At 47.3% G+C, this 110,041-nt stretch overlaps 4 protein-coding genes across 8 annotated transcripts; 1 reads left to right on the plus strand and 3 right to left on the minus strand.

Annotated features, from left to right (window-relative positions):
- Positions 1 to 40,930: 40,930 nt before the first annotated feature.
- On the minus strand, positions 40,931 to 66,614 carry LOC310683940 (F-box only protein 2-like). Its single transcript, XM_083454429.1, has 7 exons — positions 65,763 to 66,614; positions 60,514 to 60,821; positions 55,972 to 56,225; positions 53,869 to 53,995; positions 45,277 to 45,372; positions 43,616 to 43,751; positions 40,931 to 41,621 (listed from the first exon to the last, which is right to left on the minus strand). The coding sequence occupies exons 3-7, from the start codon at positions 56,222 to 56,224 to the stop codon at positions 41,487 to 41,489; spliced, it is 747 nt and encodes a 248-aa protein (XP_083310555.1). The 5' UTR covers position 56,225; positions 60,514 to 60,821; positions 65,763 to 66,614; the 3' UTR covers positions 40,931 to 41,486.
- A 3,423-nt stretch (positions 66,615 to 70,037) lies between these two features.
- LOC310683873 (F-box only protein 44-like) lies at positions 70,038 to 79,418 on the minus strand. 3 transcript variants are annotated; one of them, XM_083454321.1, is made up of 6 exons: positions 79,315 to 79,418; positions 77,389 to 77,650; positions 75,121 to 75,238; positions 73,716 to 73,811; positions 71,311 to 71,449; positions 70,038 to 70,383 (listed from the first exon to the last, which is right to left on the minus strand). In XM_083454321.1, the coding sequence occupies exons 2-6, from the start codon at positions 77,648 to 77,650 to the stop codon at positions 70,267 to 70,269; spliced, it is 732 nt and encodes a 243-aa protein (XP_083310447.1). In that variant the 5' UTR covers positions 79,315 to 79,418; the 3' UTR covers positions 70,038 to 70,266. The 3 variants fall into 3 exon arrangements, with proteins under 3 accessions (XP_083310447.1, XP_083310446.1, XP_083310448.1); XM_083454320.1 differs by having other exon boundaries at positions 77,389 to 77,653; positions 79,315 to 79,414; XM_083454322.1 differs by having other exon boundaries at positions 70,331 to 70,447; positions 77,389 to 77,653; positions 79,315 to 79,414.
- A 3,282-nt stretch (positions 79,419 to 82,700) lies between these two features.
- Positions 82,701 to 89,315, minus strand: LOC310683841 (F-box only protein 44-like). 3 transcript variants are annotated; one of them, XM_083454273.1, is made up of 6 exons: positions 89,177 to 89,315; positions 86,093 to 86,368; positions 85,441 to 85,558; positions 84,320 to 84,415; positions 83,193 to 83,328; positions 82,701 to 83,053 (listed from the first exon to the last, which is right to left on the minus strand). In XM_083454273.1, exons 1-6 carry the CDS (start codon positions 89,304 to 89,306, stop codon positions 82,928 to 82,930), a joined length of 882 nt encoding a protein of 293 aa, XP_083310399.1. In that variant the 5' UTR covers positions 89,307 to 89,315; the 3' UTR covers positions 82,701 to 82,927. The 3 variants fall into 3 exon arrangements, with proteins under 3 accessions (XP_083310399.1, XP_083310398.1, XP_083310400.1); XM_083454272.1 differs by having other exon boundaries at positions 89,159 to 89,315; XM_083454274.1 differs by having other exon boundaries at positions 86,093 to 86,469; positions 89,177 to 89,289.
- A 1,722-nt stretch (positions 89,316 to 91,037) lies between these two features.
- Positions 91,038 to 96,036, plus strand: LOC310683515 (F-box only protein 6-like). Its single transcript, XM_083453448.1, has 2 exons — positions 91,038 to 91,680; positions 95,549 to 96,036. Exons 1-2 carry the CDS (start codon positions 91,399 to 91,401, stop codon positions 95,870 to 95,872), a joined length of 606 nt encoding a protein of 201 aa, XP_083309574.1. The 5' UTR covers positions 91,038 to 91,398; the 3' UTR covers positions 95,873 to 96,036.
- Positions 96,037 to 110,041: the final 14,005 nt, after the last annotated feature.

Consider the following 110,041-nt stretch of genomic DNA (forward strand, 5'->3'; position numbering starts at 1 on the left):
ATTTGTGCTTGTTGTTGTTGTTTAGTCGTTTAGTTGTGTCTGACTCTTCGTGACACCATGGACCAGAGCACGCCAGACACTCATGTCTTCCATTGCCTCCTGCAGTTTGGTCAAACTCATGCTGGTAGCTTCGAGAACACTGTCCAACCATCTCATCCTCTGTCATCCCCTTCTCCTTGTGCCCTCCATCTTTCCCAACATCAGGGTCTTTTCCAGGGAGGTGGCCAAAGTATTGGAGTCTCAGCTTCAGGATCTGTCCTTCCAGTGAGCACTCAGGGCTGATTTCCTTCAGAATGGAGAGGTTTGATCTTCTTGCAGTCCATGGGACTCTCAAGAGTCTCCTCCAGCACCATAATTCAAAAGCATCAATTCTTCGGCGATCAGCCTTCTTTATGGTCCAGCTCTCACTTCCATACATCACTACTGATTTGTGCTGAGTGACAATAATCCAACAGAAAGCCAACATGGACAGGGTATGGTGCAAAACTAATTGCATGGGACACAAAGACTCCTGAAGGTTCAAGACAGGCTGTGAAAAGTTTCTGGCTGTTTGGTTTTTTTTTAAGTGAAGAAGAAGGGAGGATCCATGAAAGTATCTTAAGGTTTTGATCCTTGAGAGAGTGGCATATGAAAGGGATCCTGCTCCATATTCAGGAGCTGTGTCTGAACGGGGTACAAAGGGAAAGGACGCTGGGTGTCCTTTTGAGAAGACAGTCCCTATGAAAGGGAAAAGGATGTCAAAGAAAGGGAGAGAGAAAGGAAGTTGGAAGATTTAAGAATTCTAAAAATAAAGGAAAAGGATGAGGGATAACAAGCAGCAAGAGAGATTTGGGGCTGAATGTATGGCTTTGCATTCAATCTGATTCCAACCAGCCCATTGACTGCGGTGTGGCTATCAATTCTAGACAGATCCATCCAAACTTGTTATGTGGCTAAATCTGCTCAAGCTTCTTTTGTGGCTAAATCCACTGTCATCAATTCAAGGAAGGTCCAGCCAAGCTTGGGCTCGGCTAGGGAAACAGGCAGACCAAGGAACTGAAGCATCTTATCCATGTTTACTTGGCATCATGAGTTGCCCTTGAAGGAATTGGTCTCCGCCCCAGGGGGGAAAAATCCACTCCAAGCTAAGCATGCCCATATCTTCCCATCGTTCCTTGCAGGACTTGTTGTCCAGAACTCTCAACCATAAGAACATACAAAGAGCCTGCTGGATTAGGCCAATGAACCATCTATTCCAGTTTCCTGATCTCATTGTAACCAGATAGATGTCTGTGAGAAGTCTGCAAGCAGGACCTGAGCACAGAAGCCCTCTGCCCGTCTGCATTCCCAGCAACAGGTATTCAAAGGCATACTTACTCCTGGCAATTGAGGTAGAACAACCTGGGTACCACCCTCTGATCATACTCTAAGTCAGAATTAGCCAATCTGGTGCCCTCCTGATGTTGCTGGAACAAGTTACTACTACCCTAATTTGCAAAATGTCCTTCTTAAAATGCAGTGCCTAGAAGTGGGCTCAATACTCCAGATGTAGCCTGGCTAATTTTCACATTTTGACAGTGCTCTCAGAAGATTTCTGTTCTTGGAGAACTGTGACCAAAATGCAGATTTTTCTTGCTTTCTTAAATTCCCCTATGATCCACAGGCTTGAGTGAATACTTAAGGGGAAAAGGGAACAAATTTGAAAAGGGCTCTGTTTTATATAGATGTGAAAGCCCACTTTCGTGGAGAAAAACTTCAATTCTAGCACCACACACTTTTGAGATCCTTCGCTGGTTTTGCATCATCGACTCGCTTTGAATTAATTCAGCCCTTCCTGAGCTGCTGCCCTCCAACTGGGACTACAATTCCCAGTCAGCATGGATGGTTTGGATCACCAGTCCCACCAGTACAGCCCCGCTCCCATTAGCCCCAGCATCAAACAGCCATGGGATAATATGTCAACATCTGGAACTGATTGTTTCAAAGGATCAATAAGAAGCTGTCATCTGTCAGGAAGGGGATGCAACAGTGGGGGACCAAAGGGAGACTGGCACCATAGTTAAGCAGAGGCAGGAATTGGGGTCACTGTGCTCCTGTGTGTCAGGGACTGGATTGAGGGGGACGAGACTGAGGAGGAATGGTGGAGACCGTCCCCCCAGCCTCCTGAACTTCCCAGAGAACAGGAAGGGAGTGTTGGATTACAGCAGTGGTTTAAGGAAGTTCACAGCACAGAGACGGGTGAACAAAAGAGTTGGGAGGTGTTAGGAGAAGAGGAGACAGATGGTTCATTTTACCATATGTGGTGGGAATGTAAAAGAGTGAAAGGTTTCTGGGAAATGATATATAATGAGTTGAAAAAGATTTTAAAGTATACTTTTACAAAGAAACCAGAAGCCTTTCTGCTAGGTATTATAGGAAAAGAGATTAAGAGAAAGGACAGTAAGTTTTTCCAATATGCAGTGACGGCTGCAAGGGTGTTATTGGCACAAAAATGGAAACAACAAGAAATACCGACAATAGAAGACTGGAGATCAAAGTTGTTAGACTATGCTGAATTGGATAAGATGACGGGAAAGATTAGATACCTAAGAGACCAAAAGTTTACAGAAAAGTGGGGAAAATTTGTCGACTATCTGGAAAGCATAAGTGAAGGTCAAATAACGCTAGAAGGTTTTAAAAGAGCACTGTGAAAACGCGAGAGATATTGTTAAAAGGAAATGGAGGGGGGAAAGACTTAAATAATGACAATATAAAGAAAAGGAAATGCGTAAATCAATAATGACTATGAAAGATTTACGGAAAAGCTGAAGGAAGTCCAAAAAAGAAAGACTTTGAAAAATTCGAATGTGAAAATAATGTATGTTTTGTTTTGTTTTGTTGTAAATTAATAAAAATTATTTATAAAAAAAAGAGAAGAGGAGACAGAGACAGAGCAGCCAGCTGACACATTATCACTGGAGAGCATTTCTGAGACCCCCTTCTCCCAGAACTCAGCATGCATTGAAAGTGGAAGAGCGAAGGACTCAGAGACAATTAGCCCCTGGCGGCCACCGTAAGGGGAACTGCTGTTGCTAGGAAGGGGGGAGGGGAGCTCAGTTGGAGCAGCTCCATTTTTCAGAAGGCTGTATTCCTTCATCGTTCTCTGTGAATTATTGAATAAATTGCTTGGTAAGAACTCTTATCATTTCTCTTATTCTGGGCTGCCCCATGGGAGGGAGCTGAGTCCCTGAAGGCTGACATTGCACTTCATTGGTCCCTCTCATACCTCCAGGACCCAGTTATGGGACACAACTATTTGGTGCCATGAGAGGTGTCCTGCAGGGTTCCATCTTGTCCCCCATGCTAGTTAATGTCTATTTAATTGTTATCAGGAGACTTGGAATGAAGTATCGTCAATATGTAAGTGACACCACCACCCTCTATTTCTCTGTTCCATCTAAATCTGGAGATTTGGTTGAGGTGTTCAGCGAGTGCTTGGAGGTGGTGATAGGCTGGATGTGGACCGATAAACTGAAGTTGAATCCTGAAAGGAAGGAGGTGCTATGTGTCCTGAGTTTTCACATCCTGCCGGTGGGGTGTCACAGGCATCCTTACCCCAGGTGTAAGAGTTGCAAGGAAATAGGTGCTGGTATAAGTATTCAGCACCCAGGACAGCTTCTGGTACATCTCTAGAGTCACAAATGTCCCCCACCCCTGATGAAAGAGATCCAGTGTGGTGGAGTGGATAAAGTGTCAAACTAGGACCTGGGAAACCAGGGTTGAAATCCCTATTCAGTCATAAAGTTCACTAGGTGACCTTGGGTTTGGGCCAGTCACTGCCTCTCAGCCTAACCTACCTCACAGTTTTGTTCTGGGGATTGAATGAAGAGAGGAAGAACCATGTGTGTGATCTTGAGCAGCTTGGATGAAAAGGTGGGATATAAATGAATGAAATAGGAAGGAAGGAAGGAAGGGTTGGAAGGAAGAAGGTGCCAGTATAAGTGTTCAGCACCTTGGACAGCAGCACGAGTCATCGCATTGGCCACACTGGAGGTTGGTAAAGGCAGGTAAAAGACCCCTGGACGGTTAAGTCCAATCAAATGGGTTACGGCGCTCATTTTGCTTGCAGGCCGGGGGAGCTGGTGTTTGTCCACAGACACCCTCCAAACTCCCTATTTTCCAGTCCCAGAATTACAGAAGCCATCCTGGTTTCTGATTTTATCCTGGAATATCCCGCTTTTCCTTAGGATGTCCTGGTCGCCAGCTGTGGCCCATCAACCCTCTTTACCTGGCCACACCCCCTTTCCCCCAGGCCCTGCCCCTCACTGGTCCTGCTTCTCACCCACCATGAGTGCTTTTGTCAGGCTGGATTGTGCCTTTACACTCCAACTATGACCCTTGCTTGCCTGGATGAAGGATACAGAGATCATGTGAGAATGTGTGTAGAAACTAGCAGTAAAAGGTAAGGTAAAGGTAAAGGACCCCTGGATGGTTAAGTCCAGTCAAAGGTGACTATGGGGTTGCAGCACTCATCACGCTTTCAGGCTGAGGGAACCGGCATTTGTCCACAGACAGCTTTCCGGGTCATGTGGCCAGCAGGACTAAAACACTTCTGGTGCAACAGGACACCGTGACGGAAACCAGAGTGCACAGAAATGCTGTTTACCTTTCCTCCATAGTGGTACCTATTCATCTACTTGCACTGGTTTGCTTTCAAACTGCTAGGTTGGCAAGAGCTGGGACAGAGCAACGGGAGCTGTTGCAGGGATTCAAAGTGCCAACCTTCTGATCGGTAAGCCCAAGAGGCTCAGTGGTTTGGACCACAGCGCCACCCACATCCCTAAGTAAGTGTTGCAAGAAAGAAGGTGCCAGTATAAGTATTCAGAACCTTGGGCAGCTCCAAGAGTCATCACATTGGCCACACTGGAGGCTGGAGTTGATGGTGGGTGGGTGGGAGGCCTTCCCTAGCCCTGCCTTAGAGCTTTTCCAAAGATGCTTACCTCCTGCTGCAAAGTTCACAACTCCTCTTCTCATTCTTAGCAACTGCAGCAACTTTTCTTCAGGGGATTTAATGTCCGTATAAATCAGACGTGGCCTTGCATTGCAAGCAGGCGATGGCCTGACCCCGAAGCGACCCGAAGAGGAGACCTCTCAAAGCGCAGCCTTTCTCCTACCATTATAAAACACATCTCAGCTGCGAGTCGAGTTAAAAGACTGCAGCCTTGCGTTCCTTCTCCGCCCCTCTCCCCATCCCCCTACCTCATTTCTCCCACTCTCTTCCTACCACTAGAAATGGGTGGTCATAAAAACATGGCAGGTTCATTAACTAGAAAATACATTTCGTACAGTACAAATGAAATTCAACTGACTGGCAAAATAACAGCACTCTTTTATTTTATTTTTTTATTACTTTGCACTTCATGGGTGAAAGAAAGGAGACTTGGGCTGCTGGAAAATGAGGATCAGGATAACTCATTGCAGAAGGGAGGTGTGGGCTTGTCCCCCTCCCCATGCCTACCTTTCTGTGCCAAAATTTCCTGTTCCTGGAACTCGGTTGCTGGGGAGGCTTAGTTATCTATACATTGGTGCTGTCCAGGCTGGACTACTACAATGCAGTCCACCTAGGGCTGCCCGGTTCTGAGTGCTGAATGCAGTTGCCCAAGTATCTGTGTGCATTGCTGGTTTTCTATTAACTTAGTTCAGGTTTCAATTCTAAATGTAGGAATGGGCAAATTTGTCAGCTTCATGTTTCTTTCTCATTTTCAGTCCTAAGTTCAATTCACCCTATTCTGCCACAGTGTGTCATTTATGTATTAAGAAAAGGGTCCTTATGAAAACTGACTGGCATTTGACTGCTCACTTCTCCGAATGTCCTTGTTTTTGGAAGCTGTTTTGCATTTAAATGTTTCTGCTGATATTGAACTGTATGGGGGCCGGAGAGTAGCATCATAAAATTCAGAGAACTGCAAATTTTAAAAGATGGCTGCATTTTGCTTTGTGTATCGCTTCAGGAAGTGCAAATTAGGTAGAGCTGACCCTACCTTTAGGCAACAGCAAACCAAATTCCTTCCCTATCCCTATGTTAAGTTTGTTCATTTTGACCTATAACCCTCCTTGGGTGAGGTTTATTTTCTCTTAAACTAGACCTTACAATCAATCAATCAATCAATCAATACATTTCATGTATTTCCAAGAAGGAAAGAATTTTCTTTTTTGTAAAAAAAAAAATCTCTTTTTTTTTCTTATTGCTAGCCAACCATTTCCACATAAAACCATTCTGTTTTCACCCCATGCCATCCACACAACTTTCTGTGGCTCAGCCTCCTTTCCCTGAAACTCCTGCTCATCCATATTCACCCCACTGTCTCCCCTGCCAGCCTGATGTAAATAGCTCCTCCATTTATATTAGCACTCCTGATTGCCCCGGGAAGTCACCAGAGCTGCTTTTGAAAGATGAGCTTGCAATTTAAGAACTCCCAAAATGAATCAATCTGATCTGCTAGAGTGAGATGTCACGGGAATTGCATACTGGAGTTTCAAAAAGGATTCTGGAAAGGGTGGAGGAGGTTGAGGATGCAGGCATTATATGAGAGACAGATCGCCCGAGCTAAGATTGAGACAGATGTTAGCATGCTACAGATTTTGCTGGACCACAACTGCCAACACTCCCAATCACTGGCTATGCTGGAAGGGGCTGATGAGGGTTGGAAGCCCAAGAACATCAGGAGGGCCACAAGCTCTCCATCTTTGGTGTAAGAGTCACAAGTTTAGCCAGGGTTCAAATCCCCACATCGTCCATGAAGCTCGCTGGGTGAACTTGGGCCAGCCAGTGCCTCTCAGCCTATCCTACCTCACAGGGTTGTTGTGGTAATTAAATGAGGAGAGAGAGAATCATATATGCCACCTTGAGCTCCTAGCAGAAAAAGGTGGGGTGTGCAAGCAAGCAAGCAGGTGCTGTGTCCAGTACAAGTATTCAGCACCCTGGACAGTTCCAAGAACCCCTTGAGAACCACAGTGGGCTCCAACCTTTAATCCACAGAAGAGGAACCTGTGGGCCTCTACCTGGTGCTTGTTGATGGCCTCTCATCACTATCATTAACTATGTGGGGGGCACAGGTCCCCGTACCTGAGATAGTCAGCAAGGTGATAGCACAATCTACAGTTGTGGTCCTTTACAAAGATCAAGCCTGACCAGTCACTGGCCCTCCTTACAAACTACAAGTTGACCCAAGGGATTAATTTTTAAAACGGAAGCCAAAGGAAAATACTGAGTTGTGGACTTACAGAATTGTAGAGTACTACAGCAGAGAAACATAATGAGAAAGGAGTTTTCAGCTACCCCGCTCTTTGCCCTTGGAAGCCTTTTAAGAAGTTGCTGCAGGAAAGAGATACTGAGCCCCATCGTGGGAGGGGTGTTTCTAGCTCTAAGGTGAAACTGTGAAGCTCTCTTCTTAGTTTTCCTATCAAATGCTGTATGTTGTTTAAGGTATATTTATAGTATTGAAATGTGGGTTTTTGTGTGTTATTATATTTTTGTTAGGGACGCGGGTGGTACTGTGGGTTAAACCACAGAGCCTAGGACCTGCCTATTGGAAGGTTGGCGGTTCAAATCCCCGCGATTTGTGCAGGTAGATAAATAGGTACCGCTCTGGCGGGAAGGTAAATGACGTTTCCGTGTGCTGCTCTGGTTCACCAGAAGCAGCTTAGTCATGCTGGCCACATGACCCGGAAGCTGTACGCCGGCTCCCTCAGCCAATAAAGCGAGATGAGCTCTGCAACCCCAGAGTTGGCCACAACTGGACCTAACGGTCAGGGGTCCCTTTACCGTTAACTTTATATTTTTGTTGTGCAATGTTATTAAGAAACTGCTTTTGTAATGTTTGTTTGAAATGCATCCCTGTTTCTTTGATGTAAAAGGTAAAGGACCCCGAGATGGTTAAGTCCAGTCAAAGGCGACTATGGGGTGCAGCGCTCATCTCACTTTCAGGCTGAGGATGCCGGCGTTTGTCCACGGACAGCTTTCCGGGTCATGTGGCCAGCAGGACTAAACTGTTTCTGGTGCAATGGAACACCATGAGGAAAACCAGAGCACACAGAAATGCCGTTTACCTTCCCGCCACAGCAGTACGTATTTATCTACTTGCACTGGCATGCTTTTGAACTGCTAGGTCGGCAGGAGCTGGGACAGACAATGGGAGCTCACCCCATTGCGGGGATTTGAACTGCCAACTTTCTGATTGGCAAGCCCAAGAGGCTCAGTGGTTTAGACCACAGTGCCACCCGCTTCTTTATTGTAAGCCACTTTGAGCATGATTTTGTGTGTGAAAAAGAGGCATGAATGAACAAATGAATGAATGAGTTGGAAGGTACCCCAAGGAAGAGAAGAAGAAGAAGAAGAAGAAGAAGAAGAAGAAGAAGAAGAAGAAGAAGAAGAAGAAGAGTAGGAGGAGGAGTTTGGATTTGATAGCCCGCTTTATCACTACCCTAAGGAGTCTCAAAGTGGCTAACAATCTCCTTTCCCTTCCTCCCCCACAACAAACACTTAGTGAGGTGAGTGGAGCTGAGAGACTTCAGAGAAGTGTGACTAGCCTAAAGTCACCCAGCAGCTGCATGTGGAGGAGCAGAGACGCGAACCCGGTTCACCAGATTACGAGTCCACCGCTCTTAACCACTACACCACACTGGTCATCTTATCCAACCGACTGCAGCATGGAAATCATGGCTAAATTGTTTGTTACTATCAAATCTCTCTTCCTTGCCCCTCCAGCATTCTGCTCCCTGGTTTCCCACCCACCCCCTTGCTACCCCATCTGTTTTGCTTTGGATTGCCAGCTTATCCTGCCTTGCTCATGCGCTCACCGTCTTGACCCACAGAAATCAGCAAACTGAATATTATTTCTGTAGTGTGGATTGGAGCTGAGCCTCCTCTCCCAATAACCCCTGCAACTTAATCCTGTGCCATAAAAAGGCACAGGAGCAGAATACAATATATATTAAAAAGGTGGCAACCCTAGGCTTTCTTCAACTCACCCCAGACCTCCAGCCTGGACAGCAAAGGGTTGAAACCAAACTGAAGGATAATGTGAAAAGAAATGGCTTGTCATTCTGAGGCGGGGTGGAAAAAAAGTTCTTTCTCAGCAGCCTGTAATACGCAGATTGCTCCAGGGCCCCCGGGAAGGGCAGTGGTATTAACTCTGCCTTCCTTTTATGCAGTTAATTGACTGACCCACATCCAGCATTGACGCACCAGCTACACAATCCCAGCCTAATGAATTACACTTGTGTCACGGATAGAAGCAGCTGCCTCCTGTAAAGAGCGCATGCCAAGCACACACACACAGAGAGAGAGACCATTTATACAGTTTATGAATTGCAATGCCCTCACTGATGTAGTGGGAGAGAGGTCATATACAATGGGCTTTTTTAAAAGGGTGCAGGATTTTGCAACTTAGCACACACACATACCGCAAAAAGCCCTGTTACCCAAACCTTATTCCACCATCCCTCCTTCTAGGTCACAATGTGAGCCAGGCCTTACAGACTCTCTGCTTTGTTGCCAAACAGGACCACACATCCTCACATGGCATGCCTGAAGTTCAAGTACATAAGAAGAGACTGCTGGATCGGGCCAATGGCCCATCTAGTCCAGCAACCTGCTCAAGAAGCAGACTTGCTGAATTGGCCTCCCGGAAACAGAGATGCTTGACTGGATAGCTTGGTTGGTTAGAGCATGGTGCTGATATCGCTAAGGTTGCAGGTTCAATCCCCTTATGGGACAACTACATATTCTTGCATTGCAGGGCATTGGACTAGATAATCTGAAAGTCACCTTCCAACTCTACAATTCTATGACTTCCTAGAGAGGATTATTTCTTTATTCCATCAAGAAGATTGGCTGAGTTGGCCTCCAAGAGCAGGGCCGGACCATGCATGAGGCAAGGTGAGGTAACTGCCTCAGGTAGTATAATTCATTATGTAGATATTCACTCACCCCTCCTTCCCAGGTGGGGAGGGTGTATGTGGACAGACCTCGGTCCAATATACCTAAAGGAGCGTCTCCACCCCCATTGTTCAGCCTGGACACTGAGGTCCAGCACCGAGGGCCTTCTGGCGGTTCCCTCGCTGCAAGAAGCCAAGTTACAGGGAACCAGGCAGAGGGCCTTCTCGGTAGTGGCGCCCGCCCTGTGGAACGCCCTCCCACCAGATGTCAAAGAGAAAAACAACTACCAGATTTTAGAAGACACCTGAAGGCAGCCCTGTTTAGGGAAGCTTTAAATGTATAATAGATTATTGTATTTTAATATTCTGTTGGAAGCCACCCAGAGTGGCTGGGGAAACCCAACCAGATGGGCGGGGTATAAATATTATTATTATTATTATTATTATTATTATTATTATTATTATTATTAGTTCACCTCAGGTGCCAACATGTCTTGGGCCGTCCCATACAGGAGATTGAGAATATGCTTGACTTTCTAGCGAGAGCTATTTTGTGACCCCATCAAGGAGTCTGGCCAAGTTGGCTTCCAGGACATAGAGAACATGTTCAACTTGCTAGATAGGACTATGTTGTTATTCTGTCAAGTTTCTCCATTGAGTTATGGGCTGTGAAACAGCCAACAATTCCTCTCCCCACCCACCACCATAAAAACCTGCTACCTCCGTAGCCAAGGTGGCAATTCCTCCATACAACTTAATCCCGTCAGCCTCAAGCTGGAAGAGGAGTGAAGGGGAGAAACCATACAAGTGAGGCTGGCAGTGACATAGAGTGGGTTGCCAGGCCAGGGGCCACGTGGAGTAGGGGTGGGAAGGAGGGACATGTTTGGAGTACACATGAGAATTCAACTGCCTAATGGTGTCTGTGTGTGCTGGTCCCGATGGTCAACCGTGTGGCGAGGTCTGAGTCCAGTCCGAGGTCGAGGGTCCGGTATGGAGGCTGTCCGTCAAAGGTGAAGCGGGGTCCAAGGCAGGGAGAAGGATGAGGTCAGGAACTCTGGCAGAAGCGCAGGACAGGGTGCTGGCAGGAACAGGCTACCAACAATGTTGCTCCTGCAACCTGAGACTGGGGCTGGCTGGCTTTTATCTGCCCCAAGACATAGGGCGGCCCCGGTCCACAGGTGACTCGCCTCTCCTGGCCTGGAGGCGAGCACTCCTCCTGCAGGAACTTAGTTCCCTCCACCTCTCTGCCCCAAGCCTCTGCAGCTCAGGAGAGGCTGGAGGATTACCAGACCCAGAGGCAACCTCAGCCTCCCCTGACAGGGCTGAGAGTAGAGCACCTGCAGGCAATGGGTCCTCCATCACCTCAGGGGCCAGAGCAGACTCAGCTGGTGCCTGCACCTGAGGATCAAGCACAGGTGAGGACCCTTCAGGCTCAGGCCCCAGCCCCGGCTCAGCTGGTTCTGGAGGCGGGGACTCCTGTGCAGGCTGGGATTCCTCAGGTTCAGCTTCTGAGTCCAAATCCCAGGCCATCACACTGTGTCACCCAGGAGACCACAGCCACAGATATAAGAAAAGAAGAGTCCTTCAGTTGTCCGGAGAGCTCACTTCCTGGTTTGCATGGAGAAGCCGTTTTTGATGGAGACCAGCTATGGAAGCGTGCAGCTGTTTTGAGGCAGCTGATTAATTAAGGGGACTAATTGGCTGGGTCTCTGGTTTGGGGAAGAAGTTATTTTGGTGGAAATAATACCTTAGTGAAAGCTGACAGGCCTCTTCTATGAGCATCCGAGTCTGGTAGCAGCTAAACTTCTTTCCTTGTCCTCATTAGCTTACTGTTCACTTTGTGATACTTCAAAAAAATTTTTTTGAAAAAAACACGCAACCTAGATTAATTCCACCCTTCCCTCCACAGCTCCTGTTCCTTATTTCCCAGCAACCCAAAAGAAGTTGATGGTTTGGGTGTAATTATCTCATCATCCCAGCGATTCATTCATGCACCCCTCCTTCTTCTTTTTCTTTGGGGCAATTAAGGAACAGCTCATTAAATTCATCATTATGGAGCTTTTCAAAACTGTTTTCTCCCCCACTATTAGAGGAGATGCATATTTATAACACATTCAGGGTTGCTGGGTTTGTTTTATATTTTTAGTTATGCCTAAAAGAAGAAGAAAAAAAGCTATATACCAAATGAAGCATAATGAATCCATCAATTTATACATGTTTAGATACAAGCAGAGAGAGAGCTTGATGACAGTTCTTTAGCTTGTTAGAAGCAAGGCAGAGAAGGCACGAGGAAAGGTTAATAAAATTATGAATACTGCGGAGAGAACGGCTGCAGATTTTTCTCCTTCTCGCTTATCATGAGAATCTGGCAGCTTTCTGATTGAACTGGTATGAATGTAAGAAAGGTTCTGCTGGATAATTATTATTATAATATTTATTTATTTGTTTATTTATTTATTTATTTATTTATTTATTTATACCCCGCCCATCTGACTGGGTCTCCCCAGCCACTCTGGGGGGCTTCCAACCAAATATCAGAAACAATACAGCATCAGACATTAAAAACTTCCCTAAATAGGGCCGCCTTCAGGTGTCTTTTAAAAGTAACATAGTTGTTTATTGCCTTGATATCTGCTGGGATAGTGTTCCACAGGGCAGGTGCCACTACCGAGAAGGCCCTCTGCCTGGTTCCTTGTAACCTCACTTCTCGCAGCAAGGGAACCGCCAGAAGGCCATCGGTGCTGGATCTCAGTGTCCGAGCTGGATGATGGGGGTGGAGACGCTCCTTCAGGTATACAGGACTGAGGTCGTTTAGGGCTTTAAAGGTCAGCACCAACACTTTGAATTGTGCTCGGAAACGTACTGGGAGCCAATGAAGATCTTTCAGGACCGGTGTCATGTGGTCCCGGCGGCCGCTCCCAGTGACCAGTCTAGCTGCCGCATTCTGGATTAATTGCAGTTTCTGGGTCATCTTCAAAGGTAGCCCCACGTAGAGTGCATTGCAGTAGTCCAATAGCCCATCTAGTCCATCATTCTCATCTCACAGTGGCCAATCAGATGCCTCAATGGGAAGCTCACAAGCAGGACCAGAGCACAAGAGCCTTCTCCCCACCTGAGGTTTCCAACAATGGGTATTCAGAAGGACTACTGCTTCCAGCCACAGAATCAGCCATCAGTAGCTTGATTCTCCTCCATGAATTTGCCCAGTCCCTTCAAAGCCATCCAAGTTGGTGGCCATCACCATGTCCTGTGGGAGGGAGTTCCAGTTTAACTCTGTACATCGTGAAGAAGGACTTTCTTTCATCTGCCCTGAATCATCGAACAAAACAGTCACCTTCATTGGGTGTCCTGGAGTTAGAAGAGAGGGACAAAAGGACCATGTCCACCACCTTATGTGGTGGGAGTGCAAGAAAGTAAAAAGTTATTGGGAAATGATATATAATGAATTGAAAAAAAATGTTCAAATATACCTTTGTTAAGAAACCAGAAGCACTCTTACTTGGGATTGTAGGGAATGAGATAAACAAGAAAGATAGGAAATTATTCTTATATGCAGTGACAGCAGCGAGAATCCTGATAGCTCAGAAATGGAAGCAAGAAGAGTTACCTACACTGGAAGAATGGAGAATGAAGATGATGGACTTTGCAGAACTTAACAGACTGACAGGAAGAATTCGAAATCGACGAGACCAGAGATTTATTGAAGAATGGGAAAAGTTTTCAGAATATATGCATAATCTAAGTGAATAACAAATAACGCTTGTAACCATTAATGAAGCTTTGTAAAAAAGAAAGGTTAGAATTTGAGTGAAACAAGAATTAATTTATAAATATTAGGTGAGATCTTAGAAATGTGTAAGAAAAGTAAGCAGGGAAGGAGTACCAGCCAAGTTGAGGGAAGTAAAAAAAAGAGAACGGATGTAAAAAATTATACGAATTGTATTAATTTGTTTTAATTGTAAATGGAATAAAAATTATATTTATTTTTTTTAAAAAAGGATCATGTCCACCTTAACATAACCTCCAACATTTCTCTGATGAAAATAGGGACATCTTATTCCATATCAGAATGGTTTAATAATTTATACTCCATCCATCTGACTGGGTGGCCCCCCAGACACTCTGGGTGGCTTCCAATGTACAGTGGTACCTTGGGTTACATACGCTTCAAGTTACAGATGCTTCAGGTTACAGACTCCTCTAACCCAGAAATAGTACCTCGGGTTAAGAACTTTGCTTCAGGATGAGAACAGAAATTGTGCTCTGGCAGCACAGTGGCAGCGGGAGGCCCCATTAGCTAAAGTGGTGCTTCAGGTTAAGAACAGGTTCAGATTAAGAACAGACCTCCAGAACGAATTAAGTACTTAACCCGAGGTACCACTATATAAAGGTAAAGGGGCCCCTGACCATTAGGTCCAATCGTGACTGACTCTGGGGTTGTGGCGCTCATCTCGCTGTATTGGCTGAGGGAGCCGGTGCACAGCTTCAGAGTCATGTGGCCAGCATGAGTAAGCCGCTTCTGGCGAACCAGAGCAGCGCACGGAAATGCTGTTTACCTTCACGTCGGAGCGGTACCTATTTATCTACTTGTACTTTGATGTGCTTTCGAACTGCTAGGTTGGCAGGAGCAGGGACCGAGCAACGGGAGCTCACCCCGTCGTGGGGATTCGAACCACCAACCTTCTGATTGGCAAGTCCTAGGCTCAGTGGTTTAACCCACAGCGCCACCCACGTCCCTTTTACCACTGTACATAAGAACCTAATAAAACATTTACAAAAACCTTACAGGGCTGCCCGTAACATGCATTCTAAAGGTTGTATAGTTACTTATCTCCTGGCTCGGGGGTTGCATAACCCCGTACCATCCAACATCTCTCTGATGCAAATAGGGACATCCTAAAGAAAAGTGGGACATTCTAGGATCAATCTGAAACCAGGACAGCTTCTGTAAATCTGGAAAATAGGGACACTTGGAAAGTCTGCATTAATGGTGAAGATGATGTCTTGATTGCTGATGGGAGCTGAGGTCCAAAAGAACCTGGAGGCTCAGAGCTTCCACATGTTGTTGTTGTTTAATCATTTAGTCGTATCCGACTCTTCGTGACCCCATGGACCAGAGCACGCCAGGCACTCCTGTCTTCCACTGCCTCCTGCAGTTTGGTCAAACTCATGCTGGTAGCTTCAAGAACACGGTCCAACCATCTCATCCTCTGTCGTCCCCTTCTCCTTGTGCCCTCCATCTTTCCCAACATCAGGGTCTTTTCCAGGGAGTCTTCTCTTCTCATGAGGTGGCCAAAGTACTGGAGCCTCAGCTTCAGGATCTGTCCTTCCAGTGAGCACTCAGGGCTGATTTCCTTAAAAATGGATAGGCTTGATCTTCTTGCGGTCCATGGGACTCTCAAGAGACTCCTCCAGCAGCATAATTCAAAAGCATCAATTCTTCGGCGATCAGCCTTCTTTATGGTCCAGCTCTCATTTTTATACTGGGAAAACCATAGCTTTAACTATACGGACCTTTGTTGGCAAGGTGATGTCTCTGAGGCACTGAAGGAAAGGAGGTGTTTGGGGCTACATATGGGGGGCGGGAGGTGAAGTGGCTGCCGGCTCACCCAGCCTGCAGCTTCCTCCCCTTGACTCTGCCCTCCCACCCTACAATTTAGCTCTGAAACAATGGCATGCGTTGATGCCACTAGACAGAACTTTAGTTTAACCTAGCAGGGCGCTCATGTTCTCATGCAAAATGAACAGCACCGCTTCCAGGAGCTGTGGCAGGAACGAGGTGCTTGTGGGCATGATTAGAAGAGGGTTCCGTTCAACTTATCACTGGTTTTAATTACAGTCTTTCCTTTTCCCCTTTCCTTCCTCCCCCAACACGAGCCGGCTTCTAGTCCTATAATTCAATTTGGTCCTTTTTCTTTTACATTAATGTAAACCGCGGTAGTTTACAATCTAATTACAGTGAACTTTAATGGAGCTAGCTGAGGGATGGGATTAATTGCCCCGGGGCCCTTTCTTTCTTCTCTCCAGATGCATTTGCTAATTTTCTAATTATTTCCCTTTTTATCTCCTTACATTATGGATTTTAAGGGGGATAAAATTGAAATCAGCCAAGAAGGTCGGCTGACTTGTGCCTTTCCTAACCACAACCAAAGCAGAATGTTGATCTCTTTCTCTCTCTTACACGGTACAGCTTCCCACCCCCTTAAAATAAATAAATAGAGACGTTGTTCACAGATGGGATTAGGCTGGTCTGCTCTGCTTATTTATTTGTTCCCTGCCTGAAAGCCTGGAGAGCCACTGTCAGTCAGTGTCAGCAATACTGAGCTAGATGAGTCAGTGGCCTGACTCAGCAGAAGGCAGCCTTCTGTGTTTCTGTGTCTTAAGGGGAAGAGCCATAACTCAGTGGCATTGCACACAGAAGGAGCCTAGACCCTCGGAACCCCTTCCTAACTTATGATTCTAAGGCCAGTGCTCAGCATCTCCAGGTAGGCTGGGAAAACTGAAACCCCAGAGAGCTGCTGCCAGTCAGTGTGGGCGATACTGAAGTAGAGGGACCAAAAGTCGCCAAGCCCTGTGTCGCTACACTGCAAGTAGCATCGTGTCAGGCAGAGGATCCGTGTCAGATAAGGAGACGCTGACAGCCTGAATCGCTGGCAAGCAGAAACCGGTGCTGTTTTCACCTAATTGCGCCTAAGCTATGCAAATTGATCAGAATGTCAATAACACTGTTGCCTCTAATGAGCCAAGCGCTTTATGTCTGGGATGACCTCCTCAAAACGATGCCGATCTAATTACAGCCAATATTTCCCCATCTCCCACTCTCTCACACACACACTGTTCTCAGCTCAGCGGACGTGATGTTCTCGGCAGCTGGTGTCGGCAGAGTGGAAAGGAGCCTGGGCGTAAATCGAGGCTGTGAGCAAGGGCTGCCACTTATTTTGCAGCAGCGACAATGATGTCATCTAACGGGGAGCTGCTGTTTGCCGACCCTGTGCACGCCAACGAAGTTTGCTTTTCCCTCCCACCACCTTCTCAGGGAGAAACCTGCCAAATCAGCTCAGCAGAGGAAGAGCTGGTTTAGCAGCTGTGGCTTACAGCAGTGGCTTGTCGACCATGGAGACTGGTAGGGCAAAAGGCAAGGAGGTCAACAGTAGGTGGCGCCAGAACCAAAGACAGACTGCATTCAGTCTGTGAGCCTGGGGTTTACAACCCCTGCTTTATAGGGTTTCCAAGTCCAACCCCAGACATTGAGATTTCGGGGGCCAAACCTCAGGCCTAGGGGTGGCCGCTAGTGATATCACAGGGGGTGGATCCTGGAGATGGAGGTAAATTGGGAGAGGAGCATAGATAATTATTAGTTAAAGATATTTAAAGGTAATATGAAATTAAGAAATGCATAATAAGTGATAGGTACGGAAAATCATCAGAGGTGTTGACGGAAGTCCAAAAAATATTGTATAAGATGAGAAGTTCTGTTGTATGAATGTTAATTAATATGTTTAAAATTAATAAAAATGGATATAAAAAGGGGGAGAGGAGCATAGACAGATCCATTCTATCATTTGCAATCAGCTTCTGCTGGGCTGAAGCTTGCAAGCTGCATTCTCTGCTAGCTTAATATTTTTATTATTATTAATGGCACTCTAGGTAGGTAACATAGGAGCCAACTCCTAGGGGCCAAGGCATCTTCAGCCGCCACAATAAAATATTTGAGGTCCCCCCCCAAAAAAATATTAATGGGAATTACTATACAAATGGGGTGTGTGCACTGCGTCATATGTTCGATTCTGCGGGGCAGGACTTACCTGGGCCTCTCCAATATTTTATTTGGATTGACACCCCTGGAAGGTAGCCGAGGACAGACTGAGCTGCGTATCAACTTTCTAAACACCTGGATAAAGGTAAAGGTACCCCTGACCATTAGGTCCAGTTGCGGACGACTCCGGGGTTGCGGCGCTCATCTCGCTCTATAGGCCAAGAGAGCTGGTGTTTGTCCACAGACAGCTTCCGGGTCATGTGGCCAGCATGACTAAGCTGCTTCTGGTGATCGGCAAGCCCTAGGCTCAGTGGTTTAGACCGCAGCACCACCCACGTGGATAGACTAGTCTAAATAAGAATGTTTGTAGCAGGCACCAAAAAGAGTACAGTCGGGTTACAGCCGCTTCAGGTTGCCTTTTTTTGGGTTACAGACCGGCAAAACCTGGAAGTACCAGAACGGGTTTCTTCCAGGTTTCGGTGGTCGTGCATTTGCAGAAGTACTAAATAACGCTTTGCACATGCACAGAAGCATCGAATCGCAACCCACGCATGCGCAGACATGGGTTGAGAATGCTGCGGGTTGGGAACATGCATCCCGCACGGATCAATTTCACAACCCGAGGGCCCACTATACAGAGAAGGGGCATGCCTGATATCAATAGGCAGGGAGTTCCGAAGTGTAGGTGGAGTTGCTTTTGGGGGGTAAGGCGATCTCATAGGCCAGCTGTTAAGGGCTTTATGATCTGAGAGTAAGACCTTGAACTTGACCCGGTACCAAATTGGCAAGCAGTGCAGTTCTCTAAGCACAAACATCGTATGCTGATAAGGCCCCGCTCCTGTCAGAGATGGTGCTGCAGCACTCTGCACGAACAGCAGCTTCTGGAGCAAGTACGAGGGGAGCCATGCATAGAGCGCATTGCAGCCATCTAGTCTTGAAGTAAGCAATGCATGAACTGCCGTGGCTTCTCTGGTTCAGGAATGGCCATAGCTGTCAAGCCAACTGCTGTTGGTCCAGGGCATTTCAGACCCTCCAAGTGTCCCTATTTTCCAGGGACGGTCCCAGATTTACAGAAGCTGTCCCAGTTTCTGGTCCAGTCTCAGAATGAGTCCCCTGTCCAGACATTTGCTTACACTCGGGAGCCCCCCGCTCCCTCCTTTGAGAAGGCACCTGTTCTGTCGTCGTTGCTCATCTGTGAGCTCACTCTACCCCCCCTCCCTGCATTATTATTTTTTACATGAATTTCGAGACCTAGAGCAGAACTGATAGCTAAATTAAACCTGCCGAGAGTGCCCGTTTAATTGAAAATGCCATCTGTAATTTAAATGTCAGAGCCGGGGATGGTTATTAAAAGCCCCTTCTTGATTGCCTCGCCTCATTTCACAGTTTCAAAACAGACAAGAGAACGCTTGAAATGGAGCATGTAGCGCTCTGCTCTCTGGCAATTAATAATTCCCACTGACTGCCTTTTGCTTGCTCACTCTCTCCCTTGCTCTTGCCATACCCTGGCTCCCTGGGCCCTGATCCTGGGGCTTCACACAACACAATAGTTAAACTGTGGAACTCGCTTCCACAAGAGGCAGCGATAGTCACCGACTCAGATGGCTTTAAAAGAGGATCTGACATCCTTCTTCACTCATAGCCGAGTAAGATTGTCTTCCATAAACACAGTTTTAATAATAAGTCCATAAGTGACTGTGGAGGCCCATTCTGGATCCACACATCTTTCCACAGTGGGGATGTAGGTTTCCGGGCGGGAGTTGATCATGGTGAGGGTTTGCCAAATGTGCCTTCCTTTTAACATGTTTCTCCCTTGCGTCCTGAGTTCGAGTGTCTTCAAAGACCAATACACCTTTGGGAAAGGCTGTTCTCCAATTGGAGCGCTCGCAAGCAAGTGTTTCCCAATTGTTGGTGCTTATGCTACATTTTTTAAAATGTGCTCATAAGCAAAGCTGATCTCAAATAGCCCAGACATCAGATAAGGAATGTAAGGAATACTGGCAGGTGAGGAAGTTCTGCCCCATCAGGAGAGGTGTGTGATAAGGAAATGAGGGCATTTGCACACTCTTCTGTCTGTCTCTGGGATAGCCCAGTCAGAAAAGCATGAGACTCTTAATCTTGGAGTTGTGGGTTCGAGTCCAACACTTGCATTGCAGGGGTTGGACTCGATGACACTCACAGTCCCTTCCAACTCTATGACTCTGCTCTCAACAGCTGCCGTGAGCATCCATGTACATCCATCCAGCCGTCCCGAGCTTCAGTTTGCATCCATGCCTGGCTGTCCCAGCGCACTATCTTTCCAGAAAGAAAGAAAGAAAGAAAGAAAGAAAGAAAGAAAGAAAGAAAGAAAGAGGCAAAACAACAAGCTCAGAACCAGATAATTTTGTGGTGGCTAATAACTTTCCCCCGCTACGTAAGCTAAGATAACAATAAAGGTAATTGAATCTCATGCTTCAGGGATAAACTAGCTCGCCTGGTGGCACAGGGGGGCCAGTAACAGCACTCGATGCCTCCCTCCTCCTCCAACGTCCTCCTTTCTCATTCAGCAACTCGGCTCCGGCGCCCACGCATGTAACAGGCAGGTGTGGGCGTCGTCGTCTCACATGCAGCTCTGGAGAGATTGCTGTCATCTCCTGCTGTCATTCCTGGACTGCGAAGCAATCGCTGGAGCTGCTTCTCATTCCGTGTCTGTACCAGGTAAGAAAGCTCAGCACAGCGAATTCTTATGAAACACAATTAGGGCAGGCATGTGTGTCACCTCCACCGGTGGCGACCCACCACTTGGGGTATCTGATGACATGGAGGAGGGCCATTCCTTTGACTGCTGTGCGTGCATGCCACTCTCAGAATATGCCATTGGCTGCAACGGTGTCATGAATGAGCCAGCTCCCAAGGAAGAAGTGCTGCCAAATGAAGAAAGCAGCCAGGAACAGAGAGGGTTAAGTGCCCTTCAGGATGAGCATCAGCTAGTGCCAACTCCCCCACCCCTTGTGTGCTGGTCCCATGGGTTACCTGAGAGGCGAGGACCAAGTCCGGACCGTGGTCAAAGGTGCAACATTGAGGCAGTCTGTAGTAGCTGAAGCTGGGTGCAGGTCAGGGAGTCAGGTGAAGTCAGGAACAGACGTGCAAGCAGGGAGCCAGGGCAGGTCTGGAGCTCAGGCAGGAAAGCAGGACAGGGTTCAGGCAGGAACTAGCAACCAACAATGTTGCTCCTGCAACTTGGGACTGGCTGGCTTTTATCTGCCCTGAGGCATAGGGCGGCCCCGATCCTCTGGTGACTCACCTCTCCTGGCCTGGATGTGAGCACTCCTCCTGCGGGAACTTAGTTCCCTCCACCTCTCTACCCTGAGCCTCTGCAGCCCAGGAGAGGTTGGAGGGTTACTGGACCCAGAGGCAACCTCAGCTTCCTCTGACGGGGCTGAGAGTGGAGCACCTGCAGGCAATGGGTCCTCCATCACCTCAGGAGCCAGAGCAGACTCAGCTGGTGTCTGCACCTGAGGATCCAGCACAGGTGAGGACCCTTCAGGCTCATGCCCCAGCCCTGGCTCAGCTGGTTCTGGAGGCGGGGACTCCTGTGCAGGCTGGGATTCCTCAGGTTCGGCCTCCGAGTCCGAATCCCAGGCCATCACACCTTGGAATGCGGGCTGATCAGGGAATGGCTGAGAGCAAGCTAGAATGCAGGCAAAGCTTGCCGGAAGCACAAACAGACATGAAAGAGTTAAGAGACAGCCTCTCAGAGCATGGTGAAGAGGGGGGAGCTGACCTCTCTGAGGTCTCCACGAATGGGAGGGCTGCAAGACAGGAAGCAAAACAAAAGACGTATGAAGCGAAAGCTCAGTTGCTTCTGGTCAGGAAGCAGTCTTCAGAAGGGTCATCTTGATTGATGGTGGTGGAGGTTGCGTTAAAGCCATCCGGAGCTATCTGTTTGTTTTGACAATAAAGCATCCTTTTTAATTAACTACACTCACTGAGTTATCAAGCCGGGAACTGGACTCCTGACAAAGCGTTTCTGTTCTAACCAGTATAGTTTATTGTGCTGCTGTGCATGCATGCACAGGTGCTCAGTTGATGCCTCGGACCCAGGTATCATATTTCTACACAAACCCTCACATGCACCCTCGTGCTTGGAATGCTCTGACCCTAGCAATTACATCTTCTTATGATACTGCACATGTGCACATAGAAGCTCTGCGGTTGCCCCAGACTTCCTGGCCACGTTTCCATATGCATGTGTGCTCAGAATACTGCATTGGCCACCCCAAATGTAGCAGCAACGCCGTCCGACAGCACTGTGCATGAATGCTGGTGACCTGGCCTCAGCTGCAGTATTTCAACACGTTGTTGCGCATAGACACACAGCATGCTTCTCGCTGCTTCCGGGACTCGAGGCAGCATTTGTAGACTCACATGTAGCTCAGAGTATATGGCTCCTGGGAGCATTAGAAGACCTCTGCTGGATCAGGCCAAAGACCCATCTAGCCCATCATCCTGTGGCCACAGCAGGATCTGAGCACAAGAGCTCTCTCCCTGGCCTGGGGTTTCCAGAAATTGTTGTGGGATATCTAAAGTAAAGCAATCAAACCCAACTACTTCTGATTGCTAGGAAAGCACACAGCGAGAGAAAGTTGGATCTCACAGGATCTACAGGAAATCCTTTCTGTGAGAGCTACTCCCCCTGTGTCCAGCCTCCTGCTAGAGCTCTTCTCTAGGGCCATGTTTTCGCATTTTCCCACCTTTCAAAGGCGGAATTGACATCCAGGGAGAATTTCTGAAAGGTGGCACTTTGCCCTGGATCTTAGAGAAGTCAATTGAAAAATCACAATTTTTTGGCATTTTTAGAAGAAGAAGAAGAAGAAGAAGAAGAAGAAGAAGAAGAAGAAGAAGAAGAAAAGAAAGAAAGAAAGAAAGAAAGAAAGAAAGAAAGAAAGAAAGAAAGAAAGAAAGAGTTCAACAACTTTGGGCTTTGTCTTTAAAAAGCTCCACCAATGACTACGGACATAGGACATATGCTAAGTCTGAGTCACAGCTCAGATTCCCATTCTAAAATATAATATATGTCTGCAACTACAATATAAGTCTGCCTCTAGACTGCTGGTGTGAAATAGAGAGTAAATCTATCTTATAAGAAGATCATTTTGCGTGCTTATTGTTTTAAAGGAGAGAAGAGGGGGAAATAACAGGAAATCCAGTCTCCATCCTGGATTACTTAAATTAAAAGGCTAAAGCTATCTTCTTTCTTCTTTGCTGACAAAAGGATGTACTCTGCTGAACTCACAAACCTGAGGAAGGAAGGATAACATTTAAGAAACATATCCTCTCTTAGTTTCCATACAGATTCCTATAATTGGTATGACCATTGTGCCTAATAACCAACGAACCCCTTGTCCTCCGTGGATTTGCCGAATCCTCTTTTAAACCCACCTAGTTCAAGTTGGTGGCTGTCCCTGCCTCCTGTGGCAGTGAGTTCCGTAGTTTAACAATGCATTGCGCAAAGAAGGACTTCATTTTCTCTTTCCTGAATCTTCCTACACTCATTCATTGGATCTAGATTCAGGTAGGTAGCTGTGTTGGTCTGATACAGTCGAAATAATTTTAAAAATCTAAAAAAAATAATTTATTTTTTTTTAATTTTAACTTTTTTAAAATTATTCATTCATTGGATGTCCATGAGCTACTAGTGTTTTGAGAGGTGGGGCGGGGGGGGGGACTTTTCTTCCTCCGCTTTCTCTGTGCCATGGATAAAGTTACAGACTTCTTTCAGAAGGTCGGCTTGTGGGCGATTGGGGTTTTGGAACCTCTTTGTTTTTTAGATTCGAACTGATTGCAGACCGGGTTCACACACACACACACACACACACACACACACACACACACAGACCTTCGTTTCCTGCCAAGCAATTCACTTGTTATCCAATTCCCTGTTATCCAAAGCTCCCTTCCGTGGCCTGAGTAAGCTTTTAAGCCCCAATCTCCATAATTAAACAGGTAGAACACAATCGATTGCTCTAAGCATCATTAGTGGCGGGCGCCCCCCTTAACCCTTCCTTCCAAAGCGCAGGCAGGAACCGGAGACACGGTGGCACTTGATCCCAGTGCCAAGGGAGGGAGGTTAAGAGGGAATCGATGTCTGAGGCAGGCGCCAGAAAGCGGATGCGCTCTGGAGGAGCCTTCTGGCAGACCCCTGCCATTTAATGCTGATTTTCTTTTTCAGCGCAGGAGGGGAGGGCACATGCACTAGGTTTGGGGGGGGGGGAGTTTATTTGACTGCAGAGCATGAATTTAAGAGAAAGGGGGACTCAAGACGGTGACGAGGCTGCTCCTATAATCTTCCAGGGCTGGGATGTGGACAGGATCCTGGGAACAGATTCTCCCTCTTCAGGTGTAGCAGGAAACCCCCCCCCCCCCATCATTCAGTTTGTACAAACTTCACACACACTCACACTCACACACTACATACGCTACACTTCTGTTATAAATTGATAGCAAATCAACCATACATCAGATTTGCACTGTTCCACTTTTATTTTACTCCATGAAGGAAAGACTACAAAATGGGGAAGGTTTGATACAGGGCGCCATAATCCCTTCACCATACCAGCACATCCACAGGAGCCCTGCCCAGTTGCTATGCCAACCCTGATGATCCCAGACAGAAGACAATCAAGATCACAAAGAACTTGCATATGGGAGTGGATTCAGCACAGACTGGAACAAAGGACAATGACCAGATCTTCCCTCAGGGGGCAGGAAACTGCGACTACCTTTTGTCTTCAGAAAATGACTCATGGGGGGGGGGGTAGAAGGGAACCAGCCAGGTGACAGGACACTCAGGTTACCACCATAACTCCTCCCTCAACCCCTCCTTTCTGTAATGTATGCATGATGTTTCTGGGGGTGGGCTTGACCTAGAGGATGGGAATTTCAAAAGTTTTTATAAGGTCTTGCACACCATTTTCTGTGTCTTTCCTCTCTCCTGCAAGTGAGGGGAACACCCTGTTGCAACAGTTCAATTAAGGCCAAGCCTCCAGGCTGCTGATTTGCTCCAATTTACTCTGGTTGGTGTCTTTACTTTTTGTCCAAGGGAGCCCTCGGATTTTTCTGGTAACAAGGAGTGAGATCCCTGGTTCCATCCCTGACATTGCCAGAGGCAGAAAGGGGATTGCAAGCAGGGCAGAGCCCAGAGGCAATTCACAGTGTTATAAGAATTTCAAGGTGTCAAATATAGAATAAATATTCATAAATGCGCACATATCTAAATATATGAACCATGTGTCTGAAATAGTAAGGGAGAGCAAACCTGGAGCCATTTTGACTGACCCAATGACCTCAAATATTCCTCTGCAGTAAGGGAGGCAAATGGGGAAAGACTTCCCATTGCCTTTTTGCTTGCAAATCCTGTCTTAAGGGCGCATTTGTATGAATAGGGCGAGCCTGTGCCCTTGGTTCAGGAACTAAAGTATTAACCATCACAAAAGAATGGGCAGGCTGCCCAGGTAATGCAATCAGTGACCACTATCAGGTATCCTGGCAGACAGGATTTCTGCTGTAGACCGCCTCCTGCTGTAGACAGAATCATAGAAACGTAGAGTTGGAAGGGGGCCCCAAGGGTCATCTAATCCAACCCCCTGCAATGCCCGAATCGCAGCTAAAGAATCCCTGGCCAGTGCCGGATTTACGTAGAAGCTAAACAAGCTATAGCTTAGGGCCCCACTCTCTTGCGGTAGGGGTGAAAAAACTAAAGGAAAAGAGACTGGATGTACATTTCCAAAATATAAGATAAAAAAACAAATAAAGTAAAACCTTCATACAGCAACAGTGTTTTGTGTTGTGTGGGCTCCTATGATGTAAGTAATGGGCCCCGCCTGCTAGCCTGCTCCCTAAAATATCACTGGTTTGCTCATTTCTATATACAGGGTACCTACATTCTGCATGGACTGGTTGCATGGCAACATGCAACATGCAGCATGCAGCTGCAGTGCAGCACAGTTGAATGTACAGCAACAGTGTTTCGTGTTGTGTAGGCTCCTATTTGTTATGTGCAAATGGCTTCAGATACCTATTAGGTCCATCAATTACCATATAGCATATATTCGACACACAAAAACAACAACCATTTGTTGTTGGCAAACGACAGCTGGACATATAAAGGGCCCCATTAGCTTCAGTAGCTTAGGGCCTCACCAAACCTAAATCCGGTCCTGTCCCTGGCAGATGGTCATCCAATCTCTGCTTAAAACCCATCAATGGAGGAGAGCCCTCCGCCACCCACAAGACCAGCCTGTGGAGCCTGCGTGTCTCTGACATGATGGCTGTTAGAATTCCTGCTCAATGATTGCAGTCATGGGATTGTTTTCTTTCACATAGAATCATAGAATCATAGAGTTGGAAGAGACGACAAGGGCCATCGAGTCCAACCCCCTGCCAAGCAGGAAACACCATCAGAGCACTCCTGACATATGGTTGTCAAGCCTCTGCTTAAAGACCTCCAAAGAAGGAGACTCCACCACACTCCTGGGCAGCAAATTCCACTGTCGAACAGCTCTAACTGTCAGGAGGTTCTTCCTAATGTTTAGGTGGAATGATGGTATATGATTTGACTCCACAGAGTGGGAAGTGACGTAGACAGGATGTTTGTGTTACTGTGTTCTGTGAAGTAGGACTATTGTCCTTCGTTCTTTTTCTCTTTGCTGTCTGATGCTAGAGAGAGAGGGAGCCATGTAGCCGTGCTCCGTGTGTGTTTATATGTAAATAAAGTAGATTAGCCAAAATGCTGAGTTGCTGAGGTCTGTCACACGCATGCTGTGCAAACTCTGCAGATCCCTAAGTGTGCCGGTGTCGGTTGGCATCAGTCACTGTGATGTTCGAGCTGAAGAAAGCTTATGAAGCTCCCGAACGATCGACCGGGAGGGAGAGAACATGCCAGTCGAGCATGTGTCTCTGCCAGGGTCCTACTCAAGTGTAGGCTGAACTCCTGACAATTGCATCCCATTCCTCTCAGGGGACTTTGTCACAGAAGCCCCAATGAGACCAGAATCTCCCCTGTTCCCCTACTGAAACAGGGATTTCATTTTCATTTTAGGGGACAGGCCAAAGCATCAACAGTACAGCGCTGTAACATGATCCCATTTTCATTCCTCCTAGCATCTCCAGACAGGACTGGAACCCCAAAGGCAGCCTAGAAGGAAGCTTTATATTTTTATGGCCCAGACAGGGCAGAAGTTCATGGGATATTGCTTTGCTCAGAGCAAGGTGGGTGAATGAGGCTCATCGCAAACACCTTTGTAATAATAAAATTTAAGGTCTTATATATATAATAGGTAAAGGTACCCCTGCCCGTACGGGCCGGTCGTGTCCGACTCTAGGGTTGTGCGCCCATCTCACTTAAGAGTCCAGGGGCCAGCGCTGTCCGGAGACACTTCCGGGTCATGTGGCCAGCGTGATGAAGCTGCTCTGGTGAGCCAGCACCAGCGCAGCACACGGAAACGCCATTTACCTTCCCGCTAGAAAGCGGTACCTATTTATCTACTTGCACTTAAGGGTGCTTTCGAACTGCTAGGTGGGCAGGAGCTGGGACCAAAAGACGGGAGCTCACCCTGCCGCGGGGATTCGAACCGCCGACCATGCGATCGGCAAGCCCTAGGCGCTGAGGTTTTACCCACAGCGCCACCCGCGTCCCGAGATATATATAATAATTGTTCGTAAATGTACCAACCAAGCACATACATACATCAGCACAGGAATACCATCCTGAAACCATTTTGACTCCCAATCTGACCAAATGTTTCTCTGCAAGGAGGGAGGAGGTGAAAAAAACCTTCCTTGTTACAGGAATTTAGTAATCACCATTTCAAAGGAATGGCCAGACTACCAGGAAAGGCAATCAGATAAGGCATTATCAGTCAGGAATGGCAGTCAGGAAAAACAACAACATTCAAATTTCTGTTGTAGACCGCCTTTTCTGCGATGTAGTTTTGATGCCTGTGGGGGGTGGTCTTGGTTTACTCCCCTTCTGTGATGTATGTATGATGTATGGAGGGGTGGTCTTGAGCTCCAGGAAAGGCAATTTAAAATGTCTATATAAGGGCAGGGACACCTTGGTTCTGGGTCCTCCTCCGTCCTCCTTTGTGTGAAGGGAGCACCCTGTTGCAACAGCTTTAATAAAGATCCGTCTTAGTAGCTGCTTTGTTTCTCAATATTCTCTGGTTGGCATCTGTTATTTTCTCCTACTAATAGGGAACCCACGTAAGGACTCAATACTGGCTCTTGGATACCCCATAAGGGAAAAAGAGCAGATTTTGTTTACAACACCTTCTCAACCTGTGTGTGAGAAACAACCAGTCCTTGCAAACGCAGCGACTTCAGCTTCAAAAGGAAACTGGCCTTGCTAGGTGGCAAATCACCCTGCTGCTCAGAAAGAGTTGGAGTTGGGGCAGGGGAGACCATGAAAAAGAACTGGGGGGGGGCGGGGGCTGCAACCTTCCTTATTCTGTGCCTTGTTGCCCTCTGATCCAAGCAGCAGGCGTTAAATGCTGTGAATCTTTCTGGCAAAGGCACACATTTAAGCATCTTTGAGCAAATCTCTGCAAAAAGAAAAGTCAGAACAGGTGCTCAAAGGACGGGGGGGGGGGCATCGTCGACATTCTCCGGACATGTATGGGTCAGCTGCCTTTAGCCACCAGCTGTCCGCTCCCCCCCCCCCGCCCGCCTGACTTCATTCCCTTGCAGAAGGTTTATGATTCGTTGGTTTTTTGATGGGGGCCCGAGTCAGGCCCTTGCCCTCCCCAACACATGCCAGAAAAGGATGAGGTCTGTGCATTGATGATTGGCGAAATTCTGAGGCCTGCTGTGCCATCTGGTTCTACGGGCTGCCTTGGGAGTTTTCCAGAAGGTCATTCCTTCTACTGGAAAGTTGGAGGGGCAGAGAGAGAGATGGTCTCCTTGCAACTGAGCAGCTTGGAAAGCTGTTTTATTCCAGCAAATGGGGGCAGGATATGGGCAGAGGACAGGGGGAGGAATGGCAGCCATGCGATTTGTTTTGTTTCGTTGCAATGGGCAGAATATAATCATCTTCATCAATATCAATATCAAGCATGTACAGTGGTACCTCAGGTTAAGTACTTAATTCGTTCCGGAGGTCCGTTCTTAACCTGAAACTGTTCTTAAACTGAAGCACCACTTTAGCTAATGGGGCCTCCTGCTGCTGCCACACCGCCGGAGCACAATTTCTGTTCTCATCCTGAAGCAAAGTTCTTAACCCGAGGTACTATTTCTGGGTTAGCGGAGTCTGTAACCTGAAGCGTCTGTAACCTGAAGCGTATGTAACCCGAGGTACCACTGTATCTATATCAAGTAGATCAAGAAATATCTAAAATAATTAAATCTAAATAATCTAAAATTAAATCACCTGCTCAGGCTTCCTCACAACTGTCCTTTACTGAACCCCAATCAGCATGCTTAAAGCTAACTTTCCATATTTCATACCGAGGAGTATTTTACCAGTGTTCTCCTTGCTGCTGCATGAAATAATGCATGAATCAGACCTTTGGATTTTGTAAGTAAACCTTACTTTTAAACTTACTTAAGAGTGTGGTCTGTTCATTGCCAGAGGGGTAGAGAGCGGCAAGCAATGTAGGTGGATTAAGCGGGTAAGGTAAAAAAAGGTAAACGACCCCTGGACGGCTAAGTCCAGTCAAAGGTGACTATGGGGTTGCAGCGCTCATCTCGCTTTCAGGCCGCAGGAGCCGGTGTTTGTCCACAGACATCTTTCCGGGTCATGTGGCCAGCAGGACTAAACCGCTTCTGGTGCAGCAGGACACCGTGACGGAAACCAGAGTGCACGGAAACACCTTTTACCTTCCCACTACAGTGGTACCTATTTATCTATGTGCACTGGTGTGCTTTCGAACTGCTAGGCTGGCAGGAGCTGGGACAGAGCAACGGGAGCTCACCCTGTCACAGGGATTCAAACCTCTGACATTCTGATCAGCAAGCCGAAGAGGCTCAGTGGTTTAGACAACAGCGCCACACATGTGAACAGGGGTCCAAGAACCAATATTCCCATGCTATACTACTGCTTAACTCTGTGACTACTTTAAACTTTGCTGTTTGTGGGTGTGTGCGTCTGTGCAGATTTGTGGTTCACCTCAGGAGCTGAAATGTATTGGGCTAGCCCTGACCATGGGATTGAACCTGGGACCTTCTGCATGCAAAGCAGGAGCTCTACCACTGAGCTACAGCCCTTCCCTTAAGATACAGGGACAAGGATGCTATCTTATACAGAGTCAATTGGTCCATCTATCTCAGTAGTGTCCACAATGACAGGCAGCGGCTCTCAAGGGTTTCAGGCAGGGGACATTCCCAGCCTTTTGCATGCAAAGCAGGTGTCCTTCCACTGAACTACAAACCTTCCCTAATGGGGGAAGGGTGCAAAAATCAAGGAAGGGTGCATTTGGGGTCAGGTCTAGTCTAAGTCCCTGCTTCCTCAAAACCCAGGTGAGCAATCCTCACTCGCAAATCCCCAGTGAGTTCTCCTAGCCACTCGTTCGGGAATTGCTGGTTCAGGTCAACTCTTAAAAGTTTGCCCAAACAAAAATCTTGCTCAGAGCCCAAACTTGGTTCAGTCAAATCCGCAGTGCAGAAGTGGGAGGGAGAAAGAGCTGGGGGGTGGCATGAAATGGCGTGTGTGTTTTCCGCCCTGTGTTTTATATATTTATATATATTTTCATCTTGTACGAGGAATAATTCATTTTTCCAGTGTTGCAAAGGCTCATAATTGATCTCGGAGCCTGCAGCCTCGCCTCTTGGAATGGTTTTTATCCGTAATGTAAGAATAAAACTCTGTTAGGTCAACCACACAGCAATAAATACCAGATGCACATTAACTGTAATATATTGGATTATTCCACTCGCTGGTGACGGGGGAAAACAAGATTTAATTCCCTTGGCGAGGCAGGCACAGAAAATCACTTTTCCGTGGCTGCTCCCCCAACCCCCTTCCCTCTTTCTTCTTTTAAGTCATTTCCGTCTCTTGCTGGTGGGGTTGCGAAATGGAGATCGGTGTCCTTTGTTGACAAATACATACAGTATATAATTCTTCTTCTTCTAAATGTTGCACCAATGAGAAAGGTACAGAGCAGAGCACAGAGGCTAAATTGTCCTCGTCTTCCCGAAATGTCATCAATTTCTGAGGGTTACGGATACCTGGTCTCAAGAGGTTGGCTCACCACCCCACCCATAAAATTGAGAGATGGAGGGTGGAGAGCAAATGTTCTAGTCATTGAACAGAATAGCTCAGTTGGTTAGAGCATGGCGCTGATAACACCAAGGTTGCAGGTTCTGTCCCTTACAGGGATCGTGGATCAAAACCATAAGGGGAGGGAAAACATAAGGGTCAGACTGAGTCCAAACCAAAGGCCAGGTGGAACAGCTCTGTCTTTCAGGCCCTGCAGAAAGATGTCAAGTCCCGTAGAGCCCTAGTCTCTTGTGACAGAGCGTTCCACCAAGTCGGGGCCAGTACTGAAAAGGCCCTGGCCCTAGTTGAGACCAGTCTAACCACCACAAGCCAATTGGGATGGCTTCCGAATCAGTGAGTCGTCCGCAGTTTCCCCACAAGATTCTCCAAGCCAGTTTCTCTTCTCCCTTCCTGCAACGTCTGTCAATCTTCCCAAGTTATCATTCAAACTGTGCTGGGACCATTCCCCAGCCGTCACCCTTATCTGATCCCATTTTCTGTCTAAGGTGAGACATGCATCCCCTAATCCACTCCAGGCAATTAATTGGCTTTTGTTGAGCAAGAGCAAACAAGATCTCATCTTAATCTTCATTATTTCTTTTTGTAGCACAGAGTCAACACAAGATTAGGTTTAATTTAGGGGGGAAAACGAAAGGGCGGAAGCTGGGGGGGTGTCTCCAAATCTCTTGGCATTATTCTGAATCAGATTTTTATTCTCTCTTTTTTAAAAAAACACCCCTCACTATGTGATGTTCACTTTCTCAACATTTCATTGAACAGAACCACCTTTTCACCCAGCGAAGGGGAGACACAGTGTCTGTAATTTCTGGGGAGAGAGTGTCTAGAAACAGCACTGTCTGATCTCCAGCCCTTCATCTGCGAATCCCGGCTGCGCCAGGGTAGAGACGATGGAACCCTCTGTAGTTCTGCCGGAAAAGAAATGAACTCTGCACTTGCTCAGGGGCATGTCTTTCCTCTTTCCTTAACTTTGCATCGCCTGGGATTGAGACCTCACACAAACCGAGGCCTGGGGCGGTTAATTTCTTTTAGTTTAATTTTTTTTTACTGTGTGCAGTACCTGCTAGGCACCATTGCCAAACATCCATCTTTGTACGGTGGTAGATTTGAGGCACTCCTCTTGGGATGGTGGGGGGGGGGGGAGAAGCCAGGATGGATCGTCCTCTGCATGATTCTATAGCAAAGCTTTGGGCGGAACGAAAATTCAAGGAACTATGATCCATTTTTCCTGTGGAATAACCTTGCAAAAGAGATCGGGGGTGTGTGTCAGTGCTTGGGCATAGTGCCTGCTGTTATTTATTGCTGTGATAACCCACTGTTGTAAACAAAAATTGCCCTTTTCCCTTATGGGGTACCCAAGAGCCCATATAGAGTCCTTACATAGGTTCCCTATTGGTAGGAGAAGATAACAGGGCCAACCAGAGAATATTGAGAAGCAAAGCAGCTAGTAAGCCTGATCTTTATTGAACTGTTGCAACAGGGTGCTCCTCTCACCCACAGGAGAGGAAGAGGAACCCAGAAAAATGGTGCGCAAGGCCTTACATGGACTTTTGAAATTGCCACCCTGTAGATCAAGACTGCCCCAAGAAACATCATACATACATCACAGAAGGGGTGTCACCTAAGACCACCCCTCAGATACATCATACCTACATCACAAAAAAGTTCCGGTCTGCGAATGCTTTTTGGAAGCTGAATGTCTGTTTCGTATGTCATCGTTGTTTCTGTGACCAAACAGCCAATCGGAAGCCGTGCCTTCATTTGGGAACGTTTTGGAAGTCGAACGGCCTTCCAGAACAGATTGAGTTCGAGAACCAAGGTACCACTGAATGAGCTTTTCTGAGCAAAGTTGTTGAGCTGCAAAACTGCAAAAAAAAGCCATTTTTGAGCTATTTCGAGCTTTTTTTTTTTTTTTAGAAGAATCAGCAAAAACGACACTGCCGACATGGCTTGCCATACATCTGCCCGGACAATTTGCCAATTCCGCCAGGACACTGCTTCCGACTACAATGTTCTGTATGTGTCCGGAAAATTCTAGATGCATGACAACCGTAGGTTGGGGAACACAGGGCACCACTATAAATGATTTGATGAGTATCAGAAACGAGATGAAAGCTGGGGTGGGTTCTCGCGATGCCACAGCGCCACCTACTGGCCTCGCTCTTGTAAATGCAGGCATAGAAAACCCTTGCTCATTTCAGGATAGATGCAGTTGTGCAATGAATGGCGGGACGGGGAGGGTCCCAAGAAATTAATAAATGGTGGGATTTTGATTAATGGGGATATGAATGCAAAATACAAGCTGCCAAGGAATTCATGGGTTAGGCTATGCAAAACGACCTAGCCAAACCAGAGCCATTAGGAAGCAATACAGAGCCATTGATGGCTATTGGCAATTCAAGAGAACTGTCCTAACCCCTTGCTCTAATGTGTGAACAGAGACCAAGAGATTTTGAAGGTTGTCAAGTCAACTGGGTGTGATGTCACAGGAAGAGTACGGGCCTTTGCAGTGCTTTTTTCGGGGGGGGGCACAGGGATATGCATACCCCTAAACGTTTTGTGAATCTTTGTAGTTATGGGCATTTACTTAATTATTTTTCCCTATTCAAACTATAAAATGGTGATTTTCTTGAGGCCAAATGAGAGTACCCCTAAACATTTTTTAAGAAAGAAAAAAAAGCACTGGGCCTTTGGCACAATAGCTGGTCATGTCATTCTGAAGGTTCTTGAAAAAGATTAATTACAAATTTATATATACTTCTGCATAACCTACAGATTTAGAGAAACTGCTATCTTATTTAAGTAAGGTAAAGGATCCCTGGATGGTTAAATCCAGTCAAAGGCGACTATGAGGTTGCGGCGCTCATGTCGCTTTCTAAGGGAGATGGCATTTGTCCACAGACAGCTTTCCGGGTCATGTGGCCAGTGTGACTAAACCACTTCTGGTGCAACGGAACACCATGACGGAAACCAGAGTGCATGAAAATGCCATTTACCTTCCCGCTGCAACAGTACCTATTTATCTACTTGCACTGGTGTGCTTTCAAATTGCTAGGTTGGCAGGAACTGGGACAGAGCAATGGGAGCTCACCCCGTTGTGGGGATTCGAACCGCCAACCTTCTGTTCTTATTTAAGTGGGTAGGTACAATGGTACCTCGGGTTAAGAACTTAATTCGTTCTGGAGAGCCGTTCTTAACCTGAAACTGTTCTTAACCTGAGGTACCACTTTAGCTAATAGGGCCTCCCGCTGCCACCACACAATTTTTGTTCTCATCCTGAAGCAAAGTTCTTAACTTGAGGTACTATTTCTGGGTTAGCGGAGTCTATAACCTGAAGCATCTGTAACCTGAAGCGTCTGTAACCCGAGGTACCACTGTATATTGAAGTGTATGGCATAGGAGCAGCTAGTCAACATTGTGCCACACTTGTTGCAAACACAGGCTATATTTGGGATTGTGGCCCCATTTGGCTTCCAAAATGATTGGCACTCACACACCTGAATTTGCTTTTAAAGGGAGGGTAAAAGGTAAAGGGACCCCTGACCGTTAAGTCCAGACACGGACAACTTTGTGGTTGCGGCGCTCATCTCACTTTACTGACCGAGGGAGCCAGCATACAGCTTCTGGGTCATGTGGCCAGCATGACTAAGCCGCTTCTGGCAAACCAGAGCAGCGCATGGAAACACGGTACTAATTTATCTACTTGCACTGGGTGCTTTTGAACTGCTAGGTTGGCAGGAGCAGGGACTGAGCATACATATATAAACATCCATGCCAGGAACACTCACTCTGTGCTCAGAGGCTCTAATTTTGCTCTCATATCTAATGGCTGATGACCAGCCTATTGAATGGGAGCGTTTCTTACAGCCATCTAAACTGAGTCATCACTGTTTGGCAATGAATTCCATAAATTATATGCATCGCATTATTTCCTTTTATCAAGACCAAAAAAACCTCCACTAACTCTGGTACAGGTCTCTAGAGTTTGAATGCAACCAGCATCATTTTAATTTCCAGAACTGGGTTGTTGTTTTCAACCAGTGGATCAAGCATGACACCTGGTGGCTGTGACTGGGATTAGCAAGCCCAACTTGGGATGTGTATTCTGTCCATGGGGCTTACTTCAAAGTGAAGGGAGCTGTTGGCGCTGTGGTCTAAAACCATTGGGCCACTTGGGCTTGCTGAGGAGAAGGTCGGCAGTTCAAATCCCTGCAATGAAGTGAGCTTTTGTTGCTCATCTCCCTTCCGTTCTGAGTTTGAGTGTCTTCAAAGCCCATGACACCTTTGGTAAAGGATGTTCTATAATTGGAGCGCTCGCAGGCAAGTGTTTCCCAATTGTTGGTGTTTATACTACATTTTTTTAGATTTGCCTTGAGATAGTATCTAAACCGTTTTTGTTGACAACCAGCATTACGCTTTCCATTTTTAAGTTCGGTAGCAGCACCCTGGCCACCTGTGATTCCCAAGAACTGTTATTCTGGAGCCTGATGCCTCTGACAGTGGAGGTAGAATCATTGTGGGTAGTAGCCATTGAATGTGTAAACTCCAGATATACAGTAGTGCAACCACAATGTCCCTCACGTCCCCTCCATTGATCAGAGTCAATGGTTGCTAACAGCCTGGAATACTTTAAATTCAGAGGCTCCTCTGTATAAGACTGAATCAGATAATGCTTGAGATGCAGTGAGACTGAGGGATAAAAGGGTAAAAGAGTATTGGGAACTAATTTATAATAACTGGGGAAAAAAGGTTTAAAAGTACATTTCGGGGGGGGGGGGGAATCAGATTCCTTTTTGTTGGGGATAATTCAGCTGAAAATTCCCAGGTGTCAAAAAAGCTTATTTATGTATGCCACTACGGCAGCCCGTGTTTTGTTAGCCCAAAAATGGAAAACAAGCAAGGTCCCAACTAAAGAAGAATGGCAACTTAAGCTGATGGAATATGCACAGCTTGTGGACTTAACATAGAGAATAAGAGAACAAGTAGAACATACCGTATTTTTTGCTCTATAAGACTCTCTTTTCCCCTCCTAAAAAGTAAGGGGAAATGTGTGTGCGGCTTATGGAGCAAATGCAGGCTGCACAGCTATCCCAGAAGCCAGAACATCAAGAGGGATTGCTGCTTTCACTGTGCAGTGATCCCGCTTGCTGTTCTGGCTTCTGAGATTCAGAATATTTTTTTTTCTTGTTTTCCTCCTCCAAAAACTAGGTGCGTCTTATGGTCTGGTGCGTCTTATAGAGCGAAAAATACAGTACATTTAAAGAAGATTGGGGAAAGTTTATTGAATATATTGGAGGAAATTGTACCTATCTATCTACTTGCACTGGTATGCTTTCAAACTGCTATGTTGGCAGGAGCTGGGACAGAGAAATGGGAGCTCACCCCATCCTGGGGATTTGAACTGCTGACCTTCCGATTGATCGGCAAGCCGAAGAGGCTCAGTGGTTTAGACCACAGCACCACCTGTGTACCTGGGTAGGCCTGTCTAAACAAAGATGCTTTTCACAGGTGCTGAAAAGAGAACAGCAAAGGCTCCTGCCTGGTATCAATAGGCAGGAAGTTCCAAAGTGTTGATGCTGCCACACAAGAAGATAAAGTCCTTACAAATGTGAAACAGGCATTATGGTGGCACTCAAAACAGTCGAGTGGGCAATCCTGTAGGTAAATGAGTTCATTGAAAGTGGACCGTTGATTTTGCCTAATCTCATTCGTTCAAGGTTGTGGGGTATATTTTTGTTGTTGAAGCGTTCAAACTGCTGAGGCCATTGCTCAAAACAGAACAGAACAGAATAGATCAGAACAGAACATGGAATAGCCTTGAGTGCACAGAGAGGCTCATCACACAGTTGACAAGTTCAAATATTTGCTGGAAATGAAAAGAAAAAGAAGGCACCTTTTACCATATGTGGTGGAAGTGTAAGGTTGTAAAAGAATTCTGGGAAATGATATATAATGAACTGGGAAAAAATGTTTAAAGTAACTTTTTTAAAAAACAAAAACCAGAAGCTTTTTTATTACAGTCATACCTCTGGTTACAGACGCCTCAGGCTGCGCGTTTTCGGGTTACGGGCACGCTGAAACCCAGAAGTACCAGGATGGGTTACTTCCAGGTTTCGGCGCTTTCAAATGCACAGAAACACTAAATCACATTTTGCCCATGCGCAGAAGCGCCAAATCACAACCTGCGCGTGTGCAGATGCGACACTGCGGGTTGTGAATGCTGCGGGTTGCAAACGTGCCTCCTGCACAGATCATGTTCACAACCCGAGCGTCCGCTGTATGGTGGTACCTCTGGATGTGAACGGGATCCATATCGGAGCCCCACTCGCATCCTGAAGCGAACATAAGACGCGTCTGCGTGTGTCGCGTTTCGCCGCTTCCACGCATGCGCATGACATCATTTTGAGCGTCTGCGCAAGCAACAAAACCCGGAAGTAACGCACTCCATTATTTCCGGGTTGCCGCAGAGAGCAACCTGAAAATATTTAAGCTGAAGCGTATTCATCCCGAGGTATGACCGTATTATAAAATCAAATAAAAATTATTATAAAAAAGAGAAACTCAACACATGGAGACGCTGTTGCTTTCAATTCAACGTTTATTGATATACACAATTTTGTGATGAGCCCCGGGGAGCCAAAACCTAAGGCAGGAGAAAAACCTCTGGAGCGGGGTGGCCCCATCATACCAGCTGAGGAATATAAAACACAGTGCCTATTTATTTATTTTTGCCAACCTTCAGCAGGGCGGCTGCAGGGCAGGGCAAGTGCTTAGAAGCTCACACATACCCTTTCAGGCATGTTTCCGGAAGCAGAAGCAAGGCGCTTTGTTAACAGGAAGAGAAGGCAACTCGTGAGACTCTGAACTTTGGCATCACAAGGCATGGAAAGAGGGAAGGCAAACCCAGGGCTCTCCTAGTTCCGCAGGACTACAATTCCCATCGCCACCAAACCAAACTGGCCTCGATTGCTGGGGGAGATGAGAGCGGGGAGTCCAGCAACATTCAAAGTGTCAGATTTCCCCCCATCCTGTACTGGCAGGATAAAATATCACTCTTCTTCTGAGGCTTGGGGGTGGCGCGAAAAACAGGCTACTGACCGGGATAGAGGGACTTTTGCAGCTATTGTTAAAGTTGAAAAAACAAACAGCTGAGTGAGGGAGAAACTTTTGGAACAGCATTGGGATATCAGCTTCGCTCAAGGCATGACGGTTTGCAGCAAAAGCAGGGAGAGGATTGACAGATAAGAGTAGGAAGAAACATCATGGACAGAATAAATGTCACACACAGGAAAAACAATGGCACAGAAAGAGATCGTCACTTGCAGTCTTATCTGTCAACACAAGTAGAAGTTATAAATATTGCAGCTGTAAGGAATTACTATTATGACAGGAACGTGACTGAAATCAATAAGATTTTGGAATGCAGAAACAAAGTAAATTATCAAACCATCAATTCTAGCATGCAGGGGGCACCTAAATTATATAATTTGGTATTTGAATGATTTGTAATAGGAATCGTATTATAATCTGGCATTGTTATAATGAGGCTATTATTGGATTGTTGTAATTAAAAACTAATAAAATTTATTATCAGATTCCACCTCACCCCCCCAATCCTTGCATTGAAACATGGAGGAGACGCTGCAGGCCAGCTAGAACCCAGCAATAATTTTAAATGATGGGAAGCAGGGTTCGCTTCATCAGCTCAGCTGTGATAGGCCAGCCCTGCCCATATTCCTTTCCCTCAACGGCCACCTGGAAGCAACCAGTCCATCAGGCTGCCTTGGTGGGAGAGATGGAAAGTGGAGCCCACTCTATCAGCTTTGCTAAAGGACCAGCTCCATCTGTGCCAGCTGGTCCTTATAAGTACAACCGTTTAAGAACTGGTGTCTCGGCTTGATTTTTCTTCCCCTCTTCCCTCCCTGTCCCTTTTTCCTTTCATGTCGTTTCTCTCATATCGTAAGCCCGCAGGTAGGATCTGGTCCTGCTCTAGTTGATTGTATGCAAACCACCTCTGGGAGCCAGTTTGGCTGAAGAGCTGGATAAAGGTAAAGGTAAAGGGACCCCTGACCATTAGGTCCAGTCGTGGCCGACTCTGGGGTTGCGGCGCTCATCTCGCTTTATTGGCCGAGGGAGCCAGCGTACAGCTTCCGGGTCATGTGGCCAGCATAACTAAGCTGCTTCTGGCGAACCAGAGCAGCGCACGGAAACGCCATTTACCTTCCCACCGGAGTGGTACCTATTTATCTACTTGCACTTTGACGTGCTTTCGAACTGCTAGGTTGGCAGGAGCAGGGACCGAGCAACGGGAGCTCACCCCATCACGGGGATTCGAACTGCTAGCCTTCTGATCAGCAAGTCCTAGGCTCTGTGGTTTAACCCACAGCGCCACCCGCGTCCCTTTGAAGAGCTGGATACAAACATACAAACACTCTAAATTTGGGGGCAATTTGGTTTTTAAGGGGGGCAATTCAAGAATGAGTTATTAACAGTTAATGGCCTTTTAGGCTTCCTCCATGTGAATAGGAGTTCACTTTTTGAATAATAAGAATTATATGTCACCAGGGGAGCGGGTCAGGATTTTAAAGATGCTTAAGTGGGGCATGGCCGGAAAAAGGTTGGGGGGAAGAAGAAGAAGAAGAAGAAGAAGAAGAAGAAGAAGAAGAAGAGGAGGAGGAGGAGGAGGAGTCTGGATTTGATATCCCGCTTTATCACTATCCGAAGGAGTCTCAAAGCGGCTAACATTCTCCTTTCCCTTCCTCCCCCACAACAAACACTCTGTGAGGTGAGTGGGGCTGAGAGACTTCAGAGAAGTGTGACTGGCCCAAGGTCACCCAGCAGCTGCATGTGGAGGAGCGGGGAATCGAACCCAGTTCACCAGATTACGAGTCTACCGCTCTTAACCACTACACCACGCTGGCTCTCAGTGGGAACCACTGCTCATAACATAACATAACATAAAACATAACATAACATAACATAACATAACAACATAACATAACATAGTGATTTTCAGCAGAATCACATTTGTTCAGGTCCTGCTAGCCAGGGATGATGGGAGTTGTAGTCCAAAAACAGTCGGAAATCCTGAACTAGACCACCACTTGCCTTTACTACCCACAGATCCCTCCATCACAGCTCTGCCTTCTTTTAATAAAGGCACTGGGAAACCTGCAGCTCTCCAGCTGTTGAAATACTCCACCTCCTATCATCCCTGAACCTCGGTGGTTCTAGCTGGTGGGAGCTGCAGTGCAAAAACATCCAGAGAGCCTCATGTTAGCTACCCTGAAGGTATCTAGCCCAGCATCTTGTCCTCACCATGGGCAACCATGAGCCCACAAAAAGGACCTGAGCAGAAGAGAAACTGTCACACTGCTTCTGACAGCAGCCACTAATAGCCTTGTCCTCAAATAAAGGCAAGTTTATAAGGCTGGGGTTTTGTTTTTTAATGCTTTCTCCTTTTAAAAAATCTGCCTGGAAATATGACAGGCGGACCCGATCCTATCTCTTTTGAGAATGGACCAGACTTCAATGGCTTCATCCATCCCTAATACCGTCTGTATAAGGCAGATCTGTTCCTAACTCTCAGTATTATTATTTTTTTGTATTATTTTTTTAATTAAAGATTGCCTTGTTTTACAGAAGCATGTGTAATGTCTCTCGCATTTTTTCCGTGTAACATTTTTACAAATCAGTTTCATTTGTTGAGACATGGGGGGGGAGAGATGGGGGGGTTGGGTGGCGATGTTTATATTTTGCTTAATGCATGTAGGTGCTCATGCAGATTCTCTGCTGTTCATTTGTGTTCCTTTGGTGGTGAGAGAGGTTGGGGTTGGCCTAGGGTGTGGTTGTTTGCTTGTGATTGGCTGTGGTGATCTTTGTCTTCGTGTGTGAGTGGGGTGGGTGGGTGTTTTGGACCAGGTTAGCCATATTGATTTGTATGCTGTTGGTGGATTATTGTCATTGTCCTGTTGGGATGTGTATGTGATAAAGGGGAGCCATATCGGGGTAAAGGCGTCTTCTTCTGTTTGTCCCCGTGTCAGTTTCAGTTTATTGGTTAATTTTTCTAGTAGGGCTGTTTCCCATACTATTTGGTACCATTGGTCCATGCTTACTCCTGACAGGTCTCTCCAGTGTCTGGCTATGGTGCTTCTGGCTGCTGAAAGTAGGTGGGTTATGAGTGCTTTGTGATGTAAATGGGCATTGTTGTCTTGGAATATGTTTAGTAGGGCCAGTTCTGGGGTGATGTCTAATTAAATCTCAGTATTTTAAAACGTTTTACATCCTCGGTGAAGTGGTTACTGCTATCGTATATTTTTTTAACACACAAGCCAGCATCATATTATTCTACATTGCTGGAAGACCCAGGGAAACACTTTTTAGGTAAGAAAGCACTCTATTTTCTCTCTCGCTTAGGGAAATTCCAGAGAAATAGATCTCAGGAAGTGCAAAAGTCCTGTTGGGCACTTAGCGCCAGGTTTCACCCAGACCTGAGGACAACCATGCAAAGTTCACTCTGGCCTCACTGAGGGATGGCATGATGAGCAGGCTCCTAAGCGGCTCCAGGGCTCTCCGATTCCGCCACTACGGCTCCACAGTCACGCTGCTGTGAGTCACCCGTGCTCCGTACCAGCCCTTCCAGTAGACGGTGTCCTGACCGCCGTGTTCAAAGCGAACGAAGCAGACCCCGGGACCATAGTCGGCAAAGGTGTGGGTGATCTTGGGTGCAGGAGGAAGAGAAAAGGGCAAGAGGGTTAGAGGGAAATATTTGACCCCCCCTCCCCAAAAAGTGAAGCGTAGAATTGGAAGGCACCTGCTGCCGAAAGAAAACGGACATTATTTATGTATGCTGCAACAGCAGCAAGAATTCTAATAGCACAAAATTGGAAGACTGGAGAAGTACCATCTAAAGAACAATGGCCTGAAAAACTGATGAGCTATGCAGAGTTAGCAAACTTAGCGGACAAACTGCAAGAAAAGGGCCGCAGGGGCTTGGGGAAAGAATGGGAGCCTTTTACAACATATTTGCAGAAACACCCCCCAAAAATGGACTCGTTGGCAGGATTTAAATAAACATTTACCAATTTTTTTTACATTAAACAAGGAATATAACACTGTGATAATATAGTATTGTATATAAACAGCAGAACGTATCATTTGATGTAATAAACCAGAAATGGAAGCTGAGGGAAGTCAACGGGGGTGGGGGTGAAAAATTAATGTTTAGTATTTATATTGGATATTTGTTTTGAAAATGGAAAATCAATAAAATGTTTTTTTAAAAAAAAGAATTGGAAGGCACCTAAGAGGACATCTGGCCCACGCAGGTGTGGAGAACCTTTGGGTCTCCGAAATGTTGCTGGACTACAACTCCCATCATGCCTGGCCATTGGCCACGTTTGCAGGGGGTGATGGGAGTTGGAGTCCCGCTACATGTGGAGGGCCCAAAGTTCCTCACTCCCGAACTACATCAGGGTTTCCCAAACTTAGATCTCCAGCTAGTTTGGGACTACAATTCCCATCATCCCTGACCACTAGCTAGGGATGATGGGAGTGTAGTCCAAAAAGAGCTAGAAACCCATGTTTGGGAAGCCCCGATCCAACCAACTGAAGCAGCTAAAAATCCATTCAGCAATATTGGCTAACAGTGGAAGCCTAGAATCAGAGTATTTGGGGATGGGGTACCAAGGAGGTTGCATGATTTGCCTCCCTGCTCAAGGCAGGACCTGCATCAGGTGTGGGGAAGCTTTGGGCCTCCGGATGTTGCCGGACTACAACTCCCATCAATCTTGGCCACTGACCACACTTGCTGAGGCTGATGGGAGATGTCGTTCAAGGAAGCAAGAGGCGTCATCACAGCCAGGCAAAAGCACTCCAGGTGTGCTCCAGGTGAGAGATGCGGCTTGGAGAGGGGTCATGCCCTATCCTGGTGGCCTGGCAGAGATGCCTGAAGGGCCACTTTCAGGCTCCAGGCCTGAGATTTACAGCATAGCTGTCAACTTAGATTTGAAAATAAGGGACCAGCAGCCAAAATAAGGGATTTTAGTCGACCAGCAGCCAAACGAAGCCTCAAGCGGTGGTTCCCACGGCACAGCAACCCGGCAAAGGGGGTGCAGCAAGGAAATCCACCGGCACCTCTCCGCTGGGAAGCGCTGAGCAAAGGTGAATCCCCAGGCAACGCAGCCAATTTGATCGGCACAAGGCATACAAGCTCCACCCCCCAGTCGTTCTTAGACTCCTTATTGGGTGAGCAATGCAGCCAAGCAACACAGTTGGAGCCTCCCTCCTCCCTGGCCGGCAGAGAGGGAGGGAGAGAAGCTGCTTCCTTTGAAACCTGGGAAATTTAAGGGACATCATCAATAAGGGACAGCAGCGGGACACGGCACTGGGATAAGGGACTTTCCCGCCAAATAAGGGACGGTTGCCAGCTAAGATTTACAGACGTACACAATATATGGGCTACTTTTAAAATGAGGCTGCATTTTAAATTGCATTTTAACCTGTATTTTAAATTGCTTTATTTATTTATTTATTTTCTATTATGTTTTTATTGTAATTTTATTGGTGTTAGCCGCCCTGAGCCCAGCTTTGGCCGGGGAGGGCGGGGTATAAATAAAATGTATTATTATTATGTATTATTATATACGGGATCAGTTACTAATGTCCACAAGCCAAGCCGATGATGGAAAAAGGCACCCGCCGTCAGCACCCACCTCGGTCCATTCGCCCTCATTGCCTTGCGGGACAGCAATGGTGTCGCTCACAAACTCAGCCAGCACCTCCTCTGTCGAAGACAGGAGCTGCACTTTCAAGTTGTAGAGGCAACCAGCATCACACCGGGCCGCATACCTGCAGGATGAGACCACAACAGCTGTGACTGTATAACCCGAGCATAAGCCAGTCATGTGAAGCTGGCAGCGGAAGTGCCAAACGCAGCTTGAGGCTGTCTATGACGTACTGGGCAATAGATATAGGCGCACTGGGCAATAGATATAGGACTTAATATAGACTTTAATCTCAATGGTGACTCCCGCTTGGACTACTGCAATGCGCTCTACGTGGGGCTACCTTTGAAGGTGACCCGGAAACTACAACTAATCCAGAATGCGGCAGCTAGACTGGTGACTGGGAGCGGCTGCCGAGACCATATAACACTGGTCTTGAAAGACCTACATTGGCTCCCAGTACGTTTCCGAGCACAATTCAAAGTGTTGGTGCTGACCTTTAAAGCCCTAAACGGCCTCGGTCCAGTATATCTGAAGGAGCGTCTCCACCTCCATCGTTCTGCCCGGACACTGAGGTCCAGCTCCGAGGGCCTTCTGGCGGTTCCCTCACTGCGAGAGGCCAAGTTACAGGGAACCAGGCAGAGGTCCTTCTCGGTAGTGGCGCCCGCCCTGTGGGACGCACTCCCATCAGATGTCAAAGCGATAAACAACTACCTGACATTCAGAAGACATCTGAAGGCAGCCCTGTTCAGGGAAGTTTTTAATATGTGACATTTTAGTGTATTTTTCATCTTTGTTGGAAGCCGCCCAGAGTGGCTGGGGAAACCCAGCCAGATGGGCGGGGTACAAATAAATTATTATTATTATTATTATTATTATTATTATTATTATTATTTAGCAAAAATGTATAAGACAAGTACAAAGATCTGCTGGAAATGTAAAGAAAAAGAAGGTACCTTTTATCATATGTGGTGGACTTGTAAGGTAATAAAAGCTTTCTGGGAGATGATATATAATGAAACGGGGGGGGGGGGGAAGGCTTAAAATAACTTTTGTTAAGAAACCAGAAGCGTTTTTATTAGGAATTACAGGTAGCAACATACCCAAGGAGCAGAAAATACTCTTTATGTATGGAACAACAGTCGCCTGGATGTTATTAGCCCAGAGTTGGAAAGAAGACAAAGTCCCTACCAAAGAAAAACGGCAAACTAAACTGATGGAATACGCTAAGATGGCAAAGCTGACTGGAAAACCCAGAAACCATGAGGAAAAAACTTTATATGGGAATGGGGGGAAATTATAATTTATTTAAGAGACCACTGTAAGCAGATGAAAACATTAGCAGGGTTTTAATTTCACTTGCAATGTGACAAATACTATGGATAATATGGATCGATTAAAAAAGATATAGATTATGGAATAATATGCAGTTGTAAATGTTGACGTTAAGACCCATGGAGGGGATGGGAGGAAGTCTCGAGATCCTCTTTTAGTATCTACGTACAACATTCCCACAGGCATAGCATCAGCCGACAGGCAGTGGTGAAGGCAGGGTTCAATTCTACATTGAACCGTGTTTGCCAATTTCCCTGCCAGATTCCAACAGGTTTGACAGTCTCTCCACACACACACACACACACCCCTCTTACCAGTCTTTCACCACAATTTTAGGCTGGGTGGTGTCCATAAGCTCCTCCCAGTATCCTTCGGCACGGAGATCAATGACTTGCGACTTACAGCACCACCTGTAACATTTTAAAAAGGTTAACACGCGAGAAGAATGTATAATACGGCATACCCTCTAAAATGTCTCTGATGAAAATTGGGACGTCCTGTTCAATGATAATACAGTGGTACCTCTGGTTAAGAACTTAATTCATTCTGGAGGTCCGTTCTTAACCTGAAACTGTTCTTAACCTGAGGTACCACTTTAGCTAATGGGGCCTCCCGCTGCCGCTGCACCACTGGAGCACGATTTCTGTTCTCATCCTGAAGCAAAGTTCTTAACCCAAGGCACTATTTCTGGGTTAGCGGAGTCTGTAACCTGAAGCGTCTGTAACCTGAAGTGTCTGTAACACAAGGTACCACTGTAATAAGAATTTTACTATTTACACCCCACCCACCTGGCTGGGTTTCCACTCTGGGCGGCTTCAACATATATAAAAACATAATAAAACATCCTCCCTCTCAGGCCACTCGCTGCTAGTAGCGTTCTCTATGCAATTCCTCTTCCTCATTTGACAGCAACTGCATAACCTCCAACTTTTCTCTGATGGAAATAGGGACATCCTATTCCATAATAATAATTTTACTATCAGTACCCTGCCCATCTGAATGGGTCACCCCAGCCACTCTGGGCAGCTTGCAACTTCTATAAAAACATAATAAAACATTAAACACTAAAAAACTTCCCTATACAGGGAAACCTTCAGATGGCTGGGGGGTTGGATAACTCCCTACCCTCCAACATTTCTCCGATGAAAATAGGGACATCCTAAGGAAAAGCAGGTGGCGCTGTGGGTTAAACCACAGAGCCTAGGTGTGATGGCCTGGGATTCCGATTCGGAGGATGAAACAGAGGAATCCCGGCCTGCACAGGAGTCCCCGCCTCCAGGGCCGGCTGAACTGGGGCAAGGCCTAGATGCTGAAGAGCCTGCACCTGTGGCAGTGCATCAGGAGCTGGCCCCAGGTGAAGCCCTTCTGGCCCCAGAGAGGCTTGACGACTCAGTGGCCACAGGTGAGCCTCCTCCAGGGCCCAGTAACCCTTCGGCCTCTCCTGATCTGCAGAGGTTTAGAGCAGAGAGGCGAAGGGAACTGGTTGCCCCCAGGAGGAGTGCTCGCCTTAAGGCCAGAGGAGGCGGGGCTCCTGGGGGCCGGGACCGCCCCTGGCCTTAGAAGAGGATAAAAGCCCAGTCAGCCCGGCCCCAGGTTGCGGGAGCAACGTCGTTGTTGGCTTCGGACCTTCCTGCGTTCCTGATCCCTGCTCGGCCTCCTGTTCCTGACTATCCGGTACTCCTGTTCCCTGCTCGGCCTCCTGTCCCCGACCATCCGGTGTTCCTGTTCCCTGCACAGCCTCCTGTTCCAGCGTTCCTGTTCACCGCCCGGCACTCTGCCTCGGACCTTGCCCCTCTTCGTGTGGACTCTGCTACACCCAAGGTACCTTACCCCCGGGACCAGCACAGTTTGCTCCCGCCACCTCCCGCACTCCCCCTTCGTAGGGGTGCGTTCGGGAAGAGCCAGAGGCCATGGCTGAACAGGCGGCTGCACTGGTGGCTTTGGCCCAGGAGAACCAGGCCTTGTCTCACACCGTGCAGCAGCTCAGTGACGCGGTTGAGGCACTTCAGCAACGCTTGGAAGCCCTACCGGCTCCTGGGGCCGACGCCCCGACTCCGGGCAAGTACCCAGTGGCTTTGCCTGAGAAATTTGATGGAGCCCCGGCCAGCTTTCCCATGTTCCTGGCCCAGGCCAAACTGTATATTCAGGGGCGAGCCCGGAACTTTCCTGACGACCGTACCAAGGTGCACTTTTTGATTAGCTTGTTAAAGGACCAGGCGGCCAAGTGGGCGTTGCCGCTACTCAGGCAAGACTCCCCCTTGCTGGCAGACTATACGGGGTTTTGCAATCGTTTGGAGGCCGCGTTCGGCAACCCCCAGAAAGAGAGTCAAGCCAACCGGGCGATTCGGCATTTGAAACAGGGCAAGTCCACGGTGGCCACATATACCACGGAGTTTCGGCTGTTGGCACAGGACTTGACCTGGAATGACTCGGCACTGCGGGACCAGTATCTCGAAGGGCTTTCGGACGAGGTACTGGACCAGTTGGCCACAATGGAACGCCCCACCACGCTGGACACTCTCATTCAACGGAGTCTACAAATAGACGACCGGTTGGAGGATCGTCGTCAGGCCCGGGGTCGCCGACACTTCCAGTTCACGGCACCAGCTTTTTCCGGCAGCCCCACGGTCACAACTGATTTAACGGAGGAGCCTATGCAGCTCGGGGCAGTGCGGCCACGCCTTTCCCCCGCAGAGAAGGCGCGGCGTCGGGATGGAAATCTCTGTCTTTACTGTGGCGGAAGTGGACACTTCGCTCGGTCCTGCCCTGAGAAACGCCAGCCGCAGGGAAACCGCCAACCCCAGTAGCTGATGGCCCTAGCTACCGGGGGTCCCAAACCGTACAGAATGGGCCCGCACCAATGGACTTGCAACATCTTATGGTTTCGGTACGTTTATACCCTCCAGGTGGGCCCTGGATCCTCACCCATGCTTTGGTAGATTCAGGGGCAACCCGCTCCTATATGGACGCTGCTTTTGCCGCCCATCATCAGGTGCCACTTCGGAACAAGCCAGTACCGGTCCAGGTGGAAGCGATTGACGGACGACTCCTGCGGTCAGGTGCCGTTACTCAGGAGACCCAGCCTCTGGTCCTGTGTCTCCAGCAGCACCGGGAGTTGCGAACTTTGGACATTGCCTCTATGCCCCGCTTCCCCCTGGTGCTCGGGATGGACTGGCTGGAAGCCCACAACGTTCAGATTGACTGGGTCAAACGGACCGTGCACTTCCCAGTCCCATGTTCCCATGCTCAATCCGGAACGCTGGCGTCCGCGCCCTCAGAGGAGGCAGCACCCACGCTCCCAGCCGTGTACCAGGACTACCAGGACGTGTTCGAGGAACGGGGGGCAGACCAGCTGCCGCCGCATCGGCCTTTTGACTGCGGCATAGACCTCCAACCCGGAGCGCCTTTACCAGTGAGTCGCTTATATTCCCTAACAGAGCCAGAGCGCGAGGCTTTGCAGGACTTCTTGCGCAAGAACCTGGAGCGTGGGTTCATTAGGCCTTCCACCTCGCCCACCGCGGCACCGGTGCTTTTTGTTAAGAAGAAATGTGGGGAACTCCGCCCTTGCCATGATTACCGAGCCCTGAACAAAATTACCGTCCCAGACCGGTACCCCTTGCCCCTTATCTCGGAGCTGCTGGAGCGGGTGCAAGGGGCACAGGTGTTCACCAAGCTGGACCTCCGGGGGGCCTACAACTTGATTCGGATCCGAGCCGGGGATGAGTGGAAGACAGCGTTTGGGACCCGGTACGGGCAGTTCGAATATTTGGTTATGCCTTTCGGTTTGTGCAACGCGCCTGCTGTGTTTCAACGCTACATCAACCACGTGTTTCAGGACTTGTTAGACAAGTACGTGGTGGTGTATTTGGATGACATACTGATTTACTCCCGTGACCCGGCCCGCCATGAGGGACATGTCCGGACCGTGCTGCAGCGCTTGCGTGAGCACCGTTTGTACGCAAAGCTCAGCAAGTGCGAGTTCCATCAGCGGACTGTGGACTTCCTTGGTCACCGGCTCTCTCCAGATGGGGTGCAAATGGACCCGGGGAAGGTGACAGCGGTTCAAGAATGGGCGGCACCCCGGAACCGCAGGGACCTACAGCGTTTCCTGGGGTTCGCCAATTACTACCGGACCTTCATCGCTGATTATGCTCATCGCACCACCCCGTTGACCCGGCTACTGCGCCCAAAGACGCCGTTTTCCTGGGACAAGGAGGCAGAGGAGGCGTTTCAGGGGTTGAAGGCCTGTTTCCAGAGGGCACCAATCTTACAACATCCTGACCCCTCTCGACCCTTTGTGGTGGAGACCGACGCTTCCAGTACGGCTCTCGGTGCCGTCTTGTCTCAACAGATTGGTCCTGAAGCGCCACTCTTACCCTGTGCCTTCTATTCCCGCCAGCTCCTACCAGCGGAGCGTAACTATACTGTGTGGGAGCGGGAACTACTGGCCATCAAGGTAGCCTTTGAGGTCTGGCGCCACCATCTTGAGGGGGCACGACATCCGGTGGAGGTGAGAACCGACCACCGGAACCTGGAGTACCTCCAGACCACCCGCAAGCTGAACCAAAGACAGATCCGGTGGGCGTTGTTCTTTTCCCGGTTCCAGTTCCGGATCCGCTACATCCCTAGCTCTCAGAATCAGAAGGCGGATGCCCTGTCCCGGAAACCTGAAGACAACGCAGACACGGTACAGCAAGCAGAACCCACCACGATCCTACCTCCGGCTGCATTCCTGGCCACCCAGGAGGCGCAGCCACTGCAGGTTCGGGTGCGGGAACAGCAGCGGGTCGACGCTTGGGCCCAGGAACGACTCCGGGAGCTGGCTGAAGGGTCCAGCCCACAGTATCCGGGGCTGGTCCTGCATCAGGGCCTTCTGCTGCACCACGGTCGTCTGTACATCCCGCCAGGGCCACTACGGCTGGAGGTTCTCCGGATGGCCCATGATGCCCCAGCAGCGGGGCACTTTGGACGGTATCGGACCACCCATCTGGTCAGTCGAGAGTTTTGGTGGCCCCGCCTGAAGGCTGACGTGGCTCGCTACGTTGCTGGTTGTGATGTCTGCCGGCGCGCTAAGGGACCTACCGGGCGACCCCCCGGCCTACTTCAGCCATTGCCAGTTCCACCGCACCCTTGGCACACGGTTTCGTTGGACTTTGTAGTGGACTTACCCTCGTCTCGTGGCTGTACCTGCCTTCTGGTTTTCTCCGACCATTTCACCAAGATGGTGCACTGCGCTCCCTGTCCATCTGTACCCACAGCCAAGGAAACTGCTCAGCTGTACCTTCAGCATGTCTTCCGCCTGCATGGCCTACCTGAGCGCGTGGTGTCCGACCGGGGCGTTCAGTTCACATCCCGGTTCTGGCAAGCACTACACCAGACCCTCGGGACGGAGGTCTGCCTCTCGTCAGCCTATCACCCACAGACCGATGGCCAGACGGAACGGGCGAACGCGGTGCTGGAGCAGTACCTCCGGTGTTACTGCAGCTACCAGCAGGATGACTGGGTCGACCACCTGGCATTGGCGGAGTTCGCCTACAATAACGCGGTGAATGCGTCCACCCAGCAGACCCCGTTCCAGGCCAGTTATGGTTATCATCCACGGCTGTTTCCAGAGGTGCTGCCGACATCCGCAGTCCCGGCGGTGACGGAGTGGCTTCAAGAGCTCCAGTCCCAGCAACAGCTTTTGGTGGAGCAACTGCACCAGGCCAAGGAAGCGTACAAGGCCCAGGCCGACCGCCACCGCCAGGTGGGGCCGGAACTTCGCGTCGGTGACCTGGTTTGGCTCTCCACTCGCCACCTCCACCCCTCTCGACCTTCGCGGAAGTTGGACGCCCGCTTCACCGGCCCGTTCCCTATCGTAGACCAAGTCTCTCCTGTGGCATTTCGTCTCCGGTTACCCGCAACCCTGAAGGTTCACCCGGTCTTCCACAGGTCCCTTTTGAGTCCGGTGGCCCCACCCGACGAGTTCCACCCGAACCGTCCCCGACCGCAGCCAGTGTTGGTTCGGGGAGAGCCTGAGTACGAGGTGGAACGCATCCTGGACTCCCGATACCGCAGGGGAAAGCTGCAGTATCTCATTGACTGGAAGGGGTACGGACCGGAGGACCGTTCCTGGGAACCTGCGGCCAACGTCCACGCACCTGCCTGCCTCCGAGAGTTCCATGCGACGTACCCCGGCAAGCCGGGTCCGGACCCTCGGTTGAGGGGGGGGCCTGGGAGGGGGGATGGTGTGATGGCCTGGGATTCCGATTCGGAGGATGAAACAGAGGAATCCCGGCCTGCACAGGAGTCCCCGCCTCCAGGGCCGGCTGAACTGGGGCAAGGCCTAGATGCTGAAGAGCCTGCACCTGTGGCAGTGCATCAGGAGCTGGCCCCAGGTGAAGCCCTTCTGGCCCCAGAGAGGCTTGACGACTCAGTGGCCACAGGTGAGCCTCCTCCAGGGCCCAGTAACCCTTCGGCCTCTCCTGATCTGCAGAGGTTTAGAGCAGAGAGGCGAAGGGAACTGGTTGCCCCCAGGAGGAGTGCTCGCCTTAAGGCCAGAGGAGGCGGGGCTCCTGGGGGCCGGGACCGCCCCTGGCCTTAGAAGAGGATAAAAGCCCAGTCAGCCCGGCCCCAGGTTGCGGGAGCAACGTCGTTGTTGGCTTCGGACCTTCCTGCGTTCCTGATCCCTGCTCGGCCTCCTGTTCCTGACTATCCGGTACTCCTGTTCCCTGCTCGGCCTCCTGTCCCCGACCATCCGGTGTTCCTGTTCCCTGCACAGCCTCCTGTTCCAGCGTTCCTGTTCACCGCCCGGCACTCTGCCTCGGACCTTGCCCCTCTTCGTGTGGACTCTGCTACACCCAAGGTACCTTACCCCCGGGACCAGCACACTAGGACTTGCCGATCAGAAGGTTGACGGTTCGAATCCCCGCGATGGGGTGAGTTCCCATTACTCGGTCCCTGTTCCTGCCAACCTAGCAGTTCAAAAGCACGTCACGTGCAAGTAGATAAATAGGTACCACTCCGGTGGGAAGGTACGGCATTTTCATGCACTGGAAACTTCTGGTTCTGGTTACCCAGAAGCGGCTTAGTCATGCTGGCCACATGACCCAGAAGCTGTATGCTGGCTCCCTCGACCAATGAAGTGAGATGAGCGCCGCAACCCTAGAGTCAGTCAAAACAGGACCTAATGGCCAGGGGTCCCTTTACCTTCTTAAGGAAAAGCGGGACATTCTGGGATCAAATCAGAAACTGGGGTGGCTTCTGTAAATCTGGGACTGATCCTGGAAAATAGGGATAATTGGAGGGTATGAAACTGCCTCAAACTATTTGCTATCTGCACTCAATCAAATGGTAAATGATTGAGTGCTTGAATACAGCCCATAATATGGGGAGGAGTTCATCCTTCCCTCTATTTCTGATGCTCAGCTTACTGGCACATTTCTATTTTAGCCAAAAATGGTACCACACACAGATTTTTTAAAAATGTAGGTCATTTAGAGGCGTCTCTTTGATTAAGCAGTTTGTCATTTTTTTAATTCTCTCCATACATAAAAATGTAAGGTTGTCATCACACAGCCCCCATTGGAGGATCTGTGCTGCTGTGTCACCCACAGGTCATGGGTGCTGGTTCACATGAGCCCAAACAGCACCACCCGTCCACAAGAAAGATGTTACCTAACCACAAAAATGTATACGGTTGGAGGAGTATCCAAAGGGACGTGCCAAAAACAGCCCAATGAGAATTGAGCATGCTCAGAAACCAGAAGGGGGAGGACAGAGGAATCGGATGGAGTGACTGGAACCCGGAGTTGCAGCACTTTGCGCTACAACACTTAGGTTGCATGCACATTACTTCCCCCTCCCCCAAACAATCCAGGGAACTGTAAGGTAAAGGTAAAAGGTAAAGGACCCTGGATGGTTAAGTCGGTCCTGTATACCTGAAGGAGCGTCTCCACTCCCATCGTTCAGCCCAGACACTGAGATCCAGCTCCAAGGGCCTTCTGGCAGTTCCCTCACTGCAAAAAGTGAGGTTACAGGGAACCAGGCAGAGGGCTTTCTCGGTAGTGGCCCCCACCCTGTGGAACGCCCTCCCATTAGTGTCAAGTAAATAAACAACTATCTGACTTTTAGATAGGCAGCCCAGTTTAGGGAATAAACAACTATCTGACTTTTAGATAGGCAGCCCAGTTTAGGGAAGTTTTTATGTTTGATGTTCTATTGTGCTTTTAATTCTGTTGGGAGCTGCCTAGAGTGGCTGGGGAAACCCAGCTAGATGGGCCGGGTATAAATAAATGAAGAAGAAGAAGAAGAAGAAGAAGAAGAAGAAGAAGAAGAAGAAGTCCAGTCAAAGGTGACTATGGGGTTGCAATGCTCATCTCGCTTTCAGGCCGAGGGAGCTACCGTTTGTCCACAGACAGCTTTCTGGGTCCTGTGGCCAGCAGGACTAAACTGCTTCTGGTGCAACGGGACACTGTGATGGAAATCAGCGCGCACAGAAACACCGTTGACCTTCCCGCCACAGTGGTACCTATTTATCTACTTTCACTGGTGTGCTTTTGAACTGCTAGGTTGGCAGGAGCTGGGACAGAGCAACAGGAGCTCACTCCATCACGGGGATTCAAACCGCCAACCTTCCAATCGGCAAGTCCAAGAGGCTCAGTGGTTTAGACCACAGCGCCACCCGCGTCCCTGTTAAAAGTGGCATACTGCAGATGGATAAGAAAACCCAAGAAGAGCCGCAGAGGTCCCTAGGGTCATACATCCTGACCCCAGAGGCCACCAAGCAGCCCATAAGCAGGGGGTGACTGACATTAACCCTCTCCATTGTTGCTCCCATTCAGAGGTATAAAAAGAACTCCAAATTTCAGATGTTCCACAGAGGCATCTTGGCTCAAGCAGGCCACCTTACAGGGCTTTTGACTTACTCAAAAGATGAGACAAAGTATTTATGGACATCCTCGCTGGGGAATTCTTGCCCAAAATTTCCAGGCAGGTCCTCAATTGCCCAGCCGTCACCTCCATTTTCCACATCCTGCCAATGTTCAAGGCCCTCTGTGGGATGGCAGAATGACAACAGCAACATTAAAAATATATATTTATACATTTCAGGAATTTTATAAATTTCATTAATTTTACAATCATTTTGACATTTCAAAACTTGACTTCCTTCTCCCTCTTTCTGCAGTTCCTTAAATACACATGTATACACACACATATGCATGTACACAGAATACTGTTCTTCCTGGAGGGAAATCTATCAATTTGGTGTTTCCTCAGTTTCTCATTTTCACAGTCTTATCGTTCATTTCTCCAAAGCCACACATCACTTTGCAAAAAAGGAAAAGAAAATTAGTCCTTATGAAAGCTCAATGGCATGTTAGGGTGAGTTTTTGCCTAACACACCCATTTTTGTACGTAATTGTGCCTTATCAGATATTGTTGGACTACAACTCCCATCATCCCTGACCATTGAACATGCTGCCAGGGGCTGATTTTGTTTATCTATTTTAACAAAATTGATATAGCGCTTGATTTCTGGCGGTTTACAAGAATACAAAATAAAGCATTAAAGTTTTTAAGTTTTAAAGCTGCTTTAAAAATAATAATTCAAAGGCGGTAAAAGTCAGTGGGAGCTAAGCAACTTCTACATGTCAGAACAGGCTTGGCTAAAGAAAAAAATGTTTTAAGAGAGTACAGCAAATGTACCTGCCTGATTTCAAGAGGCAGGGGGTTCCAAAGGGTAGATGCTGCCACACTATAGGATCGATTGCTTACCAGGGCAGAATGGGTATTCTGTGGCACTTGCAAGAGTGCTAATTCTACAGATGGAAACGGGCATATATTTGGTAAGGTGATATCGCAAGTAAACTGATCCCAAGCTGGCCGTTGAGAGCTTTCTATACCAGTAGCAACTTCTTGAACTTCACCTGGTAACAAATTGGCAACCAGGGCACAGCTCTGATGGGAGGAGTTTTTATGCTGACAGGGCTTGCCAGTAGCCCTGCCACTGCACTAACTGCAGGATTAAGTGAAAGGCAAGCCCCGCAAAGAGCACATTGTAGTAATCTAGCCTTGACGGCACCAATGCCTGATGGGAGTCGTACTTCAGTAATATCCGGAGGGCCAGAATGGCAAGCTAAGCTGATGGACTGTGCCGAGATGGCAAAGCTGACTGGAAAGCTCAGGAACCAAGAGGACAAAAACTTTTTAAAAATAATGGGGGGCAATGTATACTTTATTTAAGAGACCACTGCAAGCAGATGAAAACATTCACAGGATTTTAATTTCACTTGTAATGTAACAAATACTATGGATAATATGGATGTATAAAAAATATAGATTATGGAATAATATGCAGTTGTAAATGTCGATGTTAGGACCCATGGAGGGTATGGGGGGGGGAGTCTCGAGATCCAGAGTAATCTCTATACAGTGGTACCTCAGTTTATGAACTTAATCCGTTCCAGAAGTCCATTCTTAAACCAAAACCGTTCTTAAACTAAGGTGTGTTTTCCGTAATGAGGCCTCCCGCTGCCGGTGCCCTTCCGCTGTTCGGATTCCGTTCATAGACTGAGGTAAAGTTCACTAACTGGAATACTACTTCTGGTTTTGTGGAGTTTGTACACCAAATAGTTCATAAACAGGGCTGTTCTTAAACTGAGGTACCACTGTATATGGATATGCATTTGGATTGTTATAAATTTATATTTGTAAAATCAAATAAAATTGTTTATTTGTTTTTAAAGTAATATCCGGAGGGCCACAAATTAGCCACACACACTCACAACGTATTATTTTTATTCTCATCCTGTAGATTTACCAGCCCCTCCCCCTGGCATGCCTTGAACAGGTCAGACAGAAATTCAACAGGTGCAGGCTTTTCCAGCCTAAAAAGCACAGCGACGGGCAAAAAGTTTCACCTGCCAGATTGCAAGCACCCTGGTGTGAGGGTGCCAAAAGCCACACATGGTGTGTGTGTGGAGATGCCAACTCCTATTATTTTTCCAGAATGTTCTCTAGCCACTTGCCTTCGCCGTCCGGGTTCTTGATTAAATTCCGCTTCCTCTTATTCAGGAAGTAGAGCGTCTGCCAGCTGTCTACGCTTTCCTCTTCTGCATCTTCCCCGGCGAAACCCTCCTGCTGGCATTTCAACAACCAGAGGGCAGCTCCGTCAATCAGGTTTTTCCACTGGGAGCAGACAAGGCGACACACTAAGACCAGTTCGACCGCAGGGAGGGATGCGAAGATCCGGACCAGAAGAGGCTCTGGGAGGGTCTCCATCCTGGAGGAGAAAGCTTGCTAAAATAAGGTTACCAGATGTCCCTGTTTCCCAGGGACAGTCCCCGGATTTACAAATCAGTCCCCTGACAAAATCCTATCATTCCTACTGAAGTTGAAAAGTGTCCCCGGATTCATTGGGGGAAAAATTGGTAACCTTATGCTAAAATGTACTAGGGTACCTACTCAGGGACGCGGGTAGCGCTGTGGGTTAAACCACAGAGTCTAGGACTTGCCAAAAAAAGGCAGCGGTTGAAATCCCCGCGACGGGGTGAGCTCCCGTTGCTCGGTCCTTGCTCCTGCCAACCTAGCAGTTCGAAAGTACATCAAAGTGCAAGTAGATAAATAGGTACCGTTCCGACGGGAAGGTAAATGACGTTTCCATGCGCTGCTCTGGTTCACCAGAAGCGGCTTAGTCTTGCTGGCCACATGACCCGGAAGCTGTCTGCGGACAAAACACCGGCTCCCTCAGCCAATAAAGTGAGATGAGTGCCACAACCCCAGAGTTGGTCACGACTGGACCTAATGGTCAGGGGTCCCCTTTACCTTTTTACCTACTCAGAGTAGGTCCTTTCAAGGCGACAGACATGCCTGACTTAGACCCATTCATTTCAATGGGCTGTTTTCCAATGTTAGTCTTACTCGGAACAGAGCCATTATGTTAATGAACATGCCTAACTTAATTTTTTAAAAGTACCGGTACTTAAAAGTAAACACACATACATAGGGGAATATGTGCGCTTGTGGACCTAACATATAGAATAAGAGAACAAGAAGAACATACGTTTAAAGAAGATTGGAAAAGGTTTATTGAATATATGGGAGGATGGAATTGTGTACACTTGAAAACATTGCCAACATTAAGATTGATTCAACCGTGTTGAATTTATCTTAATTTCAATATTTATTTGAAAAGTAGTTGTAATCTAAGCACAACAGTTGCCTTTGAAAGATTTATGTAAATAACGCATATGAAAGAAAATGATATCGAATTAGAAAAGAGAATTTTTACAAAATAATGATAAATTAAAGTAAGATGTTTATTATAAAAGAAATATGGAGAGGATGGGAAGTCATAGGTTTGTGTAGAAAACACATAATTGATTTGTATGCATTTTTTGTGTACATAGACAGTCTTATTGGACTGATTGAAATGAAGAAAATTATGTGTTGTATATATATGGAAAATGAATAATAAAGCATTTAAAACCTTTTTTTAAAAAAAAAAGATAAATTCAACAGTGTAAATAGGTTTTGATGGATGTAATAATGGAATACAGCTATACCTTGAATCCCAAATGCCTTGGTACTCAGACATTTTAGCTCCCAAATGCTGTAAACCCGGAAATGAGTGTTTGGGTTTGCAAATGATTTTTGGAAGCCGAACGTCCAACGGGGCTTCTGCGGCTTCTGATTGGCTGCAGGAGCTTCCTGCAGCCAATCAGAAGCTGCGCTTTGGTGTCTGAACATTTTGTAAGTCGAACAGAGTTCCGGAACGGATTCCATTCAACTTCCAAGGTAGGACTGTCCTGAATGGTTTAGTTTATGTAAAATATGCGGGGATTTAAGATATGCAAATTGAACCATGGAAAGAGAAGAAGAGAAGTTATTGATATTTTAAGGTTGCTTAAGTGAATATTCTAAAATGTAAAACAGAAAATTTAATAAAAAATACAGAAAAAAAATATATATTTAAAAATACTACCAAATTTAAATCAATCTGACGCAACCAGCACCTCGACAGTGGTGTTTTGTTTATGCTAGTTCAGAGTGGCTGGCCTCAGACTAGGAATGCCTGGGTTCAAACCCCCCTATCAAGCTCCTTGAGAGACCTTGGGACCAGTTATTCAGCCAATTTACTCAACAGGGACATTTAAGGATTTAAAAAAGAATAAGAAATAAGCCCATATAGCTTATGTGAAGGGAGAAGGTTTGGCTATCACTAATATGTAACTAAGAGTCAATGCCTGAGTTTGTTCACTTCCTCCTCCCTCCCCCTCCCCTTTTCCTTTGATGATATTTCTTTTTCGGTCATAAAAGCGAGGACAGTCTTTTTATTTATTTTTAAATCTGATAGGCAAGCAGCTGATCAGGAGATTTTTAACAGATCTGTAAGCAATTGTTGGGAACTTTTTAAAAAATGAAGAGGAAAGGGGCGAGATCCTTTAAAATAAATCAATAATTAGACTGCAACTGTAAGGATATATTATTGGACTCCATGGGGCTTGTGAAAAAGTAAACAGACTTTTAATTTTGCTGAGGAGACAGAATCGGGTAAACAGACTTAGCTTTGGGGTGTGCAAGAGAAACTTAGCAATTTTAGAATCCGCTGCTCGTTATCAAATAGAAAGAACCTCACTCTGCCTATCAGCCTACTTGTTCCATTGTAACAGAAGCCAAATATTTTCAAAAACAACCAAATTAGCAAGCGGGTGTTTAATTAACACCCAGCCCCCTGGATGAGCAATTTGCAATCTCAAGGATTTAAAAATCAGCCTCTGTTGAAGGGAACCAGACAGATGACGGTCAGCACCACCAAATCTATATAGCATAGGTAGGCAAACAAAGGCCCGGGGGTCGGATCCAGCCCAATCGCCTTCTCAATCTGGCCCGCAGAAGGTCCGGGAATCAGCATGTTTTTACATGAGTAGAATGTGTCCTTTTATTTAAAATGCATCTCTGAGTTATTTGTGGGGCATAGGAATTCGTTCTTTCCCCCCAATATATATATATGTATATAGTCCAGCCCCCCACAAGGTCTGAGGGACAGTGGACCGGCTCCCTGCTGAAAAAGTTTGCTGACCCCTGCTGTATAGGGTTGGAGATAAGCTTGCATGTTGCAATCCAAAATGCATTTACAGTGGTACCTCGGGTTACATACGCTTCAGGTTACATACGCTTCAGGTTACAGCCTCCGCTAACCCAGAAATAGTGCTTCAGGTTAAGAACTTTGCTTCAGGATGAGAACAGAAATCGTGCGGCAGCGGCACAGTGGCAGCAGGAGGCCCCATTAGCTAAAGTAGTGCTTCAGGTTAAGAACAGTTTCAGGGTAAGAACGGACCTCCAGAACGAATTAAGTACTTAACCCGAGGTACCACTGTACTAGGGACCTAAGTCCATTTGAGCTTACAACCTAGTTTTATTAAAATTGGCAAGAAGAAGCCAGAGTTTGGCTGCCAATGATCTGATCAGATCCTGCAGGGATCTCTCAAGGATCTGGGTGCGCAGAAGGTCCCATGTAAAGTCCCCAGAGGCATTTCCAGGTGCAGATGGGAGAGACCTCTGCCAGAAACCCTGGATTGCCACTGCCAGTCAGTGTAGGCAATACTGAGTTAAAGGGACCCATGGTCTGACTCAGCATAAGGCAGCTTCCGAAGGTCCTAAGAAATTGTCTCTGAGACACACCTTTCCCCCTCCCTCAGTCACGAAGCAAAGTGGGGGGGGGGCTCCGTCCAGCCTCTTACAACCCCCTTCCTTGCACACCTGCCTTGCAAGGTTGGCCGGCTGTGCTTCTCCAATGACTCTGGTAGTTACTGCTACCACCTCCACCGTTATCCCTTTGAGTCATTTCCCCACATTCAGGTTTTAATTCTGTTAATCAGGGGTCAGCGAACTTTTTCAGCAGGGGGCCAATCCACTGTCCCTCAGACCTTGTGGGGGCCCGGACTATATTTTTTGGGGGGGAAATGAACGAATTCCTATGCCCCACAAATAACCCAGAGATGCATTTTAAATAAAAGGACACATTCTACTCATGTAAAAACATGCTGATTCCCGGACAGTCCATGGTCCGGGAATTTAGAAGGCGATTGGGTCAGATCCAGCCCCCGGGCCTTAGTTTGCCTACCCATGCTGTTAATGTTAGTTGGTTTTTCTGTGTGTTTAGCCATTCTTGTTTCTATGCCTTGAGTGCCATTAGGCGAAAAGGTGGATCATCATCATCATTATTATTATTATTATTATTATTATTATTATTATTATTATTATTATTATTATTACCTTGATGAAAAGATGAAAGATCTCCGCCCCCAAACCTTGGGAAACGTCTGCCTTTTTGGAGGAGATAATCCCAAACAAATGATCCATCAAAAGCAACGTCAATTCATCCAATGAGCCATCAAATGCAACGTCAACTCAATACATTCATTCATAAACCAGTATCATTTGATCCGGGCTCCGTCGACTCGTCTATCAATGATTTATTTATGTTTCTAGAAACGAACTTGCCTGTTCTAATTTTTCAATGGGGTAAAGTTGGGAGAGGAAAGACATTTTTGTAAGGGCTCACGTACCTTCAAGACGTCCGGACTTTCAAGCTTGGGGAGGTAAGGAGTCTGCAGGCGGGCGAAAAGGTGGATTTTGCAGGAAAGGGGGAATAGAGAGGGGAGTTGGTGCTTTCTGCCTGCTAGCGCAGCATCGCAGTGGTCCCTTTCCTTTCCGTGACACAGCAAGTCTCTGAAGTCCCAGCCTCGTCAGCAAGGTTAGAGAAGAGGAGGAGGAGGAGAGATTTTTTCTGGGGCGTCAGACTCCGCCTCTGGAGCGGGACTGGTCTGATCTTGTCTGTCGCAGGCAAGTAACTTCAGATCTTGGCTCTTGTTCCCTGTGGCAGAGAGAGAGAGAGAGAGAGAGAGAGAGAGAGAGAGAGAGAGAGAGAGCGCATGCAGACGAACCAACGCAAGCATCAAACCAGGAAAACGTGCCCTGCGAGGAAAACCTTTTCATTGACACTTCCAAGAGCAGTCCCGCGGAAGATGGAGCAAGCTCGTTTGGGTGGGGCCAAAACCAACGGATTCAAACTACAGTGTTACCTCGGGTTACAGACGCTTCAGGTTACAGACGCTTCAGGTTACAGACTCCGCTAACCCAGAAATAGTACCTCGGGTTAAGAACTTTGCTTCAGGATGAGAACAGAAATCGTGCGGCAGCGGCACAGTGGCAGCAGGAGGCCCCATTAGCTAAAGCGGTGCTTCAGGTTAAGAACACTTTCAGGTTAAGAATGGACCTCCAGAATGAATTAAGTTCTTAACCCGAGGTACCATTGTAGAAAAAAGGAGATTCTGACTCAAGCTTAGGGAGAACTATCTGAAGGTCAGAGCTGAACCAACTCCCTCAGAAGAGGGTGGTATTAAAAGAATTCTAAGGTCTCAAGTATAAATTAAATGTTCATCGTCTCAAGTATAAATTAAATGTTCATCATCATCAACATATTTATTGTTTATACCCTGCCCATCTGGCTGGGTTTCCCCAGCCACTCTGGGTGGCTCCCAAAAGAATATTAAAAACACGATAAAACATCAAACATTAAAAACGTCCCAATACAGGGTTGCCTTCAGGTGTCTTCTAAAAGTCAGGTAGGCAGGCGCCACTACCAAGGGCCACTACCTCAGGGCAGGCGCCACTACCAAGAAGGCCCTCTGCCTGGTTCCCTGTAGCCTCACTTCTCGCAGGGAGGGAAACACCAAAAAGCCCTCGGAGCTGGACCTCAGTGTCCGGGCTGGATGATGGGGGTGGAGGCACTCCTTCAGGTATACTGGGCAGAGGCCGTTTAGGCAAACACATACATAAGTATATAAGCCACATGTCTGAAATAGTACAGGAGAGCAATCCTGAAGCATATTGATAGTGTGCTCAGCTTAACAGATAACTTGCCAGACTGTATTTGAAAAGGGAGGTGTAAGCCCCTACAATCCAAAGACCAACTGGATTCCGCCCCGCCCACCCCTGCATTTCCTTCCTCCTTGCAGGGAAATGTTTGAGGCTGTAGCCTAGGACTTGCCAATCAGAAGGTCGGTGGTTCAAATCCCCACAATGGGGTGAGCTCCTGTTGCTCGGTCCGTGCTCCTTCCAACCTTGTGACTCCTCCCAAGCACATTTTGTCTGACCTAGTCCTGGGGTCCCCAACATAGTACCTACGAGTGTGTACCCCCACCCACTAGGGATGCACTTTATTTGCCAGTAAGGGGGGGGGGGCAGGACAGGAATCAGCATTCACTATCAGGCTTCCCCAAAGACATGTTATTTTACCAGGGAGAGTGGAAGGGAATATAAAAAGTACACTTACCGGTATGTTAATAGGTAAAGGGACCCCTGACCTTTAGGTCCAGTTGTGGCAGACTCTGGGGTTGTGGTGCTCATCTCGCTTTATTGGCCGAGGGAGCCGGTGTACAGCTTCCGGGTCATGTGGCCAGCATGACTAAGCCGCTTCTGGCGAACAAGAGCAGCACACGGAAATGCCGTTTACCTTCCCACCAGAGTGGTACCTATTTAGCTACTTGCACTTTGACATGCTTTCGAACTGTTATTTACAGCATTCATGGCCCACTGAATGCTGAAACAGGGCTGCTTGTGTCAGAAAGGAAATGGCTGCCTTTTCAAACCCCCAGTTGTGGTCCCTCAATTCTCTGGAAGTCCCAAGCAGCTTCCATTGCCTCCAGTCCTTCAAAGAACCCAAGCAGCAGCATCACAGAAATGGACCAGGGGGCTTCTGAAAGTGATTGATAATGGGGGGGGGGGGTTAGCACAGCATTACCTTGGAGGAAGATCCTCCCCTTCTTCCAGGCTGATTTCTGAGATTTTGTGTTCGTTTAAATCAATTCTCCATCCATGAGAATAGAGAGAAAAGAAACAGGAATGTCAGAATGTGAGGAATGGATCAGGCCCCCAGGCAGGGATGTCACATTTTTTAAAGCAGATTTCTAAAGATGCTAATATTTACACTGGGAGGGGCGTGGGATGGAGAACCTTTCTGCAAAATGGGGACAAGGAAGCACCTAAAAGCAAATTTCTGTTTGTGTGTTTGTTATGTACTGAGTTGAATAGGATCCAAAATGCAGCAGTCTGATTGGTCCTAGAACAATGCAGCAGTATGACTGGTCTGCAGGAGCCACCCAATCCAGCTCCAGATGGAAGTGAATCCACAACCTGATTGGCCTACAGGAGAATTCCGGAATTAGCCAATCACGTGCAGCCCATTGTGTAAATAATGTATATAAAGCAGATACTGTGGGGGAACTTTCATTCCTCCTCCCACTATGAGCTGAATAAAGAGCATGAAATCCACTCTCGACTCCGAGTATATTTCAGTGTTGATCTGGGAAACGCAGATAACGTAGGTTCGCTTTAAATGGAAACAGCATTCATTTTTCTCTTCTCAAAACTTGCCCAAAGGTCAACACTTTCTTTGACCTTTGATAGCTCTTTGCCAAACCTGGTGGTACCTGAAGTATTCTTCTTCGTCTTTGGCGATCACAAAAAGCCGAGTAAGATTGTCTGCCATAAACACGGTTTTAACAATGAGTCCGTAAGTGACTGTGGAGGCCAGTTCTGGACCTACATGACCTTCCACAGTGGGGACATTGGTTCCCGGATGGGAGTTGATCCTCTTAGCATGTTTCTCCCTTGCATTCTGAGTTTGAGCATCTTCAAAGCCCATGACACCTTTGGTAAAGTCTGTTCTCCAACTGGAGCGCTCGCAGGCCAGTGTTTCCCAATTGTTGGTGTTTATACTGCATTTTTTAGATTTGCCTTGAGAAGGTCTTTAAACCTCTTTTGTTGACCACCAGCATTACTCTTTCCATTTTTAAGTTCAGAATACAGCAGCTTTGGAAGACGATAATCAGGCATCCACACAACATGACTAGTCCAACAAAGTTGATGTTGAAGAATCATTGCTTCAACACTGGTGATCTTTGTTTCATCCAGTGTACTGATATTAGTTTGCCTGTCTTCCCAAGTGATGTGTAAGATTTTTTGGAGACACTGTTGATGGAATCTTTCAAGAAGTTGGAGATGGCATTTGTAAGTGGTCCATGTTTCACAAGCATACAGTAAGGTTGGTAGTACAATAGCTTTGTAAACATGTATATGCAGGTTCTAGCAAAACCGAAGGCAGTGATTCTGCTTAAAGGTTTTATTGCGGCCCCAGGAACAGAAAGGGGGAAAGGGTCTGATTTCTAAACTCTTTACCCAGCCCCCCTGGTGACACCCACCTAAGGCATGCCTGGCTGCTTTGCGCCAGGCAGTGAATCACAATGCAGGTTTGAGATTCCTGACCTGCCTTGTGATGCAGACTCAACCTCAGAGCAGGAGACACTAAGGAACGTACATAACAGGACCAGTATGCTATGTTCTAGAGCGAAGTCCACAGAAAATGCTAATAATAATAATAATAATAATAATAATAATAATAATAATAATAATTTATTATTTGTACCCAGCCCATCTGGCTGGGTTTCCCCAGCCACTCTGGGTGGCTTCCAACAAAGACAAAAAATACACTAAAATGTCACACATTAAAAACTTCCCTGAACTGGGCTGCCTTCAGATGTCTTCTGAATGTCAGGTAGTTATTTATCTCTTTGATATCTGATGGGAGGGCGTTCCACAGGGCAGGTGCCACCACCAAGAAAGCCCTCTGCCTGGTTCCCTGTACCTTTGCTTCTCGCATTGAGGGAACCACCAGAAGGCCCTCGGCGCTGGACCTCAACGTCCGGGCAGAACAATGGGGGTGGAGACGCTACTTCAGGTATTCTGTTATAAGAATTTTAAGGTCTTATATATATAGTTCCGTATTTTTCGCTCTATAGGACGCACCAGACGATAGGATGCACCTAGTTTGGGGGGGAGGAAACAAGAGAAAAAAAATTCTGAATCCCAGAAGCCAGAACAGCAAGAGGGATCTGGCTTCTGGGATAGCCTCTTGCTGTTCTGGCTTCTGGGATAGCCACTGGGGTAGCTGGTCTAGCTTTGCGTGAAGCCTCCGCAGGGCACAGGGAGCCTTCATAGGATGCACAAACATTTCCCCTTAATTTTTGGAGGGGGAAAAGTGTGTCCTATAGAGCGAAAAATACGGTAAATGTTCATAAATGTACCAAGTAAGCACATACATAAATGTTTAAACCACATGTCTGAAACCCCACAGAAAAAGTCCTGAAACCATTTGTCTCTTCCAAATTGACCTCAAATATTTATCTGCAAGGTCGAAGGAAATGAGGAGCCTCCCCATTGTATCTTTGCTCACAAATCCTGTCTCAAGGGCACAGTTAAGGTATGAATAGGGTGAGCCTGTTACCTGGATTCAGGAGTTGAGTAGTTATCATAACAAAAGAGTGGCCAGGATGCCCAGGTAATCCAATCAGGTAACCTGGCAGACAGGATAAAAAAAACGCACTCAGATTTCTGTTGTAGTCCACTCCATCTCTGATGTACCTGGGGGGCGGTCTTGGGCTACACCCCTTCTGTGATGTATGTATGATGTATTGGGGGGTGGTCTTGGGCTCCAGGGTGGGCAGCTCAAAAGTCTATATAAGGGCTTGCACACCTTTGTCCTGGGTCCTCCTTGTCTCTCCTTCGTGTGGGAGAGCAGCCTGTTGCAACAGCTTTAATAAAGATCAGGATTACTAGCTGCTTTGCTTCTCAATATTCTCTGGTTGGCCTCTGTTATTTTCTCCTACCGATGGAGAACCTACAAAGGACTTTATAAGGGCTCTTGTGTACCCCAGAAGGGAAAGGGAGCAGTTTTTGTTTACAACAATTCACTTACTGCCAGGAGTTTTCCAGATGCCGTATTCCATACTGACTAAGCAAGGGTCACTACAGCAAACCTCTGCAAGGATCTACACGCTGAGGATGCCAGAACCTCCGTTCAAATGGCCACACACTTTGTTGCTGGGCAACAGCCCTTGGTGACATGGAATGGACGGCCACCATGCCAAGATTCTAGGAGAGACAGTGTGTCATAGTAGACTTCGACCGGGGAAAGCTGGGTTAAAAGCCCCACTCAGCCAGGAAACTCCCTGGGTGACCTCGGGCTAGTCATTCACTTTCAGCCTAGCTGGCCTCACCAGATTCTTGTGAGGAGAAGACAGAGAGGAGAAATAGGGACCTTACCTTGGGAGAAAGGCAGGATACACATGCCATAAACAGATCCATAAACCACCAGTTGTGAAAAGCTGACCCATACCAGCTACACGGTATTTCTTCCACAGGATTTTGTATTTGATAGTCCCCTATGCTAGACTGAGAGTATCCCTTCTAACTTGCCTGCATTGAGACACAGCCACAAGATTGAGAGTGAAGTCAATTTGGGTTTAAGCAAGACCCAAGGCTTAATGGCTTTACTGAGGCCTCAGGAACGGACACTGGGGAAACAGGGAAAGGGTCTGATTTATATAAACCTCAGCCGGCCCCTGGCAACACCCACCTAGCGCATGACTGGCTGCATTGTGATGTGGACTGAAGCTCAGAGGAGACAGAAAGCACCTGCTGAAGTCCCTGCAGGCAGCATTGGCTACAACCCTGTGTTTTCAGCAGGGGCTGTTAAGTGCTGAAGGGACAAGAAGTTGAGCTTTTCAATTACCCCCATTTCCCACAGGCAAGAAAACCCTTTTCAGTCCTGCTTCCAAGTATGAACAGGATGGAAGACATTGCGTGGCGAGTTCCCGCCCCCCACCAGGATAAATAAAGACACGAGACACCATGATATAAGGTTAAATGGGCGAATTAGGCCACAACTTTATTGAATTCAGGAATGAGAGGCATTGGCTTAGGCATTGGCCCTACCGACTATCCGGCTCCAGCCCATTTGCTGGAGACACGGGAAGGGTTAACACCATAGTGGGGGAGTCACCCGCCAAGGCACGTCAGCTAGGAGCTCCCCCGGTCACCGCTGTGGGGCGTGCCTTCGGCCCACACCTCCATAGGCTTCGGACAGGGCCACGCCCCCCGGAATCCTTTAACGGACCACCCTTCGTTCACTGGGGGGAGGTGATAGCGTTCCTCCCCCCCACACACACATCCTCTGAACCCCTTCTTACCAATGCCTACCGCCAATGCCGAGGAGTTGCGACGAGTTGCTACGAGGTAGGCGAAAAACCAAAAGGCTGGAAATCGCCAATTGGGAAACATTCCTACCATGCCCCTTGCGGCAACAGACCGAGGTCCATAGCAAAGTCAGAGACCTACCTAACACCTACCTAAAGGGAGGGAGGGCGGGCAAACGTGAGGTCCCAGCCGGCGAAAGGAGGGCGAGCCTCCTCACGCCGGCACTAAATAGGGGCAAGCCCTGCCCCCTTAGCCAGCCGATTGGCTGGCTGGGGAGGGATGCCCCTGGGATTCCCGGGGATTCCCATTCCTATTCTCGCGGGGGCTAAACCAGCCCCCGCTCACGTGGGGTGGGCGTGACGCCCGCAACCCCACCTCCTGGGGCAAGCCGGAAGTGGCTTTGGCAAAGACAACAATTATTTACCTTGGCTAAGCAGTCCCAATAGAGGGACGTGGGTGGCGCTGTGGTCTAAACCACAGAGGCTAGGACTTGCTGATCAGAAGGTCGGCGGTTTGAATCCCCGTGACGGGGTAAGCTCCCGTTGTTCTGTCCCTGCTCCTGCCAACCTAGCAGTTTGAAAGCACGTCAAAGTGCAAGTAGATAAATAGGTACCGCTCCGGCGGGAAGGTAAACGGCATTTTCGTGTGCTGCTCTTGTGTGCCTAGAAGCATCTTAATCATGCTGGCCACATGACCCGGAAGCTGTACACCGGCTCCCTCAGCCAATAAAGCGAGATGACCGCCACAACCCCAGAGTCATCCATGACTGGACCTAATGGTCAGGGGGTCCCTTTACCTTTAAGCAGTCCCAATAGCCTGGTTCCTGCAGGTAAGATGCATTTTGAGAGAACTGATGGAGCATCTTCTGTTCTTCACATGGGGAAGTGGCATGGGACGGTGAAAAAGAGCTGTTGTGAACATCCCCATCTCTGGGTGGCAGGAGACTCCAGGAGTATCTGTGCCTACCCAGGGGTCCAGTTTTCTTGGAATGAAGACTGTGGTGTCTTTAGGCTATTCGGCGTTGTTTAAACATATGTATGAGGATGGAGGGTTTCACAGCATTAACCTCCCATTGATCTTGCTTCCCTATTAAGTTTCCTGGGAGGCCCAAGCCAAAGCTCTGGCTCCAACTCAGAACAAGACAATCTTCTGTCTATCCAGCTTCCAGCATCCACCAAACTTACCATACACAACACCACCCCTCTCCCCCCAGCCTATACGTCTCCATCTTAGGTTGATGTGGTATCCATCCAGATAAATGTGTGTAGATTTGCCTTGTTAGTGTTATAAGAATTCTAGGGTCTCAAATATAAATTAGTAAAGGTAAAGGGACCCCTGACCATTAGGTCCAGTCGTGGCCGGCTCTGTAGTTGCGGCGCTCATCTAGCTTTATTGGCCGAGGGAGCCGGCGTATAGCTTCCAGGTCATGTGGCCAGCATGACTAAGCTGCTTCTGCCGAACCAGAGCAGTGCACAGAACCACAAATTACCTTCCTGCCGGAGTGGTACCTATTTATCTACTTGCACTTTGACGTGCTTTCAAACTGCTAGGTTGGCAGGAGCAACAGGAGCTCACCCCGTCGCTGGGGTTCAAACTGCCGACTTTCTAATCAGCAAGTCCTAGGCCCTGTGGTTTAACCCACAGCGCCACCCACATCCCTCAAATATAAATTAAACATTCATAAATGTACAAGACAAGCCCATACATAAGTATATAAACCACGTGTCTGAAATAGTACATGAGAGCAATCCTGAAGCCATTTTGACTCTCTCCCAAATTGACCTCAAATGTTTCTCTGCAAGGAGGAAGGGAATAAGAAAACTTCCCCATTGTCTTTAGTTCCTGAATCCTGTCTTAAGGGTGTATGTGTGTATGAATAGGGTGAGCCTGTGACCTGGAGTCAGGAACCCAAAGTATTAACCATCACAAAAGAATAACCAGGCTGCCCTGGTAATGCAATCAGTGACCATTATTAGGTATCCTGGCAGACAGGATTTCTGCTGTAGACATGCTGTAGACGCTTCAAGCCCACAGCTCTATTAACAGCCTTGAAGTGATCTCCCTGGGCTGCAAACCTGGGCAGTGTGTCTGGAGGTCCTGGGCTGCCCAGGTGACAAAACCCGACCCCCCCCCCCAGCCTCTCTGATGTGGTCCAAATAAAAGCAGAGCTCAGCATTGTTTACACGGGTCAGCAAACTTTTTCAGCAGGGGGCCGGTCCACTGTCCCTCAGACCTTGTGGGGGGCTGGACTATATTTTTGGGGGGGAAATGAATGAATTCCTATGCCCCGCAAATAACCCAGAGATGCATTTTAAATAAAAGCACACATTCTACTCATGAAAAAACACCAGGCAGGCCCCACAAATAACCCAGATATGCATTTTAAATAAAAGGACACATTCTACTGATGTAAAGTAAAGGTAAAGGGACCCCTGACCATTAGGTTCAGTCGTGGCCGACCCTGGGGTTGTGGCGCTCATCTTGCTTTATTGGCCGAGGGAGCCAGCGTACAGCTTCCAGGTCATGTGGCCAGCATGACTAAGCTGCTTCTGGCGAACCAGAGCAGCACACGGAAATGTCATTTACCGTACCTTCCCATCAGAGCGGTACCTATTTATCTACTTGCATTTTATCTACTGCTAGGTTGGCAGAAGCAGGGACCGAGCAACAGGAGCTCACCCTGTCAGCGGGGATTTGAACCGCTGACCTTCTGATCGGCAAGTCCTAGGCTCTGTGGTTTAACCGTCAGCGCCACCCGCATCCCTCTACTCATGTAAAAACACACTAATTTCCAGACCATCCACAGGCCGGATTTAGAAGGCGTTTGGGCCAGATCTGGCCCCCGGGCCTTAGTTTGCCTACAAATGGTCTACAATGACCGGCAGCCGTTCTCCTACCTGAAGATGCTGAGGATCAAACCCACGACCTTTCTGCATACGAGGCAGCCATTTACCACTGAGCCACAGCTCTCCCATCCTGTTTCATACCCAGAACATACATGCGAGTCGAGTACTTTATTGATATTCTTTAAAACTTCCCCTTAAAAAATAAAAATCCAATGATAACTTTTAAAATGCAGACATACAGCCTCAGAGGAAAGACTTCTTAAGCAGGGACCACAGCCAACATCCAAGATCCGTAGGGACACTGAGAGAACCCCAGGTGAGGTGAGTTCAGGCAGCTCAGCAACCCTTTCTTTCTCTTTGGGATGTTTTCCTCTTCTTCTACGGGAAGTTCGGGCCCACGATGACACTGCTGTTGGCAAGCTTTCCATAGTCCACGCCGTGCTCAAAATGGATGTGGCGGACTCCGCTGGGGTAGTTGCGGAAGATGTACACAGTCTGGAAATTTGGGGTGGGGAGGGAGAAGGAGTTTTCACCAGAGCACAGCAACAGGCGGGTGCAGCTGTATAGACGTAGCACCGGGTGTCAAAATTTTGCGCCTCCTTCACAACTTTGCACCCAGGACAACTACCCCCATTGCCCCCACCCCACCCTCAAGCTAGGCCACTGCTGAGCACAGAGTGCCGGATTTACAGATAAGCTATAGCTTAGGGCCCCACTCTCTTGGGTTCCCCCCAAAAAAATTAAAGGAAAAACAACAACTGGATGTACATTTCCAAAATATAAGATAAAAAACAAATAAAACAAAACCTACATACAGCAACAGTGTTTTGTGTTGTGTGGGCTCCTATGATGTAAGTAATAGGCCCCGCCTACTAGCCTGCTCCCTAAAATATCACTGGTTTGCTCATTTCTATATACAACGGATGCTTGGGTTGCGAACGTGATTCGTGTGGGATGCATGTTTGCAACCGCATCTGCACACGGGCAGGTTGTGATTCGGCGCTTCTGCACATGTGCAAAGTGTGATTTAGTGCTTCTATGCATGCGTGACTGCCAAAACCCGGAAATAACGCGTTCCGGTACTTCCGGGTTTCGGCAGTCTGTAACCCAAAAAAAGTGGCTGTAACCCGAGGCATGACTGTACAGGGTGCCTACATTCTGCATGGACTGCTTGCATGGCAACATGCAACATGCAGCATGCAGCTGCAGACTGCTGTGCAGCACAGTTGAATGTAGGTCAAGTTGTTGTACCTGTTATCTAGCATTATAGCAAATATTCAACACAAAAAAAGTGACAATTTGTTGTTGACAAAGGACAGCTCGACATATAAAGGGCCCCATTACCTTCAGTAGCTTAGGGCCTCATCAAACCCAAATCCTGCCCTGGCTGAGTACTTCCCCTGCCTTAAATCCGGGATTTACCTTTTTCCAGTTCCTCGTGCCGTCCTTGATTACCTCCCCATTCGAGATATAGCAGGTATAGAGGGCTTTAAAATCTTCAGCCAGCAGCTTCACGGTCAGTCTGTAGTTGTAACGAGGATTCGGGTAGAGGACATCAGACCTGTTGGGGAGAAGGGCACAAGGCAAAATCAAGCCAAGTGTAAAAAGTATCACGGCTGCCCAGTCACTGGCAGAATAAAGACAATATCGTAATTGCTGCTTTATAGTGTGCAGATGACAAACCTAGACAGCATCTTAAAAAGCAGAGACATCACCTTGCCAACAAAGGTCCGTATAGTTAAAGCTATGGTTTTCCCAGTAGTGATGTATGGAAGTGAGAGCTGGACCATAAAGAAGGCTGATCGCCGAAGAATTGATGCTTTTGAATTATGCTGCTGGAGGAGACTCTTGAGAGTCCCGTGGGCTGCAAGAAGATCAAACCTATCCATTCTGAAGGAAATCAGCCCTGAGTGCTCACTGGAAGGACAGATCCTGAAGCTGAGGCTCCAATACTTTGGCCACCTCAGGAGAAGAGAAGACTCCCTGGGAAAGACCCTGATGTTGGGAAAGATCATAGAATCATAGAGTTGGAAGAGACCACAAGGGCCATCGAGTCCAACCCCTTGCCAAGCAGGAAACACCATCAGAGCACTCCTGACATATGGTTGTCAAGCCTCTACTTAAAGACCTCCAAAGAAGGAGACTCCACCACACTCCTTGGCAGCAAATTCCACTGTCGAACAGCTCTTACTGTCAGGAAGTTCTTCCTAACGTTTAGGTGGAATCTTCTTTCTTGTAGTTTGGATCCATTGCTCCGTGTCCGCTTCTCTGGAGCAGCAGAAAACAACCTTTCTCTCTCCTCTATGTGACATCCTTTTATATATTTGAACATAGCTATCATATCACCCCTTAACCTCCTCTTCTCCAGGCTAAACATGCCCAGCTCCCTTAGCCATTCCTCATAAGGCATCGTTTCCAGGCCTTTGACCATTTTGGTTGCCCTCCTCTGGACACGTTCCAGTTTGTCAGCGTCCTTCTTGAACTGTGGTGCCCAGAACTGGACACAGTACTCCAGGTGAGGTCTGACCAGAGCAGAATACAGTGGCACTATTACTTCCCTTGATCTAGATGCTATACTCCTATTGATGCAGCCCAGAATTGCATTGGCTTTTTTAGCTGCCGCTAAAAAAGATGGAGGGCACAAGGAGAAGGGGACGACAGAGGACGAGATGGTTGGACAGTGTTCTTGAAGCTACAAACGTGACTTTGACCAAACTGCGGGAGGCAGTGGAAGACAGGAGTGCCTGGCGTGCTCCTGTCCATGGGTCACGAAGAGTCGGACATGACTAAACAACAGCAAGTGTGCAGATGAAGCCCAAAGGCTGAAGCAAAACCAGCTGCTTTGGAGGCACTTGCGGCACCTTCGAAACAAAGGTGGGGCATCTCCAAAGCAGACAGCTCATCACACATTGCACTGCGAGGGTGGGGTTAGACTAGATGACCCTTGGGGTCCCAAATCTACAATTCTATTATATTTCAGGCCTGCTACAGGAGGGCAGTTGTTTTCTTTCTGGCCACGTAAAACCAGTCATTTAAAAACACTTGGATTTATATCTTGATTTTAAAAACCACATCAATTTGTTTCTGATGTTTGGTTTGAAATCGGTATTTGCTAATGAATATGTTAGATTGTTCTTTTGCAAACCACCCACACTTTCTCCCAACCCATATTTTGAACGTTTTGTGTTTCGGTTAATTCCCACCCACCCCGGGTCAGAGAGCTTTTCTCACTTTTCCAGCCTTGCCAAAAATCTAGCTTTACTCACGGAAGTGAACTGAGCAATCTAAGCAAAGCAAAATCTCTCTCTGGATTTTCCATGCACCTGATAAGAGAGTAAGATCCAGTTTTCCACAAGGAACAACGGGGAAAGCTCTCAGACCCGGGGAGAAATTAACCTGTATGCCAGTGTTTTCCAAACTTGGGTCTCCAGCTGTTTTGGGACTACAGCTCCCATCATCCCTAGCTAGCAGGATCAGTGGACAGGGAAGATGGGAACTGTAGTCCCAAAACAGCTAGAGACCTAAGTTTGAGAAACACTGTAGTGCACAAAATGATTAAAATGCAAAAAGCGTGAATGAACTCATAGGGGTTTCCTGATGACCTAACGGTCAGGGGTACCTTTACCTTTAAGCGGGCTGTAAATTTTGCTAAATAACCCTCAGAAGTTCAGGGTAAATCCTCGAACACGCCTAAACAACCCTGGTAGGGTTTTTCCCCCTGCTACTCAAGACCTACCAAACCCACCCATCTGGCTGGGAACTGTAATAACAGGACTAGATGGGGGTTTGATCCTGCAAGCTCTTCTGAGGCCAGTTCCAGCACTCACCAATCCTGCACCACGATATGGGGTGTCACGTAGTCCATCAACTCATCCGTGTAGCCGTGGTCCCTCAAGGTGATGCGTTGAATTTTTGTGTCGGGCCTGAGATGTGAGGAAGGAAATCAAAGCCATTTCAAGTACAGTGGTACCTTGGTTCTCAAACGCCGAAAACTCAGAAGTAAGTGTTCTGGTTTTTGAACGTTTTTCGGAAGCCGAATGTCTGATGCGGCTGTCGGCTATTGCTTCCCGAAGACCTGCACCTATCAGAAGCTGCACCTTGGTTTTCAAACATTTCAGAAGTCAAATGGACTTCTGGAAAAGATTAAGTTTGGTGCTTTTGTTTTTGCTATTTATTTGGGGGGGGGTTAAGGCCTTTTTGGTTAATTTGTTTTTGTGCCTGTGTGCAACCCAGTTCAGCTGCTGATTGATTGATTGATTGATTGATTGTGTGACTGTGGAAATGGATAAAATCCTCCCATCCAAACAATGGCTATCATCAATGCAGGTAATAAAAAATAATAATTTTAATTTGTGTCATCTACAATACTGTTTTTCTTATTTTATAGAACAGTACATCGATTATTGCTTTCATTTTATGGATCAATGGTCTCGTTACATAGTAAAATTCATTAAATTGCTGTTTTAGGGGTTGTTTTTAAAAGTCCGTTTTGCATTACTTTCTATGGGAAAGTGTGCCTTGGTTTTGGAATGCTTTGGTTTTGGAACGGACTTATGGAACAGATTAAGTTTGAGAACCAAGGTACCACCATCACCAGCCCAGCTTGTTAACCTTTTGTGCCCTTGGAGACTGGCAACTGGCAGCCCATGAGTCCAATCCAGCCCTCAGAAGGCAGCCTGCACTGCAGGAGAGGAGGGCAGCGGGAAAATCAGATACCTTAAGCCTTCCTCTGGTCCTTCTTCTGCCACCTATGGACATCTTTAATTTTACTCTCTGCTTCTACTGAAATAGCCCTTGAGGGGAGAATAGGAAACTGGATCTTCTTGCATTACACTGAGTCAGACCATTGAATGGCAGCATCTATCTATCTTATCACAAGAAAGGTCTCTTCTAGAGCTACCTGGAGATGCTGGGAATCAAATTCAGGACTTTCTGCATGCAAAACAGGTGTTCCCCATCTAACCTACGTTCTTTTCTCTAAGGTTCCAGTCCTCATGAAGGAAGGGCTGCCTGCTGAGTCAGACTATTGGTCCATCTAGTTTTATATTGTCCACTCTTTGACTTCGGCCGCAGCTCTCAAGGGATTCCTAGAAGAGTCTTTTCCCTGCCCTACCTAGAGATGCCAGGGATGGAAGTTGGACCTTCTGCATTCAATGCAGGTCCTCCACTACCATGTGACCAATCTTCTAAATCCACAGCAGCATTTGAGGATTTACTGAACCTGGTCCTCACCCATTGAAGGCAAAGAAACATTTTGTGATGTTGTCATGGGGGTATTCGTCTGCTAACAGCTCCTCCACACCCCAGCAGTGCTCCTGATGCTTGTCAATTTCCCAGTAGAGAAATTCCTCTGCGGGAGAAGGAAGAAAGGAGGGCGTAAGACGTAAGGAGAAGGAAGAAAGGAGGGCGTAAGGACAATAGCCCATCAAGTCCAGAATACTGTTGCGTGCCAAGGCACCTGAGCCACAGAGTTCCCAGGAGAACAATAAAACACACTGACTGAAATATACTCAGAGTCAAGAGTGGATTTCATGCTCTTTATTCAGTTCATAGTGGTGAGGAGGAATGAATGTTTCCCCAAAGTATCTGCTTTATATACATTATTTACACAATGGGCTGCACGTGATTGGCTAATTCCGGAATTCTCCTGTAGGCCAATCAGGTTGTGGATTCACTTCCATCTGGAGCTGGATTGGGTGGCTCCTGCAGACCAATCATACTGCTGCATTGTTCTAGGACCAATCAGACTGCTGTATTCTGAATCCTATTGTTCTAAGACCAATCAGACTGCTGCATTTTGGATCCTATTGTTCTAGGACCAATCAGACTGCTGCATTTTGGATCCTATTGTTCTAGGACCAATCAGACTGCTGCATTTTGGATCCTAATTTTCTAGGACAAATCAGACTGCTGCATTTTGGATCCTATTGTTCAAGGACCAATCAGACTGCTGCATTTTGGATCCTATTCAACTCAGTGCATAACACTGACGCAGAGTATTTTGGTTTATGGGTTCAAAATAGGCCACAAATTTATTGGTTACCAATGTGAGCTGTCTGGCATAGGCACTGGGGTGAAGCCAGACTATATCTTGACTCCTGCCCATCTGCAGGGAGTCCACAGAAGGGTAAACCATTGATATGGGGTGCCCTATAACTTACGTTGGTGGGGATGTGGGTAGCGCTGTGGGTTAAACCACAGAGCCTAGGACTTGCCGATCAGAGGGTCGGCGATTCGAATCCCCGCAATGGGGTGAGCTCCCGTTGCTCGGTCCCTGCTCCTGCCAACCTAGCAGTTCAAATGCACATCAAAGTGCAAGTAGATAAATAGGTACCGCTCTGGCAGGAAGGTAAACGGCGTTTCCGTGCGCTGCTCTGGTTCGCCAAAAGCGGCTTAGTCCTGCTGGCCACATGACCCAGAAGCTGTACGCTGGCTCCCTCAGCCACTAAAGCGAGATGAGCGCTGCAACCCCAGAGTCGGCCACGACTGGACCTAATGATCAGGGGTCCCTTTACCTTTATAACTTACGTCAGATAGCGGCACCACTCTGAGGGGTCCCTATAGGGGCTGTGACATGGCCCTAGCCCACGCCCAGGCTTTGGACAGTATTCACGAATCCCTTTAACAGGATACCCTTACTGAGGAGGGGCAGGCGAAGGCAACAACATCCCCTGCAACCAAACGGAGGCCTAACCTCACAAAAGTTGCAACAATTGCCACGAGACAGGCAAAAACCAAATGAGCGGTACAAATTTGCCAAGTGGAAAAAAATCCGACCCGGCCCAAACAACATGGCAACCGACGATTGCCATAGCAAGGTCATATCAGAGCAAAGCATGAAAACAGGGTGGATGGGTAACAGTGGTGTAGAATGGTCAGGTGGTACTTGGGGCAGAACTTGTTTTTTGTCACCACCTCACATTGAAATTCCCCCCCCCCCATCAAAGAAAACTGCGCAGGCAGCAATCCATTGTAGATCCCGCCTTCCTCCTTTGTTTTGACAGATCGGGGGAGGCTCGGGTGGGTGGGCATTGCCCAGTTTTTTTAAAAAAAACCTGCACATTTATGTTTCACAGGGTGCGAAAGAAGGGCTTTGCACCTTTATACAATACAGTGGTACCTCAGGTTAAGTACTTAATTCGTTCCAGAGGTCCTGAAACTGTTCTTAACCTGAAGCACCACTTTAGCTAATGGGGCCTCCTGCTGCCGCCACACCGCCAGAGCACGATTTCTGTTCTTACCCTGAAGCAAAGTTCTTAACTTGAGGTAATATTTCTGGGTTAGCGGAGTCTGTAACTTGAAGCGTATGTAACCCAAGGTACCACTGTATGCATGTGTGCTTGGGCCCAGGGTCTTTTGCCTCACCATCCCCACTACTGACTCCCTGTTGCTACTCAGCCTCAGAAAAAAAAAACAAAATTCATTGGATTCATTGGAAAAAATCTGATAACCATAGGCTAGCAGCCAGGGGTAGCCCTCTGCCACCAAACAGAGACCCACCTTTGCCGAAAGGATTCCGGACAATGTTCTTCTGCAGCTTGCAGAGAAGGTAGAAGACCTTCCAGTCTGGGAAAGGACTGGTCAACATCTCAATGGGGTAGCCGGCCCGTCTACACTTGTCTTTCCACTGAGCGTTCAAGGAGTCCACCAGGTCTCTCCACCAGCAGCACACCCAACGGAAGCAGCGGAGCAGGTGCCACGAGGGGAAGAAGTCAAACACATCCAGCAGGATCTCCAGTGGCAGGTCATTGATGGACACCATCTTCTGTAAGAGAAGTCTTGGCTGAGAGAGGTTTTAGAGATGCAAAATAAATGCAAAGACAGGAGTCCCGGGCTACTCAGACCCACCTCTCCCTAGGAATCAAAAGGGCTCGCTCCTTCAGAGCGACCTGAAGTTTACAGCATGTTATTCCCTGAAGGAGAGCTACTTGAATATGATTTATAGATGGTATTTAACTCCAAGTAGACGCGGGTGGCGCTGTGGGTTAAAGCACAGAGCCTAGGACTTGCTGATCAGAAGGTCGGCGGTTCGAATCCCCACGATGGGGTGAGCTCCTGTTGCTCAGTCCCTGCTCCTGCCAACCTAGCAGTTCGAAAGCACGTCAAAGTGCAAGTAGATAAATAGGTACCACTCCAGCGGGAAGGTAAACGATGTTTCTGTATGCTGCTCTGGGGGAGGGGGAGGAAATCCCTTAAAACAATAATGTTAGTTGGCCTCTTAAATCAGCATCTCAAATGAATGAATTAGGGTGCAAGAGGCTAGGCTCACGTTCTAAACTCACTTGGGCTGATACAAGGACAAACTAGATGCAGGAATTTTTTTTTTTGTTTTAAGTGCAAAGCAAGAGCCCCAGCTGGGGATCACCTGATTAATTAGGATCCCAGCAAGGTGGAGCTGAGTTTTAACCCTTCCTTCTCCAGCTTTGGTGCTAACAAAAACAGCCCTCAAGCTGCTGCTAGGTTTCAGGCTCAGATTGGTATTATCAGACCTGGTCAAACATAATACGGCTACAGGACAGGAAGCCAGCAAAACCTCTTTTTCAGATCTTTGTCAAAAAAGCAGCAACTTTGACTCCTCCTCTAATTGAAATCTTTCCACTCCAGCTGGTCATAACAAGGATCCTGGTAAGGGCCCAAGTTTGCTTTCTTCCTCCTCCCTCCCAACCTTGTTTCCTTTTGTGCTGTGTGTATTTTTATTTTTTAGTCTTGTTAAGCATGAGGACAGTGCCTTCACATTTGTGAGCTCCATTCAGAAGCCCATCCCCCCTTTTTTTTTGCTGGTGAGCAGGGTAAAAATGGTTCAGATAAACAAACACACACAAAGGGAATATTAACGGTATGAAAACAAGCTTCTCTGTACAGGAACAAATTAACGACCGTTCATGCAGGGACTATTGCAGCTGTTTTAAAGTTTGGAGTTTACTCATTTGGTGCTCTGGAGGGAAATAGGAACTAAAAACACATACTCCTTTAAATATATTCCACTACAGTTTAGACTACCCAACCTGCTTTTCACACTCAACCTTTATTTTATTGCTAGGGGTTTTAATGCAAAAGTCTTTTGCTGACAGTGCCTTGCATCCAATATTAGTCCTACTCAGAGTGGAACTAATGAAGTTAATGAGCATGCAAGCCAGCATGAGGCGGAAAAGGTGGAATATCAATGCGGTAAATAAAATAAGCCCTAAAAATTCATCCATGCTGATGGCAAATACAGAATACAGAAGCCTAGGCTCCAAGAGGTTGCCCTAAATGCCACCAGCTATTTTGCCTAGCCTGGAGATAGGTAAGAATTGGCTTTATCAAGCGAAGGAGGGAGTGAAGAGGCACTCTTTCCATGCTCAGAGACCCTGTCACCAAAGAGTTGCTGCCTTGAGGTTCAACCTAGCAGCTAGTGTAAGCCCTGAGGACACCTCCCAGCCTTACCTAGGTTAAGAAAAGGAATGGCAGCGTCCCAAGCTCTCTGGAAAGACAAAACGAAGGAAGTTTCCCTCTCCGCCCCGCTCAGCATGCAGGAGCAGAAGGCGGGCAAGATAACCCAGGGAGGCGTCAGCGGCCAGGCGCTGCCTCCTTCCTAGGCGGGGCGGAGAAGGGGAACCCCAGCTCATTTGCATTCAGTGACGCGTCTGGAACGCCACGCCCCTTCCAAAAGAACGTTTCCCATGCCAGTGGCAAATCAGTGATAGAGAGTTCAGTCGCGTCTCCCACCAAGGTGACGTGAGAGGCATTTTCCATATGTTGGATTTTCTTTTTCCTTTTTCAGTTTTTTAAATTTTATGTATGCTTTTCAAGTTTATACATTTCACTAGTTTTACATTTTAAAAAAAACATTTCAGAACTTGACTTCCTTCCGCCTCTTTCTGCGGTTCATTACATTTATTTTGAATATCCCCTACATATCCAAATTAACTTAATTTGCTCATTTATTCATCTGCTTCAAATATATACTCTTATAAAACTGCAGGTTATTGCTACAATCCTGCCAATGAGCTTATCTGTTTACGATTTATCTGTAAATATTCCATAAAACATTTCCATTCTTTTATTTAAAAAAGTTTGTTATCTTGAATTCATATTCTTCCGGTAAGTTTCGCCATTTCTGCATATTCCATAAGTTTTTTATCTATTCTTCCTTTGCTGGGACTTCTGTTTCTTTCCATTTTGGGAGCAAGTAACAATCTAGCCACTGTGGTCGCATACATGGATTTGATTTTCTGTGCGCTTTACCCTGAGTTTTTAATGACGTTTCTTTTATTTAACAAAATGTGCATATCGCTTGATTGTAAGAAAGCCTAGCAGTTTACAAGAAATGTGACCAGTTTTGGTTTTTTTAATCAGTTCAAAACATGCAAAATCAACAGCAAAAGTGATGTCAACATCTATGTATCTGGATAGGCTTGTGTGAACAAAAAGGTGTTTAAGCCTTAAAGGTAAAGGACCATTAGGTCCAGTCACGGACGACTCCGGAGTTGTGGCTTTACTGGCCAAGGGAGCCAGCAGCTTCCGGGTATGTGTCCGGCATGACTAAGCCGCTTCTGGCTAACCAGAGCAGCGCATGGAAACACTGTTTACCTTCCCGCTGGAGTGGTACCTATTTATCTACTTGCACTGGCGTGCTTTCGAACTGCTAGGCTGGCAGGAGCAGGGACCGAACAGCAGGAGCTCACCCCGTCACGGGGATTCGAACCACCAATCTTCTGATCGGCAAGCCCTAGGCTCTGTGGTTTAGACCACAGTGGCACCCGCATCGTTTAAGCCTTAAGAGTATATATTTAAATAAGATGAATAAATGAGCAAATTGTTAATTTGGATATGCAGAAGATATTAAAAACAAATTTAAGGAACCGCTGAAAGAGGGGGAAGTCAAATTTTGAAATATTGTAAAATTAGTGAAATGTATAAACATGAAAAGTATAAATAAATAAATAAATAAATAAATTTGTGCATTGCCACCCCAAAAGGTGTTTAAGCCACACACGCCCACAAAAAAAGTACAGAGAAGGCGACTGGTTGATGTCAACAGACAGGGAGTTCTAAAGTAGATGTTACCGCACCATCTATTTCTCACAACTAATTTTTGTTTTTTAGTACATTGCTGTTAGACAATTATGTTAAGAGGAGTTAGCAATGGTTATAATTCTTGTAGGGATTTGCTGTACTTAGTTGCTGCATGACAGGCAGATGTTCAACCAGCTAAGCTTCCCCTGTCACGGTGTCTTCACTGTGGCATTGTGGTTAGGCTGCTGAACGTGGACCTAGGAGCCCAGGGTTCAAATCCCCATTCCGGTACAAAGGTCAACCTTGGGCCAGTCACCACCTCTCAGCCAAACCTACCTCACAGGGTCATTGTGAGGATAATACAAAGGGACAGTTGTCAGCACCACCATTCAGCTCCTTGCAGGGAAGTTGTTGTTGTTTAGTCGTTTAGTCGTGTCCGACTCTTCGTGACCCCATGGACCAGAGCACGCCAGGCACTCCTGTCTTCCACTGCCTCCCGCAGTTTGGTCAGACTCATGCTGGTAGCTTCAAGAACACTCTCCAACCATCTCGTCCTCTGTCATCCCCTTTTCCTTGTGCCCTCCATCTTTCCCAACATCAGGGTCTTTTCCAGGGAGTCTTCTCTTCTCGTGAAGTGGCCAAAGTATTGGAGCCTCAGCTTCAGGATCTGTCCTTCCAGTGAGCACTCAGGGCTGATTTCCTTCACAATGGAGAGGTTTGATCTTCTTGCAGTCCATGGGACTCTCAAGAGTCTCCTCCAGCACCAGAATTCAAAAGCATCAAGTCTTCGGCAATCAGCCTCCTTTATGGTCCAGCTCTCACTTCTATACATCACAACTGGGAAAGCCACAGCTTTAACTATACAGACCTTTGTTGGCAAGGTGATGTCTCTGCTTTTTAAGATGTTGTCTAGGTTTTCATTGCTTTTCTCCCAAGGAGCAGGCGTCTTTTAATTTCGTGACTGCTGTCACCATCTGCAGTGATCATAGAACCCAAGAAAGTAAAATCTCTCACTGCCTCCATTTCTTCCCCTTCTATTTGCCAGGAGGTGATGGGACCAGTGGCCATGATCTTCGTTTTTTTGATGTTGAGCTTCAGACCATATTTTGCGCTCTCCTCTTTCACCCTCATTAAAAGGTTCTTTAATTCCTCCTCACTTTCTGCCATCAAGGTTGTGTCATCTGCATATCTGAGGTTGTTGCAGGGAAGGATACTAATTTAATATGGGGGGGGGGACTCTGATAATGCCTCTTGCTTGCCTAGATGAGGAACAGAGAGCAGCGTGCAAGTGTGTGGACAAAGGTAAAATTTGCATTCATGGCTCCGCCCCCTTTGTCTCTGGCCCCTCCATGTCTCTGGCCCCTCTCTCCTCCATGTTGATCTCATATTTAAAGCCATCCAAATTGGTAACCATTGCTGTCTCCTATTGAAGAAAGATCCATAGCTTAACTATGAGCTGTGTAAAGAAGGACTTTCTTTTATCTTAACCACGATGGGATATACACACTCACCAAAAAAAACAACCACCCCATGCTGGGAAAATGCTTTTTTAAAAACAAACAAACATGGTTTTTAAAAAATACATTGAATTTTACATAGCTCACTGTCACCATCTAGTGTCACATTTGTATACTTTACAACACATTTAAAACGTTTCATTTGCAGCTGTGTAGATGAGTCCCACATTATGTATTTCCTCAACGCAACTGCAATACCAAGGCTGGTTGCATTTTCTTTTTTGCAGTATAATATTGTTTGCCGGGTCCCTCACCTTCTCTTACAAAATAACATACATACACTCTTTTTTAAAAAAAAAAAAAAATGCTGATCATCTGAAAACTACACAAAAACACAACTTCAAGAAAACAGATGTAGGACCCAGGATTGCAACACATTTAGCTGGAAAGTGTGTGTGAGTGTGTGTGTGTGTGTGTGTGTGTGTGTAGAATGACACAACAGAGTGAGCCCTTGTGTGTCTCCCCGCCCTGTTGCTCAAGCAGATGAGTGGAACCGTTTCCCCTTCTGGTGGTTCCGCCTCTTTCTAGGGAAATCTGGGTCCCACAGTGATGCTGCTGTTAGTTAGGCCCCCAGAATCCACACCAGTCACTCCATGTTCAAAATAGATGTAACGGACTCCGGCAGGGTAGTTATGGAATGCATACGAGCCCTAGAGAGGAAAGAGGAGGAGGAATGGTTAGGAGTCAGTTCAACAAAAGGAAGAGGAAGGAACTGATGTTTTCAAGAACTGTTTACTCAAGGCCCACATTAATATCCCAGAGCTGATTCAATGCCTTTTTCCTGCTAACCTCTCTCCATTCTGTCTCTCCGCGCTCACTTAAGACCAACTCTTCAGCGCGACATTCGCAGAGGACTTCAGAATCAGCAGACAACAGTTTCACGTGCAGAGTGTAGTTGTAGGGGTCCTCGTCAAGGACGTCGCACCTATTTTGGGGCACAAAACGACACATGAGCGATTTCTGAGGAGGAACCATTCCTGCAAAAAAGAGCTGATCACATTTTAAGAATTTGCAGCTGCCTGCTTATTATGCATTTATTTAGGGTATCTGTAGGGAAGTGAGAGCTGGACCATAAAGAAGGCTGATCGCCGAATAACTGATGCTTTGGAATTATGGTGCTGGAGGAGACTCGTGAGACTCCCATGGACTGCAAGAAGATCAAACCTCTCCATTCTGAAGGAAATCAGCCCTGAGTGCTCACTGGAAGGACAGATCGTGAAGCTGAGGCCACCTCATGAGAAGAGAAGACTCCCTGGAAAAGACCCTGATGTTGGGAAAGATGGAGGGGACAAGGAGAAGGGGACGACAGAGGCCGAGATGGCTGGACAGTGTTCTCGAAGCTACCAGCATGAGTTTGACCAAACTGCGGGAGGCAGTGGAAGGCAGGAGTGCCTGGCGTGCTCTGGTCCATGGGGTCACGAAGAGTCAGACACGAGTAATGACTAAACAACAACAAAGGGTATCTGTGCCCTGCTTTTCAGCCAAAAAGGCACCCAGATCAGCTTACACAGAACTGAAACTGAAAACTAGACCACCCTTTCTCACAGGCTTGCAATCTGCAGCACCTGCTTGCAATCTGCACCACACAAAAGAGAAAAGGGACAAGGAAGGAAGAGGAAAATCAAAACATGGGCACCAGTTTCTAAACAGTTGTACCTATAGGGACCAGCTGGCACAATTCAGGGGAAGGAGGTGAAGCCCTGAGATCTTCGAAGTCCTGAGGACTAGGAACTTGTTGATTCCAAATTAAGCTGAGTTCTGCTATCTATTGCGTTCCTCGCTATCTATTGCGTTCCTTGCTTTGCCCAGAAATCATGGCAGACGAGGAACCCCAACGGTAGGGGTTCGTTTTGCTTCTGCTATCAAGGAGGACTACCCAGCCCGCAACCCCTGGTTTCGTCAGCTCCGGCACTCACCAGTCTTTCACAACAATATCAGGCTTGACTTCATCCATCAGCTCATCCCAGTAGCCATGATCCTTTAAGACGATGACCTGGCTTTTGGGTGAGGGCCTGAAAAAGAGATCAAAGCCGTTATCACCATCACCCACGTGGACCCATTGATATTGGGTTGGAGAGCACTGGTGGGAAATCTCAGGCCCCAGCACCTACTGCAGCCCTCCAAACCTCTCTGTCTGGCCCAGGCTGCAACCCTTCCCGACCCCATGCCCTACTGACTTTGACAAACTCAACGACCCAACTCGGAAGCTTTTACCCTCCACGAAAGCATGCAAAGTTTCAACTCCCCATAGCAAACTCCCACTGGACAAATAAGTAACTGCTAAGCTCCTTACCTCTCTTGCGCTGACCTAGCCACGTGATCCACGCAAAGGTCACCTCCAGACTGGATTATTGTAACTCGCTCTACGTGGGGCTGCCCTTGAGACTGACCCAGAAACTCCAGCGGGTGCAGAATGCCGCAGCGAGACTCCTTACGGGGTCCTCGCTGCGGGATCACATTCACCCGGTGCTATACCAGCTGCACTGGCTCCCGGTGGAGTACAGGATCAGGTTTAAGGTGCTGGTTTTGACCTTTAAAGCCCTATGCGGCCTAGGACCCTCGTACCTACGGGACCACCTCTCCTGGAACTTACAGTCTTCAAACAAAAACATCTTGGAGGTCCCAGACCACAGAGAGGTTAGGCTGGCCTCAACCAGAGCCAGGGCTTTTTCGGCTGTGGCTCCGATCTGGTGGAACGCTCTGTCACAAGAGACTAGGGCCCTGTGGGACTTGACATCTTTCCGCAGGGCCTGCTGGACAGAGCTGTTCCACCAGGCCTTTGGCCAAGGCACAGCCTGACTTCCTCCTTTGGCAATCTTCACAGAACTCTAGCCCAATGGTTGCCATTAATTTGATTTGAATTAATTTTAGAATGAAATGGTTTTAGAATGTTGTATTATTTTATTGTTGTTAGCTGCCTTGAGCCCGGCTTCGGCTGGGGAGGGCGGGCTATAAATAATAATAAAAATATTATTATTATTATTAAACACATACCACCACCGCCCCAAATTCATTTGATTGGGAATGTGCTCCTTACCCGCTAAATGCACCAAAGCACCATATTTCATCCTCAAAGGGAGAGTCATCCCTTGATAGCTTCCATACATCCCAGGCCTCTTCTTGATCTGGCCCAATTTGCCAAGAGTTCAGGCCCTCTGTGGCGAATCCAGAAAGAAAAGGACAGTGAAAGGAAAGGATACATACAGATATTGAACCTGGGATTTCTGCACTCCCTACACATGAACACTGTCTCCAGATAAAGGTAATCACCCGAGGCAACCAAAACTATTTCCTTCCCGCCGGAGTGGTACCTATTTATCTACTTGCACTTTGACGTGCTTTCAAACTGCTAGGTTGGCAGGAGCAGGGACCAAGCAACGGGAGCTCACCCCGTCCCGGGGATTCGAACCGCCGACCTTCTGATCAGCAAGTCCTAGGCTCTGTGGTTTAACCCAGAGCACCACCCGCGTCCCTATCTAATGCTTATTTTTTGAATTTTGAATTTTATGGTTATTCATGTTTTTATACTGTATTTTATGCTGCTTTTATAATTAAATGTTTTAAATTTGTTGTTAGCCGCCCTGAGCCCGGTTTCTGAACCGGGAAGGGCGGGGTATAAATAAAAATTATTATTACATTTTTAAGATTTATGGTGCGGGAGAAGTCTGAAATAAGTTCTTGCTCCCCACCTTCGCCGCAGGGATTCCTGATCAGGTTCTTCTTCATTCTGCAGAGAAAGTAGAAAGTCTTCCAGTCAGGGAGGGCGCCAGTCAACACCCCAAGTGGGTAGCCGGCCTGCTCACACTTCTCTTTCCATCCCATGTTCAGAGAGTCCACCATGTCTCGCCACCCGGAGCAAACCAGACGGCAACTGCGAAGGAGGAACCAGGAAGGGAGCCGAAGGAAGATCTCCAGCAGCATCTCCTTGGGAAGGTCCTCGATATTCATCTTCTTTCGGGAAAGGTCTGAGGGCGGCCACGAGGCGGGGGAAGAAATGGAAGAGAAAGCATCTCAAACTCTGGGATTCGCTCCCGCGAGAAGCAGCAACGACTGCTGATTCGGATGGCTTTAAAAGAGGATTAGACAGAGATGGAAAGAAGATAAAGTCCCCGCCAGAGAAGAATAGCAGATCCAGTTGATGGACGATGCCGAAATGGCCAAAATGACTGGAAGAGCCAGAAATCAGGAAGACCAAAATTTTAATAGGGAATGGGGGGAAATTGTAACTTCCCATAAAAACCATTGTAAACAGTTAAAGTCATTAGTAGGATTGGAATATCACTTGTAGTTTAATGGTGAATTTTGGACACAGTGGAGAGGTAAAAAAGATTTTGGATTATCGTAAGAGATGCTGGAGGAAATGATTAACAATAGGACCCACAAAGGGGAGGAGGGAAGTCCAAGAGATGCCTTGGAATGCTGTTTTTATGTTGTACGTTGGATATGTGACTGTCAATTTTTAATTTGAAAAACCAAATAAATAAATTTAAAAATGAATAAATAAGGATTAAACAAGGTAATGGAGACATGAGAAGAGCCTGCTGGATCAGGCCAATGGTCCATCTAGTCCAGCATCCTGTTCTCACAGATGCCTCCAAAAGAAGCCCACAAGCCAGAGAACCATCTGTGGTTTCCAATGTGATGGCCTGGGACCCGGCCTCAGACCTGGAACCAGAGGAGTCTCAGTCTGCACCAGATCCTTTGCCTCAGGCATCATCTGAAATAAGTCCTGATCCTGAAGGGTCCCAGTCTGCACAGGTTCCCCTGCAGCAAACACCAGCTGGGCCGAGTCAGGGGCCTGAGCCTGCCCTGGCTCCAGATGCGAGGATTACCTCGTTGCCTTCAGCTGGGCAATCACTTACAGCTGCTCAGGGGAGGCTGAGGCGGCCCCTGGGTCTAGTAACCCACCAACGTCTCCCGAGCTGCAGAGACTCAGGTCTGAGAGAAGGAGAGACCTGAGTACTTGCAGGAGGAGTGCTCACCTTCGGGCGAGACAGGGAGGTGAGTCACCAGGGGATCAGGACCTGCTGCTACCCTGACAAAGGCTGTCGGACCCTGCCCCAAGTTGCGGGAGCAACATTGCTGTATGCCAGACCCTGCCTGAGATCCTGTACCTGTCCTTGCCTGGGTTCCTGCCTCGTGTCCTGCCTTGACCCTGTCGGACTGACTCCTAGTGGAACCTACAGATTCTGGACCAGACCTGGACCATGGTTCTTGGGTTACCCTCAGGCACAGCACATCCAGCAACTGACATGCAGAAGCATTGCTGCCTCCAGCTGTGAAGGCAAAGCACAGCCATCCTGGCTAGCAGCCACGGATCTCCTCATCTTCTTCCATGAGTTTCCCTAATCCTCTTTTAAAGCTATCCAAGTTATTATAGAATCGCAGAGCTGGAAGATGCTGGGGACACGATTGGCGCTGAGGGTTAAACCACAGAGCCTAGGACTTGCTGATCAGAAGATCGCTGTTCAAATCCCCACGACGGGGTGAGCTCCCGTTGCTCGGCCCCAGCTCCTGCCAACCTAGCAGTTCAAAAGCACGTCAAATTGCAAGTAGATAAATAGGTACCACTCTGGTGGGAAGGTAAACGGTGTTTCCGTGCACTGCTTTGGTTCGCCAAAAGTGGCTTAGTCCTGCTGGCCACATGACCCGGAAGCTGTACGCCAGCCCCCTTGGCCAAGAAAGCGAGATGAGCGCCACAACCCCAGAGTCGGTCACGACTGGACCTAATGGTCAGGGGTCCCTTTACCTTTACCTAGAGCTGGAAGGGACTGCAAGGGTCATCTAGTTTAACCCCCTGCAAGGCAGGAATGAATCCCAGCGAAAGCATCCATTGCCATCCAAGCTCTGCTTAAAAACCTCCAAGGAAGGAGAGTCCACAGCCTTCCACTGTCGGTGACCATCACTGCTTCTCATTTTCTTATCATGGAGGAAGTTCCATCTTTACCTGCTCAGAGGCACTGTGGCCACTTGTGCTCTCAGAGACTGTTTCTGATGCGGGCGCTTCTTCCTGACTTATACTAAATTATTTACAGTGTGCCCTCAGAAATGCAAGCTTGCTTACTTAGATGATGAGAATAACGTTTTTATTGGTTCCCCCCTCCAAAAGTGCTTTATTATTATTTTTGCAAATTTATTTGGTTTTCCGAATTAACATTTTACACTCACATATCCAACATACATCATAAAGACAAGATTCCAAAGAATCATCTGGACCGCTCTCTTCCCCTTTGTGGGTTCTATCTTTAGTCATTTCCTCCTGAATCTTTTACACGCGTAGGCAAACTAAGGCCCGGGGGCCGGATCCGGCCCAATCACCTTCTAAATCCGGCCTGCGGACAGTCCGGGAATCAGCGCATTTTTACATGAGTAGAATGTGTCCTTTTATTTAAAATGCATCTCTGGGTTATTTGTGGGTCATAGGCATTCTTTCATTCCCCCCCCCAAAAAAATTATAGTCCGGCCCACCACAAGGTCTGAGGGATAGTGGACCCGCCCCCTGCTGAAAAAGTTTGCTGACCGCTGATCTTTTATAATAATCCAGATCTTTTACATCTCCATTATATCTAAAATTCACCATTAAACTACAAGTGTTATTCCAATCCTACTAACGATTTTAACAGTTTACAATGGGTTTTTAAGAGGAATTATAAATTTTCCCTGTTCCTTATTTTTAAAAAAGTGTTGTTAATTAAACCCTCCCACGGATCTACCCCAACACCCACCACCTCCGCCCTCCAGCTCATGGTAGGTACCTGGAAGCCCCACCTCACCTCCGGGGTTAAAAGAGTCGTCTCTGCCCGGTTCTGCGCCCAGAAGACAAGGAGGAAGTGAAACTGCTCTGATATCAGATAACGCCACCCAATCTCCGCCTCGAGGAGGGGAATCCTGGCTCATTTGCATACGATGACACCCCTTCGACGTCAGCTGGCTCCTTCAAAGGAACCCCGTCCTCCCCTCTCCCTTTAATCGTTTAATAGCTCAAGGCGCCTCTAGATGCAAAGCTCAGAGGCACGCGCAACGCTTCGGTTCCGAGCTGATTCTGGCCACCAGGGCTTCATTTACTCCGGGGCAGGGCGACAGGAGTGTCTCGTCATATTATGCAAATGAGCCTTACTTGGGGATCGCTCCTTGGACGTGTGCATGGATTTTTTGGAAGCTACAGTATTTATGATAATAGCGCTTTTCTTTTTTTTCTTTTTTAACCGGGGCTCTCCATCCTAACAGCGAAGGCTGTATAGGGTCCTCCTGCAACCGTGCTCTGGAAGTCAGCCTCCTTGAGCTCAGACAGATAGATTTCCTTTCCGGGAAACTCAGGAAAAAGTGGACTTGGGAATTGCAGTTGCTCTTTGGAGAAGAGCCTGTGCCCTTGACCGGGGCGCGCTCAATCCGAGAAGCGCATCATCGTGCGCAAAGGCACGAATCCCCTGCTCGCCCGGCCTCCGAGGGGTGGTGCTCCCTTGGGGGACCCTCCCCGAGAGTTTCCTGCGCCCTCGCCCATGTTCACATTCGGTTTCTTTTTACTGCAAGGCTGTTGAGTGTCTTGGGGTACCGCGTGGCTCTTGCGTTTTCCAGCCCCGGTAAGCCTGTTGTTGTTTTTTGGAGGGAGGGGACGTTGTGGAGCCTGCGAGGTTCAGTTTGTATGGGGGGGGGGTCCGCCCTCTCCTGCCCTCCGGAGCTGTTTGCGGTAGGAGAAGTGGTGGCATGGCCTCTGAGCATGTACAGAGCGACCCCTCCTTCTTTTCTTCCCTCTAAGTATAAGTTCGTGTGTGTTTTTTCAGGGTTTCAGATACGTGTGAACTTGTGATGGGAGTCCCTCCCCTCGCTATGAAGTGTTGCCACGTGCAGGGAGTAATTGCGTTTTGGGGTCCGTGGGGATGCTCAGAATTAAATTTATTGGCCTATCCAGAGGATCCCTGTTAGACCCATAGCCATTGGGTTCTGCATGTCAATACAGAACAGTGAAATGTAATAGTTAGTAATGGGCTACTCAGAATAGGCCCATTGAAATGAATGGGCCGAAGTTAGCCAGTTTCACTCATTTTAATGGGTCATCTCTGAAGGCAACTGATGTTGGATAGAACCTGACAATAACCCTGCTTAAATTAACATTTTAACGGGGGATGGGGTTTTAACTTGGGTGGGTGCTGTTTTATTTGGGGAGTGGGGCTGATTTAAATGGTTTCTAAATGTAATATGCTAATTTTGGATTTAATTTAATTTAATTTAATTTCACTTTTAATTTGTATCCCACCTTTCTATATCACTATACACAGGGCGGTTTACAAGCTGAAGAAATGACATAAAAACGTGCACCTTCTAACAATCTGATCCAATCCATTGTTATGACATACAAAAGTTATGTCATAATAAAAACACATCTTTAAAATGAACAACTTATATCCAATAAAGCGTTCTTCGATAACCCATTAGGATATAGTAGTGCACAATGAAATTAAATATCAGCAAATAAGAATTAAGCACAAATTCACTCTTAATTACAATAAACAGTTTCTAAACTATAATCAGTAAAAATAACAGTGCATAAAATAACACAATACAAACTGAGAAGCAAAGACACACAATATATATATATATATATATATATATATATATATCCCTGAACTCCTCTCTTCCCAGCTGCTTCTGCATGGTCTGGGAAAGGCTCCTCCTAGGTCTGGCAGGTGGGCCAGGGCAGGTAGAAAAAGCCATTGCCTGATGGCCAGCACAAAACGCAGAAGGAAAGCTAAGAATGAAAGGTGGCAACAGATAGATGTGGATAGTGCACAGAATGTTTAACTGGCTCTTAGGGCAGAGAAAGAAACTAGGGGGAAGAAGCAGGAAAGGAATGAAGCATGTGGCTACAACATTTTGTTGCAGCGTTCCTCTTTACAACTATTTCCCACTGCTGCTGTTCTTGTGGGGTTTCTCTCTCTCATTCTCGCCCTCTTGTGGTTCTTCCCTGGAAGCATCCGAAAGACCACTCTGAAGAAAGATGCTGACTATTGGGGACTTGCCTGAACATGTCCTGCTGGAGGTGCTGGCCCGGGTACCAGCGAGGAACCTGCTTTGCAACTGCCGGCTGGTTTGCTCCCAGTGGCGACGCCTGGTGGACGACCCTGAGATGTGGAAGATTAAGTTCCAGCGAAAGAGCGGACCCGAGACCCAAGAGTCGAAGGCCTTCTTCATTTACTCCCACAGGGAGAAGAACTTAATCAAGAATCCTTGCGGCCAAGGTGCATCCCTGTTCAGCTGGGGGAGAAATGGGGAGGAGGGGGTTATTGCTTGGTTTCTGTTCTTTGTGTTTTATTATGTGTTTTGTGTTCGTTACCTTGCATTTTTACATCCCTAAGATCTACAGATGAAGGGCAGTACAGTGGTACCTAGGGTTACATACGCTTCAGGTTACATACGCTTCAGGTTTACAGACACCGCTAACCCAGAAATAGTGCTTCAGGTTAAGAACTTTGCTTCAGGATGAGAACAGAAATCGTGCTGCGGCAGCAGGAGGCCCCATTAGCTAAAGTGGTACCTCAGGTTAAGAACAGTTTCAGGTTAAGAACAGACCTCCAGAATGAATTAAGTTCTTAACCCGAGATACTACTGTATACAAATTTAATAAATAAGGAAATGGAAATGGTCACAGTCTGACAAATGATTTGTGTGAAGGCACTTTGCTGCAAATGATGGAGAACAGGGCAGGGCAATGCTGGGTTCATTGCCAGCCAAACATCGGGGTTTGACGATATACCACAATTTTGAAAAAAGCTGCATTGGCCCCAGCTGGCGAGGTGCTGGATGAAAACACCACAGATCTCATTGTGAGAGCTGAGGCATTTTCAGTCCAGCGCCAGCGGACTCTGAGGCCCTTTGGCCTGGCTCTGCTGGGGGCTGGAAAACAACTGCCCCCGGCGGAGCCAGCCCCAACATCCCTGCCACTCGTGCTGTAGCAGCAAGAGCCCAAGCTGCTTCTGCCTTTGATGGCATTGGGGGCAGGCAAGCTATCTTGCCCGCTCCCAAAGACCAACCTAGCAGCAATAGCCAAGCACATGGATCCTATGCGGGTGCGCTGCTTCTTTCTTCCGGTGGGGGTGTCGTTCACCCCGGGAGGAATGACAGAGCCCACCCTCCCGGGCACCCTCCACCTTGTGGAGAGGGGCTGCTGGTGAGTGCTGGGCCTCCCAGCAGCATCAGAGAGCCCCCAAACCGCCTGGCTGCCTTCCACCAGAAGGGTGGGCTCCATCTTCCTGGGAGAAAAGGCACAGCACCCCCTCCTGGAGGAAGGCAGCCAGGCGGGGTCTGTATTGTATTGTATTGTATTTTTTTTTAAAAAAATAATATTTATTCCAATTTTCAAAAATACAAGAAAAATTAAGAAAGACAATATACAATAAAATAAAAAGAAAAAAATAAAAATTAACAATACGTAAAAAAGACTACTCCTCCACCCCACCAACAAGAGAAAAAAACAAAAAAATTTTTAAAAAGAAAACACTCCCATTTTTCTAGATTCCTTCCTTCGATAACTTATTTCCTCGACTTCCTCCCACCTCCCCTTTTGTATTCCAATTTATTAATTAGATCAGCAGTTTCTTCCCATCTTTCACTGCTTACTCGCTTAATTATCATTAATGCATTTAAACCTTATTCTCCTATCAGCATCTAGAAAGTTATCCAAATTCCAATCTAATAAACAAAGAAAAGAGAAAAACCTTAACTTATACCCTTAAATCCTTAAATCTTAAACCTTATATCTTGTACCCTTAAATCCTAATATCTCAAATCTTTGTCATATTGCCTCTGAAGTCCAATAAGTTCATTCCACCATCTCCCAACATTCCTTAATTATACAATTTTATACTAAATGCTGTTTTTTTAAAAAAATCCCAATTTTCCCCACCATCTCTTCCCCCTGGTTTTGGATTTTATCAGTCTTTTCAGCTGGGGAGGGGTTGCACTTTGACAGAGCCCCCATCCTGCCGCTGGCTCGTGCGAGCCGCTGGTGGGTCGAGGGCTCTGTAAAACAGCTTGGCTCAGGCAAGGGCAGCAGCTTGCTCCTCAGCCAAGCAGTTTAAAGAAGCTGAGGAAGGAACAGGCTGTAGTGGCACCTCGCCAGTTCAACTTGATTCTCCCTCTGCTGGGACAGAGTACGATGGCGGTTTCACCAACTGTATATCTGCCCCCAGCTCCCGTATTATTCGCTCCATAAGACGCACTTTTTTCCCTCCTAAAAAGTAGGGGGAAATGTGAGTGTGTCTTATGGAGCGAATGGTGCTGCACAGAGAGGGAGAGTTGCGCAGCGGCCCTTCCGCAAAGCACCTCTCCTGGCTTCTGCCTTAGCTGTGCGTAGCCTCTTCGGGCAGGGGGAGCCTTCATCCCGCTGCCCGGGAGAGGCGGTGCGCGGCTATCCCATAGGCCAGGACAGCAAGAGGGATCGCTGCGCAGCGATCCCACTTGCTGTCCTGGCTTCTGCCTTAGCCTCATGCAGCCTCTTCCGGGAAGGGGGAACATTCATCCCACTGCCCTGAAGAGGCTTGGCACGGCTATCCCAGAAGCCAGAACAGCCAGAGGCTATCCCAGAAGCCAGATCCCTCTTGCTGTTCTGGCTTCTGGGATTCAGAATATTTTTTTTCTTGTTTTCCTCCTCCCAAAACTAGGTGCGCCTTATGGTCTGGTACATCTTATGGAGTGAAAAATACGGTAGTTTGTTTCTCCCTCTGAACTCTGGAGGCAGAGTGACTCAAGAGTGGTGACGGTTTCACCAGTGATATACCTCTGAGTGAAGCTGTCATCACGGTCTGCCCCCAAATAACGGTCCTGGGCGATATATCAATATATTGCCCAAGCCTAATGGGGAAGGGTTCAGTGGCAGTCAGTCAGTGGACTAGAGGTACTAGGCTGTTCCCCTAAATCAGGGGTCTGCAACCCGCGGCTCCAGAGCCGCATGTGGCTCTTTTACACCTTTGCCGCGGCTCCGGGGCAGATACTAGCGAGGGGAGGAGGCGCATTGTGTGCCCCGACACTTCCCACTGTGGCGGGCGCTGTACTGGCTGTGACGTCGCATGGGGGCGGTGCGTGCGTTAGTCACGCACCATCCCGACGTCAACTTCCCTCTTGAGAGTCCCATGGACTGCAAGAAGATCAAGCCTATCCATTCTGAAGGAATGTGCCCTCCATCTTTCCCAACATCAGGGTCTTTTCCAGGGAGTCTTCTCTTCTCATGAGGTGGCCAAAGTATTGGAGCCTCAGCTTCACGATCTGTCCTTCCAGTGAGCACTCAGGGCTAATTTCCTTAAGAATGGATGTGTTTGATCTTCTTGCAGTCCATGGGACTCTCAAGAGTCTCCTCCAGCACCATAATTCAAAAGCATCCATTCTTTGACGACCAGCCTTCTTTATGGTCCAGCTTTCACTTCCATACATCACTACTGGCGAAATCAGATTGCATGCATGTTATAAAACAATGTTGCACATTAATATATGCATGTCTTTGGATGTGCCTAAAAGAAAAAAGAGGTTAGCTGGGCACTGAAAGAAGGACAGCAAAGGCACCTGACAAACATCATGTGCAGGGAGTTCCAAAACATTGGTGCTGCCATGGTAAAAGAAGGAATCTTAGTTTATAGTGAACATTTGTGCATCCCTTGTAATCTGGCACAGGTGGCTCTGTGGGTAAAACCTCAGTGCCTAGGGCTTGCCGATCGCATGGTCGGTGGTTCGAATCCCCGCGGCAGGGTGAGCTCCCGTCGTTCGGTCCCAGCTCCTGCCCACCTAGCAGTTCGAAAGCACACCTAAGTGCAAGTAGATAAATAGGTACCGCTTTATAGCGGGAAGGTAAATGGCGTTTCCGTGTGCTGCGCTGGTGCTGGCTTGCCAGAGCAGCTTCGTCACGCAGGCCACGTGACCCGGAAGTGTCTCCGGACAGCGCTGGCCCCCGGCCTCTTAAGTGAGATGGGCGCACAACCCTAGAGTCGGACACGACTGGCCCATATGGGCAGGGGTACCTTTACCTTTACCTGTAATCTGGCAGGACATATTGGTTGAGTGGGGGGGGGTCAAGGAGATCTCCCAGCCCCCTAAAAATACTTGCCAAGCAGGAATGGTAAGTGGAGTGTCCAGAGGGGAGATCCAGGGGACAGGCTTGAGGGCCACATTCAGCCCAAAGACCCTTACCTTTGAGAGGGGTAGTTTTCCTCCTAGCTCGGCAGCCTTGCCCTATATTCAGCATCTCTCTCTTTCTCTCCTGTCTTCAGATTTCGCAAGGGATTATCGAATGCCGGGCTGGACTCCGCTACATCCTCTTTGAACACCTGGCTGTAAACGGGAGCGGCCAGCCACCCGAGAACAGCGTAAGAGTCACCAGGAGCAGCGTCACTCTTGGGCCGTTTAATTGGGACGAAGACTTCATAGAGCCCTTTCCCAACTCAGATGATGAAGACGGCGCTAGTGGCAGCGGATGCAACTGGTGAGGAACCTCCCCCTGTCTTCTTGCAACCAATCAAGTGGAGGCTCTGCCTGTGATTGGCTCTCCCTCCATCTGTCGTTCGCTGTGGCGCCACCTAGAGGTGGGCTCCCTACCTACTGATCTACCAGTGCCAATGGGCACTGCCAGCCCCCACTGACTCTTAATTCTGTCCTGAGTGGAGCCCACCCATCCCCTCTCCCCCTCTAAATTTGGTCCCTGTGCATTGTTCCATTTCAGATAATCAGGGAAGGAACTTAGAGGTGTTATAAGAATTTTAAGGCCTCAAATATAGAATAAATATTCTTAAATTCACACATCTCTAAATATATGAACCATGTGCCTGAAATAGTACGGGAGAGCAATCCTGAAGCCATTTTGACTCTCCTAATGACTTCAAATATTCCTCTGCAGTAAGGGGGGCAAATGGGAAAAACCTCCGTATTGTCTTTTTGCTTACAAATCCTGTCTTAAGGGCATATTTGTGTATGAATAGAGTGAGCCTGTGACCTGGATTCAGGAACTAAAGTATTAGCCATCACAAAAGGATGGCCAGACTGCCCAGGTAATGCAATCAGTGACTATTATTAGGTATCCTGGCAGACAGGATTTCTGCTGTAGACCTGCCTCCTTTTCTGATGTATGTATGATTGGGGGGGGGGAGGGAGGTCTTGGGCTACAGGGTGGGCAATTTCAAAAGTCTATATAAGGGCTTGTGCACCATTGTTCAGGGTTCTCCACCCTCCTGCATCTGGTGAGTGGGGCCCTGTTGCAACAGTTTATTTCCTTTAATAAAGGTCAGGCTTACTAGCCGCTTTGCTTCTCAGTATATTCTGGTTAGCCTCTGTTATTTTCTCCTACCGATAGGGAACCTTGGAAGGACTCTATACAGGCTCTGGAATACCCTATAAGTGAAAGGGAGCAGTTGAGCAAATTATTATTATAACAGTTGGAATAATAATAATAATAATAATAATAATAATTTATTATTTGTACCCTGCCCATCTGGCTGGGTTTCCCCGGCCACTCTGGGCGGCTTCCAACAAAGATGAAAAATACACTAAAATGTCACATATTAAAAACTTCCCTGAACAGTTGTTTATCGCTTTGACATCTGATGGGAGGGCGTTCCACAGGGCGGGCGCCACTACCGAGAAGGCCCTCTGCCTGGCTCCCTGTAACTTGGCCTCTCGCAGTGAGGGAACCGCCAGAGGGTCCTCGGAGCTGGACCTCAGTGTCCGGGCAGAACGATGGGGGTGGAGACGCTCCTTCAGATATACTGGACCAAGGCCGTTTAGGGCTTTAAAGGTCAGCACCAACACTTTGAATTGTGCTCGGAAACGTACTGGGAGCCAATGTAGGTCTTTCAGGACCGGTGGTATATGGTCTCGGCGGCCGCTCCCAGTCACCAGTCTAGCTGCCGCATTCTGGATTAGTTGTAGTTTCCGGGTCACCTTCAAAGGTAGCCCCACGTAGAGCGCATTGCAGTAGTCCAAGCGGGAGATAACCAGAGCATGCACCACTCTGGCGAGACAGTCTGCAGGCAGATAGGGTCTCAGCCTACGTACCAGATGGAGCTGGTAAACAGCTGCCCTGGATACAGATTTGACCTGTGCCTCCATGGACAGCTGTGAGTCCAAAATGACTCCCAGGTTGTGCACCTGGTCCTTCAGGGGCACAGTTACCCCATTCAGGACCAGGGAATCCTCCACACCTGCCCGTCTCCTGTCCCCCAAAAACAGTACTTCTGTCTTGTCAGGATTCAACCTCAATCTCAATCTGTTAGCTGGGAAAGAACTGGGCAAAGTGATGCATTTCCCACAAGATGTCTGAAGCCAGTTTATTGAATATTTACAGATAAATTGCAAACAGACGAAAACATTAGCAGGGTTATTGTAACAACCTGCAGTTTCATAAGAGTATATATTTAAAGTAGATAATCAAATGAATTTGGATATGCAGAAGATATTGAAAAATAAATTTAAGGAACCACAGAAAGAGGGGGAAGGAAGTCAAACTTTGAAATGTTAAATTGATTGTAAAACTAATGAAATGTATAAACTTGAAAAGTATAAATAAAAACTTTTTTAAAAAAAAGACGCATCAGGGCTTCCTGATCTTTGTAGTCTGGCCAGTTAGGGAGAACGATGGAAGATGACTTTTGAAGGGAGATAATTTTGGGTAGCAAAGAGTCCTCTGTCTTTCTCTACCGCGACATGTAAATAAAGTATCTCTTCATGAGCTGGTTCTTTCTCTCGTCCTGAATTAATAAAATAGGAATAGGCACTGCAATCCTAACTGTGTCTCCTCAAAAGTAAGCCCTATTCAGTGGCCACTTCACTTACTTGTCAAGTAAGTGGGGTTAGGCTCGCGGCTTAATTTGTGTTTGCCATTGTAACTGGACACCAAACATTGTATATTTTGGGGTTCACTTTATTTTTGAGGGGGTAGGGTGCTCCCTTCCTTCTCTCTGCTCTTCAGAGACATATTTCTATGTAACTGACTGTGAGGGGTTATTTACTATAAAGGGAATTGCAGCACAGCAAAGCAAGCTATGTGGATTACCGTGGTTTACACTAAGTCAGGTATGGGGAACCTTGGGCCTGCCACAACTCCCGCCATTCCTTGATATTGGGCATGCCATGCTTGCCAGGGCTGATGGGAGTTGTAATTCTGTGACAAGCCAATGGTTCCCTGACCCCATGCTAAATCCATATCTCTGTCCTCCTTTGCAGATGAGTACTCTGGGACACCTTTCAAGCTTCTACTCCCTAATTCTGAGGTGATGAACTGCAGCCCTGGGACCAGATGCGGCCCTCCCATCCGGCCCTCGGGGTTCTCCTCTCACTGGCCCTGCTCTGCTTGCTTCCTTGAGTGCCTTTGCCTAGCAGAATGTGTCCCTGAGCTGTAATAAAGCCTTTAGCTTGCCTGGGTGGAGAAACCTGCGTATACAAACCTCTGGACTGTGCATGGTTTGGATGAAGCCTTCTTTTGCTCCACCCATGTTTTGCCTCAAGCCGCGCCTACTGCTGGTTTGTGGCCCCTGGGAAGTTGTCCTGGAGGGAATGAGGACCCCTGCCTTTTCCCTAAACCGAAGCCCTGATTGCTGCATTTCCCAATGCAATCCTCGCTGCAGACATCTTGATGTTGATTTCCTTCTCGTAAACAAATGCATAGAACTCTGAAACTTCTCCCAAATCCTTTGCCAGATGAATTTGATTAATTCGTTTTTCTGCCATGGCTATACAGCACTGCCTACAATACAGTGGTGCCTCGCAAGACAAAAAGAATCCGTTCCGTGGGTCTTTTCGTCTTGCGGTTTTTTCGTCTTGCGAAGCAAGCCCATTGACGTAGCACTATTAGCGCTATTGACATTTTAAGGGCTAAAAACGGCTTTTTAACGCTTGAGAGATTAGCGGTTTTGCTGCTAAAATGCTTTTAGCAGCTTAGCGATTCAAAATAAGGGGTTTTGGAGTGGAAAAAAAATTCAATTTTTTTCGTCATTTCTCGTCTTGCGAAGCAAGCCCATAGGGAAATTCGTCTTGCGAAGCGCCTCTGCAGACGGAAAACCCTTTCGTCTTGCGTGTTTTCCGTCTTGCGAGGAATTCGTCTTGCGGGGCACCACTGTACTCTTTGAAGAGTGAACTGTGACAGCGGACATAGAACTTATGAAAAGAGAGGGGGGGATAAAGAACTGTCTCACACAAAAAGAGTTAAAGCCTCAATTCCAAGCTCTTACGATAAGAGGGAGGGGGAAAAAAATTGGTTGAGCACCACCCTGACATTTACTGTGACAAAACTTGGCAAATAAAGTCCATCTTTCAACAGATGTCTTTGCCTGTTCTTTACACGAATCCCTTTTTAAAGACATCAGCATAGAGGAAAATGCTACATTATCTATCCCTCCTGTAACATTCCAAGATCAAAGGAGCAATGGGTTTTTCTACTTCCAATGTGCTGCCATGCATATTTCAGCTACTAGAAGCAGATTTATATCTGGGATGCGTGTGACGCTGTGGTCTAAACCACTGAGCCTCTTGAGCTTGCAGTTCAAAGCCACACGACAGGGTGAGCTCCCATTGCTCTGTCCCAGCTCCTGCCAACCTAGCAGTTTGAAAGCACACCAGTGCAAGTAGATAGATAGGTACCGCTGTGGGGGGAAGGTAAATGGCATTTCCGTGCGCTCTGGCTTCCGTCACGGTGTTCTGTTGTGCCAGAAGTGGTTTAGTTCTTCTGGCCACATGACTCAGATGTGGACAAACGCCAGCTCCCTTGGCCTGAAAGCGAGATGAGTGCCGCACCCCATAGTCTCCTTTGACTGGACTTAACCGTCCAGGGGTCCTTTACCTATATTTATATACACAGAATGGTTGAGTTGGAATAGGCCCAAAGGGTCATCTGGCCCAACCCTCTGCAATGCAGGAATCTCATCATATACATGACAGATGTCCATCCAACCTCTGCTTAAAGACCTCCGATGAAGAAGAGTCCATTCCACTGCTGAACAGCTCTTAGGGTCAGAAAGTTGTTCTTGATATTTAGTCTGAATCCCCTTTCTCGTAACTTTAATCCACTGATTTGGGTCCTACCCTCCGGAGCACCAAAACAACAAGCTTGCTCCATCTTCCTTAGGACAGCCCTTTAGTTATTTGGATATCGTATCTCCCTCTTAGTCTCCTCCAGGCTAAACAGACCCAGCTCCCGCAACCGTGTCTCACCTGTCTTCGTTTCCAGACCCTTAAACTGATACCTTTTATGAGTTTTATGAGTTCTTCAAGGTAACCTCATAATAAAAAATTCATTTTTTGTCGTAGTATCTGAGTTGTTGCTTTTTTATTTAGTTTTTTGCTGATTTTTGTGATGTTGGTTCTTTTGAAGAATTCATTACAGATATCTGTGTGCGTTGTATGTTATATATACTGCTTTAAACTTTTGTACAGCACCCTTTTGGAAGAAGTAACCAAGCAAATTAAATGCACCACAGAGGGTCGTGGAGTGCCTTCCAGGGCCACAGCCATGCTTCATGGGGACCAGTGGTGGAACTGAATTCAGCCTAGTGGGTCACACATAGCATTGGGGCTTTTTTGTGCTAATCATAATGTTTGCTAACACACAATCTTAACATAGCAGCCAACTCCTAGGCTGCTGAAGAGTCTCCCCCCCCCCATAAAATGATCATGTGCACTGCCCTTCAAATAGTGTGCCTGCACTACGTCATGTGATCAGTTATCAATATTTTTTTTATAATGTTTATTGCTTTTTGAACAATTTAAATGCTACAAAACCAAATAAAAACAGAAAAACAAAAACAATACAATACCATATAAAGACACTACATACCACTAAACACATTGAACTAACAAAACCAAACAAAAACAATTTAAAACACTCAAACAATTTCAATATCTTATCTTTCATTCCCTTATTTCACCGACCTCCTCACACCTCCCTTTTTGTATTCCACTTCTGTCAAATGTTTCAGCAATTCCTTTCCATCTTCCTCTGTTATCTGTCCTATAATTATCCTAACACATTCTAACCTTATTTTACCTTTAAAATTCCATTAATCTATTTATTCTTAAATCCTTATAACATTTCTACTAAAGCCATATAGTTTCATTCCAACAATCTTTTAACATTCATTAATTTTGCAGTATTTCTGTAAATAATCTTTAAACTTTTTCCAGTCATCTTCCACCGACTCCTCTCCCTGGTCTCGGATTCTGCCAGTCATTTCCGCCAGGTCCCAGTTATCAATATTTTATTCAACTTGGCTCCCCCGCAATATAAGCTTTGCATCCATTTGCTTTGTAGGCTGCAGGGTCTTGAGTCCACCTTTGGAAATCTGCTTCCTGGAGCTCGGAGCAAATTCCTGCAGCTGAGCTAAAACTTTAGGGGCAGCGAGAAGGGGGCTTAATAAGCGCCTGTGCCCTTGAAAGGGGCATGGCAGCCATCATCTTATGCAAATACAGTCCGGCAAGGATTCCACTGCTTGCCCAGCCCACAAGGGGAAGAACTTGCTAGAGGCCCCGCCCCTAAGGGGAGGATTGGCGGCACGGGGTATGTCACTTCCTGCAATTCCAGTGCCTGGACTAGGATCGCTTTCGATTTCCTCTTGCTGCTCGGTGGCTGAGCAGGGCAGATACTTTCCTGTCGGAAGCGTTACGTAGTTTCTGCACTCATTCCAGACCAGGGACTCAGCTATACAGCTGCAAATAAAATGTTTTAAATGTGCTGTGAAGTGCAATATACAAATGGGACACTAGATGGCGACAGTGAGCTATGCAAAATTCAACGTATTCTTCAAAACGTTTTTAAAAAAAGCATTTTCACAGCATTTTTTATACGTGTGCAGATTCCACCTAGGACTTCGTTGGGGACAAGGTAGTGGGTCAAGCACACCAGAAACCAAACCTTGTCCAATTGACTGCAAACTGGTGCCAAAGTGGACTGGGTTTGGTGTGCCTATGGCCCCCAGTTTGAGTGTCAATTACTCAAATGTAGGGGGGGCAGCTGGTTATGTGAAGCACTTTGTTAAGGAAAATTCTGGGGTGAGAGACTACTCAACAGCCCCGCTCATCGGGGCAGAGCCTGCTGGTCTATAGAGTCAGAAAGGAAGGAAGTTCCAGCCAAATATAGGAGCAAAACAGCGGTCAGTAGACCAATATCTTTATTATTGTGCAACAGGTCCCCACAAGAGTAAGAACACCAAGCATGGGGTGACATCCTCTTTTAAAACTTCACTCTTTCCCCCAGAATACACTTCGAGCAGCATCATTGATACATCATCACTACATCAGTGGAATGTCACAAACATGGAGGGGTGCTGGAGGAGACTATTGAGAGTCCCATGGACTGCAAGAAGATCAGACCTATCCATTCTGAAGGAAATCAGCCCTGAGTGCTCACTGGAAGGACAGATCCTGAAGCTGAGGCTCCAGTACTTTGGCCACCTCATGAGAAGAGAAGACTCCCTGGGAAAGCTCCTGATGTTGGGAAAGATGGAGGACACAAGGAGAAGGGGACGACAGAGGACGAGATGGTTGGACAGTGTTCTTGAAGTTACTAACATGAGTTTGACCAAACTGCGGGAGGCAGTGGAAGACAGGAGTGCCTGGTGTGCTCTGGTCCATGGGGTCACGAAGAGTTGGACACGACTAAACAACAACAAATACAAGGGTTGCAGGAATTCAACATTAGGTCACTTTATCAGACACCTTTTCCAACACCTCTTAAGTAGCCATCACCGAAAGAGCAAGAAAACACTTTACATATCCTTGCCCTCAGGACTTGTCTGGAGATGGTCTTTCAGAACACCTGACTTGCTAAACTGCCTCTGTGGATGTCTATTATTTGCCCCCTTGGTCACCCCCTGGGTGAGGTGCCGTATGCTTGGGGAATTATGGTGGGATGCCCTGTTCCTGCTGCCTACGTGACTTCCTGCTTCTTGGTTCATGGAGGGAGGTGGAGACCAAATTCACCTTTCTTTAAGGGTTAAAATGGCCTTGGACTGAGGAGAGTTGGTTAAAGTATGGGTTTTCTACGAATTTATAAAGCTAGGTATCTTCCCTGAGCTTTCAAGTTGAAAGGATACATTCAGGCATAATATTTGTAACAACTATAAAGATTTGCACCTCCCCCTGTCATTTACAAATTTTGGTTCGGGGTCCCAAAGGGGTCCACTATGGTTGTAGAAGATGGGTGATGTCCAACCAAGGAGAGAGAGAAGCAAGTGGCTTTTTAAAATGAAGGGGAGCTGAGTGGAAGTGATTAGGTTGAGGCTAAAAATAATATTTTTACTTTCATGGTTACAATAAAGTGATGTAATTTGAATACATGAGTTCCAATTCTTATTTTCCTGAAAGTAGTTACAATCATTGAGAAGTTGAACAAACACTGATAAGGATACAAAGGGGTCAATTCCATTGCAAAGACACCAAATGTAACAATTGCATAAGAGTCACAGAAAGGATTTACATTTACAAGTAGTGAAGACACAATTACAAGGAAAATGAAACTAGATACAATTTAAAATTACCCGGATACAATTATAAAAACAACAGCAACACTTGGATACAATTACAAAAAAATACTTGGAAACAATTATGAAAATAGAGTTAGGGTAAATTCAGGAAATAGGGCAGTGCAGGGAAGAAAGAAAAATGCTTTATTTGACAGAAATGAAAGAAGAGATTTGAAGGAGGGGAATAACAGGAGAAGCAGATTAAAAGGAGAGCATACTGAAAGGCAAAATTGAGGAAAAGATTGATATATCTCTCTCTTAGGTTGTCTTCATTTGGTTTATTTGGTCTTGGTTTTCAGCTTCTTTAGCTATTTTTCTACATCACTGGGAAAGCAGGCTTTGTGGCACAAAACAGCACAAAACCAGCACTCTGCTTTGGGACCAGTTTGGAGTCAGTTGATTGGGTTTTTGGTCCTTCACTTGTGACCCCGGTTTGAGTGTCAATAACACAGTTTGGGGGCGGCAGCTGGGAAAGTGGGGTTTGCGGCACTTTGACACTGGTGTGGAGTCAACCGGACAAGTTTGGATTTTTGGCATTAACTTGTGACCCTAATTTGTTTTGTCGGTTACTCGGTTTGGGGAGTCGTACAAAACACTGGGTTCACAACACTGAAATAAAAAATTTAAGGTCATATGTATATGTGATGTAGGTATGATGTTTCTGGGGGTGGTCTTGGACTCCAAGGCAGGGCAATTTAAAATGACTATATAAGGCTGGACACACCTTTGTTCTGGGTCTTCCTCCTTGTCCTGCGTGTGAAGGGGGCACCCTGTTGCAACAGTTCAATAAAGATTAGGCTTACTAGCTGCTTTGCTTCTCAATAATCTCTGTTATTTTCTCCAACTGATGGAGAACCTGCAACGGATGCTACAAGGGCTCTTGTGCTCCCCATAAGGGAATAAGGGCAGATTTATGTTTATTACAGCATAAAACTGCACAAAACTTTGGCATCAGTTTGGGAGGGATCCTGAATTTCGGGGTTGCAGGTTAATGAAGCCATGGGGAGAGTTGCTCTTGCGCTCAGGACCTGCTCAGGAGCTTCCTGTAATGGACTCGAGACTTTAACTGCTATGTGATCAGCCAGCCCAACTCCCGGGATGACCTTTAGGTGTGTGCAGATTAAGAGATTGAAGGTGGCTGCTCCAGCTGCATGGAAAACACTGTGAAACTGATTGCTCTTATTTAGGGCCCATAAAGGAAGCTTTCATTCCCCCCTCCCCCCTGCATTCCGTCCTTCTTTTCTGCAACCAAAGATGACTAGCTCGGGGAGTCATGTTTAATGGGTGTGCTTCTGTGGATCGTAAATCCAACAGAGCCCAACTACAAGGAAAGGAGCGATTAGATGGGTTTATGGCTAGATTTACTGCCTCCCTCGGCTTCTCTTTTAAATTCCACGCGTGTTGACAGGTTAATATCTTTCTTTACAAGCTGCTGCAAGGCATAGACAAAGCTGGGTGGAGGGAGCACAGAAAGAAAGGAGGCAATGCATATGTGGAATGTGTGTGTGTGTGTGTGTGTGTGTGTGTGTGTAAGGCTGTTGTCAAGAGTTGCATCACAATCCTGGATTTGGAATGCAGTCAGAATGCAGGGGAAGTTCTAGGGTAGGGGATCCCAAAGTGGCCAGCTGGATTCTCAGGGGCCAAGAGGCAAGGGGAATCACAGGTGCGATGGAGGTGTTGTGATAGGAATGTTATGGTCTTAGATATATGGTAATGTTCATAAGTGTACCAACCAAGCACATACATAGATCAGCACAGGAAGGCCAACCTGGAACCATTTTGATTCCTAAACTGACCAAATCTTTTCTCTGCAAGGTCAAAATGGAAAAGCCTCCCCATTATCTTTTCCTTCACAAATCCTGTCTTAAGAGTATGTCTGTGTTTGAATAGGGTGTGAGCCTGTGACCTGGCCCAGGAACTAAGTATTTATCATTACAAAAGACTGGCCAAGCTACCCAGGAAATCCAATCAAGTAACCTGCCAGACAGGAGATAAACAAGGACAGGAGAAAAACAATATTAAAATTTCTGTTTTAGACCGCCTTTTCTGTGATGTATCTGAGGGGTGGTCTTAGGTTACACCCCTTCTGTGATGTATGTATGATGTTATTGGGGGTGGTCTTGATCTACAGGGTGGCAATTTCAAAAGTCTTTATAAGGCCTTGCACACCATTTTTCTGGGTCCCTCCTCTCTCCTGTGGGTGAGGGGAGCACCCTGTTGCAACTGATCAATAAAGATCAAGCTTACTAGCTGCTTTGCTTCTCAATATTCTCTGGTTGGCCTCTGTTATTCTCTCCTACCAATAGGGAACCTACATAAGGACTCTATATGGGCTCTTGGATACCCCATAAGGGAAAAGGGCAATTTTTGTTTACAACAGTGTCAATGTCTATCAGACTCTAAAAAGTCTGATAGATCACTGGATCACTGGATCAAGTTCAAAAGCTTTGTTGAGTTCAATAAACTAAATAGTTTTAGCTGGCGCTGGAATAAATATGCCATTAATGGTTACTGTTTAGGATTGGATTGTGTTATTTTCTTCCTTAGTGGGTCCTGTAAAGTGCCATTCTGGATGATTTTTTATTTTAGAGTAGTGGGCACTAGGTATGAGTTTATGGAACCCAAGGGAGCAGGCCCCCCAAAATTTGGGAACCACACCTCTTACTGAGCCTGCTTTGCAGTAAGGTATTTGGGTTTTTTTGCCTAGCTGGAATAGAGAACCAGTGAGCCCTAGTGGTTAGAGCAGTGCTGGATTTAGGGCAGTGCTGTGGGTGGTTCCCCCACACAGGGCGCCGAGCCAAAGGAGCACAAAATATGCGCAGAACAGAAGGCAAGAGGGTGGAGGGCATGAAAATAAGAAATATTTAGGGGTGTGGGCCAAATTTTGTCCTCGCTCAGGGCCGCCATATTACCAAAGTTCTCCCCTGGTTAGAATGTCAGATTAAGATGACATTCTAACCAGGGGAGAAGTTTGGTAAGATGGCCGCCCTGAGCGAGACTCTGGAGACCACAGTTCAAATCCCCACTTTGCCAGGGAGCTCAATGGGTGCGACTTTGGGTATGAGGTCACTGCCTTTCCTCAGCCTAACCTACCTCACAGGGTTGTTTTGGAGGGGGAGAACCACGTGTGCCACCTGGTGTCCCTTGAAGGAAAAATATGGCACCCAAATGTAATCTTAATAGTGACTGTAGAATCATAAAAGCGCAGAGCTGGAAGTGATCCCCAACGGTCATCTAGTCCAATGCCTTGCAATGCAGGAATCCCAGCTAAAGCAGCCGTGAGTGATGGCTATCCAACTGCTGCTTAAAAACCTCCAAAGAAGGAGAGTCCACAACCTCCAGAGGAAGACCGTTCCACTGTCAAACAGCTCTTACTGTCAGAAAGTTTTTCCGATTATGGGTGATTGTAATTGTTAAAGCCAGGAATGGTGGGGGGCAGTTAAATGAATCCCCCCAAATCCCAAGTCCCCAACACAGCCCCAAACTAAGCCAGGACAATGACCATTTATACAAGAACCATACATACACAACAGCAAAGAGGCACAAAAATTCAACGGTTTGACCGATTTCCTTGGTTCCAATGGCTAATGATTCCTCTAGAAGAGGGGAATCCAGGACTCCCCCTGCCTTCTGGTTCCTCTTAGCCAGTCCCGCTGTTTGGAATGAAGCCAAAAGAAGGTTTCGGAAATGCTGCCCTGTTTGAAGGTGAGGACAGAATCAAAGAATTGTGGAGTTGGAAGGGACCCTGAGGATCATCTAGCCCAACCCTCTGCAATGCTGGAATATGCAGCTGCCCCATACAGGATTTGAACCTGCAAGCCTGGTGTCATCAGCACCATGCTATAACCAACTGAGAAAATTCAGTTACTGCTCCTTTCCTGATGGGGCTCGTGAAAGCCAGCAAGTATTTAAAATTTGTGCAGGTCTGGATGAGTTCCTGGCAGACAGACTTTTGCATTGTGACAGCAAATATGTGCAGGTGGCTCTGGACCTTTTCCATCCCGCCTTGAATTTTCAGTCCGGTTTCCATTCCACCTCAGTTTGCCTTTTGCAAAAACAAACAAACAAAAACACCACCCCCAAACCCCCTACATTATTTGTCCCACTGTCCACTGTGGTACAATTATATAACACCCATAATTAATCACATAAATTGCATTGTTATGTTATTCCTCCCCATCATTTCAGTGCAAAGGAAGCAGAGTGCAAAGGAGGGGGAGGGGAACAATCAATCATGTATCATTTGCAGATGGAAAGCGACGTAAATGCCTATTGTACTTGCTAGATTGATTTCCTTTCCAGAAGCGGGACAAATAGGCAAAACCTGGCCATTTCTGCTCCCGTTAATGGTGGAATTGAGCAATTCTGTCTAGGTTGAGCCCCAGCACCTATCTGAAGTCACACATTGCGTAAGATCTGCAAGACATCTTCCCTGGAATAGAAAGACATTTTGTTCTGTTTCCGTCATCCAGTAAACACCATACCACAACTTCGCCTGGCAGCTGGTTTCTATTGCCCAACTCTCTTCGACAAATGTTTGGCTCCCTTTTTTGTAATCTCCTTTCCTCATTCCTAGACCTTGCCATCAGCATCTCTTTCTGCGTCCAAAGACAGACCTTCTGTTATTTTTCAGCCCCAAGGAGGCCTCCTAACACTTCTCAGCACCTGTCACAAATGACAGCTCCCAGAAGCCGTGACTGTTTCAAATGGCATCATAGTGCTTTGAATGTCTGGCATGAATGTCTGGCACCCATCTGAGCCTTTGGCTTTGCTAGCCGGGGCTGGTAGGTGTTGGAGTCGAACCACATTTGAAGGGCCATGAGTTCCCCCATCCCTGAACTAGACCCTCACTTGCCTTCACTGCCCCTGGCTCCCTGCATTCCCCCCTCTGCCTTCTTTTAATGCTGGGCTGACCAACCTCTGGCTGATCCCAGACTACAACTCCCATCCTCCTCCTCCCTGACCATGCTGCCTGCGGCTTATGGGAATTGGAGTCCATCAACATCTGGAGGGCCACAGCTGTTCTCCGTCTTCCTTCCTAGGCCTGGTGACATCCAGGTCTTTTTTTTTTTTTTTACTTTGAAATTTCAACCAAATGCTGGCTGCGGCTGATGTTGTTGTTGTTTAGTCGTTTAGTCGTGTCCGCCTCTTTGTGACCCCATGGACCAGAGCACGCCAGGCACTTCTGTCCTCCACTGCCTCCCGCAGTTTGGTCAGACTCATGTTTGTAGCTTCGAGAACACTGTCCAACCATCTCGTCCTCTGTCGTCCCCTTCTCCTTATGCCCTCCATCTTTCCCAGCATCAGGGTCTTTTCCAGGGAGTCTTCTCTTCTCATGAGGTGGCCAAAGTATTGGAGCCTCAGCTTCACGATCTGTCCTTCCAGTGAGCACTCAGGGCTGATTTCCTTAAGAATGGAGGGTTTGATCTTCTTACAGTCCATGGGACTCTCAAGAGTCTCCTCCAGCACCATAATTCAAAAGCGTCAATTCTTCGGCGATCAGCCTTCTTTATGGTCCAGCTCTTGCTTCCATACATCACTACTGGGAAAACCATAGCTTTTACTATACGGACCTTTGTTGGCAAGGTGATGTCTCTATAGTGTAGCCTTTTTCCCTTATGCATGTTGCCCCAGGGTGGGAAGACAGAGGAGTCAATGGACACCAGGGTGTGGTTCACGGAGAAAGAGTTTATTTAGTTCTGCGCAGAGGCGGCCAGCGGATTTGCTTCCAAAGGCTGGCGGCCCTTGCAGCATGTTGGCAAGCAATTTTTATACCCTCCTCATCACCCCATACATCGTCATCCCTTTCCTTATCCAACCATACTACACAATTCAACTGATTCTCTTATCTGGCTCGTGCAGTGCCCTGTTAGCCCTTCTTCATTGGTCCCTGACACCACCCTCTCTGAACATGCGCTCTGTCCCTGCTTGCATAGCTTCCTTTAATGTAACTTGTTTGCTGCAGCTGCGCCCTCACATATCTCACCCTGCGTCGTTTTCCCTATCTCTCTCTCTGCACGTCCCACACCCTGCGCCATTTTCCCTATCTCTCTCTCTGCACGTCCTCAACCTCCATTTCACATTCTTGTGCCCTTCAATAAGAGCCATAGTCTGAAATATCTGGAGGACACCAGATCGACAAAGGCTATTAGG

The sequence above is a fragment of the Podarcis tiliguerta genome (genome assembly GCF_965153285.1).
Source record: "Podarcis tiliguerta genome assembly, chromosome: 8".
NCBI lineage: Eukaryota > Metazoa > Chordata > Lepidosauria > Squamata > Lacertidae > Podarcis > Podarcis tiliguerta.

Excerpts from the sequence above, each read along its gene's own strand:
- LOC310683841 (XM_083454272.1), bottom strand. The coding sequence starts at position 89,306 with ATGCAAATGAGCCAGGATTCCCCTCCTCGAGGCGGAGATTGGGTGGCG. Across the intron at positions 86,369-89,158 it reads AGGTGAGGTGGGGCTTCCAG|ACCTTTCCCGAAAGAAGATG; the intron begins GTACCTACCATG and ends GGCCGCCCTCAG. Across the intron at positions 83,054-83,192 it reads GAGAGACAGAATGGAGAGAG|GGCTCGTATGCATTCCATAA; the intron begins GTTAGCAGGAAA and ends TTTCCTCTCTAG.
- LOC310683873 (XM_083454321.1), bottom strand. The coding sequence starts at position 77,650 with ATGGTGTCCATCAATGACCTGCCACTGGAGATCCTGCTGGATGTGTTT. Across the intron at positions 75,239-77,388 it reads CCGGAATCCTTTCGGCAAAG|AGGAATTTCTCTACTGGGAA; the intron begins GTGGGTCTCTGT and ends CTTCTCCCGCAG. Across the intron at positions 71,450-73,715 it reads CATATCGTGGTGCAGGATTG|GTCTGATGTCCTCTACCCGA; the intron begins GTGAGTGCTGGA and ends TCTCCCCAACAG.
- LOC310683515 (XM_083453448.1), top strand. The coding sequence starts at position 91,399 with ATGCTGACTATTGGGGACTTGCCTGAACATGTCCTGCTGGAGGTGCTG. Across the intron at positions 91,681-95,548 it reads GGAGAAATGGGGAGGAGGGG|GGGCCACATTCAGCCCAAAG; the intron begins GTTATTGCTTGG and ends GGACAGGCTTGA.
- LOC310683940 (XM_083454429.1), bottom strand. The coding sequence starts at position 56,224 with ATGGAGACCCTCCCAGAGCCTCTTCTGGTCCGGATCTTCGCATCCCTC. Across the intron at positions 45,373-53,868 it reads TACTTTGTCTCATCTTTTGA|GTGGTGCTGTAAGTCGCAAG; the intron begins GTAAGTCAAAAG and ends AAAATGTTACAG. Across the intron at positions 41,622-43,615 it reads ATGAGGGCGAATGGACCGAG|ATCACCCACACCTTTGCCGA; the intron begins GTGGGTGCTGAC and ends CCTGCACCCAAG.